The sequence below is a fragment of the Denticeps clupeoides genome, chromosome 1 (genome assembly GCF_900700375.1).
Source record: "Denticeps clupeoides chromosome 1, fDenClu1.1, whole genome shotgun sequence".
Lineage (NCBI taxonomy): Eukaryota > Metazoa > Chordata > Actinopteri > Clupeiformes > Denticipitidae > Denticeps > Denticeps clupeoides.
The window spans coordinates 3,229,538-3,360,854 of NC_041707.1; the positions used below are offsets into that span (position 1 = coordinate 3,229,538).

At 44.1% G+C, this 131,317-nt stretch overlaps 9 protein-coding genes and 1 long non-coding RNA gene across 18 annotated transcripts; 8 read left to right on the forward strand and 2 right to left on the reverse strand.

Annotated features, from left to right (window-relative positions):
* The first annotated feature begins 6,432 nt into the window (after window positions 1-6,432).
* Window positions 6,433-10,884, forward strand: LOC114789751 (zinc finger protein 239-like). The gene is made up of 2 exons (XM_028979133.1): window positions 6,433-6,546; window positions 8,594-10,884. Exon 2 carries the CDS (start codon window positions 8,620-8,622, stop codon window positions 9,790-9,792), a length of 1,173 nt encoding a protein of 390 aa, XP_028834966.1. The 5' UTR covers window positions 6,433-6,546; window positions 8,594-8,619; the 3' UTR covers window positions 9,793-10,884.
* A 19,344-nt stretch (window positions 10,885-30,228) lies between these two features.
* Window positions 30,229-30,750, forward strand: LOC114789978 (uncharacterized). Its single transcript, XR_003749744.1, has 2 exons — window positions 30,229-30,319; window positions 30,655-30,750. It is a non-coding gene; the product is annotated as an uncharacterized LOC114789978 (long non-coding RNA).
* Window positions 30,751-33,417: 2,667 nt separating this feature from the next.
* LOC114789815 (zinc finger protein 345-like) lies at window positions 33,418-41,876 on the forward strand. 2 transcript variants are annotated; one of them, XR_003749733.1, is made up of 3 exons: window positions 33,418-33,551; window positions 34,076-35,370; window positions 40,990-41,876. XR_003749733.1 is itself a non-coding variant. In XM_028979248.1 (2 exons), exon 2 carries the CDS (start codon window positions 34,126-34,128, stop codon window positions 35,275-35,277), a length of 1,152 nt encoding a protein of 383 aa, XP_028835081.1. In that variant the 5' UTR covers window positions 33,418-33,551; window positions 34,076-34,125; the 3' UTR covers window positions 35,278-35,785. The 2 variants fall into 2 exon arrangements, 1 of the variants encoding a protein (XP_028835081.1); XM_028979248.1 differs by lacking the exon at window positions 40,990-41,876 and having other exon boundaries at window positions 34,076-35,785.
* On the forward strand, window positions 38,363-41,873 carry LOC114789697 (zinc finger protein 135-like). Its single transcript, XM_028979006.1, has 3 exons — window positions 38,363-38,496; window positions 39,023-40,088; window positions 40,509-41,873. Exons 2-3 carry the CDS (start codon window positions 39,073-39,075, stop codon window positions 40,894-40,896), a joined length of 1,404 nt encoding a protein of 467 aa, XP_028834839.1. The 5' UTR covers window positions 38,363-38,496; window positions 39,023-39,072; the 3' UTR covers window positions 40,897-41,873.
* A 3,653-nt stretch (window positions 41,877-45,529) lies between the features above and the next one.
* LOC114789635 (zinc finger protein 845-like) lies at window positions 45,530-49,043 on the forward strand. The gene is given in 3 exon segments (XM_028978874.1): window positions 45,530-45,663; window positions 46,189-47,761; window positions 47,763-49,043. Coding segments are annotated over 2 exon segments (1,824 nt in total). The 5' UTR covers window positions 45,530-45,663; window positions 46,189-46,238; the 3' UTR covers window positions 48,064-49,043.
* A 3,379-nt stretch (window positions 49,044-52,422) lies between these two features.
* On the forward strand, window positions 52,423-54,697 carry LOC114789909 (zinc finger protein 239-like). The gene is made up of 2 exons (XM_028979415.1): window positions 52,423-52,556; window positions 53,082-54,697. Exon 2 carries the CDS (start codon window positions 53,132-53,134, stop codon window positions 54,197-54,199), a length of 1,068 nt encoding a protein of 355 aa, XP_028835248.1. The 5' UTR covers window positions 52,423-52,556; window positions 53,082-53,131; the 3' UTR covers window positions 54,200-54,697.
* Window positions 54,698-57,604: 2,907 nt separating this feature from the next.
* tmem30b (transmembrane protein 30B) lies at window positions 57,605-61,306 on the reverse strand. The gene is made up of 8 exons (XM_028990407.1): window positions 61,026-61,306; window positions 60,590-60,783; window positions 60,328-60,435; window positions 60,140-60,247; window positions 59,959-60,046; window positions 59,724-59,867; window positions 59,438-59,644; window positions 57,605-58,283 (listed from the first exon to the last, which is right to left on the reverse strand). Exons 1-8 carry the CDS (start codon window positions 61,108-61,110, stop codon window positions 58,102-58,104), a joined length of 1,116 nt encoding a protein of 371 aa, XP_028846240.1. The 5' UTR covers window positions 61,111-61,306; the 3' UTR covers window positions 57,605-58,101.
* kdm1a (lysine (K)-specific demethylase 1a) lies at window positions 61,185-72,030 on the forward strand. Of its 7 annotated transcripts, none has more exons than XM_028990347.1 (22): window positions 61,974-62,109; window positions 62,530-62,581; window positions 63,119-63,403; window positions 63,632-63,800; window positions 64,823-64,956; window positions 65,050-65,128; window positions 65,210-65,302; window positions 65,387-65,493; window positions 65,617-65,698; window positions 66,059-66,153; window positions 66,496-66,513; window positions 66,726-66,868; window positions 66,954-67,044; window positions 67,149-67,283; window positions 68,308-68,381; window positions 68,462-68,573; window positions 68,987-69,119; window positions 69,293-69,480; window positions 70,185-70,299; window positions 70,875-71,002; window positions 71,107-71,253; window positions 71,500-72,030. In XM_028990347.1, exons 2-22 carry the CDS (start codon window positions 62,537-62,539, stop codon window positions 71,683-71,685), a joined length of 2,559 nt encoding a protein of 852 aa, XP_028846180.1. In that variant the 5' UTR covers window positions 61,974-62,109; window positions 62,530-62,536; the 3' UTR covers window positions 71,686-72,030. The 7 variants fall into 7 exon arrangements, with proteins under 7 accessions (XP_028846225.1, XP_028846180.1, XP_028846195.1 ...); XM_028990362.1 differs by having other exon boundaries at window positions 62,530-62,566; XM_028990392.1 differs by lacking the exons at window positions 61,974-62,109; window positions 62,530-62,581 and adding an exon at window positions 61,185-61,255.
* A 1,317-nt stretch (window positions 72,031-73,347) lies between these two features.
* Window positions 73,348-107,820, reverse strand: luzp1 (leucine zipper protein 1). Of its 2 annotated transcripts, none has more exons than XM_028982166.1 (4): window positions 107,408-107,820; window positions 79,701-82,879; window positions 76,821-77,014; window positions 73,348-76,623 (listed from the first exon to the last, which is right to left on the reverse strand). In XM_028982166.1, the coding sequence occupies exons 2-3, from the start codon at window positions 82,638-82,640 to the stop codon at window positions 76,835-76,837; spliced, it is 3,120 nt and encodes a 1,039-aa protein (XP_028837999.1). In that variant the 5' UTR covers window positions 82,641-82,879; window positions 107,408-107,820; the 3' UTR covers window positions 73,348-76,623; window positions 76,821-76,834. The 2 variants fall into 2 exon arrangements, with proteins under 2 accessions (XP_028837999.1, XP_028838000.1); XM_028982167.1 differs by lacking the exon at window positions 107,408-107,820 and adding an exon at window positions 104,841-105,486.
* A 3,859-nt stretch (window positions 107,821-111,679) lies between these two features.
* ptafr (platelet-activating factor receptor) lies at window positions 111,680-117,190 on the forward strand. Its single transcript, XM_028982168.1, has 2 exons — window positions 111,680-111,756; window positions 114,532-117,190. Exon 2 carries the CDS (start codon window positions 114,538-114,540, stop codon window positions 115,624-115,626), a length of 1,089 nt encoding a protein of 362 aa, XP_028838001.1. The 5' UTR covers window positions 111,680-111,756; window positions 114,532-114,537; the 3' UTR covers window positions 115,627-117,190.
* Window positions 117,191-131,317: the final 14,127 nt, after the last annotated feature.

The window sequence follows — 131,317 nt, forward strand, 5'->3', positions numbered from 1 at the left end:
GTGACTTTTTTTTGCTGTAAGGATCACACAGAATGCTGGGATGGTGCGGATATGGAATTAATGCAATTCTCTCGGGTTGAGATCGGGTCCTTGTCTGTAAATATTATGCCTTTCATTCAACCACAAGACCCTCTTGACCATCCTTAGGACCTTTGACATTAGTGGTTCTGGATGGCAGTAGCTTCTTATCTCAGGTGACATAGAAGGGGAGCACATATACTCCTCACAAGCTCTCTATTGGTGTCCCTCAGTGCTGAGTACCTGGCCTCTTCATGCCCTCTACACAAAATCACTTGGTGAGGTCTAATACTCACATGGATTGTTCTACCACTACACATATGACACCCTCCAATGTCTCTTTTTGTCATTGCACGCAACCTTGGTGTAACCATGGACAATTTCCTCTCCTACTCATCTCCTACTCAATCTCTCTCGCACTTGTCGATTCATTCTCTGCAACATTAGAAGGATTTGCCCATTTTTATTTTAAGGCAGTCTACTCTGTCTAATCTCTGGTCATCTCTAGACTGTAACTCACTTCTGGCTGTCCATCCTCTTAGCACTACTCAACCTTTCCAGCTAATCAAGATAGTGGAATGATAATTGAATGTTCGAACAGCTGAGTCCCTAAAGATCTTCAAATGCATGCTCAAACCTGAATCAGCTTGTTAACCATGCTGCCGAAGCACACCTTAATTATTCTGCTTATTTCAGAAGCACCGTGCCTTGCTATTGAGCTCAAAAAGAAAAGGTTACACGTGATGAAAAATGAATGAACCGAACAAAAATCCCAATTAGTTCAAGAGCAATTCATGTGCAATTAATCTAGCAAAGAAAGGCTAATTACAAAAAACTAGCTAATTACACACTGGCCAAAGATAATGGAAGATTGCAGAAGTTCCATCTTCAGTATAAGGAGTTGTGAGGGCATTTAAAAGAGCCAACAAAAAAGCGGAACCCTAGCCTGGAGAGTCATTTTAGAGGTATCAAATCTCCAATTTTTGCTTTGCAACATAAAAAACTAAACTAAATGAGCTAAAGTGTACCATTGATAGACATTATCAAAAGCAATTGGCATAATCCAATTATCATGTGCTTTATTAGCTCTCTGCGGTTACATCACTTTTACTAAATCAGATTTTATTTCTGATTCACCTGATGCCGCAGACTTGTTGCCACACTTATTCCACCATATACCACTATAGCCACATATTTCTGTGCCAGTTGCCACGATCTGCTGCTGCTTCTGTTTGTCCTCTCCGAGGCACTGAATTTTTTTTTTTTTTTTTCATGCGTGTAGACCCCCTGCAGTCTCCAGTGAAGAGACCACCAGATTAATCCTGGTCTCTGGCAATGAACTGCTAAGGAGACAACATAGCATGAAACAAACCAGAGGGTCACCACAGCCACCATGACCGTAACAGCTAAAGCTTCAGGGATCTTCAAATGGACCAGTATCATCATAATGGACACGTAAATGGGGCAGTGGTGTCCGAGCGGTTAAGGAAGCGGCACCATTAATCAGAAGGTTGCCGGTTTGAAGGTGCCACTGAGGTGCCACTGTCATGGTGCTCTCTGCTCACCAAGGGTGATGGTTAAATACAGAGAACACATTTTGTTGTGAGCACCGTATACTGTGCTGTAGTGTTTCACAAGGACAATCACTTCACTTTAAGTAATGTAGACCATGACACTGGACCAAAACCTACACTGCACTGTCCAGTACCTCCAAACATGGACAGATGCTCTATACTACACTTTGGACTTCTCCACCTCAACAACTGGAGAACTTTTTCTCTTCTTGGATAAATCATCACCAACCCTGCACTGACACCAACTGCGGGCTCACATTTATTAATGTCATTCATTATGTGTGTGGACATAATGAATGCTCATGTTGGTCCACCCCAGTCCAGGTTGAAAAATACGTTGTTTTATGCTTTGTCTTATTTTACCATTACCAATCAGTCCGTTTAATATTCAAAGGGTCTCGGACTTACAGCAAACACATGTCGTGTGGGGACATCTAGCGGTCGTTGTAGATTACTGCACGTTGTATGAACCATATTATATTAATTCACGGCTATTCACAAGCTTCATGCTTGGAAACGGACTGGAGAGAAACCAGTCTACACAGGGTGAGCTGAGCTTTTACACGTACAGTATCGTAAATTACACCTGAAGAAACATCCAGGAGATGTTTGTTTTGAAAGAGAATTTTCGCAATCAGTAAAACTTTAAGAATGATGTAAAAGACGTCAATAGATTAGTGCCTTGTTGGAAAGTATTAATAAAAAGATTTAGGGTGTTGGTATTAACACACTCGTCTATGAAACAAAACACCAGAGTGACAGGTTCAAACCCCATTTACTACCACAGGACACTTATCCCTGAGTTGCTCCAGGGGACTGTTCCTGTAAGTACTTATTGTACGTCGCATAAATAGAAACGTCTATCGGACCATTTCATGCCTTGATGCCCCTTTGTTGGCTGTGGTCCGTTGTCAAAACCTGGATGCAGTTCCCAAAAACAAGAAATGTACAGGATCATTACAGAATAGCAATCCACCCCTTTTACAGCATCCCATTCAGTTTCATTTCTTATGTTCTTAACATCATAATTCTTCTTTCGCAATGAACAATGCACATCCACTCACGTCCACAGACTCAGACAGGTCCTCCCATGAACAGTTAGTGAAAAGATGCTAACAACTTCGACATTGTACATACAGTGGCCACCCTGCTAACGATTCGTTGACAGGAAGTTATTTGAAAAAATAGATATTAGATGATGCATTGAATACAGTCAGCAGAGGCACCATCTTGGGGTAGAACTCTTTTTAAATTAATGAACATCTATCAGGGACATGGCAGAATAAAATACAGAATTAAAGAAGCATAAATCTGCAAATTTTCCAAAAGAGAATCAGTTTCATTGTGTATATCGGAAATGTTCATTTTTGACAAGGAAGAAATTCATTCTGGATATCTGCAATGCCTATTCATTCTACCTATTAATTTACATCTGCAGACTTACAGTCAGTAGTTACAGGGACAGTCCCCCCTGGAGACACTTAGCGTTAAGCGTCTTGCTCAGGGACACAATGGTAGGAAGTGGGATTTGAACCAGTGTCTTCTGATTCATAGGCGGGTGTGTTACCCACTAGGCTACTACCACCCATTCACCCTGGTGACCCTTGCTGACCCAGTGTTTACATTCTTAAAGTTTTAATGTGTCCCACGTTTGAATGTTCTGCAACGTCTCCTTTTAAGCCTCTCTACTTCTCTACTTGAAATTAGAAAGTCAATGCATTTAACCCATCACCCTGAGTGAGCAGTGGGCACCATGACAGGCGCCCGGGGAGCAGTGTGTGGGGACGGTGCTTTGCTCAGTGACACCTCAGTGGCACCTTGGCAGATCGGGATTCGAACCGGCAACTTTCTGATTACGGGGCCGCTTCCTTAACCGCTAGGCGGTTAAGGAAGCCCAGTCGGTTAAGGAAACCCAGTCAGGTTGCTCAGCAGGAATGTCAAGGTTGTTATCAGGGTCAGCCTCTGGTGCAGCAACCCGGTTTCTCTTCTCATCATTGTAATAGAGTGCAGGACTTATGCCAAGGCTCATTTATATTCTGGCCCAGGTGCTACTGTGTGCCAGGCTTAAAGATTATACAGGGAGTGCAGAATTATTAGGCAAGTTGTATTTTTGAGGAATAATTTTATTATTGAACAACCACCATGTTCTCAATGAACCCAAAAAAACTCATTAATATCAAAGCTGAATGTTTTTGGAAGTAGTTTTTAGTTTGTTTTTATTTTGAGCTATTTTAGGGGGATATCTGTGTGTGCAGGTGACTTTTACTGTGCATAATTATTAGGCAACTTAACAAAAAAACAAATATATACCCATTTCAATTACTTATTTTTACCAGTGAAACCAATATAATATCTCCACATTCACAAATATACATTTCTGACATTCAAAAATAAAACAAAAACAAATCAGTGACCAATATAGCCATCTTTCTTTGCAAGGACACTCAAAAGCCTGCCATCCATGGATTCTGTCAGTGTTTTGATCTGTTCACCATCAACATTGCGTGCAGCAGCAACCACAGCCTCCCAGACACTGTTCAGAGAGGTGTACTGTTTTCCCTCCTTGTAAATCTCACATTTGATGATGGACCACAGGTTCTCAATGGGGTTCAGATCAGGTGAACAAGGAGGCCATGTCATTAGTTTTTCTTCTTTTATACCCTTTCTTGCCAGCCACGCTGTGGAGTACTTGGACGCGTGTGATGGAGCATTGTCCTGCATGAAAATCATGTTTTTCTTGAAGGATGCAGACTTCTTCCTGTACCACTGTCTTCCAGAAACTGGCAGTAGGACTGGGAGTTGAGCTTGACTCCATCCTCAACCCGAAAAGGCCCCACAAGCTTATCTTTGATGATACCAGCCCAAACCAGTACCCCACTTCCACCTTTCTGGCGTCTGAGTCGGACTGGAGCTCTCTGCCCTTTACCAATCCAGCCACGGGCCCATCAAGACTCACTCTCATTTCATCGGTCCATAAAATCTTAGAAAAATCAGTCTTGAGATATTTCTTGGCCCAGTCTTGACGTTCCAGCTTGTGTGTCTTGTTCAGTGGTGGTCGTCTTTCAGCCTTTCTTATCTTGGCCATGTCTCTGAGTATTGCACACCTTGTGCTTTTGGGCACTCCAGTGATGTTGCAGCTCTGAAATATGGCCAAACTGGTGGCAAGTGGCATCTTGGCAGCTGCACGCTTGACTTTTCTCAGTTCACGGGCAGTTATTTTGCTCCTTGGCTTTTTTCCACACGCTTCTTGCGACCATGTTGACTATTTTGAATGAAATGCTTGATTGTTCGATGATCACGCTTCAGAAGCTTTGCAATTTAAGAGTGCTGCATCCCTCTGCAAGATATCTCACTATTTTTTACTTTTCTGAGCCTTTTAAGTCCTTCTTCTGACCCATTTTGCCAAAGGAAAGGAAGTTGCCTAATAATTATGCACACCTGATATAGGGGGTTGATGTCATTAGACCACACCCCTTCTCATTACAGAGATGCACATCACCTAATATGCTTAATTGGTAGTAGGCTTTGGAGCCTATACAGCTTGGAGTAAGACAACATGCATGAAGAGGATGATGTGGACAAAATACTCATTTGCCTAATAATTCTGCACTCCCTGTAGTGCAGGACTTATGCCAAGGCTCATTTATATTCTGGCCCAGGTGCTACTGTGTACTGCTTAAAGATTATAATATAGCTGCACTGTATGCACAAGTCTAGCACTCGGTGTGCATTAATGGAACATTCTTTGCCTAATGACAGCTTACATCACATATAATCTTCACAATGCACAACAGTTATGAATTACTGTAGAAATACTGTAAAGTATGTCAATTTAATGCAGTAAACAACAGAAATCTAGAACCTCACCTACCTCCACATTAATACTGAAGGAGCTTTTAATGGGAATGTGTGCTATCTATGCAGCCAATCACAACTCGAAGTCCTAACAAAGAGGCTATAAGCCTACTAAATTTGAAAAGGTATAACAGCCAGGTGTAACAATGCAAAAGTGTAACTGTATTTAATCTAGTCATAACCTACAATTGTTTGTTGCTTTAAGCTATTACTTCATACCTGCAATTCGGTGGAATTCTTCCTTGATTGTTCTACTACATCTGTGACCAATAAATGTCACAAACATGCAGAGGAAAGGTTTAAGCGCAAGAGTAACCCGTCTCATACACCGACAGACTGTTGCCTTAAAAACGTGTTTTTACAGAATGTTGTACAGAAAGCTATACAAAGAATTTGCTCAAAGCTGAAAAGATGTCCACGGTGTGTTCAACGAGCAAAATGAGGGCTAACTCACTCAGAGTTTGGCTCAAATGGCTTTCTGAAACCGAAAACCCTGAGTTTCCCTTAACATTTACTAAACCTCCCTCATCTAGGTGTGTCTAACCACAATGCTATCTCGACAGAGCTGCTATCTATCTATCTATCTATCTAAGAATGGCATAATTAAACCACTCCAAAAAAAATCAAGTCTTGACCCAGAAGTCTGAACTACTTACGAGCCTATTTCTAACATTCATTCCTCCCCAAAGCAATTGCATATCAACCTTCAGGAGCAGCTTAAGGGTACCAAATGACCCTCTGATGCCTGCCCTTCCATGTTCTGCCCTCATGTTCTGTAAATTAAATGTTCAGGACCATAATAGAGTAGCAATCCCCCCCGGAGAGGAAATATCTGCAATTCTGCTCCATCATAAAAACCACCGACACAGGTCTGTTGGCATTTGACGTCTCCGATTGGCTGTGATGAAAAGGAAAGTTAAAGGTGGGATTTGGTTGGCTGTCGTAGGACAATTTGTCCCGCCCCTCAACTTGAGGGGGAAATGACGTCACGAGCCCCACATTTTATTGTTTCCACATGAAATCGCGGAAAAGCAAGCTAGGACAACGTTGTGAAGTTTCAGCGTTTTCTCCTGTTTTAGACACACATGCAAAACTACTGGTACGATCGGTTGTAATTTATTCAATGATGTTGTACTACGTGTCTTGTGTTGGTTTAGATTAAGAAGACAGTTGAGGTAATACAATTCATGCCGTTTTCTCCTGCGTAAAGTTAGCAGTGGTCCAGTATTCGACAGACGTTCCCATATCTTAGCTGGATTTTCTCTTCCTCATTTCACAAAGTCATGTATGTCTGTGAACTTACACACACGTTGGTATTTCAATTGCTGCAGCCGATAAGTTGTGAAAAAGCTAAATAATACGGCAGCTCGCTGCGCTTTTAACGGTATGAAACGTTTCAAAATAAAAGTTCCTAATAGAAGTGAAGTTATTGTCACTTGTGATACACAGCACACGGTGCACACAGTGAAATTTGTCCTCTGCATTTAACCCATCACCCTGAGTGAGCAGTGGGCAGCCATGACAGGTGCCCGGGGAGCAGCGCCTTTCAGCTTGGGCTCAAACTACATGTGTAATTCCATGAACTTAATGCACTTTCAGACTTCTGAAAGCCCTAGATAATCAGGTATGGGTTAGGTTTTATTTTGAAATGTTGCATATAGACAAAAGCGCGGCGAGCAGCTGTATTATTAAGCATTTTCACAATTCATAGGCTGCAGCAACTGAAAGACCAATGTGTGTGTAAGTTCACAGACATACATGACTTTGTGAAAGTGATTTCTGGATTTTTGTTTGAGTAAGAGAAATTGTTTATATTTAAAATTATTTCAATCAAAAACATCTGAACAGGTCATGTTAAATCTTAGCATTTCGAAGGCAGCTTCACAATTCTTGCATCAATTTTAACTTTGGCAAGTTTCTGCTTTAATTTCTTTGCAGGAGGTCAGAAACGCCTCCTTCGTACGGGCGGCGTACGAAATAGCATAGTCCACTGCAAAATTGCAATACGGTTTTAAAAAATATTGCAGCAATGCAGTTAACATTAAAATAATAGCATGTTTTTTCTAACATGCAGTAATTTTATATAAACGACAATATTATTAGCTTTATCATCCAAGCAAATAAATGAATTTACATGTTTACATGTTTTACATGTTTATAGCCCTCTGACGTGCATGTTCTAATCAAGTTTGATACTGTGTATAATAAACTAAAACATACAGCAATACAGTATTATCTTAGGAAAGGATCTAATGAGAGAATGTTAATTTCAGTGATTTAAGACTTGACATGGGACTCAAGCACAAAGAGTTGAGACTTGGAGAAAATTACTTATGAGCATCTCTCCTTCAAATACCTGTTTGTAATGGCCTTTTAGCATCTGCTCTCTTAATCTGATTTATTTGTTTGTCAGAAACCTTGCTCATTTTGTGTGTGTTCTGAATCAGCCACAAATCTTTTAACAGTACGATGATCATGCTTAAGTTTTCATGACAAATCTGTCCAAGGTATTCAATTATTTCATGCAGCAGAGAGATCCTTTTTCTTTCCCATACTGCTTGACAAATATTGTCTGCTTAATACCATGGAACCGTAGTTTTCCAGGCAAACTGTCACAGGTGTCCGAGACTGATTTCAGTTATCCAAAGAGCCCTGAGACACAGTTTAACTGCAAAAGAAATATTGATGATTAATCATCTGGAAAATATTTCAAACTTTGACTTGCGTAGTGACCGTCTGTAACAGTGGGAGCAGAGAGCAGTACAGGAACTTATTTATGACTGTGTACTCTACCTACCTACCTACCTACCATGGTTTTAGTCTACATGGGGCAGTGGTGGCCTAGCGGTTAAGGAAGCGGCCCCGTAATCAGAAGGTTGCCGGTTCGAATCCCGATCCGCCAAGGTGCCACTGAGGTGCCACTGAGCAAAGTACCGTCCCCCCACACTGCTCCCCGGGCGCCTGTCATGGCTGCCCACTGCTCACTCAGGGTGATGGGTTAAATGCAGAGGACAAATTTCACTGTGTGCACCGTGTGCTGTGCTGCTGTGTATCACATGTGACAATCACTTCACTTTAAAACTTTAAATTACATGCTAACTAGAGGAAAGTATGACTAACCATTTTATCTTTATTTTCAACTGCAGGCTAATAAGATTTTTTTTTTTGCCACATGATGCCTACAGAAGAGACGCCCTACCTGTGTACAGAGAGTGGCAAGAGTCTTTCACAAGTAGCACACCTTCAATCACACCAGAAGACACATACTGTCGAGAAGCCGTACCAGTGTTCAGAGTGTGGGAGCAGTTTTACAAAAGCATCAAATCTAAAATTTCACCAGAGGATCCATGGGAGGAGTTTTTCACATCCATCATCCCTTAAAATACACCAGAGGACACATACTGGAGAGAAGCCCTACCAGTGTACAGTGTGTCAGAGGAACTTTACTCAGTTATCATCCCTTAAAAAACACCAGAGGATCCATACCGGAGAGAAACCCCACCAGTGTCCAGAGTGTGGGAAGAGCTTTTCACTAGTGGAACACCTTAAAATACACCAGAGGATACATACTGGAGAAAAGCCCTACCACTGTACAGAGTGTGGGAGGAGTTTTTCAGAAGCGTCAAACCTTAAAATTCACCAGAGAATCCATACTGGAGAGAAACCCCACCAGTGTACAGAGTGTGGGAGGAAATTTTCACATGTATTATCCCTTAAATTACACCAGAGGATCCATACTGGAGAGAAGCCCTACCAGTGTACAGAGTGTGGGAGGAGATTTTCACAAGTATCAAATCTTAAAATGCACCAGAGGATCCATACTGGAGAGAAGCCGTACCAGTGTACAGAGTGTGGGAGGAGTTTTTCACAATCATCAAAACTTAAAATACACCAGACTATACATACTGGAGAGAAGCACTACTTGTGTGAAGAATGTGGGAGGAGCTTTTCACATCCATCACAGCTTAAAATACACCAGAGGATACATACTAGAGAGAAGCCATACCAGTGTACAGAGTGTGGGAGGAGTTTCACACATCCATCTTCCCTTAAAAAACACAAGAGGACACATACTGGAGAGAAGCCTTACCAGTGTACTATGTGTGGGAGGGGTTTTTCACAGTCATCTTCTCTTAAAAAACACCAGAAGATACATGCTGGAGAGAAGCCCTTCCAGTGTACAGAGTGTGGGAGGAGCTTTTCACATCCATCATCCCTTAAAATACACCAGAGGACCCATACTGGAGAGAAGCCTTATGGTTGCATGGTTTGTTATAAAGCTTTTGTAACAGCATCTGCTTTCAAAAGACATGTGACAATCCATACTAGAAAGAAGCTCTATTAAGTGTTATTTTAATTCCATCCATCATCTGTCATGTCTTCCCCATTATTGTGTCACCTACTGACCCAGACTGGCCGACCGTTTAAAGGCACCCAGGCAGTATCCAATATTGAACAATTTTAGAATTTCTTTTTATTTTCTGTAAGCAATAAATAATATTTCTGTAAATAATAATAATGCTCAATTAATCAAATTTGAATCACAATCACGGTTTTGACTGCCACGAATAAATTAACATGATCATTGGTGATATTTACATTTAAATAACCAACCACTGGGGGGTAGTTGAGGTTGAAAAAGCCTTTCAGCCTCTCAGCATGTCAATGCCGCCGTCATATGGACAGGGTTCCAAGCTCATTCAGTCATGCTTCTCTTCTGGAAGTACGAGCAAAAAATGGCAGACATTTGCACCTCGTACGGCTATAATAATAACGAGCAACCAAAGAATTTTATTTTATCATCTTGTGTTACGAAATAATATTATTCATGTTACAGACCATCTGTTTTCCCACCCACCTCATAGTAAATGCACAGCTTTTGTTCTGACACCTGTATATATTGTATAGTTTGTTGTTTTATAGTTCACTGTTTATTAGCCTCTGTGTCCTGTCTATGGTAATTTATTTGCAAATAAGCAGGTAAATGGATGTTCATCTTTCATATTAAATATGAAAAATTAAGTATTTTCATAGTGACCTGCCCTCAGTCATCTCTAAAGCAAGAAAATGTTGACAGGCTGTTTTTTATCATCAAAAATCTGAAATTTAAAGTTTAAATTAGAAAGTGCAATATGTGTTTTACTTAAAATGACAAATAATCGTGATTAATAATCATGATTATCATCCAAATGCCAAGAAATAAAAGTTTGAAATATTTTACCGTGTAATTAATTTATATAATGTTTGACTATCAGACCAAAAAACAGTGATATTCAGAACCGGACCCATAATTAGAAGGCCGAATCCCGAACCGCCAATACACCCGCAAATACCGATTAAACAGGTACAAGAATCATGTCCCCGGCCCAACGGGAAAGTAGAGAGTTGAAGTCACAGGTCTCCAGATCTGAAACTTGTGACAAAAATTCCATTAAACTGTTGGGAGGAGCTTGTGGAAGGAAGCCCGAAGCATTTGCATCAAGTCATTCAGTTTAAAGACAATTCTACCAAATACTAAGCAAATGTATGTAAACTTTTGACTTTGAAGAAAGTAATAAAAAAATCTAAGAAAAATTCACACATTATTTTGATATTTACCAAATTATTTTGGGAATCCAAGCGAGCCTTTGTATGATTTAATATCAGACAGTAAGAAAAAAAGGTTATGAGTCTTTTTATACAGTGTATGTAAACTTATATATAATTGCATATATGTCTGTGAAAATTCTCAGTCATCCAGGTGAATTTGTCTGAAAGTTGAGTCGTGGCAACTGGACTTTCTTTCTTTAATGTAGAGACGTTTCATTCTGCATCAACAGAACTTTGTCAATCTGAGGGAAGTTGGCTTGTGACAAATTAATCCTCCAGGTTGGTTTCACCTCACTCCCGCCAAACAAATGCAGGGGGAGGGGGTGGGTGGATGTGACAGCCCCATATTAAGCGGTTCGTTAAATGTGGCCAACCTAGTGGACGTGTGAATTGGGCCTATATAATTGCAAAGTAAAGCAATGAAGTGATCAGTTCTGGTTCACCAGGACCCCCAACTATGAATACAATCTTTTGTATTTTCTCTACATAAAAGTCAGACAATAAGAAGGTTCAAATTACAAGTTAATCTAAATATTCTCTAAAGAGGAAGGTCTTGAGCTGCCGTTTGAAAATACTCTGTGCTGTCCTGACCTCGAGGGGAAGTTCATTCCACCACTGACAGGCCAAGACAGAGAAGAGTCTACAGGGAGTGCAGAATTATTAGGCAAGTTGTATTTTTGAGGAATAATTTTATTATTGAACAACAACCATGTTCTCAATGAACCCAAAAAACTCATTAATATCAAAGCTGAATGTTTTTGGAAGTAGTTTTTAGTTTGTTTTTATTTTTAGCTATTTTAGGGGGATATCTGTGTGTGCAGGTGACTTTTACTGTGCATAATTATTAGGCAACTTAACAAAAAACAAATATCTACCCATTTCAATTATTTATTTTTACCAGTGAAACCAATATAACATCTCCACATTCACAAATATACATTTCTGACATTCAAAAACAAAACAAATCAGTGACCAATATAGCCACCTTTCTTTGCAAGGACACTCAAAAGCCTGCCATCCACGGATTCTGTCAGTGTTTTGATCTGTTCACCATCAACATTGCGTGCAGCAGCAACCACAGCCTCCCAGACACTGTTCAGAGAGGTGTACTGTTTTCCCTCCTTGTAAATCTCACATTTGATGATGGACCACAGGTTCAGATCAGGTGAACAAGGAGGCCATGTCATTAGTTTTTCTTCTTTTATACCCTTTCTTGCCAGCCACGCTGTGGAGTACTTGGACGCGTGTGATGGAGCATTGTCCTGCATGAAAATCATGTTTTTCTTGAAGGATGCAGACTTCTTCCTGTACCACTGTCTTCCAGAAACTGGCAGTATGGAGTTGAGCTTGACTCCATCCTCAACCCGAAAAGGCCCCACAAGCTCATCTTTGATGATACCAGCCCAAACCAGTACTCCACCTCCACCTTGCTGGCGTCTGAGTCGGACTGGAGCTCTCTGCCCTTTACCAATCCAGCCACGGGCCCATCAAGACTCACTCTCATTTCATCAGTCCATAAAACCTTAGAAAAATCAGTCTTGAGATATTTCATGGCCCAGTCTTGACGTTTCAGGTTGTGTGTCTTATTCAGTGGTGGTCGTCTTTCAGCCTTTCTTACCTTGGCCATGTCTCTGAGTATTGCACACCTTGTGCTTTTGGGCACTCCAGTGATGTTGCAGCTCTAAAATATGGCCAAACTGGTGGCAAGTGGCATCTTGGCAGCTGCACGCTTGACTTTTCTCAGTTCATGGGCAGTTATTTTGCTCCTTGGTTTTTCCACACGCTTCTTGCGATTTTGTTGACTATTTTGAATGAAACGCTTGATTGTTCGATGATCACGCTTCTGAAGCTTTGCAATTTTAAGAGTGCTGCGTCCCTCTGCAAGATATCTCACTATTTTTTACTTTTCTGAGCCTGTCAAGTCCTTCTTTTGACCCATTTTGCCAAAGGAAAGGAAGTTGCCTAATAATTATGCACACCTGATATAGGGTGTTGATGTCATTAGACCACACCCCTTCTCATTACAGAGATGCACATCGCCTAATATGCTTAATTGGTAGTAGGCTTTCAAGCCTATACAGCTTGGAGTAAGACAACATGCATGAAGAGGATGATGTGGACAAAATACTCATTTGCCTAATAATTCTGCACTCCCTGTAGATGAGCATCTTACATTTACGGCATTTATCAGACGCCCTTATCCAGAGCGACTTACAATTAGTAGTTACAAGGGACAGTCCCCCTGGAGCAACTAGGGTTAAGTGTCTTGCTCAGGGATACAATGGTAGTAAGTGGGGTTTGAACTTGGATGCTACTCCATGTTTGGCTTTGTAGGCCAGCATCAGTATTTTGAACCTGATGAGTGCAGCTACTGGGAGCCAGTGGAGGGAGCGTAGCAGAGGGGTGGTGTGGAGAACTTGGGAAGATTGAAGATTAGTCGTGCTGCTGCATTTTGTATTAGATGTAGAGGCCGGATGGTACATAGTGGTAGACCAGCTAGAAGGGAGTTACAGTAATCCAGTCGTGAGATTACTAAGGACTGGACCAGTATCTGGGTGGCCTGTGTTGACAGATAAGGGCGGATTTGTCTGATATTGTAGAGAAGGAATCTACATGAGCGAGAAAGATTGCTGATGTGAGTCAAGAAGGAGAGTTGGTTGTCTATTGATACGCCAAGGTTGCGGGCTGTTGTAGAAGGAGAGAGCTGTGAGTTGTCCAGGTAAATAGCAAGATCCTGATGTGGTTAAGAATCTGCTGGAATGAATATTAGTTCAGTTTTGGTGGGATTGAGTTTGAGGCGATGGGCTGCCATCCAAGATGAGATGTTGGTTAGACATGCAGAGATTTTGGAAGCAGCATGTAGATCTGAGGGAGGAAAAGAAAAGACGCGCTGTTTGTCATCGGCATAGGATAATCCGAGTGAGGAAATTACCTCACCAAGTGATCTCGTGTAGAGGGAGAAAAGGAGAGGACCTAGCACCGAGCCTTGAGGGACACCAGTGGAGAGTCTATGTGAGGCAGAGGTGGATCCTTTCCAAGTCACTTGGTAAGATCGCTCATCAAGGAAGCAAACCACTGGCATGCTGAGCCCAAAATTCCATAGACAAGAGAGTCTTGTAGTATGCAAACGACCCAGTTTCTAACTTTGTCTTTTATAAGGAGAATATTGCACCACAGGTAGGTTTACATTATTCCGGGGGACTTTTATTTTGATACAACGTGCCTCTTCGTCCGGCAGCGTCCGGAAACAAAAGGAAAGAAAGTGAGAAAGATCGGCATTTCATGAATTTAACGATTTGAACCCTCAGAGAAGAGGCATAAGGTTAGTGTTAATTTAACAGAAAATGTGTAATGTGTGTTTATGGCTTTTGGTGTGATTCTGATTGTATTGTGTACCTTTCTTACTCGCTTGTAAGTAAACGTTACAAAATACTGTATAAAAAACTAGTTCTTATGGTCTGTCGAGCTCATACTTTGATTTATTTATTATTGCCCCATTTATGGAAAGATCTTAATCAACCAAGAAAACCATCGGTCAGTGGTATAAACACCGTATTTGGACATTTCTCCTGTTTGAGACACGCAGGGAAAACCACGGGCAAGACTAAGTTACTTAATGATATCGTGCTGTTTGGTTGATTTAGTTAAAACAACAGCTGAGGTCGTACAATACAGGCCATTTTCTAGCATGTAGCATTAGCCCCTTTGGAGTTCCTTACGGCGGTTATTTTGTCGACTTAAAGATTTGTCTCGTCAGTGTTTAGAGATTATTAGTTAATTCTTAATTTAGTTTATGTCTGGCTTTGTTTCACCAACAATACCTGTTCAGAGATGTGGACTCGAGTCGCACAAACAATGATTTGTGAGTCGACTTTAGACCTGCCCTCGACGTCTGAAGACGCGACTCGTGACCGAGCGGAAGACACCGGCAAAACGCCGCGAACATTCAGAGCACATGAATTCACGTTGCGGGTGTTCTGCCGAATTATGCGTGGAATTCCGTGCCCATAGGACCCTAGCGTTCCTGGATAATTTCAAGGCGTAATGTCTCACTTAGTTGTTTATTGCTCTCAAAGTACACAATTTAACACTCAATAATCAATTAATTCGGCTGACCATTATCGTGTGGTGGTGTTTTTAACATAAAGGCTCATAATCAGACCACCTTAAAACGGGAAACTTTCCAGCCGCTTGTCTTCTTCGTCTGTGATCTCACGTTGTTCACCGTCTTTCGCGGCACAGCGCCATCTAGGGTCACGGAATTCGACGGGGTCGCACTATTCAGTACAACACCTGCTGCGGCAAGATGAGGCGATAAAAGTACAAAAGTTCCTACTGCTCCTTTTGTCCAGCATTCAAATTCCATAATGAATTAAATGTAAGTTTTATCTAATTCATTTTAGTTTTCAATGTGTTGCCCAGCGTTATGGGAAACCCGCAGGTAGACAGATTTTCCCTACATGTAGTTTAATCTACATGTAAACTACATGTAGTTTACAGCTTTATTGTTCCCCTCGCAATGTTATTGTTTTATTTGATTAATATTTCTCATTTTACATGTAATGGCGTCCCTTACTTAACACATAGGATTAATTAGTGCAGAACTCTGTTCAGCTGTATTATATTTTGCCCAGGGCGTCACAACCCGAATGTATATTGCGCTCCCCTTCTCCCAGGGCTCCATATTTCCAGCATATAGAGAAATACACATTACGATACATCTACGCTTTATTCTTAGAACATCACGTTATGTGTTATTTAAACAAACAAAGAATCATATGCTGGAATATGTCTTTCTAAAACTCTTTATTATATTGATAGCTGATGTTATTATTGAATAGATTTCAAATCGCAATATGCAGAATGCTGCCTGTATAGTCACTTGTTTGAATGAGAGGTGATGGGCTTCTTCCGGATTGTCAGTGCACTCACAGTCGAATAATCCATTTAGGATTCAGCTGCTGCTGAGTTGTGGATTTTATAGTTTTCTATAGAACTTTATAGGGTGTCCTGATACAGTCATATAATAATAGTTAAAGGGGAAAAATATTTTGTGAGCAATGCACTAATGCTCGGTAAAAAAATAGCATAGTCCACTGCAAAAATGTTATATGGTCTAAAAAAATATTGCAGCAATGCTTTCTACTTTGATAAGCAGTCTTACCAAGTGACTTGGAAAGGATCTACATATGCTTCACGCAGACTCTCCAAACACCAGAGGACACATACTGGAGAGAAGCCTTACCAGTGTACTATGTGTGGGAGGGTTTTTTCACAGTCATCTTCTCTTAAAAAACACCAGAAGATACATGCTGGAGAGAAGCCCTACCAGTGTACAGAGTGTGGGAGGAGCTTTTCACAAACACTAAAACTTCAAATACACCAGAGGATCCATACTGGAGAGAATCCTTATGGTTGCATGGTTTGTTATAAAGCTTTTGTAACAGCATCTGCTCTCAAAAGACATGTCACAATCCATACTAGAAAGAAGCTCTATTAAGTGTTATTTTAATTCCATCCATCATCTGTCATGTCTTTCCCATTATTGTGTCACCTACTGACTCAGACTGGCCGACCGTTTAAAGTATCCAATATTGAACAATTTTAGAATTTCTTTTTATTTTCTGTAAGCAATAATAGGGATGCTCAATTAATTGAATTTTAATCACAAACATTATTATCATTGGTGATATTTACATTTAAATAACTGAAATAATTGAAAAAGCCATTCAGCCTCTCCGCATGTGTCAATGCCGCCTCATATGGACAGGGTTCCAAGCTCATTCAGTCACGCTTCACTTCTGGCGGTACGAGCAAAAAATGGCAGACTTTTGCACCTCGTACGGCTATAATAACGAGCAACCAAAGAATTGTATTTTTTATTTTCACTGTCTATAAGCCTGTGCTGTCTATGGTCATTTTTTGGCAAATATCTTTCATATTAAATATGAAAAAATAAGTTTTTCATAGTGACCTGCCCTCGGTCATCTCTAAAGCAAGAAAATGTTAACAGGCTGGTTTTTATAACCAAAACGCAGTTTCTAACTTAAACAAATTTAGGTAAATGTGTTTTACCTAAAATGACAAATAATATAGTTATAGTATTAAGATATTCTACAACTTGTACAAATAACAACAACAACATTTATTTCTTATATAGCCCAAAATCACATACAGTATGTCTCAATAACACTTACACATTGTTGTTTTCTTCTACTCTGTACTTGAGAGATACCATCTACCGGAATCAAATTCCTTGTATGTGCTTGCACATACCTGGCCAATAAACACGATTCTGATTCAGATTTTCAGTTTAGATTTAAACACTGAGACTGTGTCTGAGTCCGGAACACTGACCGGCAAGCCGTTCCACAGCTGTGGAGCTCTATAAGAGAAGGACCTGCTCCCAGCTGTGACCTTCTGTACTTTGGGTTCCAGTAGTGACCCCGCACCCTTTGAATGCAGGGGGCGCTAACTCGACTGCAGGGCGAGACCATTACGTCTTTATTATAACTAGCTGGAGTTTACTCCTAGTAGCACACCCAGACAGTAATGCGTTGCTCTAATCTAAAAATATTTCTGCCATTGCTGATGAATACAAATAAATACTGTGAAAGATACTGTGTATCGTCAGCATAGCAGTGAAAATTAATACCATGTTTACAAAGTAAAATAGCAACGGATCTATAATTCAAAAGCTGACTGTAATCAAGATCAGGATTTTAAATCAGGGGTCTGATGACTGCTGCCTTCAATGAATTTGGTACGTGGTCCGCGCTGAGCGACAAATTAATACGTTTAAGGATACGATAACATCGAGTGCTATTTGTATAAGGAAACTTATAGAAAGTGGATCTACTATACAAGTACATTGATTTGAGGATGAGCTTAGTTTAATTAGTTCAAACTCTTTAAGGAGGCTGAAGTGTTCTAATCGGTGGTCTGCTATTAGAAGATTATTTTCCATAGTAATATCTGTTTGTTATGTTTTGAATCTTATCTCTATTCATTTAATCTTATCTCTATTTTATGATTAAAGAAGTTCATAAAATCATTTATTATATCAGGTGATAGTATCTGTGTCGGTTTAATTCCTGGTTAATTTGGCTAGATTATTAAACAGGAATCTGGGATTATTTTTGTTCTTGTCTATTAAAGAGGAGAGATACGTTCTAATTTCCGGGCAGTCTGCTTTATCGAGCACGTGTGATCATTATACCAAGGTATTTCAAATCTGGTAGGGTATTAATAAACCTCTGTTCTGTACTTGATGGGATTGTTGATGTAATTCTATAGCGTGGGGAGTTGACTTTATTGTGTCTAAGACATATTTTAAAAGTGATCAGGAAATCTGAGTTTAAAGGCAATTCTACCAAATACTTTTGACTTTGAAGAAAGTAATAAAAAATATCTAAAAATTCTCTCACACATTATTTTGACATTTAGCAAACTCCCGACTGAATCTAGTATAGACAAAAATGCCGTTCTTAGCAAGTCTTCTAATTTATTACAGTGTATGTTAAAGTCACTGACAATTAATGCTTTATCCACAGATACAACCAGGTTGGAAACAAAGTCTGTAAATTCACTAAGAAACTCTGAGTAAAGTCCAGGGGGTCTATAAATAATAATTAGTGGAATAATCTTATGTGAGACTATATAGGTTATGTTTGTATAGAGAATCTCAAAAGAGTTCAATCTATATCCAGGTTTATACTGAGGTTATTATTATAAATCACTGCGCTCTTCCAGTTAAATGAGGTTGGTGCACATCCAGGAGACGTAGACTTAATACTACAAATTAATTTTGTTTGAACCAAGTTTTGGTCAGGCGGTAATAACTTCATTAACAATGAGTGCTTTAGGCGTGAGAGATCTAACATTTAAATAATCCTATTCTTATATTGGAGGTGCTGGTGGTACGTTCAGTTGGAATGATTGTAATGGGTAACACCCCGCCCAGCCCAGGGGACAGACACAACATCAGCATATTTATGTGTTTTATTATTTACCTGCTTGTTTCTTGTAGGAGCTCTTGTTTTATAAGAGTTAGGTACAGACACAGTGTCAATAGTGTACAATAGTGTTTCCGTCAAATGATGTGGCATCCTTTTGTTCCAAACGCATTATGAATTCCAAATGAGTATGGATATCAAGCATTTTTTCTTCTTCTGTTTTTAAAGTGTCCATTTCATTTTTTGTACACATTCTATAAACTACATTCCTCAGAGGTAAGTCCTTTGCCCCATCCTCTTCATTCACACATTCTCCCCTCTGGTCATATTAAACATAGGCATAACGTTTTGTCTAAATCATGTTAACTGTAAAATGCTAATGCTGAATAGCAGCATTGCTTTAAATAACCAGTGAGGATGCTATTAAAATCTTGTTATATGTGCATTAATGTCTAACACATTTCACATCCATGTTAGAATGATATTGGTTGTGTATTGTAATAAAAATGAAGTATTATTTAAATATATACTTTTCCTTAGAAAAAAGATTTGAGTACTGGAAAATAAGCTGTATTTTATAACATAGGTTGGATTTATGAATCAGAATCAGAAAAGTGTATTAATCCCAGAAGAAAATTGCTTATGCTACAACTGCACAGAGGGAAAGACATACAATGTACATACAAGACATACAACAAGTGCACAGAGAGACATACATTTATGAATATAAATAAAAAATAATAATAAAAATAAGCACTAAAAATAAGTGTGCTGTAATGGCTCAAGCAGCATTGAACATTATGTAAGAGTTTAAATATAAGATGGATATTGGGGTGACTATAGATTTTGACCTCCTCATGTCCACCACCAGTTCTTTGGTTTTGCTGACATTGTGCTGCAGCTGATTTAGCTCACACCAGTCAACAAAACTATTTATCGCCACAGTCTTTAGAGAGTTTTTGTTCACACTTTTAAAAGCACAATTAGCAGACGCGCTTATCCAGAGTATCTTACAACCAGCAGTTACAGGGATATTTCCCCTAGAGGAACTTTCCCCTGCTCCGTGTTGCCTTTCAGGTAAAGATTAAGCCCTTTCACATCTTGTTCACAACTAAAACGATTTAAAAATTACCACCACACTCTGATCACACTACTGATTGTAAGTTGCTCTGGATAAGGGCGTCTGATAAACGCTGTAAATGTAAATGCAGTGTCAGAACTACAGTCCTGAGAGGTAGTCCATGATCCATGAAACCAGCGGGGCATCTACCAGCATAGCAGACAGACTTTCCTCCAGACGGGCTGGCTGAATGGCGTTAAATTGTGTTATGGAGGAGAGATGGCGAGACACCCAAGGACACAGTAAACGATAAAGAAACGGACCCGTTTCGGATCCCAAACCGCAAAGTTGCCACTGAGGTCTTCTTGATTTCGCTTTCGCAAGAAGAAGATCAGAAGAAAACTTCAGAATGAACTGACGTGTGCGTAGCAGGACTGTGAAATACACACAGACTGAGCGCTAAAACTCCGCCCCCAACGCCTGCTAAACTACTTTAGCTTCTATGCTAGCGGTGCAAGAGAAGAACAAAAAATGTTCACAGTGCAGAACTAAAAGAAATTTAATAGTATGTTGTGAATTCTAGTAGTGACTTATATCTTCAAAACAACGTGCTTTAAGGTTGTTCTGGGTTGTTTTGTACCGCTGTATTTGGTCATTTGTAAAGGGAGCTGTTTAAACCCGACTGGTTTTTCAGGAGAGTTTCTAGCAGACAGGAGAGAAAATTTGCTCACATTCTGGTCACTCGTAAACACAGCGACGGCAACCCGACGCTGTCTCAGGTCGGTCCCGACAGGCTTTGCTGCGTTTGACTCCGATTGGCTCTGATGAAAAAGGAAGTAAAAGCTGTTGTTTGGTTGGCTGTCGTGGTAAACATTGTCCCGCCTCTTAGGATATGACGTCAAATCGTCCAACATTTCATTGTTTCCGCATGAAATGGCGGAAAAGTAGAGAAGAAAGCGGCAAGCTTGTTACGAATCCGACACGGACGCCGAACTACTTGTAAGATCAGTTTTAATCCATTTGATTTTCTTGTGCTACGGGTATGTTGTGGGTTTAGATAAAGATGACAGCTGAGGTGATATAACAGATGTAACTTCCAGCATGTAGCATTAAGGCGGTTAATTTATCGCCACAGTCTTTAGAGAGTTTTTGTTCACACTTTTAAAAGTACAATTAGAAGACGCGCTTATCAAGAGTAACTTACAACCAGCAGTTTAAGGGATATTTTCCCCCAGAGGAACTTTCCCCTGCTCCGTGTTGCCTTTCAGTTAAAGATTAAGCCCTTTCACATCTTGTACAAAACAAAAACGATTTAAAAATGACTTAATTTTGTTAGCAAAAAACATCAGTGACTCATTTTGTGAGTTAAACTGACAAACATTTTGTGGACAATCTGGATTCCAATCTATTCTATGAAGGACAAGAAACTTATTTTGTTAAATGTAATTTTGTACGCAAGTTGCAAAAGATTTTTCTTCAAAAATCATTTTAATCCATGCAATGCGGAACTTTGTGTTTGACAATAACACCCTTATCCAGAGCGACTTACAATCAGTAGTTACAGGGACAGTCTGCCCCTGGAGCAGTGTAAGTGTCTTGCTCAGGGACACAATGGTAGTAAGTGGGATTTGAACCTGGGTTTTCTGGTTCATAGTCGAGTGTGTGACCCACTAGACTACTACCACCCAATAAGCATTGCATGGACTAAATGATTTTCTACTCTTGACCAAATAAATTTCATAATGAAATAAGTCTGGAAGTTCAGTCATGGCAACTGGACTTTCTTTAATGTAGAGACCTTTCATTCTGTATCCACAGAACTTTGTAGATCTGAGGGAAATTGGCTTCTAACCATCTACCCACCCCCTGCCTTTGTTTCACTTATCGAGCCTATTCAAGGCAGGGGTGAGGTGAAACCAACCTGGAGGATAAATTTGCAGGCAGAAGCCAACTTCCCTCAGATTGACAAAGTTCTGTGGATGCAGTATGAGACGTCTCTACATTAAAGAAAGAATTCCAGTTGCCACAACTACCCTTTCAGACAAATTCACCTGGATGACTGAGAATCTTCACAGACATAATGAAATAAGCACTTTCATTCCAGTAATTGTGTACTGCTGAAGCTTTCATGCAAGTGTTGTTTAACAGTTATTTGCATGAATACTACCTTTGCATCTAGAAAATATTTTACACAGAGTTAACCTTTGCAGTACATTAACTTATTTATGACAAACTGTACATTACCTACAATAACTATGGTTTTTCAACTGCAGACCAAGATGACCATAAAGAGTCTGACATTGAAACAGTGAATTTTATTTAAAAAAAAAAAAATGGAAAAGAACCAAAAATACCAGATGATTCATACTGGAGAGAAGCCCTACCAGTGTACAGAATGTGGGAGGAGTTTTTCACGAGCATCAAACCTTAAAAAACACCAGAAGATCCATGCTGGAGAGAAGCCTTTCAAGTGTACAGAGTGTGGGAGGAGTTTTTTGAGTGCATTTTCATTTAAAATACACCAGAGGATCCATACTGGAGAGAAGCCTTTCAAGTGTACAGATTGTGGGAAAAGTTTTTCGAGTGCATGTTCCCTTAAAAATCACTTGAAGATCCATACTGGAGAGAAGCCCCACCAGTGTACAGAGTGTGAAAAGAGTTTTGCAAATGCATTTTCGCTTAAAATTCACTTGAGGATCCACACTGGAGAGAAGCCGTACCAGTGTACAGAGTGTGAGAGGAGTTTTTCACAAGAATCAAGCCTTAAATTACACCAGAAGATACATACGGGAGAGAGGCCGTACAAGTGCACAGAGTGTGGGAGGAGTTTTATACAAGAATCGAGTCTTAAAATACACCAGAGGAAGCATACTGGAGAGAAGCCCTACCAGTGCACAGAGTGTGGGAGGAGTTTTTCACAAACATCAAACCTTAAAATACACCAGAGGATCCATACTGGAGAGAAGCCCTACCAGTGTACAGAGTGTGGGAGGAGTTTTACACAAGTATCAGCCCTTAAAAATCACCAGATGATTCATACTGGAGAGAAGCCCTACCAGTGCACAGAGTGTGGGAGGAGTTTTTCACTAGCATCACACTTTCAAATACACCAGAGGAGACATACTGGAGAGAAGCCTTTCAAGTGTACAGAGTGTGGGAAGAGTTTTATACGAGAATCAAGCCTTAAAATACACCAGAGGATCCACACTGGAGAGAAGCCCTACCATTGTAGAGAGTGTGGGAGGAGCTTTACACAAGCATGTACCCTTAAAGTACACCAGAGGGTACATACTGGAGAGAAACCTTATGGCTGCTTATTTTGTTACAAAGCATTTACAACATCTTGGCACCTTAAAAAGCACCAGCTCATACATGCAGAAGAAAAAAACAGTGTGAGCTGAGCTTTTTAGACATTTAGCACCTTAAAGGTCCCGTGACATGAATATTAGTCCCCTAATACTGTATGTGAAGTCTGGTTCTGAAATTCAGCCTTGGTGCATAATTACTGCAACTTTTAGGGAGTCCTGTAATGCTACGATCCAGAATGCGATTTTTCTCTGTATGTAGCTCTAAATGCAACGGAGGAAGAGAGAGGTGGGACGAGGAGAGCGGCCTATAGGAGTTGAGGGAGCATTCAAGGAAATTGTGATCCACACCATTCACTAACCATAATGTTTGGCGCAGACAGGAAGTCGTGTCTTTGTGTGTGTGTGTGTGTTTTTTTTTTTGAACACTGGATTGTCAACAGTATAAATTTAAAATGTAAAATTAGAGACTATGTAAGATGAGGTAAACACATATGGTTGGTTGTGATGTACGATTAACTTTGTTAAAAAAAAATGTACCAATAAAATCCTTTTGGTTCCACCTCAGGTCCTTCTGAGTGTTTCTTTCACCTGTTGCAAAGAAAGCTTACCACAAAATGCAATGAACAGTTGCAATGAACATTATTACACCATCTCCTAAGTGGACTGCCAAGAGTCCCAACTGCATCTCTTACAGGCTGTCTCGCTGCCAAGATGGTCCACTGGCGTGCATGTGAAAGTGAAGTGATTGTCACACGTGATACACAGTGCATACAGTGAAATTTGTCCTCTGCATTTAACCCATCACCCTGAGTGAGCAGTGGGCAGCCATGACAGGTGCCCGGGGAGCAGTGTGTGGGGACGGTGTTTTGCTCAGTGGTACCTTGGCAGATCGGGATTCGAACCAGCAACCTTCTGATTGCGGGGCCGCTTCTTTAACCACTAGGCCACCACTGCCCCAGTAGCCCTAGGTAGAGGGGACCGTTGTGCAAGGTAACCGCTTGTGATTTTGGACGTCCCCTCTTCATTTGGCTGCCGAAGTGTTTCTCCTTTTTGTGTTTCCTACAGTGGAGTAGATCTTGACAATGCTGGAGAGGGTCAGGCAGGGTGCGCTGACCTTGATTTTGGCGGCCCCTCTCTGTCAAACCTTTCTGCAGAACCTGCTGGAGCAAGTCGGTAGTGGCCTAGTGGCTAACACACTCGCCTATGAACCAGAAGACCCAGGTTCAAACCCCACTTTCTACCATTGTGTCCCTGAGCAAGGCACTTAACCCTAAGTTGCTCCAGGGGGGGGACTATCCCTGTAACTACTGATTGGAAGTCGCTCTGGATAAGGGCATCTGATAAATGCTCTAAATGTAAAATGTAAATGTCGCTCATTTTCAACTATAAAGGTTTATTTGGCAGATATTTCAGCTTGTCCTGTTGGTATCGATGGGGTGTCACTAGGGGCTCACCCCCTTGCCACACATTTTCTGAAGGGTGTGCGACAGCTGAGGCCTGGGATCCTTCGGATCTCACCCTAGTTCTGGAGGCTTCATGTGGAGCTCCATTTAAGCTCATAGCATCAGTGGATATTAATGTGGTTTCCTTCAAAACTGCATTTCTGCTGGCACTGACTTCAGCCAGGTGAGTGGGCGACCTCCAGGCTCTCTCTGTTCACCCCAGATCTATGCAGTTTGTGCCTGGCGACACTATGGTTACATTCTAGCCAAATTTAACCTATATGCCTAAAGTTATGCCAAAGTCTTTCAGTTCTTTGGCTTTTTAGCTGCAGTCCTTTTCTCTGCCAACCTTTCACAATGGAGAGGAACCTTGATCTGCTCTGCTCAGTGCAAGCATTGCAAGCAGGCATTTTGTTCATGTCAGCACCTGTTTGTCTGCTTCGTGAAGCCAGCACAAGGCCAGCGTCTTTCACACTGGATTGTAGAGGCCAAGTGAAACATCAAGCCTTGTAATTATCCAGTGGCCCTCATTATTTTAACGAGGTTTAATAGAGAAATGCAACACAAACACACCAAACCATTTCAGGTAACTTACTTCATCCTCTAATACCTGTAACTTCAACATTTACCCTTCTAACCATGAACAGGGACAAGAGGTCGCGTTTTTTTTGACAGGCACCGTCAGATATCGTAACCGTGCTGCGAGTAGAAACAGTGGAGGGAAGAGGTGTTTGTTCCCTTCAATGTGTCACATTTAAATGTCAGATCATAAAACAAATTGAAATTTTAGTCAAAGACAACAAAAAAAGTCCAACATAAAATGCTTTTTAAAAGTGACAGATTTTATTATTAAGAAAGAGACAGGTCTGTTTATTGCTCTCAAAGTACACAATTATACACTCAATAATAAATTAATTCAGCTAACCATTGTCGTGTAGTATTATTTTGACATATTTTTACATTTCACTCTCAGACTACCTTCAGCCGGGAAACATTTTTTCCAGCTGCTTGTCTTCGTCTGTGATCTCACATTGTTCATCGTCTTTCGCTGCCCAGCGCAATCTGTAAAGATTGTCTGTAAAGATTCTCAGTCATCCAGGAGAATCTGTCTGAAAGTTGAGTCATTGCAACTGGACTTTCTTTCTTTATGGTAGAGACGTTTCAGTCTGTATCAACAGAACTTTGTCAATATGAGGGACGTTGGCTTGTGACCACAGAAGGAGCAACACCTCAGGGACAGAATCAGTGCTGTGCCTTCACCTTAAGGACAAAGGACACTCATTTCTGGACGAAAATGTTCAAATATTGAACAGAGAAGATAGGTGGTTTAAGAGATAAGTGGGGGAAGCTTTGAATGTGCAAATTAACAAACCTGCACTCAACAGAGGTGGAGGGCTCAGACACAACTTATTCTCCAACCATTTTTGCTTCACTTTCATCCATCCGCAGGAAAATCAGGCCCAATTCACACGTCCACCATTTAACGACCACTTAACATGGGGAAGGATGAGCTGCCAGAGCGGGGCTGTCACATCCACCCACCCCCTCCTCCTTATCGAGCCTATTCAAGGCAGGATTGAGGAGAAACCAACCTGGAGGATTAATTTGTCACAAGCCAACTTTCCTCTAATTGATAAAGTTCTGTGGATGCAGAATGAAACGTCTCTACATTAAAGAAAGAAAGTCCATTTGCCACGACTCAACTTTCAGACTGACGTGTGCAGCAGGACCGTGAAATACACACTGAGCGCTAAAACTCCGCCCCCAACGCCTGCTAAACTACTTTAGCTTCTATGCTAGCGGTGCAAGAGAAGAACAAAAGACGAAATGTTCAGAGTGCAGAACTAAAAAAAAAATGTAATAGTAGGTTGTGAATTCTAGTAGTGACATATCTTCAAAACAACGTGCTTTAAGGTTATTCTAGGTTGTTGTTCTAGGTTGTTTTGTACCGCTGTATTTGGTCGTTTGTAAAGGAAACTGTTTAAACCCGACTGGTTTTTCAGGAGAGTTTCTAGCAGACAAGTGAGAAAATTTGTTCACATTCTGGTCACTCGTAACACAGCGACGTCCCGAAAGGATTTGCTGCGTTCGACCTCTCCGATTGGCTCTGATGAAAAAGGAAGTACAAGCTGTCATTTGGTTGGCTGTCGTAGTAAATATTGTCCCGCCTCTTGGGACATGACGTCATACGTCCCCACACCTAATTGTTCCCGCATGAAATGGCGGAGAAGTAGAGAAGAATGCAGCAAGCTTGTTACGAATCCGACACGGATGCAGAACTACTTGTAAGATCAGTTTGAATCTATTTAATTTTCTTGTGCTACGTGTGTTTTGTGGGTTTAGATAAAGATGACAACTAAAGTGATATAAAAGATGTCATTTCCAGCATGTAGCATTAAGGAGGTTAATTTATCGCCACAGTCTTTAGAGAGTTTTTGTTTAATATTTTAAAAGCACAATTAGAAGACGCACTTATCCGGAATAACTTACAAACAGCAGTTTAAGGGATCTTTTCCCTTGAGCAACTCGGGTTTAAGTTTAGTCCTGCTTCAACAAAAGCATCTACTGCTCCGTGTTGCCTTTCAGGTAAAGATTAAGCCCTTTCACATCTTGTACACAACAAAAACGATTTAAAAATCACTTAAATGTGTTAGCAACAAACATCAGTGGCTCATTTAGTGATTTTCTGTTTTTGACTAAATAAATCAGCTAAATAAACTAGCTAACCCTTGCAGTACATTAACTTATTTTTGACATAAACTGTACATTACCTACAATAACCATGGTTTTTACATGTTTTTCTTGTTTCAGTTGCAGACCAAGATGGACATAAAGAGTCTGAAACTGAGTTTTATATAAAAATGGAAAAGAACCAAAAATACAAAGTGATGCATGCTGGAGGGAAGCCCTACCAGTGTACAGAGTGTGGGAGGACTTTTTCAGGAGAATCAAGCCTTAAAATTCACCAGAGGATCCATACTGGAGAGAAGCCCTACCAGTGTACAGAGTGTGGGAGGAGTTTTACACAAGCATCAAACCTTAAAACTCACCAGATGATCCATACTGGAGAGAAGCCCTACCAGTGCACAGAGTGTGGGAGGAGTTTTTCAGTAGCATCAAGCCTTAAAACTCACCAGATGATCCATATTGGAGAGAAGCCCTACCAGTGCACAGAGTGTGGGAGGAGTTTTAGAAAAGCATCTAAGCTTACAATACACCAGCGAAACCATACTGGAGAGAAGCCCTACCAGTGTACAGAGTGTGGGAGGAGTTTTTCAGAAGCATCAAGCCTTAGAAACCACCAAAAGATCCATACTGGAGAGAAGCCCTACCATTGTACAGAGTGTGGGAGGAGTTTTTCAGAAGCATCAAGCCTTAGAAACCACCAGAGGATCCATACTGGAGAGAAGCCCTACCAGTGCACAGAGTGTGGGAGGAGTTTTTCACAAGAATCAAGCCTTAAAAAACACCAGAGGATCCATACTGGAGAGAAGCCCTACCAGTGTACAGAGTGTGGGAGGAGTTTTTCAGAAGCATCAAGCCTTAAAACTCACCAGAGGATCCATACTGGAGAGAAGCCCTACCAGTGCACAGAGTGTGGGAAGAGTTTTTCACTAGCATCACACCTTCAAAAACACCAGAGGATCCATACTGGAGAGAAGCCCTACCAGTGCACAGAGTGTGGGAGGAGTTTTTCACAAGAATCAAGCCTTAAAAACCACCAGAGGATCCATACTGGAGAAAAGCCCTACCAGTGTACAGAGTGTGGGAGGAGTTTTTCAGAAGCATCAAGTCTTAAAAAACACCACAGGATCCATACTGGAGAGAAGCCCTATCATTGTACAGAGTGTGGGAGGAGTTTTTCACTAGAATCAATCCTTAAAAAACACCAGAGGGTACATACTGGAGAGAAACCTTATGGCTGCTTATTTTGTTACAAAACATTTACAACATCTTGGTACCTTAAAAAGCACCAGCTGATACATGCAGAAGGAAAAAACAGTGTGAGCTGAGCTTTTTAGACATTTAGCACTTTAAAGGTTCCATGACATGAATATTAGTCCCCTAATACTGTATGTGAAGTCTTGTTCTGAAATTCAGCTTTGGTGCATAATTACTAGGGGTGGGGGAAAAAATCGATACAGCATAGTATCGCGATATTTTGCATGGTGATATTGTATCGATACAGGGACACCAAATATCGATATTTTGTACACAAATTTAAATAAACAAATCAAACTGTTAGTACAATGATTAAAGCAATACATTTTTTACTCCACCGGGTGGTGCTGTTGGGCGTTTTCTTTAGTGAGGTCAGCAAAGGTGAGAGTCAGCGTGTGGGATGAATTCGGTAAAACAAAAATGGAGGCAGAGAAAGAGATTAGGAAAGCGCCGTCCGTGTTTAAGTCAAACGTCTGGATGTATTTTGGATTTTTTGACAAGGATGGGACAAAAAAGATGGATATGACACACACGATTTGCAAGGAGTGTCGTATGAAAGTAAAGTATTCTGGAAATACTACGAACATGAGGGCTCATCTCACCCGCCACCATCCTGAGATATTGTTAGCTGAGGACGGCAAAGCTAAACCAGCTCCACTGAAAAATCAACCAACGCTGGACACACTTAGCTTAACAAAACTACCTCCCAATTCAGAGCGAGCTAAGAGAATAACACAATCCATAACGTACTTCATGCAGACATTCCTTCACTGTCCAAATGTCTTTAACTGTTCTTTTAATGCATCAACAAACAGGTCATTTTGCTTATCTTAATTTAAGAGAACAGGTTTAATTTTATTGTCGTTTAACATTTTTATTTAGTTAATGCAAATCTACATTTTTAGTTTATTTTCATTTAACAGAGATTTACTTTAAAATTATTAAGCTGCTGAAGTTGCTGCATAACTTTTTGCAATTTATACTGTTCAAAGTACCTGTAATTCTATGTCAGTAACAGTTTGTCAGCAATAAAAATGATGAAAGTGAATGACTAAAGACTATTTTTGTAAGATTAAATGTATTTTGACAAAGTTTACCTTTATGGACATAATTTGCAGTTGGAAAAAAACGTGATTATCACAATATATCGTATCGCAATACTTAGCATATCGCAGAATGTTTAAAATCGCAATAATATTGTATCGTGAGTTAAATATCGTGATAATATCGTATCGTGGGGTCTCTGGTGATTCCCACCTCTAATAATTACTGCCACTTTTAGGCAGTCCCGTGATTCTATGCTCCAGAATGCGATTTTTGTGTGTCTGTAGCACTAAATGCAAAGGAGGAAGAGAGAGGCGGGACGAGGAGAGCGGCCTATAGGAGTTGAGGGAGCATTCAAGGAAATGATGTCATTGGTGAACACCATTCACCAACTACAATGTTTGGCGCAGACAGGAAGTCGTGTCTTTGTGTTTTTTTTTTTTTTTCAGAAAAAACTGATACAAATTTTTTGTACACTGGATTGTGAACGGTATTAATTCAAAATGTCAAATAAGAGACTATGTAAGATAAGGTAAAAGGAAAACATTCATCTAGACTCTTCTCCGTCTTGGCCCCTCGGTGGTGGAATGAACTTCCCCTCGAGGTCAGAACAGCTCAGTCACTGAGCACCTTCAAACGACAGCTCAAGACCTTCCTCTTTAAAGAATATTTAGATTAAATTGTAATTTTCTTGTTGTCAAACTTTGTGTACAGAATCTACAACAGAGTGAATTAAATAGATGTATTCATAGTTGGGGTCCTAGTGAACCGGAATTGATCTCTTCATCGATGGTAACTTGAAAGCACGTTGTAAGTCGCTCTGGATAAGGGCGTCTGCCAAATGGCGTAAATGTAAATGTAAATAAGGTAAAGACATATGGTTGGTTGCGATGTATGATTAACTTTGAAGAATGACGTGAAGCATAATAACGTTTACCAATAAAATCGTCTTGGTCCACCTCAGGTCCTGCTGAGTGTTTCTTTCACCTGCTGCAAAGAAAGCTTACCACAAAATGCAATGAACGGTGTTCCCACTGTTACACCATCTCCTAAGTGGACCGGCAAGAGTCCCAACTGCATCTCTTACAGGCTGTCTCGCTGCCAAGATGGTTGACTGGTGTGCATGTGCACTGTAGCCCTAGGTAGAGGGGACCGTTGTGCAAGGTAACCGCTTGTGATTTTGGACGTCCCCTCCTCTTTTGGCTGCCGAAGTGTTTTTCCTTTATGTGTTTCCTACAGTGGAGTAGATCTCGACAATGATAGAGAGGGTCAGGCAGGGTGCGCTGACCTTGATTTTGGCGGCCCCTCTCTGTCAAACCTTTCTGCAGAACCTGCTGGAGCAAGTCGGTAGTGGCCTAGTGGCTAACACACTCGCCTATGAACCAGAAGACCCAGGTTCAAACCCCACTTTCTACCATTGTGTCCCTGAGCAAAGCACTTAACCCTAAGTTGCTCCAGGGGGGGGACTATCCCTGTAACTACTGATTGGAAGTCGCTCTGGATAAGGGCATCTGATAAATGCTCTAAATGTAAAATGGGATCCTTCGGATCTCACCCTAGTTCTGGAGGCTTCATGTGGAGCTCCATTTAAGCTCATAGCATCAGTGGATATTAATGTGGTTTCCTTCAAAACTGCATTTCTGCTGGCACTGACTTCAGCCAGGTGAGTGGGCAACCTCCAGGCTCTCTCTGTTCACCCCAGATCTATGCAGTTTGTGCCTGGCGACACTATGGTTACATTATAGCCAAATTTAACCTATATGCCTAAAGTTATGCCAAAGTCTTTCAGTTCTTTGGCTTTTTAGCTGCAGTCCTTTTCTCTGCCAACCTTTCACAATGGAGAGGAACCTTGATCTGCTCTGCTCAGTGCAAGCATTGCAAGCAGGCATTTTGTTCATGTCAGCACCTGTTTGTCTGCTTCGTGAAGCCAGCACAAGGCCAGCGTCTTTCACACTGGATTGTAGAGGCCAAGTGTAACATCAAGCCTTGTAATTATCCAGTGGCCCTCATTATTTTAACGAGGTTTAATAGAGAAATGCAACACAAACACACCAAACCATTTCAGGTAACTTACTTCATCCTCTAATACCTGTAACTTCAACATTTACCCTTCTAACCATGAACAGGGACAAGAGGTCGCGTTTTTTTTGACAGGCACCGTCAGATATCGTAACCGTGCTGCGAGTAGAAACAGTGGAGGGAAGAGGTGTTTGTTCCCTTCAATGTGTCACATTTAAATGTCAGATCATAAAACAAATTGAAATTTTAGTCAAAGACAACAAAAAAAGTCCAACATAAAATGCTTTTTAAAAGTGACAGATTTTATTATTAAGAAAGAGACAGGTCTGTTTATTGCTCTCAAAGTACACAATTATACACTCAATAATAAATTAATTCAGCTAACCATTGTCGTGTAGTATTATTTTGACATATTTTTACATTTCACTCTCAGACTACCTTCAGCCGGGAAACATTTTTCCCAGCTGCTTGTCTTCGTCTGTGATCTCACATTGTTCATCGTCTTTCGCTGCCCAGCGCAATCTAGGGTGACATGTCTGTAAAGATTCTCAGTCATCCAGGAGAATCTGTCTGAAAGTTGAGTCATTGCAACTGGACTTTCTTTCTTTATGGTAGAGACGTTTCAGTCTGTATCAACAGATACAGTCAATATGAGGGACGTTGGCTTGTGACCACAGAAGGAGCAACACCTCAGGGACAGAATCAGTGCTGTGCCTTCACCTTAAGGACAAAGGACACTCATTTCTGGACGAAAATGTTCAAATATTGAACAGAGAAGATAGGTGGTTTAAGAGATAAGTGGGGGAAGCTTTGAATGTGCAAATTAACAAACCTGCACTCAACAGAGGTGGAGGGCTCAGACACAACTTATTCTCCAACCATTTTTGCTTCACTTTCATCCATCCGCAGGAAAATCAGGCCCAATTCACACGTCCACCATTTAACGACCACTTAACATGGGGAAGGATGAGCTGCCAGGGCGGGGCTGTCACATCCACCCACCCCCTCCTCCTTATCGAGCCTATTCAAGGCAGGATTGAGGAGAAACCAACCTGGAGGATTAATTTGTCACAAGCCAACTTCCCTCTAATTGATAAAGTTCTGTGGATGCAGAATGAAACGTCTCTACATTAAAGAAAGAAAGTCCAATTGCCACGACTCAACTTTCAGACTGACGTGTGCAGCAGGACCGTGAAATACACACTGAGCGCTAAAACTCCGCCCCCAACGCCTGCTAAACTACTTTAGCTTCTATGCTAGCGGTGCAAGAGAAGAACAAAAGACGAAATGTTCAGAGTGCAGAACTAAAAAAAAAATGTAATAGTAGGTTGTGAATTCTAGTAGTGACATATCTTCAAAACAACGTGCTTTAAGGTTGTTCTAGGTTGTTGTTCTAGGTTGTTTTGTACCGCTGTATTTGGTCGTTTGTAAAGGAAACTGTTTAAACCCGACTGGTTTTTCAGGAGAGTTTCTAGCAGACAAGTGAGAAAATTTGTTCACATTCTGGTCACTCGTAACACAGCGACGTCCCGAAAGGATTTGCTGCGTTCGACTTCTCCGATTGGCTCTGATGAAAAAGGAAGTACAAGCTGTCATTTGGTTGGCTGTCGTAGTAAATATTGTCCCGCCTCTTGGGACATGACGTCATACGTCCCCACACCTAATTGTTCCCGCATGAAATGGCGGAGAAGTAGAGAAGAATGCAGCAAGCTTGTTACGAATCCGACACGGATGCAGAACTACTTGTAAGATCAGTTTGAATCTATTTAATTTTCTTGTGCTACGTGTGTTTTGTGGGTTTAGATAAAGATGACAACTAAAGTGATATAAAAGATGTCATTTCCAGCATGTAGCATTAAGGAGGTTAATTTATCGCCACAGTCTTTAGAGAGTTTTTGTTCAATATTTTAAAAGCACAATTAGAAGACGCACTTATCCGGAGTAACTTACAAACAGCAGTTTAAGGGATATTTTCCCTTGAGCAACTCGGGTTAAGTTTAGTCCTGCTTCAACAAAAGCATCTACTGCTCCGTGTTGCCTTTCAGGTAAAGATTAAGCCCTTTCACATCTTGTACACAACAAAAACGATTTAAAAATCACTTAAATGTTTTAGCAACAAACATCAGTGACTCATTTTGTGATTTTCTGTTTTTGACTAAATAAATCAGCTAAATAAACTAGCTAACCCTTGCAGTACATTAACTTATTTTTGACATAAACTGTACATTACCTACAATAACCATGGTTTTACATGTTTTTCTTGTTTCAGTTGCAGACCAAGATGGACATAAAGAGTCTGAAACTGAGTTTTATATAAAAATGGAAAAGAACCAAAAATACAAAGTGATGCATGCTGGAGGGAAGCCCTACCAGTGTACAGAGTGTGGGAGGACTTTTTCAGGAGAATCAAGCCTTAAAATTCACCAGAGGATCCATACTGGAGAGAAGCCCTACCAGTGTACAGAGTGTGGGAGGAGTTTTACACAAGCATCAAACCTTAAAACTCACCAGATGATCCATACTGGAGAGAAGCCCTACCAGTGTACAGAGTGTGGGAGGAGTTTTTCAGTAGCATCAAGCCTTAAAACTCACCAGATGATCCATATTGGAGAGAAGCCCTACCAGTGCACAGAGTGTGGGAGGAGTTTTAGAAAAGCATCTAAGCTTACAATACACCAGCGAAACCATACTGGAGAGAAGCCCTACCAGTGTACAGAGTGTGGGAGGAGTTTTTCAGAAGCATCAAGCCTTAGAAACCACCAAAAGATCCATACTGGAGAGAAGCCCTACCATTGTACAGAGTGTGGGAGGAGTTTTTCAGAAGCATCAAGCCTTAGAAACCACCAGAGGATCCATACTGGAGAGAAGCCCTACCAGTGCACAGAGTGTGGGAGGAGTTTTTCACAAGAATCAAGCCTTAAAAAACACCAGAGGATCCATACTGGAGAGAAGCCCTACCAGTGTACAGAGTGTGGGAGGAGTTTTTCAGTAGCATCAAGCCTTAAAACTCACCAGAGGATCCATACTGGAGAGAAGCCCTACCAGTGCACAGAGTGTGGGAAGAGTTTTTCACTAGCATCACACCTTCAAAAACACCAGAGGATCCATACTGGAGAGAAGCCCTACCAGTGCACAGAGTGTGGGAGGAGTTTTTCACAAGAATCAAGCCTTAAAAACCACCAGAGGATCCATACTGGAGAAAAGCCCTACCAGTGTACAGAGTGTGGGAGGAGTTTTTCAGAAGCATCAAGTCTTAAAAAACACCACAGGATCCATACTGGAGAGAAGCCCTATCATTGTACAGAGTGTGGGAGGAGTTTTTCACTAGAATCAAGCCTTAAAAACCACCAGTGGATCCATACTGGAGAGAAACCTTATGGCTGCTTATTTTGTTACAAAACATTTACAACATCTTGGTACCTTAAAAAGCACCAGCTGATACATGCAGAAGGAAAAAACAGTGTGAGCTGAGCTTTTTAGACATTTAGCACTTTAAAGGTTCCATGACATGAATATTAGTCCCCTAATACTGTATGTGAAGTCTCGTTCTGAAATTCAGCTTTGGTGCATAATTACAGCCACTGTTAGGCAGTCCCGTGATTCTATGCTCCAGAATGCGATTTTTGTGTGTCTGTAGCACTAAATGCAAAGGAGGAAGAGAGAGGCGGGACGAGGAGAGGGGCCTATAGGAGTTGAGGGAGCATTCAAGGAAATGATGTCATTGGTGAACACCATTCACCAACTACAATGTTTGGCGCAGACAGGAAGTCGTGTCTTTGTGGGTTTTTTTTTTTTTTCAGAAAAAAATGATACAAATTTTTTGTACACTGGATTGTGAACGGTATTAATTCAAAATGTCAAATAAGAGACTATGTAAGATAAGGTAAAGACATATGGTTGGTTGCGATGTATGATTAACTTTGAAGAATGACGTGAAGCATAATAACGTTTACCAATAAAATCGTCTTGGTCCACCTCAGGTCCTGCTGAGTGTTTCTTTCACCTGCTGCAAAGAAAGCTTACCACAAAATGCAATGAACACTGTTACACCATCTCCTAAGTGGACTGGCAAGAGTCCCAACTGCATCTCTTACAGGCTGTCTCGCTGCCAAGATGGTCCACTGGCGTGCATGTGAAAGTGAAGTGATTGTCACACGTGATACACAGTGCACACAGTGAAATTTGTCCTCTGCATTTAACCCATCACCCTGAGTGAGCAGTGGGCAGCCATGACAGGTGCCCGGGGAGCAGTGTGTGGGGACGGTGCTTTGCTCAGTGGTACCTTGGCAGATCGGGATTCGAACCAGCAACCTTCTTATTGCAGGGCCGCTTCTTTAACCACTAGGCCACCACTGCCCCAGTAGCCCTAGGTAGAGGGGACCGTTGTGCAAGGTAACCGCTTGTGATTTTGGACGTCCCCTCTTCATTTGGCTGCCGAAGTGTTTCTCCTTTTTGTGTTTCCTACAGTGGAGTAGATCTTGACAATGCTGGAGAGGGTCAGGCAGGGTGCGCTGACCTTGATTTTGGCGGCCCCTCTCTGTCAAACCTTTCTGCAGAACCTGCTGGAGCAAGTCGGTAGTGGCCTAGTGGCTAATACACTCGCCTATGAACCAGAAGACCCAGGTTCAAACCCCACTTTCTACCATTGTGTCCCTGAGCAAGGCAGTTAACCCTAAATTGCTCCAGGGGGGGACTGTCCCTGTAACTACTGATTGGAAGTCGCTCTGGACTTTATGCCAAAGTCTTTCAGTTCTTTGGCTTTTTAGCTGCAGTCCTTTTCTCTGCCAACCTTTCACAATGGAGAGGAACCTTGATCTGCTCTGCTCAGTGCAAGCATTGCAAGCAGGCATTTTGTTCATGTCAGCACCTGTTTGTCTGCTTCGTGAAGCCAGCACAAGGCCAGCGTCTTTCACACTGGATTGTAGAGGCCAAGTGAAACATCAAGCCTTGTAATTATCCAGTGGCCCTCATTATTTTAACGAGGTTTCATAGAGAAATGCAACACAAACACACCAAACCATTTCAGGTAACTTACTTCATCCTCTAATACCTGTAACTTCAACATTTACCCTTCTAACCATGAACAGGGACAAGAGGTCGCGTTTTTTTTGACAGGCACCGTCAGATATCGTAACCGTGCTGCGAGTAGAAACAGTGGAGGGAAGAGGTGTTTGTTCCCTTCAATGTGTCATAAAACAAATTGAAATTTTAGTCAAAGACAACACAAGTTCAACATAAAATGCTTTTTAAAAGTGATAGATTTTATTATTAAGAAAGAGACAGGTCTGTTTATTGCTCTCAAAGTACACAATTATACACTCAATAATAAATTAATTCAGCTAACCATTGTCGTGTAGTACATTACATTTCACTCTCAGACTACCTTCAGCCGGGAAACATTTTTTCCAGCTGCTTGTCTTCGTCTGTGATCTCACGTTGTTCACCGTCTTTCGCTGCCCAGCGCAATCTAGGGTGACATGTCTGTAAAGATTCTCAGTCATCCAGGAGAATCTGTCTGAAAGTTGAGTCATTGCAACTGGACTTTCTTTCTTTATGGTAGAGACGTTTCAGTCTGTATCAACAGAACTTTGTCAATATGAGGGACGTTGGCTTGTGACCACAGAAGGAGCAACACCTCAGGGACAGAATCAGTGCTGTGCCTTCACCTTAAGGACAAAGGACACTCATTTCTGGACGAAAATGTTCAAATATTGAACAGAGAAGATAGGTGGTTTAAGAGATAAGTGGGGGAAGCTTTGAATGTGCAAATTAACAAACCTGCACTCAACAGAGGTGGAGGGCTCAGACACAACTTATTCTCCAACCATTTTTGCTTCACTTTCATCCATCCGCAGGAAAATCAGGCCCAATTCACACGTCCACCATTTAACGACCACTTAACATGGGGAAGGATGAGCTGCCAGAGCGGGGCTGTCACATCCACCCACCCCCCTCCTCCTTATCGAGCCTATTCAAGGCAGGATTGAGGAGAAACCAACCTGGAGGATTAATTTGTCACAAGCCAACTTCCCTCTAATTGATAAAGTTCTGTGGATGCAGAATGAAACGTCTCTACATTAAAGAAAGAAAGTCCAATTGCCACGACTCAACTTTCAGACTGACGTGTGCAGCAGGACCGTGAAATACACACTGAGCGCTAAAACTCCGCCCCCAACGCCTGCTAAACTACTTTAGCTTCTATGCTAGCGCTGCAAGAGAAGTACAAAAGACGAAATGTTCAGAGTGCAGAACTAAAAAAAATGTAATAGTAGGTTGTGAATTCTAGTAGTGACATATCTTCAAAACAACGTGCTTTAAGGTTGTTCTAGGTTGTTGTTCTAGGTTGTTTTGTACCGCTGTATTTGGTCGTTTGTAAAGGAAACTGTTTAAACCCGACTGGTTTTTCAGGAGAGTTTCTAGCAGACAAGTGAGAAAATTTGTTCACATTCTGGTCACTCGTAACACAGCGACGTCCCGAAAGGATTTGCTGCGTTCGACCTCTCCGATTGGCTCTGATGAAAAAGGAAGTACAAGCTGTCATTTGGTTGGCTGTCGTAGTAAATATTGTCCCGCCTCTTGGGACATGACGTCATACGTCCCCACACCTAATTGTTCCCGCATGAAATGGCGGAGAAGTAGAGAAGAATGCAGCAAGCTTGTTACGAATCCGACACGGATGCAGAACTACTTGTAAGATCAGTTTGAATCTATTTAATTTTCTTGTGCTACGTGTGTTTTGTGGGTTTAGATAAAGATGACAACTAAAGTGATATAAAAGATGTCATTTCCAGCATGTAGCATTAAGGAGGTTAATTTATCGCCACAGTCTTTAGAGAGTTTTTGTTTAATATTTTAAAAGCACAATTAGAAGACGCACTTATCCGGAATAACTTACAAACAGCAGTTTAAGGGATCTTTTCCCTTGAGCAACTCGGGTTTAAGTTTAGTCCTGCTTCAACAAAAGCATCTACTGCTCCGTGTTGCCTTTCAGGTAAAGATTAAGCCCTTTCACATCTTGTACACAACAAAAACGATTTAAAAATCACTTAAATGTGTTAGCAACAAACATCAGTGGCTCATTTTGTGATTTTCTGTTTTTGACTAAATAAATCAGCTAAATAAACTAGCTAACCCTTGCAGTACATTAACTTATTTTTGACATAAACTGTACATTACCTACAATAACCATGGTTTTTACATGTTTTTCTTGTTTCAGTTGCAGACCAAGATGGACATAAAGAGTCTGAAACTGAGTTTTATATAAAAATGGAAAAGAACCAAAAATACAAAGTGATGCATGCTGGAGGGAAGCCCTACCAGTGTACAGAGTGTGGGAGGACTTTTTCAGGAGAATCAAGCCTTAAAATTCACCAGAGGATCCATACTGGAGAGAAGCCCTACCAGTGTACAGAGTGTGGGAGGAGTTTTTCAGAAGCATCAAGTTTTAGAAACCACCAAAAGATCCATACTGGAGAGAAGCCCTACCAGTGTACAGAGTGTGGGAGGAGTTTTACAAAAGCATCTCAGCTTAAAATACACCAGCGAATCCATACTGGAGAGAAGCCCTACCAGTGTACAGAGTGTGGGAGGAGTTTTTCAGAAGCATCAAGTTTTAGAAACCACCAAAAGATCCATACTGGAGAGAAGCCCTACCAGTGCACAGAGTGTGGGAGGAGTTTTTCACAAGAATCAAACCTTAAAAAACACCAAAAGATCCATACTGGAGAGAAGCCCTACCAGTGTACAGAGTGTGGGAGGAGTTTTTCAGAATCATCAAGCCTTAGAAACCACCAGAGGATCCATACTGGAGAGAAGCCCTACCAGTGCACAGAGTGTGGGAGGAGTTTTTCACAAGAATCAAACCTTAAAAAACACCAGAGGATCCATACTGGAGAGAAGCCCTACCAGTGTACAGAGTGTGGGAGGAGTTTTTCAGAAGCATCAAGCCTTAGAAACCACCAGAGGATCCATACTGGAGAGAAGCCCTACCAGTGCACAGAGTGTGGGAGGAGTTTTTCAGAAGCATCAAGCCTTAGAAACCACCAGAGGATCCATACTGGAGAGAAGCCCTACCAGTGTACAGAGTGTGGGAGGAGTTTTTCAGAATCATCAAGCCTTAAAACTCACCAGAGGATCCATACTGGAGAGAAGCCCTACCAGTGCACAGAGTGTGGGAGGAGTTTTTCAGAATCATCAAGCCTTAAAACTCACCAGAGGATCCATACTGGAGAGAAGCCCTACCAGTGTACAGAGTGTGGGAGGAGTTTTACAAAAGCATCTCAGCTTAAAATACACCAGCGAATCCATACTGGAGAGAAGCCCTACCAGTGTACAGAGTGTGGGAGGAGTTTTACACAAGCATCAAGCCTTAAAACTCACCAGATGATCCATACTGGAGAGAAGCCCTACCAGTGTACAGAGTGTGGGAGGAGTTTTTCAGAAGCATCAAGTTTTAGAAACCACCAAAAGATCCATACTGGAGAGAAGCCCTACCAGTGTACAGAGTGTGGGAGGAGTTTTACAAAAGCATCTCAGCTTAAAATACACCAGCGAATCCATACTGGAGAGAAGCCCTACCAGTGTACAGAGTGTGGGAGGAGTTTTTCAGAAGCATCAAGTTTTAGAAACCACCAAAAGATCCATACTGGAGAGAAGCCCTACCAGTGTACAGAGTGTGGGAGGAGTTTTTCAGAAGCATCAAGCCTTAGAAACCACCAGAGGATCCATACTGGAGAGAAGCCCTACCAGTGCACAGAGTGTGGGAGGAGTTTTTCACAAGAATCAAACCTTAAAAAACACCAGAGGATCCATACTGGAGAGAAGCCCTACCAGTGCACAGAGTGTGGGAGGAGTTTTTCACTAGCATCACACCTTCAAAAACACCAGAGGATCCATACTGGAGAGAAGCCCTACCAGTGCACAGAGTGTGGGAGGAGTTTTTCACAAGAATCAAGCCTTAAAAACCACCAGTGGATCCATACTGGAGAGAAACCTTATGGCTGCGTATTTTGTTACAAAACATTTACAACATCTTGGTACCTTAAAAAGCACCAGCTGATACATGCAGAAGGAAAAAACAGTGTGAGCTGAGCTTTTTAGACATTTAGCACTTTAAAGGTTCCATGACATGAATATTAGTCCCCTAATACTGTATGTGAAGTCTCGTTCTGAAATTCAGCTTTGGTGCATAATTACTAGGGGTGGGGGAAAAAATCGATACAGCATAGTATCGCGATATTTTGCATGGTGATATTGTATCGATACAGGGACACCAAATATCGATATTTTGTACACAAATTTAAATAAACAAATCAAACTGTTAGTACAATGATTAAAGCAATACATTTTTTACTCCACCGGGTGGTGCTGTTGGGCGTTTTCTTTAGTGAGGTCAGCAAAGGTGAGAGTCAGCGTGTGGGATGAATTCGGTAAAACAAAAATGGAGGCAGAGAAAGAGATTAGGAAAGCGCCGTCCGTGTTTAAGTCAAACGTCTGGATGTATTTTGGATTTTTTGACAAGGATGGGACAAAAAAGATGGATATGACACACACGATTTGCAAGGAGTGTCGTATGAAAGTAAAGTATTCTGGAAATACTACGAACATGAGGGCTCATCTCACCCGCCACCATCCTGAGATATTGTTAGCTGAGGACGGCAAAGCTAAACCAGCTCCACTGAAAAATCAACCAACGCTGGACACACTTAGCTTAACAAAACTACCTCCCAATTCAGAGCGAGCTAAGAGAATAACACAATCCATAACGTACTTCATGCAGACATTCCTTCACTGTCCAAATGTCTTTAACTGTTCTTTTAATGCATCAACAAACAGGTCATTTTGCTTATCTTAATTTAAGAGAACAGGTTTAATTTTATTGTCGTTTAACATTTTTATTTAGTTAATGCAAATCTACATTTTTAGTTTATTTTCATTTAACAGAGATTTACTTTAAAATTATTAAGCTGCTGAAGTTGCTGCATAACTTTTTGCAATTTATACTGTTCAAAGTACCTGTAATTCTATGTCAGTAACAGTTTGTCAGCAATAAAAATGATGAAAGTGAATGACTAAAGACTATTTTTGTAAGATTAAATGTATTTTGACAAAGTTTACCTTTATGGACATAATTTGCAGTTGGAAAAAAACGTGATTATCACAATATATCGTATCGCAATACTTAGCATATCGCAGAATGTTTAAAATCGCAATAATATTGTATCGTGAGTTAAATATCGTGATAATATCGTATCGTGGGGTCTCTGGTGATTCCCACCTCTAATAATTACTGCCACTTTTAGGCAGTCCCGTGATTCTATGCTCCAGAATGCGATTTTTGTGTGTCTGTAGCACTAAATGCAAAGGAGGAAGAGAGAGGCGGGACGAGGAGAGCGGCCTATAGGAGTTGAGGGAGCATTCAAGGAAATGATGTCATTGGTGAACACCATTCACCAACTACAATGTTTGGCGCAGACAGGAAGTCGTGTCTTTGTGTTTTTTTTTTTTTTTCAGAAAAAACTGATACAAATTTTTTGTACACTGGATTGTGAACGGTATTAATTCAAAATGTCAAATAAGAGACTATGTAAGATAAGGTAAAAGGAAAACATTCATCTAGACTCTTCTCCGTCTTGGCCCCTCGGTGGTGGAATGAACTTCCCCTCGAGGTCAGAACAGCTCAGTCACTGAGCACCTTCAAACGACAGCTCAAGACCTTCCTCTTTAAAGAATATTTAGATTAAATTGTAATTTTCTTGTTGTCAAACTTTGTGTACAGAATCTACAACAGAGTGAATTAAATAGATGTATTCATAGTTGGGGTCCTAGTGAACCGGAATTGATCTCTTCATCGATGGTAACTTGAAAGCACGTTGTAAGTCGCTCTGGATAAGGGCGTCTGCCAAATGGCGTAAATGTAAATGTAAATAAGGTAAAGACATATGGTTGGTTGCGATGTATGATTAACTTTGAAGAATGACATGAAGCATAATAACGTTTACCAATAAAATCGTCTTGGTCCACCTCAGGTCCTGCTGAGTGTTTCTTTCACCTGCTGCAAAGAAAGCTTACCACAAAATGCAATGAACGGTGTTCCCACTGTTACACCATCTCCTAAGAGGACCGGCAAGAGTCCCAACTGCATCTCTTACAGGCTGTCTCGCTGCCAAGATGGTTGACTGGTGTGCATGTGCACTGTAGCCCTAGGTAGAGGGGACCGTTGTGCAAGGTAACCGCTTGTGATTTTGGACGTCCCCTCCTCTTTTGGCTGCCGAAGTGTTTTTCCTTTATGTGTTTCCTACAGTGGAGTAGATCTCGACAATGATAGAGAGGGTCAGGCAGGGTGCGCTGACCTTGATTTTGGCGGCCCCTCTCTGTCAAACCTTTCTGCAGAACCTGCTGGAGCAAGTCGGTAGTGGCCTAGTGGCTAACACACTCGCCTATGAACCAGAAGACCCAGGTTCAAACCCCACTTTCTACCATTGTGTCCCTGAGCAAAGCACTTAACCCTAAGTTGCTCCAAGGGGGGGGACTATCCCTGTAACTACTGATTGGAAGTCGCTCTGGATAAGGGCATCTGATAAATGCTCTAAATGTAAAATGGGATCCTTCGGATCTCACCCTAGTTCTGGAGGCTTCATGTGGAGCTCCATTTAAGCTCATAGCATCAGTGGATATTAATGTGGTTTCCTTCAAAACTGCATTTCTGCTGGCACTGACTTCAGCCAGGTGAGTGGGCGACCTCCAGGCTCTCTCTGTTCACCCCAGATCTATGCAGTTTGTGCCTGGCGACACTATGGTTACATTCTAGCCAAATTTAACCTATATGCCTAAAGTTATGCCAAAGTCTTTCAGTTCTTTGGCTTTTTAGCTGCAGTCCTTTTCTCTGCCAACCTTTCACAATGGAGAGGAACCTTGATCTGCTCTGCTCAGTGCAAGCATTGCAAGCAGGCATTTTGTTCATGTCAGCACCTGTTTGTCTGCTTTGTGAAGCCAGCACAAGGCCAGCGTCTTTCACACTGGATTGTAGAGGCCAAGTGAAACATCAAGCCTTGTAATTATCCAGTGGCCCTCATTATTTTAACGAGGTTTCATAGAGAAATGCAACACAAACACACCAAACCATTTCAGGTAACTTACTTCATCCTCTAATACCTGTAACTTCAACATTTACCCTTCTAACCATGAACAGGGACAAGAGGTCGCGTTTTTTTTGACAGGCACCGTCAGATATCGTAACCGTGCTGCGAGTAGAAACAGTGGAGGGAAGAGGTGTTTGTTCCCTTCAATGTGTCACATTTAAATGTCAGATCATAAAACAAATTGAAATTTTAGTCAAAGACAACACAAGTCCAACATAAAATGCTTTTTAAAAGTGACAGATTTTATTATTAAGAAAGAGACAGGTCTGTTTATTGCTCTCAAAGTACACAATTATACACTCAATAATAAATTAATTCAGCTAACCATTGTCGTGTAGTATTATTTTGACATATTTTTACATTTCACTCTCAGACTACCTTCAGCCGGGAAACATTTTTCCCAGCTGCTTGTCTTCGTCTGTGATCTCACGTTGTTCATCGTCTTTCGCTGCCCAGCGCAATCTAGGGTGACATGTCTGTAAAGATTCTCAGTCATCCAGGAGAATTTGTCTGAAAGTTGAGAAAGTTGAGGGTGGTAGTAGCCTAGTGGGTAACACACTCGCCTATGAACCAGAAGACCCGGGTTCGAATCCCACTTACTACCATTGTGTCCCTGAGCAAGACACTTAACCCTAAATTGCCCCAGGGAGACTGTCCCTGTAATACTGATTGTAAGTCGCTCTGGATAAGGGCGTCTGATAAATGCTGTAAATGTAAATGAGTCATTGCAACTGGACTTTCTTTCTTTATGGTAGAGACGTTTCAGTCTGTATCAACAGATACAGTCAATATGAGGGACGTTGGCTTGTGACCACAGAAGGAGCAACACCTCAGGGACAGAATCAGTGCTGTACCTTCACCTTAAGGACAAAGGACCCAGGCCCAATTCACACGTCCACCAGGTTGGTTACATTTAACGACCACTTAACATGGGGAAGGATGAGCTGCCAGGGCGGGGCTGTCACATCCACCCACCCCCTCCTCCTTATCGAGCCTATTCAAGGCAGGATTGAGGAGAAACCAACCTGGAGGATTAATTTGTCACAAGCCAACTTTCCTCTAATTGATAAAGTTCTGTGGATGCAGAATGAAACGTCTCTACATTAAAGAAAGAAAGTCCATTTGCCACGACTCAACTTTCAGACTGACGTGTGCAGCAGGACCGTGAAATACACACTGAGCGCTAAAACTCCGCCCCCAACGCCTGCTAAACTACTTTAGCTTCTATGCTAGCGGTGCAAGAGAAGTACAAAAGACGAAATGTTCAGAGTGCAGAACTAAAAAAAAAATTAATAGTAGGTTGTAAATTCTAGTAGTGACATATCTTCAAAACAACGTGCTTTAAGGTTGTTCTAGGTTGTTGTTCTAGGTTGTTTTGTACCGCTGTATTTGGTCGTTTGTAAAGGAAACTGTTTAAACCCGACTGGTTTTTCAGGAGAGTTTCTAGCAGACAAGTGAGAAAATTTGTTCACATTCTGGTCACTCGTAACACAGCGACGTCCCGAAAGGATTTGCTGCGTTCGACTTCTCCGATTGGCTCTGATGAAAAAGGAAGTACAAGCTGTCATTTGGTTGGCTGTCGTAGTAAATATTGTCCCGCCTCTTGGGACATGACGTCATACGTCCCCACACCTAATTGTTCCCGCATGAAATGGCGGAGAAGTAGAGAAGAATGCAGCAAGCTTGTTACGAATCCGACACGGATGCAGAACTACTTGTAAGATCAGTTTGAATCTATTTAATTTTCTTGTGCTACGTGTGTTTTGTGGGTTTAGATAAAGATGACAACTAAAGTGATATAAAAGATGTCATTTCCAGCATGTAGCATTAAGGAGGTTAATTTATCGCCACAGTCTTTAGAGAGTTTTTGTTCAATATTTTAAAAGCACAATTAGAAGACGCACTTATCCGGAGTAACTTACAAACAGCAGTTTAAGGGATATTTTCCCTTGAGCAACTCGGGTTAAGTTTAGTCCTGCTTCAACAAAAGCATCTACTGCTCCGTGTTGCCTTTCAGGTAAAGATTAAGCCCTTTCACATCTTGTACACAACAAAAACGATTTAAAAATCACTTAAATGTGTTAGCAACAAACATCAGTGACTCATTTTGTGATTTTCTGTTTTTGACTAAATAAATCAGCTAAATAAACTAGCTAACCCTTGCAGTACATTAACTTATTTTTGACATAAACTGTACATTACCTACAATAACCATGGTTTTTACATGTTTTTCTTGTTTCAGTTGCAGACCAAGATGGACATAAAGAGTCTGAAACTGAGTTTTATATAAAAATGGAAAAGAACCAAAAATACAAAGTGATGCATGCTGGAGGGAAGCCCTACCAGTGTACAGAGTGTGGGAGGACTTTTTCAGGAGAATCAAGCCTTAAAATTCACCAGAGGATCCATACTGGAGAGAAGCCCTACCAGTGCACAGAGTGTGGGAGGAGTTTTACACAAGCATCAAACCTTAAAACTCACCAGATGATCCATACTGGAGAGAAGCCCTACCAGTGTACAGAGTGTGGGAGGAGTTTTACAAAAGCATCTCAGCTTAAAATACACCAGCGAATCCATACTGGAGAGAAGCCCTACCAGTGTACAGAGTGTGGGAGGAGTTTTTCAGAAGCATCAAGTTTTAGAAACCACCAAAAGATCCATACTGGAGAGAAGCCCTACCAGTGCACAGAGTGTGGGAGGAGTTTTTCACAAGAATCAAACCTTAAAAAACACCAAAAGATCCATACTGGAGAGAAGCCCTACCAGTGTACAGAGTGTGGGAGGAGTTTTTCAGAATCATCAAGCCTTAGAAACCACCAGAGGATCCATACTGGAGAGAAGCCCTACCAGTGCACAGAGTGTGGGAGGAGTTTTTCACAAGAATCAAACCTTAAAAAACACCAGAGGATCCATACTGGAGAGAAGCCCTACCAGTGTACAGAGTGTGGGAGGAGTTTTTCAGAAGCATCAAGCCTTAGAAACCACCAGAGGATCCATACTGGAGAGAAGCCCTACCAGTGCACAGAGTGTGGGAGGAGTTTTTCAGAAGCATCAAGCCTTAGAAACCACCAGAGGATCCATACTGGAGAGAAGCCCTACCAGTGTACAGAGTGTGGGAGGAGTTTTTCAGAATCATCAAGCCTTAAAACTCACCAGAGGATCCATACTGGAGAGAAGCCCTACCAGTGCACAGAGTGTGGGAGGAGTTTTTCAGAATCATCAAGCCTTAAAACTCACCAGAGGATCCATACTGGAGAGAAGCCCTACCAGTGTACAGAGTGTGGGAGGAGTTTTACAAAAGCATCTCAGCTTAAAATACACCAGCGAATCCATACTGGAGAGAAGCCCTACCAGTGTACAGAGTGTGGGAGGAGTTTTACACAAGCATCAAGCCTTAAAACTCACCAGATGATCCATACTGGAGAGAAGCCCTACCAGTGTACAGAGTGTGGGAGGAGTTTTTCAGAAGCATCAAGTTTTAGAAACCACCAAAAGATCCATACTGGAGAGAAGCCCTACCAGTGTACAGAGTGTGGGAGGAGTTTTACAAAAGCATCTCAGCTTAAAATACACCAGCGAATCCATACTGGAGAGAAGCCCTACCAGTGTACAGAGTGTGGGAGGAGTTTTTCAGAAGCATCAAGTTTTAGAAACCACCAAAAGATCCATACTGGAGAGAAGCCCTACCAGTGTACAGAGTGTGGGAGGAGTTTTTCAGAAGCATCAAGCCTTAGAAACCACCAGAGGATCCATACTGGAGAGAAGCCCTACCAGTGCACAGAGTGTGGGAGGAGTTTTTCACAAGAATCAAACCTTAAAAAAACACCAGAGGATCCATACTGGAGAGAAGCCCTACCAGTGCACAGAGTGTGGGAGGAGTTTTTCACTAGCATCACACCTTCAAAAACACCAGAGGATCCATACTGGAGAGAAGCCCTACCAGTGCACAGAGTGTGGGAGGAGTTTTTCACAAGAATCAAGCCTTAAAAACCACCAGTGGATCCATACTGGAGAGAAACCTTATGGCTGCGTATTTTGTTACAAAACATTTACAACATCTTGGTACCTTAAAAAGCACCAGCTGATACATGCAGAAGGAAAAAACAGTGTGAGCTGAGCTTTTTAGACATTTAGCACTTTAAAGGTTCCATGACATGAATATTAGTCCCCTAATACTGTATGTGAAGTCTCGTTCTGAAATTCAGCTTTGGTGCATAATTACTAGGGGTGGGGGAAAAAATCGATACAGCATAGTATCGCGATATTTTGCATGGTGATATTGTATCGATACAGGGACACCAAATATCGATATTTTGTACACAAATTTAAATAAACAAATCAAACTGTTAGTACAATGATTAAAGCAATACATTTTTTACTCCACCGGGTGGTGCTGTTGGGCGTTTTCTTTAGTGAGGTCAGCAAAGGTGAGAGTCAGCGTGTGGGATGAATTCGGTAAAACAAAAATGGAGGCAGAGAAAGAGATTAGGAAAGCGCCGTCCGTGTTTAAGTCAAACGTCTGGATGTATTTTGGATTTTTTGACAAGGATGGGACAAAAAAGATGGATATGACACACACGATTTGCAAGGAGTGTCGTATGAAAGTAAAGTATTCTGGAAATACTACGAACATGAGGGCTCATCTCACCCGCCACCATCCTGAGATATTGTTAGCTGAGGACGGCAAAGCTAAACCAGCTCCACTGAAAAATCAACCAACGCTGGACACACTTAGCTTAACAAAACTACCTCCCAATTCAGAGCGAGCTAAGAGAATAACACAATCCATAACGTACTTCATGCAGACATTCCTTCACTGTCCAAATGTCTTTAACTGTTCTTTTAATGCATCAACAAACAGGTCATTTTGCTTATCTTAATTTAAGAGAACAGGTTTAATTTTATTGTCGTTTAACATTTTTATTTAGTTAATGCAAATCTACATTTTTAGTTTATTTTCATTTAACAGAGATTTACTTTAAAATTATTAAGCTGCTGAAGTTGCTGCATAACTTTTTGCAATTTATACTGTTCAAAGTACCTGTAATTCTATGTCAGTAACAGTTTGTCAGCAATAAAAATGATGAAAGTGAATGACTAAAGACTATTTTTGTAAGATTAAATGTATTTTGACAAAGTTTACCTTTATGGACATAATTTGCAGTTGGAAAAAAACGTGATTATCACAATATATCGTATCGCAATACTTAGCATATCGCAGAATGTTTAAAATCGCAATAATATTGTATCGTGAGTTAAATATCGTGATAATATCGTATCGTGGGGTCTCTGGTGATTCCCACCTCTAATAATTACTGCCACTTTTAGGCAGTCCCGTGATTCTATGCTCCAGAATGCGATTTTTGTGTGTCTGTAGCACTAAATGCAAAGGAGGAAGAGAGAGGCGGGACGAGGAGAGCGGCCTATAGGAGTTGAGGGAGCATTCAAGGAAATGATGTCATTGGTGAACACCATTCACCAACTACAATGTTTGGCGCAGACAGGAAGTCGTGTCTTTGTGTTTTTTTTTTTTTTTCAGAAAAAACTGATACAAATTTTTTGTACACTGGATTGTGAACGGTATTAATTCAAAATGTCAAATAAGAGACTATGTAAGATAAGGTAAAAGGAAAACATTCATCTAGACTCTTCTCCGTCTTGGCCCCTCGGTGGTGGAATGAACTTCCCCTCGAGGTCAGAACAGCTCAGTCACTGAGCACCTTCAAACGACAGCTCAAGACCTCCCTCTTTAAAGAATATTTAGATTAAATTGTAATTTTCTTGTTGTCAAACTTTGTGTACAGAATCTACAACAGAGTGAATTAAATAGATGTATTCATAGTTGGGGTCCTAGTGAACCGGAATTGATCTCTTCATCGATGGTAACTTGAAAGCACGTTGTAAGTCGCTCTGGATAAGGGCGTCTGCCAAATGCCGTAAATGTAAATGTAAATAAGGTAAAGACATATGGTTGGTTGCGATGTATGATTAACTTTGAAGAATGACATGAAGCATAATAACGTTTACCAATAAAATCGTCTTGGTCCACCTCAGGTCCTGCTGAGTGTTTCTTTCACCTGCTGCAAAGAAAGCTTACCACAAAATGCAATGAACGGTGTTCCCACTGTTACACCATCTCCTAAGAGGACCGGCAAGAGTCCCAACTGCATCTCTTACAGGCTGTCTCGCTGCCAAGATGGTTGACTGGTGTGCATGTGCACTGTAGCCCTAGGTAGAGGGGACCGTTGTGCAAGGTAACCGCTTGTGATTTTGGACGTCCCCTCCTCTTTTGGCTGCCGAAGTGTTTTTCCTTTATGTGTTTCCTACAGTGGAGTAGATCTCGACAATGATAGAGAGGGTCAGGCAGGGTGCGCTGACCTTGATTTTGGCGGCCCCTCTCTGTCAAACCTTTCTGCAGAACCTGCTGGAGCAAGTCGGTAGTGGCCTAGTGGCTAACACACTCGCCTATGAACCAGAAGACCCAGGTTCAAACCCCACTTTCTACCATTGTGTCCCTGAGCAAGGCAGTTAACCCTAAATTGCTCCAGGGGGGGACTGTCCCTGTAACTACTGATTGGAAGTCGCTCTGGACTTTATGCCAAAGTCTTTCAGTTCTTTGGCTTTTTAGCTGCAGTCCTTTTCTCTGCCAACCTTTCACAATGGAGAGGAACCTTGATCTGCTCTGCTCAGTGCAAGCAGGCATTTTGTTCATGTCAGCACCTGTTTGTCTGCTTCGTGAAGCCAGCACAAGGCCAGCGTCTTTCACACTGGATTGTAGAGGCCAAGTGAAACATCAAGCCTTGTAATTATCCAGTGGCCCTCATTATTTTAACGAGGTTTCATAGAGAAATGCAACACAAACACACCAAACCATTTCAGGTAACTTACTTCATCCTCTAATACCTGTAACTTCAACATTTACCCTTCTAACCATGAACAGGGACAAGAGGTCGCGTTTTTTTTGACAGGCACCGTCAGATATCGTAACCGTGCTGCGAGTAGAAACAGTGGAGGGAAGAGGTGTTTGTTCCCTTCAATGTGTCACATTTAAATGTCAGATCATAAAACAAATTGAAATTTTAGTCAAAGACAACAAAAAAAGTCCAACATAAAATGCTTTTTAAAAGTGACAGATTTTATTATTAAGAAAGAGACAGGTCTGTTTATTGCTCTCAAAGTACACAATTATACACTCAATAATAAATTAATTCAGCTAACCATTGTCGTGTAGTATTATTTTGACATATTTTTACATTTCACTCTCAGACTACCTTCAGCCGGGAAACATTTTTCCCAGCTGCTTGTCTTCGTCTGTGATCTCACGTTGTTCATCGTCTTTCGCTGCCCAGCGCAATCTAGGGTGACATGTCTGTAAAGATTCTCAGTCATCCAGGAGAATTTGTCTGAAAGTTGAGAAAGTTGAGGGTGGTAGTAGCCTAGTGGGTAACACACTCGCCTATGAACCAGAAGACCCGGGTTCGAATCCCACTTACTACCATTGTGTCCCTGAGCAAGACACTTAACCCTAAATTGCCCCAGGGAGACTGTCCCTGTAATACTGATTGTAAGTCGCTCTGGATAAGGGCGTCTGATAAATGCTGTAAATGTAAATGAGTCATTGCAACTGGACTTTCTTTCTTTATGGTAGAGACGTTTCAGTCTGTATCAACAGATACAGTCAATATGAGGGACGTTGGCTTGTGACCACAGAAGGAGCAACACCTCAGGGACAGAATCAGTGCTGTACCTTCACCTTAAGGACAAAGGACCCAGGCCCAATTCACACGTCCACCAGGTTGGTTACATTTAACGACCACTTAACATGGGGAAGGATGAGCTGCCAGGGCGGGGCTGTCACATCCACCCACCCCCTCCTCCTTATCGAGCCTATTCAAGGCAGGATTGAGGAGAAACCAACCTGGAGGATTAATTTGTCACAAGCCAACTTCCCTCTAATTGATAAAGTTCTGTGGATGCAGAATGAAACGTCTCTACATTAAAGAAAGAAAGTCCATTTGCCACGACTCAACTTTCAGACTGACGTGTGCAGCAGGACCGTGAAATACACACTGAGCGCTAAAACTCCGCCCCCAACGCCTGCTAAACTACTTTAGCTTCTATGCTAGCGGTGCAAGAGAAGTACAAAAGACGAAATGTTCAGAGTGCAGAACTAAAAAAAAAATTAATAGTAGGTTGTAAATTCTAGTAGTGACATATCTTCAAAACAACGTGCTTTAAGGTTATTCTAGGTTGTTGTTCTAGGTTGTTTTGTACCGCTGTATTTGGTCGTTTGTAAAGGAAACTGTTTAAACCCGACTGGTTTTTCAGGAGAGTTTCTAGCAGACAAGTGAGAAAATTTGTTCACATTCTGGTCACTCGTAACACAGCGACGTCCCGAAAGGATTTGCTGCGTTCGACTTCTCCGATTGGCTCTGATGAAAAAGGAAGTACAAGCTGTCATTTGGTTGGCTGTCGTAGTAAATATTGTCCCGCCTCTTGGGACATGACGTCATACGTCCCCACACCTAATTGTTCCCGCATGAAATGGCGGAGAAGTAGAGAAGAATGCAGCAAGCTTGTTACGAATCCGACACGGATGCAGAACTACTTGTAAGATCAGTTTGAATCTATTTAATTTTCTTGTGCTACGTGTGTTTTGTGGGTTTAGATAAAGATGACAACTAAAGTGATATAAAAGATGTCATTTCCAGCATGTAGCATTAAGGAGGTTAATTTATCGCCACAGTCTTTAGAGAGTTTTTGTTCAATATTTTAAAAGCACAATTAGAAGACGCACTTATCCGGAGTAACTTACAAACAGCAGTTTAAGGGATATTTTCCCTTGAGCAACTCGGGTTAAGTTTAGTCCTGCTTCAACAAAAGCATCTACTGCTCCGTGTTGCCTTTCAGGTAAAGATTAAGCCCTTTCACATCTTGTACACAACAAAAACGATTTAAAAATCACTTAAATGTGTTAGCAACAAACATCAGTGACTCATTTTGTGATTTTCTGTTTTTGACTAAATAAATCAGCTAAATAAACTAGCTAACCCTTGCAGTACATTAACTTATTTTTGACATAAACTGTACATTACCTACAATAACCATGGTTTTTACATGTTTTTCTTGTTTCAGTTGCAGACCAAGATGGACATAAAGAGTCTGAAACTGAGTTTTATATAAAAATGGAAAAGAACCAAAAATACAAAGTGATGCATGCTGGAGGGAAGCCCTACCAGTGTACAGAGTGTGGGAGGACTTTTTCAGGAGAATCAAGCCTTAAAATTCACCAGAGGATCCATACTGGAGAGAAGCCCTACCAGTGCACAGAGTGTGGGAGGAGTTTTACACAAGCATCAAACCTTAAAACTCACCAGATGATCCATACTGGAGAGAAGCCCTACCAGTGTACAGAGTGTGGGAGGAGTTTTTCAGAATCATCAAGCCTTAGAAACCACCAGAGGATCCATACTGGAGAGAAGCCCTACCAGTGCACAGAGTGTGGGAGGAGTTTTAGAAAAGCATCTAGGCTTACAATACACCAGCGAATCCATACTGGAGAGAAGCCCTACCAGTGTACAGAGTGTGGGAGGAGTTTTTCAGAATCATCAAGCCTTAGAAACCACCAGAGGATCCATACTGGAGAGAAGCCCTACCAGTGCACAGAGTGTGGGAGGAGTTTTTCACAAGAATCAAACCTTAAAAAACACCAGAGGATCCATACTGGAGAGAAGCCCTACCAGTGTACAGAGTGTGGGAGGAGTTTTTCAGTAGCATCAAGCCTTAGAAACCACCAGATGATCCATACTGGAGAGAAGCCCTACCAGTGCACAGAGTGTGGGAAGAGTTTTTCACTAGCATCACACCTTCAAAAACACCAGAGGATCCATACTGGAGAGAAGCCCTACCAGTGCACAGAGTGTGGGAGGAGTTTTTCACAAGAATCAAGCCTTAAAAACCACCAGAGGATCCATACTGGAGAAAAGCCCTACCAGTGTACAGAGTGTGGGAGGAGTTTTTCAGAAGCATCAAGTCTTAAAAAACACCACAGGATCCATACTGGAGAGAAGCCCTATCATTGTACAGAGTGTGGGAGGAGTTTTTCACTAGAATCAATCCTTAAAAAACACCAGAGGGTACATACTGGAGAGAAACCTTATGGCTGCTTATTTTGTTACAAAACATTTACAACATCTTGGTACCTTAAAAAGCACCAGCTGATACATGCAGAAGGAAAAAACAGTGTGAGCTGAGCTTTTTAGACATTTAGCACTTTAAAGGTTCCATGACATGAATATTAGTCCCCTAATACTGTATGTGAAGTCTCGTTCTGAAATTCAGCTTTGGTGCATAATTACAGCCACTGTTAGGCAGTCCCGTGATTCTATGCTCCAGAATGCGATTTTTGTGTGTCTGTAGCACTAAATGCAAAGGAGGAAGAGAGAGGCGGGACGAGGAGAGCGGCCTATAGGAGTTGAGGGAGCATTCAAGGAAATGATGTCATTGGTGAACACCATTCACCAACTACAATGTTTGGCGCAGACAGGAAATCGTGTCTTTGTGGGTTTTTTTTTTTTTCAGAAAAAACTGATACAAATTTTTTGTACACTGGATTGTGAACGGTATTAATTCAAAATGTCAAATAAGAGACTATGTAAGATAAGGTAAAAGGAAAACATTCATCTAGACTCTTCTCCGTCTTGGCCCCTCGGTGGTGGAATGAACTTCCCCTCGAGGTCAGAACAGCTCAGTCACTGAGCACCTTCAAACGACAGCTCAAGACCTTCCTCTTTAAAGAATATTTAGATTAAATTGTAATTTTCTTGTTGTCAAACTTTGTGTACAGAATCTACAACAGAGTGAATTAAATAGATGTATTCATAGTTGGGGTCCTAGTGAACCGGAATTGATCTCTTCATCGATGGTAACTTGAAAGCACGTTGTAAGTCGCTCTGGATAAGGGCGTCTGCCAAATGGCGTAAATGTAAATGTAAATAAGGTAAAGACATATGGTTGGTTGCGATGTATGATTAACTTTGAAGAATGACGTGAAGCATAATAACGTTTACCAATAAAATCGTCTTGGTCCACCTCAGGTCCTGCTGAGTGTTTCTTTCACCTGCTGCAAAGAAAGCTTACCACAAAATGCAATGAACGGTGTTCCCACTGTTACACCATCTCCTAAGTGGACCGGCAAGAGTCCCAACTGCATCTCTTACAGGCTGTCTCGCTGCCAAGATGGTTGACTGGTGTGCATGTGCACTGTAGCCCTAGGTAGAGGGGACCGTTGTGCAAGGTAACCGCTTGTGATTTTGGACGTCCCCTCCTCTTTTGGCTGCCGAAGTGTTTTTCCTTTATGTGTTTCCTACAGTGGAGTAGATCTCGACAATGATAGAGAGGGTCAGGCATGATGCGCTGACCTTGATTTTGGCGGCCCCTCTCTGTCAAACCTTTCTGCAGAACCTGCTGGAGCAAGTCGGTAGTGGCCTAGTGGCTAACACACTCGCCTATGAACCAGAAGACCCAGGTTCAAACCCCACTTTCTACCATTGTGTCCCTGAGCAAGGCACTTAACCCTAAGTTGCTCCAGGGGGGGACTGTCCCTGTAACTACTGATTGGAAGTCGCTCTGGATAAGGGCATCTGTTGGAAAAATGTATATATGTTATCATGTAATTACTTCTTTTTATTCATATCCTTTAAGCACGAATATGTATTAATCCTTGGAATATTACTGACAACTCTTAATCATTAACAAATCTCAGAGCAAAGGTTTTAAGTTTGCAGGACAGCATGACCGCGACCTGAGAACCAACAACAAGCAGACTATGATGAACCAGAGTCCAGTCACCATGACTCGACCAAAGATCAATTCATTAGACTACGTGTAATACATAATTATTAACTAATATGGTGTGATTTTATGTGAACCCTAATGAACCTAATGCCCTGTACCAAATAAAAGAAGGAGATGCGATGAAGGACGCCAGAGCTGTTGGAGGCATGCTGTAATGTGCGTCTCTGATTGCTCTCCTTGCAAGTAAAACGGACTCAATTGCTTCATGTCTTTCTTCTCCAGTTATTTAATAAGTGTTAGAACGAGGTATAACTCTGACAGCATCTCTCTGCAGTCTTTCACATTGGATTGTAGAGGCCATCTCCATGGCCTATAAAAGCTGGGGGCTGGTCCTGCTAAAGAGGGTTAGGGCACACTACTAGAGCTGTGTCCACCATCTGGCCACTTTTACATAGATTGTCTGTGGCCAGTTGGGCTTTATCACATATATTTTAATCCGTATACTCCCCAGTTTTTATAGGCCATGGAGATGGCCTCTACAATCCAATGTGAAAGGCGCTGGCCTTGTGCTGGCTTCACGAAGGAGACAAACTGGTGCTGACATGAACAAAATGCCTGCTTGCAATGCTTGCATTGTGAAAGGTTGGCAGAGGAAAGGACTGCAGCTAATAAACCAACGAACTGTAAGACTTTGGTATAACTTTAGGCATGTGGGTTAAATCTGGGCATAATGTATCCATAGTGTCACCAGGCACAAACTGCATAGACCTGGGGTGACCAGAGCGAACCTGGCTTAATCTAAGTTTCTATCAGTTCTTTCAGTTCTTTGGCTTTTTAGCTGCAAATTTGAATTTGGATGTGTACTGCCATCTGGGGGAGGTTTTCTGAGGTTCCTGGGCATTTTCGTGCTGCCTCTGCCCAGTGGAGTGCAACTGTGATGTGGGCAACCAGGAACTGGTCAAATTGACCTCGGAGTTGTGCCACGCTGCACAGCATGCCACTCGGCAGCCTTGGCAACCATTACGGTCTAGCCTTTGGTTTGCCCCCAAGCAGGAATGGAGAAAAAAATGATCTTTAGGAAATCACACCTATTTTTGTGCCGAGCCCCGTGTCAAGCATGGCACGGCGAGTACAGTGCATGCTAAATTCGGTCTGAAAGTGGCTTTAGATTTGAGAAGAAAAACGGCATCCAGTCCACGCTCACCTGACGCCATGGACGTATGAACCAGGCGTTTTTCTGGTTCATCTGTTGAAACATGTAACATATTCCACAGCAAGGAAACACCAATTAAACAGAACTTATTCCCGCAGTGGGTATACTGGAAGGTGAAAGTGATACATAGCACAGCACATTTAATCACCCTTGGTGAGCAGTGTCGGCCATGATAGGCGCTGGCCCGTGGTATACGCATTATACACAAATGCTAAGGGTGCCATAAACTGAGGAAGAAAACAACATTCCACTGTTCTTAAAACTAGTTGGTATTAATAGATCTTAATATGGAAACAGCACACCAACACGAATTTACCTGCTTTAATAGCAAAGCCTATTAAGAAGCTATTAATTCTTCACATTATTATACTAATATTTGTTGACCCATATCCATAGGAGCTTTTCATCTTCTGTTTCAATAATACAGCAAATCCTCAACTTGTTTCACTGCTGTTAGAGACCACAGTAAAATGGTAGTTAACGGCGATGCAAGGAGGAGCCACCTAGGGCTCAAAATTTGTTAGGGTCAGGCCTGAATCTGGACATCAGAACCAAGTTCATGGGAGATAAAAACAAGGTGTTTGTGCAACTCTGTTAATTTAGATCAATTTGGAATATTTAACTACAGTGATGAAGACAAACACCTTGGTGCATACAACAGAACATTTTTTAATGTTTTAAATTATAAGATAATTTATTTAAAGTAAATATAAATCCAGAAAACCACGTAGCAAAACATTGTGATTAAGAAAGTAAGTTCATTCACAGAGAGTTGCAGTTGGTTAAAAACTACTAAAAAAAAAAAAAAAGGAAACGGTGTAACAGTCAACGTTTAAATAATACATGTTTAAGAGGAAATGAAGGCTTCTGTCCCTGAGATAAATGACATGGTAAATACAAATAAAGGGTAATCGGAAATATATAGATCAATACATTGATACAATGAGCTAATGTATCAACAAAACCAAACCCCAATTTTTTTCCTTTCAAGAAAATGTACAAATGCATTGATTCCTATTGGTACAGACCATTCCTACCGGTAAAGCATTGACACTCATTTAAAATCTAGTATTCACGTTTATGTGCATATTTTAAATGTTATGGTTTATTGCAGTAGAAAAAATGTGCATCAGCAGATATTTCCAATCAGGAATCGCCCTCAGGGAATTTATATTTTGCATATACAATAAGCATGACCAAGGACATTACAATGCAGAGAGAGCCAATCACCAAGTAGGCGACACCCAAAAACATATTCTTGCCGCCCATCCATGACACGTTGCTCAAGACAATCTTCTTACGTCCACCAAAACCAATCACAGGATAATCTGGGAGAATGGTTAAGGAATTCAACAAATTAGCCAGAGAACTAAAAAACGCTTACAGGTACCATGTATTAATGATTTAGTTTGACTCACGGCACATATTATTCGTTTAACATGTAACATAGCGGTGCAATTTCAATTAAACTGATCTCTGTTCACACCACCATTGCAAATGCCAGTCCACAAAATTTCCAAGATATCAGTCAGTGCAAAAATTATGTGAAAAAGATATTTGCATATGCTGATAGGATGTATGGTCAATATAAGTGGATCCCTAATAATTACTAGTACTAATAATAGCACATTGGTGAGCAAAGTGTGAAAGTGAAGTGATTGTCATTGTGAGCACTGCAGCACAGCACACGGTGCACACAGTGAAATGTGTCCTCTGTATTTAACTATCGCCCTTGGTGAGCAGTGGGCAGCCATGACAGGTGCCCGGGGAGTAGTGTGTTAGGACGGTGCTTTTGCTCAGTGGCACCTCAGCGTATTGGTATTCGAACCAGCAACCTTCTGATTACGGGGCCACCACTGCCCAAAAGTCACTCCAAATAAAGGCACCACTGGGATTCGCTGGGCACTTTAACCAACTAAGTCACGGCGCCAAATCCGTAAGAGGAAAGTAGCAGAGGATGGTTTCAATCCATGGACCTCTGCGCCCGTGGAGCAGTGTGTGGGAATGATGGCACCTTGGGGTTCGAACAGGCAACCTTCTGAATACGGGTCCGCTTCCTTAGAGTCCACCACCGCCCCGGAAAGATCTTCGATCCTCTCAATAAACTCTGCTAATGCAAAGCCTCATCTTTGACTCTTCACCTGGACCTTGGTTTCATCCCGACAATTTAATAGTGATTTTTGTTTAAAAGTTATCTAGTCACTACTTTTTATATGCAGCATGTTAACATTCACGCCATGCGTGTTATGCACATATATATATATATTTTTTTTTATAGAAACCTCCCATTTTAATGGGGTCATTTGCATGAGCAGCAGCCTCCGTTTGCATTCGGCAAAACACCACAAATCCTTTCAGCTCTCGGGCGCCATGTCACACCCAACTAGTAAAACCGGTTCATGCGGCCCTTGCACCAACACGCAACAGCTGGCCAGAGTGTCACAAAGACGCCACAAACATATATATAAAACAGGAAGGATACTGTATGAAATCTCCAAGGAGTAGTTCCCAACAGGCAACCCAGCAGCATAGTCTCCCTGTGTAATCCTGCGGTATAACTTCCTGAAATCCGGCAGCGCTGCCCTCCTCATCCACACCAGGAAGTCTTCGTTCATGAAGCCATTGTTGGACGGGTCAGAGGTGTCCAGCTCGTAGGCCGGTTTTGCCCAGTTCACAGGCTTTGCAGTACCTACACGGGGCGGACATATTAAGAAACTGACTGCCAGAAAACAAACATTTCAATTCAGTCTTTTTCTCTAAAACCTTACCATTGAAAGCTGCAGCCAAAGAGCCATTGACAAGAGGGGGGTTCCTGAATACAATGTTGTAGTCAGTCCACCACGAAATGCCCTTCCCATCCAACGGGACTGGTTTCTTCGTGCCGCCAACAAGCTGATAAAGCCTGAACGAATCTATAAAAAAATAAAAATAAAAAATACATGTAAAAAGTTCTATATATCCTAAGAGCAAGGTGCACATTGTTCATTTCTGGATGGGACATACCATTAAACATGCTGTTGGCTGCAGCCCCACAGGGCACGATGGGCACGCCGGAGTCGTATATATAAGGAGAACAACTGTCGCTTGGATTCTGTGTGTCGGGAAAGGGAGGAAGCATACGTTGCTGTACCACAGAAACAAGATTACCACCAAACACTGACACACAGGTTACCATGCGCTTTACCTTAAAGTACGCAGTGTCACCTGAGAGCTGATAATAATCTCTTGACACACCGTACTTCCGATGATTCTGGAAGAAATTGGATAATCCGTAATAGAGGAACACGGGACCCTGCAGGTGATTCAAACGGTCCTTCAGCAAAGTACAGCAGCCATAAAGAGATTCAGGAATGAGATGAATACACATCATACGTCAAACTGCTTGGTGAGGGTGAACTCGATGGAGCAGGTGCAATTCTTCTTGCTGGCATCGGAACACTCATAGCAGGGGGTGTTCGAATTTAGGCCGGTGTAGTCGCTCTACACGGGGAAAAAAAACAAAAAACATTGGTATTTCACAGCGAAAGTATTCACAGTATTCCTCAACATCAGAGGTATGATCCCTGGCATGAAACCTTCAAAAGAAACGACGTTCACTGGATAATGACAAATCAGAATAGAATAATGCCCGTACCTCCAACACCTGGATGCTCTGAGAACCCAGGAAGAGAGCGACTCCGATACCGATAAAGACCAGGCCGATGACCAGAAAGCCGGGGATCACGATCCCAGCGGAGAGCATGGGCTGCCAGGCCGGCAGCCTCTGCTGGGTGAAGGCAGTGTTGTCCGGCCTGTTCGCCACCTCCCCTTCTTTATTCTTCATCATTCCTAAAACCAGGCGCCGTTAAAGCAATTGTGACGACGCCATTTCACGTAATTATATGACCAGAAAGTCACATGTAAATGTTTTTACATTTATATATATATATATTTTTTATTACTTTTCTTTCCATTTCACGGTGTATGCAGACAACAACTTGTAACAACAACAACATAGAAGGTTCCAAAAAGTTTTTTTTTTTTTTTTTTTTGCAAACATATAGATTTATATGATACTTATGTTAGCTTACCTCCGTCGAAAATCGCCGTGCGCGCCGAACAATTTCGTTTTTTCTCTCGATAAAACCCAGAAGCGGGCCAGCAGGACGCAGCCATCCACCTTCCTGCTTTACCTGTCCGGTGTCTTCACCCTCATCCCCACTTCCTGCCCGATCGCGGCCGCGTCATGACGTCAGCACGTCAGGACCCGACTTCAGCGAGGAGATCTCTCACATCCTTCTCCCTCGTGGGAGAATAGTCAGTAAGTAACTCGTCGTTTATTTGGTGAAAGTAACGTGGTGACGTGTGCAAGGCGGGTCGTTTCTCCCCCAAATGATCGCACAGCGGCGCCGCTTGTGAATATATTGACCAAATGAGTATTTTGCATGTTCCTCCCGTGGAATCATTTGGGGAATCAATTTCAGGGGGGAGGGGCTGTACGCTGCGATTCGGATCCCGTGACTCGCATTAAAGATCCGGATCATCCGAGTAGCAGATGGCCCTTTGTTCGGTTTAGCCATGTATTAGTCATCTTATTAAAATTTATTATAAAGATCGTGAAAAAGACCTGAAACATGTCTTCAAAACCCTGGACGGGAAAAGTGCTGGTTCCATTAATGCAAAAAAAAAAAAAAAAAAACCCCAATAATGATCATGGTTTTCACATCATCAAGCAGCAGGTACTTAGAAATTAGGTAATAGTAATAAACGGTCCTACTCTCACCAGGTCCAGCCGCAGAAGTAGAAATAGTTGAATTTACACATTACAAATAAAGGCAAAAATAAAAGGCAGTGTTCTGAATGCATGCAGATACATGACATTGCTAAAATACTACGTGTAGATTTCTTTTTGGTTATCTTTCTGTTAGCATATGTTTATTAGTATTATTATTATTATTATTAGCAGTATGGCGAAGGGGCTCTAGTTTCTTCCTGTATGGTTTTAGGCCCGAGTAATTCGTTCCCTGAAAGAACCGATTCACCAAAAAGAGCTGTTCAGAAAGAGAACGACACCAGTGCTGTCGTTGGGGAGCTAGCCGGCTAGCTTAGCACAGCCAGGTGCGCTCATTGTGAGCTTTGAGCGTCTACAAGCCATCTCGTAGCACTTAATGAATGGTAAAAAAAATATATTTATATGTCTGTGTTTTTATTTAACTTCACTGCGAACCGCACACACCTCGATAAAATCGCGTTTGTCGTTCGAGCCGGTAAGTGATGAAGCCAGAAAGCTAACGAAGCCTACGGGGTCTTATTGTTAAGACAGGCTATGCAGGGCTAGTGTGTTTTAGAGCCGCTCTTCTGCGCCGCACTGCTTTTTTTTAGTCAACCACAGTATTTAGAATGGGATTTCACTTGATGGAGAATAACAATAATAATAATTATTCGTGCATGTATGTGGAACAACGCAATTACAAGACAATGCGGAATGTAGCCGCCTTAGCTAGTCGGCTAGCAAAGTAGTTGTCGTAGACACCGGGTCTGCTATTTGCTTCTGTGTTCATGACCATGTTTTCCGATTCTGTCTTTATTCCGTAGCGATTGAATGGATATTACCAGGTGCACGGAGAAATGGGTAAAACAAGACAAGGTTGTTACTCTGTCCAGTGACCATTCGTTTTGTCGTCATTACGCATCCTCCAACGCGTCTTGATCGCATTGTGTGTGAATATGTGTGATAAGATGGCCCGGTGCACACAGACTGAAGCCAGATGTAAAGGCCTATTCGGGAGTGAATGGACTAAATGGAGCGGGATCGTGCAGGTTTTTAATAAAAGTTCGAGCCCAGTGTCATCGAGAGATAAGGATTTTATTTTTATTTGCATCTGCACTGCACTGTGTTAGCGAGACGGAGCATGTTTCTGTGTGTGTGTCTCATTTGCATATCTAATACCGAAGGTACACAAATCCACTCGTGTGTGTGTGGCTTCAGCGTCATTGCACACTTTAAACCATCCGAACGCCTTCGATGCGTCATTGTCATTATTTTGGCCTGTAATCTTCATGTGATCACGTGGAATGGCAGTTGTCCATTTGAAAACGCTTTCCATTCTGTTCATCTCTGAGTTTATGGTGAACGCCGGACCCGGCACCCTGGGCTTGTGTAACGGCTCGTTGTTGTTTTTAGGAGAGGCCGCTGTCTACCTCCATAATGATGTCGGGTAAGAAGTCGGACCCAGGATCCTCCACCTCGGGGTCCATGATGGCCGCGGGGGGAGAGCAAGGCCCTGAGGCACAGGCGGTGTCCCAGACTGGGCCGAGCACCGCTGCCGCTGGGGCTTCTGAAATTAAGAAGAAAGAGCGTGCGTCTCCGAGCGGGGATCCCGGTGGACCTCCGCCACCTCACCCAGCAGGAGCATCATCTGCTGTGGATCAGGAGTCCAGGAGAACAAGTCGGCGTAAAAAGCCAAAAGTAAATATCTCTAGGACTGGGTTAATGTCCTTAAAATATCACAGAAAAGTGATATTTTAAGTGACATTTTTCTAATGGATTTATTCAATTGGATTATTTAATCGTGAAAGATCATTCTTTAAAAAAATAAAAATAAAAGAAAAAGTTAAGTTGCATTATTCAGGAAGGCCGTGTTCTTTTTTTCCTACTACATTAGTTTTATTGGAGTTTGTGCTCTACTTCTTGCTGCAGGTGGAATATCGCGAAATGGACGAAAGCCTGGCGAACCTGTCCGAGGATGAGTACTACTCTGAAGAGGAGAGGAACGCCAAGGCTGAAAAGGAGCGCAAGCAGGTCATCCCACCTCCAGCCCCACCTCCCGAAGAGGAGAACGACAGCGAGCCAGATGAGCCGTCAGGTAAGCTATGAATGGTTCACAAAAGACCTCTCGTGTTCTTGTAGATGCTTCAGTTCTTGAATAGCTACTTCAAGTTTTACCAGTTGCTTAAAAACCTGAAGGACTTTTCTGTGCAGGATTAGAGGAATCAGCACACAACAAGAACTGATGTGAAGTCCCTTTTATCGAAATTGTAGTTTATGAATACAGTTTTTTTTGTCTCAAAGTGTTATCTCTGAGATTCATTTGTATATGAATATGCCCATATGCTGCATTTGCTTTTTCTTTGCTATTTCTTCTATGACAATGGTAGCCTTTTGACTCATGGGCCACATTGGCTTTTTGAAGTGGACAGATGGGCCGGGCCAGCACCAGATGCATACATGTAAAACCTAATCATCAAAAAGTCTTTGTTAATTTAAATGCCAGCGCATAACTTGCCTTTGTGCTTGATTCATGGATGGCAGGTAGTCAGATAAAGGTCTTTTGCTGAGCCTGCAGACAAGCTGCCAACCTCCGGTTGTTTGTCGTAATGCGCATGCTTGGTGGGAAAGTTAGTGCTGACATTGACTGGACTTTAGTTGAGTATTTAGTTGTCCATTCCTTATCAATTCCTTCCTTCTTTTGACATATATATATATTTTTTAACAGCGTTGTGCTTGAGGGACACCATTGATCGGAATCACATTCCTTGTATGTGTTCAATCACATACTTAGCCAATAAACTCTGTTCTGATTAAACACTCACTGCCGTGTACTGCAATGTATCAAAGTCAAATGAATGCAGTTCTAATTAAGATTCGTTTTGGGTAATTCTGTACCGATCTTTGGCTGGCTGGATTAAAAATTTGTTTGTCCACCCCTTTCCTATGAACATGACTACTGTTATATATTTATTCGTTTATTGATGGTGTTACGAAGAAGGTTCTAAACAGATTGTGATGGACTTTCTCTACGGGAGTCATCAGAAGAAAACCTCTAAAGCATTTCATTTGGTTGAATTTTGTCCACTTGTTCTTTGCTAAACCTCTTGTCTGCTGCAGGCATGGAGGGGGCAGCCTTCCAGAGCCGCCTCCCACACGACCGCATGACCTCCCAGGAGGCCGCCTGCTTCCCTGACATCATCAGCGGGTCCCAGCAGACGCAGAAAGTGTTCCTGTACATCCGCAACCGCACGGTAAACTCCCCCAGAACGTGTTTGTGCTCTCGCACCGTCAGCGATGAGCTCTGTCTGTCTGGCTGCAGGTTAACGCTGCTCTCTCTGTTGCAGCTTCAGCTTTGGCTCGACAATCCCAAAGTCCAGCTGACTTTTGAGGCTACAGTGCAGCAGCTGGAAGCTCCATATAACAGTAAGTCCAGACTTTTATTGTGACAGGAAATTACCGTGAGCAGATATTGGAGTTGCCAAATTCTCATCCTGTTGTCCTTAGGTGATGGCATGCTCGTCCACAGAATCCACAGTTACTTGGAACGACACGGTCTCATCAACTTTGGTATCTACAAGAGAGTTAAACCACTACCTAGTGAGTACCATACTTGGAGCTTGGCTTGTACTGGTATTCGTTTGCGTGAACCTGCCTTTTACACCTTGTGTGCTTCTCGAGCAGCTAAGAAGACGGGGAAAGTGATCATTATTGGCGGAGGTGTGTCTGGGCTTGCTGCCGCCCGTCAACTTCAGAGCTTCGGGATGGATGTCACCGTGCTGGAGGCCAGGGTCGGTTAACAAAATTACCAGTATTGCCAAACAGACTTACCAACAAATATAGACATTTTTGAACGAAACATGCGGTAGTGGCATACTACTATGCATACTGATGAAATCTGCTCTTTCTGACAGGACCGCGTAGGGGGCAGAGTGGCTACGTTCCGTAAAGGCAACTACGTGGCTGATCTTGGGGCAATGGTGGTTACAGGACTGGGTAAGGAAATTTTATGTGACAGGCAGTCTGTTGACCATCATTAATGTAATCGACCTCCAGGTTGAATGTTGATAATTGCTTACAGTTTAAATGCACATTTTCTTGCATGAATACTGGTTATTTTCAGTATTTGACTGCTCTACCTGTTATAATAATTTCACAAGAAAGTTTCTTATAATATACTACTAGTCATAATTGACCCCTCGACTAAAGCTGCTAGGTGTCTTATTATGGATCATTTTCAGTGCACCTTGTTCTTTCCCTCCAGAAGGTGGTGCTGTTGACCACAAATCCTCCTCCTAACCCTTCAAGAGTTTAAGGAATTTCCCCTTATTTTTCTTCTCGTCCTTTGTCATCCAGGTGGAAACCCTATGGCTGTGATAAGTAAGCAGGTCAATATGGAGCTGGCCAAAATTAAACAGAAGTGTCCACTCTATGAAGCCAATGGCCAAGCGGTAGGTATAACGTGTGTTTTCCAGTCATTCCCGGTTTAGAGGACCTGCATTGTCCTAAAGTCAGTTTAATGACAACCAGCTCTGACAAATGTTTAAATGGTATCAACAAAAATTAACCCACATAATCTGTTCTTCAGCAGAATCATCTTTAGTGTGGGATAGTAACCTAAATGACTGCTTTGGTTTTAATAATGTTTACATTTACAAAATTGCATTATTATAGCTTTTCGGTTTATATGATTTCCACTAAAATTAGCTACATCTGTGTCTTTCATGTTGAATGTGTGTTAATGCTGACACTGTGTGTTATTGATTTGCAATTCTTGTGATCTTTTTTTCAAGGGGGAACGCTGCACGAGTGTAAGTACTGTTCAGTATAACATATTCAGTATGTATATATTTCTCCAAAAGAAGTAACGGTTTGGTGAACATAATTTGCATCAAACTTGAAAATTAGTGGAGAATATTAAAAGTTTTTATGTTTGCCACAGTGGGGTTCTCTCATTCAGGATAGGGAATAATAAAGGTCAGTTGGTCTTGGCATAAATAGTTATTTGCATGTTTGATCCTAGGTTCCTAAAGAGAAGGATGAAATGGTGGAACAGGAGTTCAACCGCCTACTGGAGGCGACATCGTACCTGAGCCATCAGCTGGATTTCAACTTCCTCAACAGCAAGCCGGTGTCTTTAGGTCAAGCCCTGGAGGTGGTTATACAGTGAGTGGATGCCTTTTTCTGTCGGGTTTGATCTGCATGGCCTACTGGGCTCCTAGGACTTGTTCTAATACTTTTATTTAATCAGGCTGCAGGAGAAACATGTTAAGGATGAACAGATTGAACACTGGAAGAAAATTGTGAAAACCCAAGAGGAGCTGAAAGAGCTGCTTAACAAGGTGACTGTGTTCTTCTTTTTTGAAGCACCTTTAAGAATCATGATGTCAGTTTTCTTGGCCTCATTTTATTGTTTTTTTTTTATTGTAATTTCTGCCTTCCTTAGATGGTGGCTACCAAGGAGAAGGTGAAGGAACTGCACCAGCAGTACAAGGAGGCCAGTGAGGTGAAGCCCCCAAGAGACATCACAGCCGAGTTCCTGGTCAAGAGCAAGCACCGTGACCTCACGGCCCTCTGCAAGGTGAGCAGTCCACCGGCACACACTACCGTGAAGCTGGTTGTAGACCACGTGGATTAAAGATTTTAATCCTCTAAAGTCCTTCACAGGCCGAACACAGGCCAGCGCAGCACTTTGCTCTGAGTCCCATCATTTTCTATGGGACGACCGAAGAATGTCCCAGCAGAGTGGACGCTACAGTCAAAGTTTGACAGTGGAACTTTGACTTCTGCCACTGTGACGCATTATCGCACAACCAACAGAAACAAGGAAATAAAATCGGGTTAACCACACCTTCGACCATTTGGTTTTAATAAATAAACACGTTTTTGCTTTAATCATAAGATCGAATGAGGTATATTAAGTTACAGGCTTTCTCCAGAATGCAGGGTTTCTCCCAAGAGGCTTCAAAGCACTATGAAGGTTTTCAATCAAATGCCAAAGATTTATTTACTCAACACTGCCTGCTTGCATCATTATGGTTATCGGTGGAGTGCTAAGTTAATTTTAAGCATCAGATTTAACGTCTTAATTAAGGCTATTTTCCGGATGTTGGAAGTGTAATTTTCTCCAGCCCCCAGTACTACAGAGAAGATTCAAGAAGTTTTATAGTGATGCCAGTTTAAAGCAATACTTTAAATAAAGCCAATCTTTGTCAACACCATCTGCCTTTTTCTGTTGCCTGAGGGAATAGTGAAGATATTTTCTGCATTTCAGGCCCAGTTAAGCTGGCTCAGGCTCACTGGCAATATTGTCCTACATTTCAATTCGGAATAATAGCATTTACTTCTGAAAGGTTTCCTTAAAAGCGGCACAGAGCCTTGGCTTGAGCTGTCTCAGGGTGGTCAGACTATTTTAGGAGCATGTGGGTTTTTGGCACAATGACTGAAGGCTCAAAAAAGGCTCGGCCTCCAGTTTGGGATGAGTTAGCCCTTTGAGGCCAGCCATTTGGCCCAGATCTTGACTCTGTATCCTACTTAGGGCTTTAAATACAAACAAAGCAGCATCGTTTGGTCCATGTGTGTTTTTCACCCCACAATTCATGCAGGAGTATGATGAGCTGGCGGAGTTGCAGGTCAAACTGGAGGAGAGACTTCAGGAATTAGAAGCCAACCCACCCAGGTATGATGCGTTTCAGCATGCTGTCATGGCGTGTGTGTGCGCGCAGTGCAACTTTTAATGCTTCTGACGTGCCTGCACAGCGACGTGTACCTGTCGTCCCGGGACAGGCAGATCCTGGACTGGCACTTTGCCAACCTGGAGTTTGCCAACGCCACACCCCTCTCTACCCTGTCGCTCAAGCACTGGGATCAGGTACGACTGCGCCCTGCTTTGTCAAACAGGCGTCCATCATTCAGCACTTCGGACCAGACTTTAAACATGGATGGAGACGGGCTGGCCTGCATTTAGCACGACCCAAGTAATACTGGCCGATAATCCGAGGCATTTGAGGCGGTATTTTAACCTTGCTGGGCAAGGCTTTCCCGAAATGAACACATACGAAGGAGATCAAAAGGTCTAGGCAGTATTTTAACAAGCCTTGGTTGCACTAGAACCAGTTTGCCTTGTGCCAATCACCCCTACATGAAGCCCTTTAACTCTGTTGTTAATATGAAATCTGAACAATGCAGCCAGATCCGAGTGGGTTTTTGGCTCATGTTTCATGTTCTCTTTTCTCTTCATCGTGGCATTTTCCCGCCATTGCTCGACCTTTCGATCACATGCAGGACGATGACTTTGAGTTCACCGGAAGTCACCTGACTGTGCGGAATGGATATTCCTGTGTTCCCGTGGCTCTGGCTGAGGGGCTGGACATCAAACTCAACACAGCAGTACGGCAGGTCCGCTACACCGCCTCAGGTGAGTCGCGGTTGGGAAGGGGATATACTTGTTGGATAATGGAAAGTTTACGGCACGGTAACTGCACCGTAAAAACCTGACTGTCCGGTTTCAGTAATGTCCACACGAGCACGCGTTTGTGCCTGCTGGCGCGTCGGCGACGCCTCCGTAAAACGCTGCACTTTCGTTCCCAGGATGCGAGGTCATCGCGGTGAACACGCGCTCCACCACGCAGACCTTCATCTACAAGTGCGACGCGGTGCTGTGCACCCTGCCGCTGGGCGTGATGAAGCAGCAGCCGCCGGCGGTGCAGTTTGTCCCGCCGCTGCCCGAGTGGAAGACTGCGGCCATCCAAAGGATGGGCTTCGGCAACCTCAACAAGGTGAGGTTCGGTCGAAACGGCACCCGCTACTAGCCGGCGCCTTGCCACTGGTCATTTCCGAATAGAGAGCCTGGCGGGCCATGCTGGGACCTCAGGCTTCCCATGCATCCAGTCATGAGCGGCAACTATTCCGTTGATCGTCAGAGTATAAGTAAGACTAGCAATGCCTATTTTATGCAATTGTTCTATTATATTATATATTCAAATCAGAGAATGATGTGTATTTCAAGTATTTTGGAGGATCTTAGAATTTCCATTTTTGTGTCCGTAAGTGAAGATGCGAACAGAACACGTCCATAAACAGGATCTGTAGGAGGTCCAGTCCTCTCATCTGTGGCTGAGTCACTGGATTCGACCGGTGCAGCTCCTGCTGCTCCACGTGGGCTGCAGCAGAGAAATGCTGCAGTATTATGCAACAGGACCTGCGCGTGCTGCATGGTGGCCAGCAGGGGGCGCATACTGTCGTACAATATGAAAAACATCTGTCCAGACCTGCCTTCAGAGCTGCTGTGTTGACTTGAATGCCTTCTCCTGACCGTTTTAAAACCATAAAGTTCTCCGCCCATTTTATACAGATTTGGTCTCCTGCCTCTTGGTTCCTTGCTTTTTAATCATTGTGAACGTTGCAAATGATGACTGTCTTTATTCTTTTGCAGAGTCTATTTGTTTAGTTTGAGCTTACGTTGTGTCATTCTGGTCACCAGGTGGTGCTGTGTTTTGACCGGGTGTTTTGGGACCCGAGTGTTAACCTCTTTGGCCATGTTGGAAGCACCACCGCCAGCAGAGGGGAGCTCTTCCTCTTCTGGAACCTCTACAAAGGTATATTTTCTTTTAACGTTCTCACTGGCACAAATGGCAGTAAAGGATGCGGCCCCGTAATCAGAAGGTTGCCGGTTCGAATACCGATCCGCCGAGGTGCCACTGAGCAAAGCACCGTCCCCACACACTGCTCCCTGGGCGCCTGTCATGGCTGCCCACTGCTCACCAAGGGTGATGGTTAAATGCAGAGGACAAATTTCACTGTGTGCACCATATGCTGTGCTGCTGTGTATCACAAGTGATAATCACTTCACAAATCAGGGTTGAGGAAGTGAGATCATCTGTGCGACCGGAAGAAGAGACGCAGGAAACAGAAATACTGCGCCATAATAACTTGAGCTTGAATTAATCATCAACAAAAATGTAGAGATATTTTAGTCTAGTTTTTATTTTGTAAACCACATTTAGTCTCGTTTTTATTTGTCAACAATATTGCATATTTTGTTATACGTATGACCAGAATACGTACATGACCAGCATTGACGAAGATATTCAGTCTTAAAAATCGTTGCCTAGAGAAACAACACTACTCTGCACCCTGCAATAAAACCCCCGTTCTTTCTTTCCTCTTTTAGCCCCCATACTCCTAGCCCTGATGGCTGGAGAGGCCGCCGGCATCATGGAGAACATCAGCGATGACGTCATCGTTGGCCGCTGCCTCGCCATCCTGAAAGGGATCTTTGGCAGCAGCGCCGTCCCTCAGGTGAGCGCGTTGTTAGCCGCCCGTTCAAGGGCCGCTTTTTAAATGTATGAACAAGATGAGAGGAATGGAGGGTCACTTCGAACGACCTTGGGTTCTCCTGACAGCCCAAGGAGACGGTGGTGACGCGCTGGCGGGCGGATCCCTGGGCGCGTGGCTCTTACTCGTATGTAGCAGCTGGTTCCTCTGGCAACGACTATGACCTCATGGCCCAGCCCATCACACCTGGTCCAGCCATTCCTGGAGCCTCACAGGTACACTTCCCGAAAGCGTTTACAACCAGCAGTGACAGGGACAGAGTCCCCCTGGAGACACTCAGGGTTAAGTGTCTCGCTCAGGGACACAATAGTAGTTAGTGGGGTTCGAACCTGGGTCTTCTGGTTCATAGGCGAGTGTGTTACCCACAATGCTACTTTCACCCTAAGAATGTATATGCTGAATAAAAAAAAAAAAAAAAAAAGTGAATGTTTATAATTTATTTCTTTGTCTGTCATCTGCAGCCGGTCCCTCGTCTGTTCTTTGCCGGCGAGCACACCATCAGGAACTACCCGGCCACGGTGCACGGGGCGCTGCTCAGTGGCCTGAGGGAGGCCGGACGCATCGCCGACCAGTTCCTGGGTGCCATGTACACGCTGCCACGCCAGGCCACACCCACAGCCAACCCACAGCCGTCCCCGAGCGTTTAAAAACCCTGTCTGTTCCGCACAGTTACGTAAAGGACACTGATGGTGTGTGTGTGTGTGTGTGTGAGAGAGAGAGAGAGAGAGAGAGAGAGAGAGAGAGACTCTTCCGCACAGCTGATCTCTCAGCTGCAGCTTCCCAGTGGCAACCACATGGAAAAGTCCCCTTGTCACCGCATCGTGCCCATGTCCACGGTGATGGGGAGGAAATGAACTACTACTACTACTACTACAACAACAACGCATGGCCTCGCCTCTCCAGCATTAACCCTGCAACGCGGTTCCTCCAACGGTCCAGCCGCAGAAGTAGAATTAAAAACATTAAAAATAAAGTGCAGATAGATGACATTGCTAAAGTACTCAGTGTAGATTTCTTTTTTGGTTCTTTCTGTTAGAATCTGTCTTTTTATTGTTAATATGAGTGCTATCATTGCAAATGTTTTTTTTTTTTTTATACATATTTCTGAAGAATTTGGTATTAAAATAAGTAATGTCATCATTCTTCCCCTGGTGTTCAGTGAGGGGGGGGGGGCATGCCTCGCATCCTGTTTTTTTTTTTTTTTTTTTATTAAATAATGGTGACGTTTCAGTCCCAGTTGTGACCGGGGTGGCCTTCCTCACTGTCCTTTCTGTAACCCCGCTGGCCTGGTCCCAGAGCATGCGGTGGGCTTTGGCAGTCACCGGCCATTGTGGCGGTCCGATGGAGCGCCGACAAAATTAGAGCTGGCAGCTTGGGTTACGGACATCGTTGCGTGCTCCTAAATTTACTTCTGCACAACGTGTGTGTGTGTATTTAACTGCCCCAAAGTGTCAGGCAGGCCGGCCAGAGACCTTTTCATTTTACCTCGTGGGTGGCGATCCTGTCTGTGGTTTAAAAAAAAAAAAAAATGGGGGCGGGACTTAACGGGCGCTGCTTCAGTCGGAAGAGGTGTTGCGTGAGTGGCAGGTGTCGCGCTGACACGCCCGGACCCATCGGCTGCAGCACCGTCGTGAGTCACCGTGGAGCGAGTACAGACACGGCGCTGATGCACGCCCACCCCCGACACGCATCGATTGTCGAGCAGTGATTTACAATATAACCCCACATCCTGTTGCTCACACAAGTCTTCTGAATGTATGTGTATATATATATATATATATGTGTGTGTGTGTGTATGTATATATATGTGTGTGTGTATATATATGTGTGTATATATATATGTATGTATATATATATGTATATATATGTGTGTGTGTGTGTATATATATATATATGTGTGTGTGTGTGTGTGTATATATGTATATATATATATACATTTTCTCACCTTGTTGATTTTGACACAATATGACCCCTCCAAAAGCCATAAAGGGAACTCTCCATGTGGCGTGCACAAAAACCGCTTTCAACCGTGAGGCACTTTGTTTTGAAGTAATTCTGGCGTTCTTTTCTTAAATCCAAGCTGCCTGACGTCTCCGTTTAACAGCGACGCGGACCTGCTGCTTGTGGTTTTGTGCTCTTCCTTTTTCCCCCTTCAAGGCATTTGCCTAATTTGTCTGTTCGTTTGTTTGTGCCGTTGGGCGCCCGTCCCTCCGCCAGGAGGCCGGAATACGTTCATATCCGCAGACTTCATTCTCAAGACGTAACACGTGAAGGTCAAGTCCGAAAAATGAGGAACAACGAGGCTCGGATAATAAACAGGTTGCCTTTTTATTTAACTGGAATACATACGCAATAAAGAAATGTACATGCAGCGGGAGGTACGGTTACACGTGCACAAAGACGATAAGAGCAGAACGGAGGAGGAAGCCCGTGCTACGCGGGGGTCTATTGCCGAAGTAGAGAAGCTTGAAGCAGCAACACTTGGAACATCTTGTCTGGCTGAGACTGTCCCCTCTGTCCCATTCTCAGTCCCAGTGCTCTGTCCCGAGCACTGTTGGTTGTGCAGTGTGGGTCAGTGTTGGTGTGTATGTGTGTGTTAGGCGTGTTCAATGCCTGATCGTCTCTCTCTCTTTGGCAGTTCTACAACACACAAGATGAACAAACCCTGAATTCGTTCACGATTGGAGGCGGGGAGGGAAAAGAAAAACGGAAGACTGGACGATCGTGGGAACATTAATAACATACTAAGGTTAAAGGTCACATCAATGCACACTGAAACCTTTAATGCATGAATACAGAGTCCAATATCATACAGATTACAGAGGAAAAAAGAAAAAACTCTCCAGGAGCGCGTTCAAGATACTGGTACGTATACTGAAGAAAATATTGTAAAAAAAACAAAAAAAAACTAAATATCTTAACACAACGTGGCCCACTTTACAAAATTACATACAACAGAGCATTAAGGAAATAGTGAGAATTTACCCTTTATTTCAGAACAGTTAACTGGAAATACCATGGAATGATTTTGGCACAACTTTAAAAAGCAAAAGTGTAAATTATTACAAACACAGATTAAAAAAAAAAAAAAAAAAAAAAAACAGCAAGCACTTCCTGTCGTCTGTCTGCTCCCAGTGCCTCGCAGCGCGGGGCAAATTCGCTCAATTCAAAAATGCATCTTTTCATAGCCATACATTCACGAAACAGGAAAAGGAAATGATGTTCGAATCTGCAGTGGGTGGTAAGTGCCGGTTAAGTGCCGATTACTGCTGAAGACCCTGGTTCACCGGACCTCCCTTCCAGACGTCTGAGCCTCAGTTTTGGCCTGCTGAGGATCTCTGGAGCCTGTTCGGCGTCGATTCTTGTCGCGTCAGACTCCAGTTCAGCCGGCCCGGCGCACACTAGCGCCCCCTCCTGTTCGTTCTGGTTTCCGGCCCGGGTCTGTGGAAGGCCTCGCGGTCTCCGTTCTGTTTTAACCGTCTTTAAAAGAGGGCACACTTGCTGCACATCTGATATCCTCACCCTCGCTCCATTAAGCTGAGCCAGTTTCCTGATTCTGAGCCAATCACCGAGCGGCCAGGGGCAGCGGCCAGGGGCAGTGGCGGCGGGTAATTTTAGGGGGGAAAACGTTCGTCGCATGCTGACAGATGGGGTTTCAGGCATGCACCTTTTTTTTTTTTTTTTTTTTTTTGGAAACTCGTCTCCAGAGTGGCACTGCAAGCACATAAAAACTACAGGTTCCGACAGCTGCAGGGTCCCCGGGGGCCGCAGGAAACCAGGAGGGGGGTAAGAAACCCTGCGAACGGCCCTTCGTCGCGATCCTACGGTCCCCCCCCGAGCAGGACTGACTCTTACAGATTTATAGCCGCCGAACCTTGAACCCACTTGGCCAAAGGCACACGGACTCTGCTGGTCAGTAGCGCTGGACACTCCGCCCCGACCCGGGCCGCAGGCGGCTGCCAAGCCCCCTAATATTTATAACCCGAAAAAAGTGGGAGGAAAGAGACGCGATTAACTTTGGCCGCGACATTTCACCTTTCGGCGGCCTGGGGGGGGGGGGGCTGTAGATCAGTGACAGCCAGTAAAATAGGTTTAAAAGCCAGCATGCCATATTACGTCTGCATGGGACCAGAGGCATTCTGGGAGCAGAGGGAGGGGCATGTCACAGTAGCGGCCTCCGTCCCCCCCCACGAGGGAGCAATAAAGGGGTCCAGGATGCAGATTTGCATGTAAAACCTAAAAAGCCTGAACTGCAGGTGGTTCAGAAATGAAATAAAATGACCGTGCTGGTTATTTTAGGAGGTTGGGTTGGAAGGGCGAACAGAAAAACGTGGATTTCAGGGTACGAGGGCCTCTTGTCCCCCCAAAAAAGGCAACCAAGGGAAAAATAAGGGCACTGAATTAAATAACGGCAAAAAGCCAAATAACTTCTTTCTCTTTAAATAAAAGACAAAACGTTGTTCATTACGTCGATACGGAATATCTTATTAAAAATAAACATTAAACGCTGTAAACATTTCTGCTGTCCCGGTACGTGTGATCAGGCTACGAACGATGGCATCAATAGTCATGAAAAATCGATTAAACGTAATAGTCCTGATGGGAACATGCGTGAGGAAACAAAAAATAAAGAAAATGTGGCCTGAAATCAAGAATCACAATTAAAAAAAAAAAAAGAATAAATGTACAAGTCGGTTCGCACCGCGAACCCAGTCACTTTTGCACATCTGACCGCTGGTTCAGACGAGAGAAATCCTAAAACTGACCCCCTGACCGACCAGTCCAGGTTCTCGGTCCAGGCCCAAACCACGCCGAGCCCCACACAATGTTCCGCGCGGCCGTAAAAACCCTACAAAAGCAAAGCGCGGAGATGAGAAGCCTTCCCGGCGTCCTTCTCGCCGTACGGCGCACGGAACCAGGCAATTTGTGGCTCCGCGGCCATGGCTGTGTTTGACTCGACTAATTAGAGATTATAGAGGAGCGAGGCTCCCTCCCCCCGCTGTGAAAATATGATCCTTTTAATCTGCGTAATGTTCCTGACCTTCTAAATACAGCAGATAAAACGCTGAACGTGCCGCCGATGCGTCACCAAATCAAAAGGCGGACCGAGCTCCTCGCCGTTTTTTTTCCTCTTTTCCGAAGCTTGTCATATTAATTAATGAGTGCGGCGCGACCGTTCCACGGACAGGGTCGGGCTCTTTTGGTATTGCTGACTCATCCTTCGGCTTAGCGGAGAGGATGCTGGGAAAAAAAAAAACAGGTGTTGCAGAAGTGCTCTTATTTCGCCCCAGAGAACGCGTGACGGATGGGGCCTGTAGGCATCTGCTGAACTCGTCGGCGCCATCAAGGAAGCTCCAGCGAATGGAGGTGAAGGCCAAGGCGAAGTTCACGCCTGGTTTTTGGTCGCCGAGCGAGCAGAATACGTCCAGGGCGTTTCAAGCTTGCGTAATGGAATGGCGGTTTAAAGCGAGGGTGGACAGGCCACTGGGAGGGTGTGTGGGGGTGGGTGGGTGGGGGGTGGGTGGGGGGTGGGGGGGGGGGGGCACGTTCCTATGCATGGCAGCCAGTGATGGAGGTGGAGAGCTCTGGAAGAAGGGGAGAAAGGCAGAGTTTAATCTCCACATGGTTAATTACAATCACATTGCTTTTAATTAGGTTCCAAAGAGCAGGCAAGAACTCGTGGGACTTGGCATAAATATTTCAATCTACATGAAGCCCCTTATGATGTTTCATGAGCAGAGGAGCATGTAGGGGAGGGTGGCGATGGGTGGTCTTCACCTACCTTGGGTGGGAGGCTCAGTTTTCCAGATGCCGACTGGACCAGGGTCGTCCCCGCTCTCCGCCCCTCCCTGTGTGGCCTCGACCGGACCACAGGGGTCGGCCGGCGTCCATCTTGGACGAGCGGTCGTGGGAGTCCAGGTCGCCCGCCGGCGGCCTCTTCCACGCGCTCTGTGGCGGGCTGGCCTCGTCCGCGGCCTGATCACAGGGGAAAGTGAGAGGAGCATGAAAACCACAACAAGTCCACTGCGCCGCCAGGACAGGACACGCTGCAACACACTGTGACGGGAACAGCGCGTGGGGGCAGGACACCGGTTATTAATGCACCTGCAGGCAACCAAGGAGCCATAGCGGCTCACAGTGGCAAATAACCACAGACAAAGATCACATCGTTTCTGCACGCTCCATCCCGACATGGCAGGCGGGAACGATCTCTTTAGAACATTTCCATCCTAGCTTTTCAGTAACGCTTGGCATCAGATTCGAACCTCATATCGAGGCATTAAAAAAAAACAAACAAAAAAAAAAAAAAAGTAAGTAAATGGATGGTGCCATTTTCACTTGGGCATTTATTGAACTGTGGTGGACTAGAATGAAAACGCTCTGGAGGCGATGTGGATTCCAGAATCGTCTGTGGTGGACGTCACTCATTTCCTCCTCACTTCACAAGCCTTAGCAACGGTCACCAGAAAAAGAGTAAGACTACCCCTCTGTCCCACATATATTTTTATATGCACTTCCATGCAAAGTGAGACGACTTTCATGTAGCAATAAATATTATTCCCCATTAGGGAAAAACATGGAAAACTCGAAGAGTTCTTAATTCCACTTTCTTCTGTTTTATGATATGTGAGTGCTCCCATGCCAAGTCACCAAGGAGCTCTCCATTCATATTACAGCTTTTCTTGGGAAAGTGGAAAACCTTCAAATAAAATCTTTAAAACCTTCTTCCAATGGACGCCGAGAGGTCACCTTTACCAGACGAATATGAGGTTACCCCACTGTGATGCTTCCTCTGTCACAGTCTGCTTTTATGTACATGTAGCACTTATACGTGCTTCTACGTAAAGCACAAGCGATCATTATGTAATAATCCGGACCAAATTAGAAGGAGGTCTAAAAGCAAGAAAACATTCACTCACAGCAGTGCATTGTGGTCATTTCCATCTCAGGCCGCAGGTGGGCTGAAACGCAACAATTCCCATCGTTCAATTACGAGGTGAACAGTTGGCTTCCTTGGCACGCGAACCTCCGTTGGTATTCTTCAAGTGAGACTCCACCCCCTCCTAACTTCTCTTGAGGTTTTTGCAAAACCTCCCCCCACTCCATCAAGCCCTTTCATCCTCCTGCTTTTTTAATCCCTCCTTTTTTCACCCTCTTTGTGCTTACTTCTGCACCAGGAATTTTAGAACTGCTGTCCCAAGCACAGCGTTTTATCCTGGCGTCAGGAAAACCCCAGACGGAGCGCTCGCCATATTTCTCTCCGTCTGTGCACTCGCTCACGTAACGGCTTCATTACAAGATATAACAATGCATTTTAAACACTTAAGCAGCAAAGAATATTGTACATAAAACCTCTCGCTTTCACCGGTAACCCCTGGTTGCTGTTTCTGGAATGTTTTCCCCTCACATTTCAATTTAAATTGGGGGCTGGCATAAACTTGAACAACATTCATCATCATTATATGCAACATATACTTCTGTTGCATAATTACGTAACACTATACAGTGCTTCTGCTACGATGTGAAGTGATTGTCATTGTGAAACCCTGCAGCACAGCACACTGTGACACGATGAAATGCGTCCTCTGCTTTTAACCGTCACCCTTGGTGAGCAGTGCGCAGCCATGGCAGGTGCCCGGGGTGCAGTGTGTGGGGACGGGACCTTCATAAAGGGGACTTCAGTGGTATTTGAACCGGTAACCTTCTGATTACGGGGCCGATTCCTTACCCACCAGGACACCACCGCACAATAATTATGTATGACAAAAGATAATCAGTTAAGTGCAAAATGGCATTGTGTTAAATGGTTAGGAATTATTTTTTTTGCTCTTTGAATAACAAGAAAATGTGAAAATAAATCAAATCATAAAATATGAGATAATTATTGAAACTGAGCAACGGAGCAGGTACTATTTTTTCCTCTTATTCAACTCAATATGAATGTTTAATCAGGTGAATTGAATGACAGTAAAACCAAAGAACAATGTGCAGGAGAATCATTTACAGCATTTACCAGACACCCTTATCCAGAGCGACTTACAGTCAGTTGTGACAGGGATAGTCTCTCCCTGGAGACACTCAGGGTTAAGTGTCTTGCTCAGGGACACGATGGTATTAAGTGGGGTTTGAACCTGGTCTTCTGGTTCATAGGAGAGTGTGTTACACACTAGGCTACTACCACCCTTCTGCCACCCTGCTATAGTGTGGCAGTGGTGGCCTAGCGGCTAAGAAAGTGGACTAGTAACTGAACGGTGCCACTGAGGTCCCCAAGCACCTTTCATGGCTGGCCACTGCTCACTAAAGGTGATGGGTTAAATGCAGAGGACACATTTTGTTGCTGTGATATGCTGTGACAATGACAAAAAAAAAATTAAATTCACATTTATACACACGAACATCAGAACCTCTCCCATGTCCACACCATTTGCATACGCAAATGGGATGGTAGTAGCCAGGTGGGTAACACACTTGCCTATGAACCAGAAGACTACAGTGTCACAGGTTCAAACCCCACTTAATACCATTGTGTCCCTGAGCAAGACACTTAACCCTAAGTTGCTCCAGGGGGACTGTCCCTGTAACTACTGATTGTAAGTCGCTCTGGATAAGAGCGTCTGAAAAATGCCATAAATGTAAATGTAAATACGACGCAAGTACTCACTGAAGGATGTTTCCGGTTCCAAGGCTGGTGCTCCTGCGCGGTGACCGACTCGTGGGCCACAGGTCTCCTCAGTCCTGCCTCTGCGGAGGACGAAGAACTCTTGCCTCGGTAAACAGGATCTGGCGTTTCTCGGTGTGTCGTGCCGCTGTTTATCCGGCGCATGTACACCTCCGCTGGGCTCGGCTTAGAACTTTGCAGCGCAGCATTTGTGACAGTGGTGGCTTCCTCAGTGTCCAGAACTGTGGTGGCTCTGTATGCTCTCCAAGTAGTGGTGGGCTCCGTCTCATCCTCAGAGCCATCAAGCCTCGGGCAATGGAGGGGGTCATCCACAGAGATTGCGCTTCTATTTCTCCATGTGCTCCTCACAGTAATGTTCTTCATCTCTGGTAACGTGTCATCCTGGGACACGTGGTTGTAATTGTGGCTCCTCCAGGTGGTGACAGTGGTGGTGCTGCTGCTACTGCAGCTTTCAAACCCAGACTCCGTGTCATTACTAAAATCAGAGGCACTGTCTGGGCCTGGGTGGCTGCAGCTGCTCCTGGACGTTAGATGAGTTTCTAAACGAGATGTCTCAAGGTACCCGGGGGCTTCAGAGCCATCCTGGGATGGCCGAAGAGCAATCTCACTTCTGGGAATGGATATTTCATAGGGGATGGAGAAACTTCCCCGGTGCTCACTGGGAGCAATGACTATATTGCTGGTGGACGTGTGACGTTCCCTGGCTAGAGGCTCACTTGACGTACTGCTACTCCTGCTACTCGTTCGGGAAGAGCTGGGGTCGTTGGGGTAGATGGTGATGCTGCTTGTCATCTTATTGGCCAAAACTGGTTTTGTGGAGACTCTGGGTTTCCCATTAGTTGCCAGAGGCTCTGTGTTGCCACTTGACATTACTTCTTTGCGATCAATCTCAACTATTGCCGGTTTGATGACTGCCTTCGATTGAAATGCTTCGCGAGGGCTGCAGACTCGTCGGATCTCAACTCCAGAAGAAGCGTTCGCAGGTTCCTGTGAGATTCCCCCTGCCATCAGAGCCTTGTGCTGTTCCTCATCATAAGAGCTCCGAGTTGAGGACCCATCAGAGTTGGAGTCAAGCCTCCGTGAGTATCTAGGATACTTCGAACTGGCAGGTCTGCCACTCAGTGTGGTGGGCACAGGCTCTTGCTCGCCCGCTGAGCGCCTTGACCCCGTAGATTCAGTCTCAGAGGCAGAAGAGTGTCCCTCAGATCCATGGTCACTGGCAACAGTGGACGAAATAAGAGATTTATAGGCTGCGTAGGAGCCATTTGCCTTCGACAGGCCCGAGATGGAAGAAGCATCCTGTTGCTGAGCCGCTTCAGGCATGCCTTTCTCAGGCTGGGACTTGGTAGAGGTTAGAGGAGGCACGTCAGAATTCGACTCGCTGTCGCTGCCACCATAAACCCTGGAAACCCTTTCTACTCTGGTTTTCTTTACATCTCCATCGGGAATCTTATGTTGGGTCCTCCATGACTTTTGATCATTTGCAGCTGGAGGATAGCGGCTCAGTACAGATGGTTTCTTGGAGTCGCCGCTTACGGTCTGGCCGGCTGCTCCAGTTCTCTCCTCGAAACCCCGTCCAGTCTCAGAAGCGGACGAAGCCCCAGCCTTCGTGCCTTTTCTTTTGTGCACAGGGCTAGGCATCCTCCTCGCAAACTTAGGAGAGCTTTCTGCAGAATTGCTCAAGTCCTTGCTCCTCACCTTCAGATCCCTCCTTTGCTGTGGAGACACCTCTCTGCTCTTCGATTTTGAGGGGGACTGCTCTGCCACTGCAGCACTCTTGTATTTAGGCTTTTCCTGCCTGAACCGTGTATTAATTTCCTCGCTCTCAGCCTTGCCATTCTCAATGACCTTGGCCATTCCAATGCTGGAGCCACCATTGCTGCCGCTGCCAGGGATCTGCCCTTTCAGCTGCTCCACTTGGTCATTTAGAGTCTGGCTCCGGCTCTTCTCCAACTCAAACCTCTCCAGTAGCTCAGAGTTTTTCAACTCCGAGTCTTTAAGGTCCTCCTGCACCATCTCCAGCTGCTTCAGACGGTTTTTGAGCTTCTCCACTTCTTGGGTGAGATCTTTGACCTTGTTATCTTCTTGGCCCTCCATGCCGTTTTTCTCATTTTCCGATTTATTTCTCAAACCTACATCCTCTGAGAGTTTTAAGTAGTCCAAACTCTTCTTTCTAGCAAGTCTGCTGGTAAGGCTGGTTGAGAAGTCATCCTCAATGCGAAGGTTCCTTGAGTCTGCATGGATACACTCAGAGCTTGTGATCCTGTTCTTCTGATGCTCCAACCTCTCTGTTAGCTTGAGAATAAGTTTCTCATCCTCTCTTTGCTTTTCCAGCAGCCTCTTCCTCTCAGTTACAAAGGTTTGAGTGAAGGCCTTGAGTTTCTCCATTTCAGAAGTGAGGGCCTGTTCGGCTCGGTCCAGACGTAACTCTGAGGCGTCCACTTCCTTCATCCGAGCTTTAAGAGCCTCCAGCTCAGAAGTAAGTTTTCGGGTCAGGTTCTTCTCCTCGTTCAAGCTGTGGCAGAGTTGTGTGCAATCTGACTTGCTTTTGCTGAAGGCCTCTTCTAGCTTCTCCAGTTCGGCCATCCTCATTTGAAGATGCTCAATTTCCACCTTCAGCTCTCGAGTGAGCTTCTCCTCTTGCTCTAAATTCTCCTTCAAGCCACGGCAGAGGTCCTCTGCTTTGCGCACTTCCTCATCCTTTCCCTCGATCTTCAGCACCCGTTTCCTAAGAACCTCGACATCGGCCAGCAGCGAGGAGTTGCTTCCTTCTGCCTGGATTATCTTGTCTTGAAGGTCCAGCAGCTCATCTTCCGCTTTCTGCAGCTTACACGTTGCCTCCTCAAGCTCATCTAAGCGGCGGCCCACGCTTTGCAGCTTGTGCCGCAAGTGCCGATTGGTTGGTTCTTTGTATTCCGACATGTCTGTGTGAGTTTTTTTTAAAGCACCTAAGCAACGTTACTCTACCAGGATAATGATTTCACATTTTATGAGAGGTTTGCATCTGTGTGGCAGTATTCTCTCAGCTCTCCAGGGTTCGTATGACTGATATTAATGTTTTACTTTCGTCGGTCCCATGAACGTCCGATGCTCTTTCGATTCTTCAGCTAATTCTGCACAGACGAGCTAATCAGAGTTTAATGGTCCACATAAGAATTTATCTGCAAGAGAAACAAAAACCCATTTAGTTCTAGCAATGCATTTAAGATTTAAGCCACTCAGGTTTACATGCAATTCTCTGAAAAGAACCGGTTTGGGTTTTAACCGTTAAGGGCTGATTCAATTCATTATGTCAACGATAAGGAACTGTGTGAAATGCTTTGTGGAGATTAGGATTTATCCAGCACTTGGTTCCTGGATCAGCGCCTAAGTGTCCAGTAGCATAACAAGGACCTCCTAAAAGTGAACAGATAGCCAGCCAGGCCCTTAATGACCAAGTGGAGCAGCTGAAGTGCCAGACCTGCACACTCAGCAATTTATTTCACAGTTCCGGCCGATTGGTGCAACACCAGCAGCGGCCTGGGAGGCTGATCGAGAGGAATAACGAAGCACAAAAAGACAAATATCCCGGATAGGAAATCAATTTCTTTATTAAATTATTATTATTTTATTTTTTTTAATGTAAAACCTTATGTATTTATTTCTGATAAGCACACGCATGTGTGCAGTTTTAGGTTAAAAAAAAATGGAAGAATAAAGATTTCCTGCTGCTCATAGTCTACTTCAAACAGCCACTCTTATCCGATAATCAATCTCTAGCCAGTGCTTCTGCTGTCAGCAGCACATCTCAATGACACAGACCTGTCCTCACAATGTTGCCATGACAACAGGAGCTGCATGTTGTCTAACTGTGCATTGCAATGAAGGGGCTAACCAATAATTCTGGTAAACATTTCATTTAAATATGAACATAAACCAGCCTGTCTGCACTAAAACCCCCAGAAGTGAGATGTGCGTGACTATCATACATGGCTGAAGATGGTTGAAGCCCCCCTCCCCCATGAGAAGCACTGAACCTGGGAGATGACTGCACCATCAGCACCGCCACGCATCGATTGCCCAGACCCACATCTGCACAGGCTTTTCTTTTAACCTTTCACCTCCATAGCTACCACAGACAATGATCATGCAACTAGACATACAGTGGTGTATGTGGTGGTTAAGGAAGCGGCCCCGTAATCAGAAGGTATTCGGTTTGAATCCTGATTTGCCGAGGTGCCACTGAGCAAAGCACCGTCCCCACACACTGCTCCCCGGGCGCATGTCATGGCTGCCCACTGCTCACTCAGGGTGATGGGTTAAATGCAGAGGACAAATTTCACAGTGTGCACCGTGTGCCGTGCTGCTGTATATCACATGTGACAATCACTTCACTTTATTATTAACCTTCTGCTTATCCTTTATACATAGAGGTGGTCTTCTACTTAAACTCCGTGACTGCACTAATCTTGGTCCAGCTTGACTCAATTGTGGGACAAACGTCTGACTTGGCAGCTGCTTGTGCCAAGTCCCGGCCTATCCTCCGTCCCCGGCGCATGAGATCGGCGCCAGCCTAGCCTTCAGAAAACCAGCAGAGCGTGCGAAGCGACTTTGGCATGAGTGCCAACGCCAAGGCAATCAACATACCTGCTCTTATCTGAGCTGCAGCTTCATTAGGTGCTTTGGCGCAGTGAAGTGTGTCGGCAGAGATGGACGCTTCACAAGGCGGCGCGGCCACACTCCGGTGGAGCCGGAGAATGAGCACCGCCACGCCCTGCCCAAAGCCAAAGTACCACCGACCAACTGAACAAGGCACTTTCTTACCAGCGACTTAATGGGATCAAGCGATTTTTCACGATTACCCTGGCATTTCTGAAGGGAGGATTCAGCTTTGTGGACTGGAAGGGATCTGGAACCAGAACAATGGGTCTCAATAAAAAAAGGAATAAAAAAAAGAATGCAAACAATAGTTCATAAAAAAAAGAATGCATTTTGTTCTCGTTTCATATAGCAAAAATTGTCATTTTTTAGTTCCATAGAACCAGCAAATCTAGATGAAGAACCAAAACCGCAAATATATAAAAAAAAAAAAAAAAAAAAAAAAAAAAAGATTTCCAATGAAAGCAGCTTTTTATGTAAATAGAGTTATAGTTGAGGTTTGTTTTGGACTAATCCACATGTCTGGAGTGGGGTTGAGGAGACGTCTGAAACGGGGGAGCACCAACAGAAAGGGCAAATATAAGAATGGCATTAAAATGAAGAAATGAACATTTAAATAACTGGACTGATTCAGCACCCAGCGTGATGACACTGATGGGCCTAAAAATGAGAAGTTCTCAGTCGATGGTAAAATAGGCCTTGTTGCACACCAAGGTTACAATCATGCACCATATCATTAAGGCCTTAGCCGCGCTCTTCCTGTCTTTGGCTCGCTGAACATTCTGTTCCCTCTGAGAAAGTAAAAGAAGGAAAATTTGAAGGGAAGAGGGAAAAAAAAAAAAAAAGAAAAGAAAAACTTTCCTCTGCACTTGACATGAATCGGGACGTCCAGGCTGGTTTCTGTTCTTCATAAACATCCCTTAAACTGTCAACTCCAGCCACCAAGCCAATGACAACGGCACGGCTTCACATGCGCCCAATGGACCGCCTCTCGAAGACGTCCAAGGTTCGGGAGGCCTGAGGCTGGAGTCTGAGGCAACTTTTGAATCCGCTCGATCCTGGCAAATCACGGAAAGCCACAAAATGGTGGCAACCTGACGCTTGAGCAGCATATTTCACTTTTTCCAAGAAAGCGAAACCATCCTGTAATGCTCAGTTTGTTGTTTCCTGTGCTGCCCTGTCAGTTTTCCACCCTCCTCTTTCTTTCTTTGCCTCTCACGGAAAAACAAAGCATCAGAAAAGAAAATGATTCCTCAGTTCGGTGGTGACTCTCTGACCGAACGGTCCAGCAAAAAAAATAAGGTAATAAAAAAAGCTTATGAATACACTACACATGACTCACGACCAGAAGAAGAAAGATATATCCTGAAAATGTGCTCCACAGAGTATTTGGTCAGGAGGTTAACTGATCACCGCCAAAGGCCCTCAGCTTGAGCTTGCCTTCTGAGAACATCTTAATAATGATCTTTTCCGTCGTCATCATCAGTATCTTCGCAAACACAATAAAAATCTAGTTTGAAATACAACTCTCCGGAATCCCTGCCAATGAAGCCGGTGGGATCTTATACAATCAGGGAACAAACTGCTCGAATGTCACTGGTGCACAAACACAGAATTTGGTAGATAGCAAAGGGTTCCGTGGTTCAATATTCACAAAAACGCAGTCCCCTGCATGTCAAATTCTGCTCCATTCTAATGCAGCAAGACGTCTACCTAACGTGGACCATACCGGAAACTGCGTTATAATTTACAGCATGCAGGGCGGGCTTAGAAAGAATGCAAAGTCAAAAACACTGAAACGCTGCAATGGAAGTGAACTACGATGTAGGTGGCGCTCAGGAGCAAAGAAAAATAAATGCAATAAGATAATCTGAATACTAGAATATTGAAATACGAAAATCAATGATTTTAAAAGGAGTAATTGATGCATGAAGATGCAATGAGATCCCCCCCCCCCACACGATGATGCCAGGATGCCGTTTAAAATGTGACGCATGAAGTTAAACTAACATTAGCATACATGTTCAGTGACAAAAGGCCCATAGTCACAATGAATTTGACTCACTTGAGCTACCCCAGATGCTTGGTCTGATCCGCTCCGATATGTGGAGGATATTTCAGCCATTGTGGCGCTGAATCCCTCGGTCTGATGTGTATGTGATTGTGTGTGGTGGAAAAGCCAGCATTTCGCATGTCCATGGTTCCCCCCCCCCTTTGGGCAGGAAGTTCTGTTTTCCACCAAATTGTCAGCAATTTTCTATTTAAAATGTTCCCAAAAACTGCAGCCTTTTTTTTTTCATTTACAGCCTTCCACCATCTTTGGTGGCATTGGTAATTAGTGCCCGCACTGCAACGCCATGATGCAGCATGCGAAAGCAATAAGAAACCAGCAAATCATGCTTCAAGGCAAACAAATTTTAATTCCTTATTAACAGAGTTACTTGAGTAATGGTTTCGGCTCTAGTTTAAACCGCAAAGTTGAAGCAGCTGAGCAAGCGAGTGAGCGAGAGGGGGAGAGAAAGAGAGAGAGATTGAATACGGTATAAATATTTGCGTGGCACGGAAGGAGAGAATGAGCCAATCTTTAATCAGAGCAGTTATGCCCAGCATGCATGGCATAATCTGCCTCAATCATTCCAAATACCCCACAAGCAAATTAAAGTGTGTGTGTGTGTGTGTGTGTGTGTGTCAGAGAAGAGGAGCAAACAGGACCCATTTGTTCGTAGGCCTGTATAAAATACAGCACTGTGCAGCTCAAAATTTCTCTCACATATATTTTTCAGTAGTCCAATAATCCTATACAATAAAATCGTATAGTAATCCTATATAATCAGGTCATATTAGCCCATTAAATTCATTTGATACATGCTCTTTTCCTTTGTAAGTATGCAAGCCTACAACAAAAATGTGCATTTTTGTATTCCAATAATCCCGTTTAATAAATTGTACCGTTATCCTATATGAATTATTGTAGGTATCCCCGTCAATATTCTGGAGTCAGCACTGAATCACCGATAAAAAAAAAACAAAAATCCAAACCAGATAGCAACTCACCAGCATACCTCCTGGACTTCCAGGGGAAGTTCTTATCAGCCAACTGAGTCCGAGAGCGTTTCTTCATTCAGCATTTACATTGAACAAACACTGATATCGGCCAGAAAGACACGCTGATCAACACGCCATTACAGAGCTAAATAAATAGATTTCATTCATGCATCTTATCCAGAACCTCTCCCTTTCACCACTGAAGTGTCCGCAAGTCATGGCCTTGCATTTCATCAAGTCATTTTCCTACCAGCAATAGCTTCAGGAATGAAAGTGAAAACCACAGAATGATCCCAGATCACGGTCATCAAGAACCAGAAAAGCACAGTTCCTAGATGTAAAAATCTTAATACCATAAAACTGGCACAATAAAAAGTTATAGAGCATTAATGCTTTTAATTTAATGAGGTGCAGTGTAATAAAATTTGAATAACGTGACTAAAACCTGACATGACATAAAAAATAATCTGTTCTGTAAAAAGTGCGTGACATAAAAGAAAATGTAAAAAAAATGAAAAGGAGAAAAGGTGTCTCTGGTGTCAGGGAAAGCCCCGGGGACCGGGAGTCATCACTCCGTGGCAAAAGAGCGCAAACAAAGGACTGATGACTAAACCCGTGTCCCTCCCTGTAAAACGCTGACACAGGGCGGAGGAAAAGAGTGAGAAAACTTCTTTTGAGGGAACAAGTAGGTCGTGTGGAGACAATAATCAGGTTGAGAATGTGTGTGTGTGTGTGTGTGTGTGTGTGTGTGTGGTGGGGCGGAGCCGGTCATGGTTACCTGCCTGAACCCAAACACTCCACATAACACATGATTATTCCTGTCTAATCCCATAAACATGACAATGATAAAACACACACACACACACACACACACACACACACACACACACACATACACACACACACACACACACAGTCTGCGGTCATTGTGCCAGACTGTCTGTAGGCAGGAAAATCAGCAGATGAGAAGTCTGCCTATCTGTCTGTCACATACTGTACATTCGTCTACTCTGTTCGAGAATAGAATTGAGAAGCAAAAAGTTTGGCAAACTGAAAAATTCACCTCAAAAAACATAAAAGGATCATTAGTTAAAATCAGAGAGTGTTTAGAAATAATGTGATAAATGAGACAAAAAGACACACTTGGAGAGAGAGAGACAGAGAGACTCAAGAGGACAAAAGGGTCTAAAGATCAGAGTACGAGCTCACTGGGAGACAAGCAGCTTCTAGTCCACTGTTTACTTTGGCCTTCAACCAAACAAACCGTTTACAGAAGAAAGAAAGAGAAACCACAATAACTCCTATACTCTCTATTTGCTCTCAAACCCACACATTGCCCGCTTTGATCGACACCCTCACATCATACGTTACCCTCTTCATCAACCAGCATGTTACCCTTTACTCTCTACACCGACCTACCCATTACATGTTACCATCTACACCAATCAACACATTATTCAATTCAATCTACCACAACACTTTACCCATAACCCTCTACATTCCTCTACATCAACCAACCCACTACACACATAACCACACATTACCCGATTCAATCTAAAAAGTGAAGTGATTGTCATTATGAAACACATTACATCAGCCAACATGTTACCCGTTACAATGTACACGAGCCAACACATTTCCCATTACAATCTACACGCGTTACCATGTACACGAGCCAACGCGTTTCCCGTTACAATGTACACGCGTTACCAAGTACTCGAGCCAACGCGTCGCCCGTGACCATCTACTCGAGCCAACGCGTCGCCCGTGACCATCTACTCGAGCCAACGCGTCGCCCGTGGCCATCTACTCGAGCCAACGCGTCGCCCGTGGCCATCTACTCGAGCCAACGCGTCGCCCGTGGCCATCTACTCGAGCCAACGCATCGCCCGTGGCCATCTACTCGAGCCAACGCGTCGCCCGTGACCATCTACTCGAGCCAACGCGTCGCCCGTGACCATCTACTCGAGCCAACGCGTCGCCCGTGACCATCTACTCGAGCCAACGCGTCGCCCGAGGCCATCTACTCGAGCCAACGCGTCGCCCGTGGCCATCTACTCGAGCCAACGCGTCGCCCGTGACCATCTACTCGAGCCAACGCGTCGCCCGTGACCATCTACTCGAGCCAACGCGTCGCCCGTGACCATCTACTCGAGCCAACGCGTCGCCCGTGACCATCTACTCGAGCCAACGCGTCGCCCGTGACCATCTACTCGAGCCAACGCGTCGCCCGTGGCCATCTACTCGAGCCAACGCGTCGCCCGTGGCCATCTACTCGAGCCAACGCGTCGCCCGTGGCCATCTACTCGAGCCAACGCGTCGCCCGTGACCATCTACTCGAGCCAACGCGTCGCCCGTGACCATCTACTCGAGCCAACGCGTCGCCCGTGACCATCTACTCGAGCCAACGCGTCGCCCGTGACCATCTACTCGAGCCAACGCGTCGCCCGTGGCCATCTACTCGAGCCAACGCGTCGCCCGTGGCCATCTACTCGAGCCAACGCGTCGCCCGTGGCCATCTACTCGAGCCAACGCGTCGCCCGTGACCATCTACTCGAGCCAACGCGTCGCCCGTGGCCATCTACTCGAGCCAACGCGTCGCCCGTGACCATCTACTCGAGCCAACGCGTCGCCCGTGACCATCTACTCGAGCCAACGCGTCGCCCGTGACCATCTACTCGAGCCAACGCGTCGCCCGAGGCCATCTACTCGAGCCAACGCGTCGCCCGAGGCCATCTACTCGAGCCAACGCGACGCCCGTGGCCATCTACTCGAGCAAACACGTCACCCGTGACCATCTACTCGAGCAAACGCGTCACCCGTGACCATCTACTCGAGCCAACGCGTCACCCGTGACCATCTACTCGAGCCAACGCGACGCCCGTGGCCATCTACTCGAGCAAACACGTCACCCGTGACCATCTACTCGAGCAAACACGTCACCCGTGACCATCTACACCAGTAAACACGTTACCCGTTACCATCTACACCAGCAAACACGTTACCCGTTACCATCTACACCAGCAAACACCTTACCCATTACCATCTACACCAGCAAACACCTAACCCATTACAATCTACACCAATCAACATATTACCTATTTTGATCTACCCCAAATCATTACGTGTTACTTTATTTTGCAGACACTTTTATCCAAAGCAACTTACAGGAGGAAGTCACCAGCAATTCTCGTTCAATTTCTATAGATTTTGAGTTTACAAAAACTAAGAGCCCTGATAAGGCTGAACTTGTCATCAAAGAGCATGGTTGGAGATTGTTAAGTGCTAGATGAAGAAAAAATGATTATATATATATATATAGTATTATTTTGTGCAGTGTGTGTGTGCATGTGCGTGTGTAAGTGTTAGAATTGTCTGAAATACTTTTAATAAGTGGGTTTTCAACTGCTTCTTAAAAGGTGGTTATAGTCTCGGCTAGTCGAATGGAGCAGGACAAGTTGTACCACCAGCCAGGGACAACAAAGGAGAACAATTGGGATCGGAGACCCCGTGAAGAGGGAATTTTCAGTCTCATTTCATTGGCCGATCTGAGAGGGCATGCAGGAGTGTAGCTAGGTAGCAGTAGCGAGCCAATTTGAATTGAGAGGTTTTGCTGAGGGGAGTTGTTGCCCGGAAAGATCAGAATCTCGGTTTTGGATAGGTTGAGTTGTAGGTGTCGCTCAGACATCCATGCCAATATGTCTGAGAGACAGGCCGAAATTTTTGTTGCTATAGTGGCATCTTCTGGTGGGAAAGACAAATAGAGCTGGGTGTCATCAGTGTAAGAGTGATAAGAGAAGCCATGTGATGCGAGTGTATATTGAGAATAGAAGGGGGCCAAGGACAGAGCCTTGTGGAACCCCTGTGGTTACCCTAGAGAGGACAGATGTCTCACCTCCCCATGATACCTTGAAAGACCTGGCATGAAGATAAGAGATGAACCAATTTAGTACAGTTCCTGTAACTCCTAAATCTGAGAGTGTGGTGAGAAGAATTTCATACCTGTTACCATCTCCACCAACATGTTACCTGTTACTATCTACACCAGCCAACACATTACCCCTTACCATCTACACCAATCAACATATTACCTATTCCGATCTACCCCAAATCATTACCTGTTACCATCTACACCAACCAACACTTTACCCGTTACCATCTACACCAGCAAACATGTTACCACACATTAGAATAGCTGATTAAAATGTGTAATGCAGATGTCCACTGTGTCCTATACACCAGTCTGTAATTGAAAGTAGGACAGCCATAAACACGACAGACCACCTGCTCCTTTCTATCATCATTACGAGCAGCTGCATGACAAATAACGTTAAGTGTAATTTCACAATACTGAAAACTTTGAACATCTTTGTTATGCGTCGTAACTTACATTGCAATAAATAACTATGTCTGCAAAATCTTTCGTTTTTAAATGACATTGAAATTAAATGAGGTTCCACATTATCAGAGTAACCATCTTAAACATTAGGACACAAATATTACGGAACTTGTTTTAGCATTTAGATTTCATTTTGCAGATAATTGCCCGTCATCATTTAGTAATTATCATTAGTATCCTACTGTACAGGCATCCGGCTTCTCGCTTCCACAATCAAGGACGGGAGTGCAGCATCGATACTCTTCCCCCTCTCCCCTCATCCAGCTATATACACACACACACACACACACACACACACACACACACACACACACACACACCAGGCTCCTAAAATAAACGACAATCTGTCGAGCAGCAGCCCACATTTGCCCCCCCAAAAAATTATGGGATGCTGATGAAATTGGAAGGACTGCTCAAGGCCATCAGATGCCCAGGCTGGAAACAAGAGGGAACCCCGGCTTGAGAATTGAGGAGGAACTGTGAAGGTGTCCATGACCTTATGACCGTCAGAACACGGAACACTGACTTAGAGGCGACTGGCGGAGATGCAACGAGGCAGCAGATAGATACAAATGAGGAAAAAAGGGGGGGGCTGCTTCATCAGTGAGATGGAGAGCAAACGTAAAGAGAGAGAGCGAGAGAGAGAAAGGGACAAGAGACGAATGAAGAACATTCCAGGCTGACGTCACCGCGGGCGAAGGCGTGCTTGGTGTGGGAAAGAAATCCTGCCCTCTCGCTGCACTCACCTTGCCTCACCCCCCCATAATTACACCTGCAGCAGCCAAAGCCTTTTATGGCCATGACTGCAGCGAACATTAACAGATGAGCGAGGGGGACAGACTGGGAACAGCAACTGGAATTAATGGCCCCGCTGGTAACTCTCCATAACGACCTGCATATAGAACTTGTGACTCGCGCATGTCCCACATTTGATCTTAAATTCCGATAAACCATTCACTCCAACAGGCAAAAAGGCTGATTGTTGCATCAATGACTTTCATTGATGATCAGTTCTCGTCTCATGCATGTGACACTGAATCTAAAGGCCCACGTAAAAAAAAAAAAAAAAAAAAAAAAAAAACGAAACGGCACAGCACCGACTTGGGCCTTCTGCACCCCTCTCCACCTGCCTTTCAGAACCAATATTCCAGAAGTGTGAAAATTTGGTGCATTGCAACAGTCTTGTCAAGGGGTGAAGAGCCTATAGTCTGTGGAGAAGTAGGATGCGAGATGAAAAAACCTTTCAAATCACGTGAGCGCGTAATACGCCTTGCTGGACATCGGCTGTATATTTAGTCGCCTCTCCACAGTAGCAGGCAGGGGTGTTGAAATATAATGCAGGCATGGACCATTCGAAACATAATCGATTCCATCATAATGACGTTGATTGGTGATTTTCTGGTGGTTAAAAAAGTAGCGGTGGTAGTGACCGTGGCTGCCTGACCTAAGTACAGCGCAGCTCCGGGTACGAGTTGAACTTTGACCACAGCACACAGAGACACATTCAGCTCAACACGCTGTTCTTTACAAGGAAGCGCAAACCTCGCGGCGAGTGCAAAAACAATCGGCGTTCAGTCCGTGCCATGGACGTCTGAACTAGGGGCGTTGATATTAAATCAAAGTCAGGTCAAAGGTCAAAGTCAGTCCACTTTATTGTCATCTCACAAGTACACAGAGAGACGAGGTGACGAAGCCCTTGGAGATTCACAGTGTGCAAAAAGACACAGTGCAAATGGAATGAGACACATGGGACACTGTGGACATTGAAATAGTTCTGAGTACAGCGCCACTCCTGGTAGGAGTTCCATGCTGCGCTGTGTATCTTCACGCCACCCATAGAATCAAAGCGGGCGAGTGTTCTTTCGCCACTTCGATGGAGGAAAAGCTGATCCTAACGGTCTCTGAGTGTCCAGAGATCTACATGATCTTACCGTAGAAAACAAAGCAGCACGGTGTTTGATCCACCCTCACTTCACACCACAGACGCCCGAACCTGGCTTTTCTGCCGATTATGGCTTCAGATCGTAATGGGTTTGAATCGTGTAGCGGAGGAAACCATGGTGAAGCATGCAGAGGCATTGATAATCGAAGTTGAATCAAATCGTGAGACCAGTGAAGGTTCACTCCTCGAGTCAGAACCAGGCCTTTTTCCCGGTGTCAGGTGACGACACAACAGTTTCTCTGCTCATTGTAGCAAACCAAAGCGTCCACACGGGTGAACGAGACTTTAACTCTTGTATTTCAAAGAATCATGTGAATTAATATAGAAAGATCATGAGATGCATCGATACTCGAGGCATTACGTAATCGAATAATCATAATGGATTTGTGAGACCAGCGAAGGTTCGCAGCAATGGTACATTTCATAGAGATGAGGATAATTGCAGAGCTGGAATTTCCCTGCAAAAACCACCATTTCCACTCTCAGTATCACACAGTGTAAAAAAGAAGTTGGGAAAAATTTCATTTGTGAAGCATTCTCTCAGTCTTCTCTAAGTCTTCACAAATTCATGAGCATTAAGTTGAGAGAACTTAAATAGGATATGCCTTAAAGTTTTTAAAATTATTTTTCACAGAATACACATGGGTAATTAATTTCTCTGACCAAAGTTGTACTTGACCTTAGTTCATCTTGACCTGGCATCACACTTTCATTGCACTTACACATCATATCATCACGTCCTGTTTCATAACTTCCAGTAACCTCCAATACAGAGCACAGCAGGTAGAGACTCAGGCTGGACCCCAGTCCTGACCTCAGGGCTGAGGGAAGGAAGCGTGGCGCCGGAGCCAGGGCCCGAGGCCCCGGCACCTCCAGGAAGCAGGCCCACAAAGGCTTCACATGGAGGGCTGTGGAATCCGGAACCTTCCACACATTTTAGACCATTTCCACCCCCTTCTGTTCAGGAGAAGTTGGCAGCGAGACAAACGCAGCACAAAAGAACTCGGTGGCGGCTGCCAGCGGCGAGTTCTCAGCGCCGTGGACATGACCGCTAACAGCAGGCGGCCGTGCGAGCGTGTCCTCTTCTCACAGGGAGCGAGCGAGCCTCAGATCTCTCCAACCTCACCGACAAGGACGTGTGAGCCAGTCCATCTGCGCGTGTTTGCATGAATAAACCAGACCATCCTGTACATATCCACAACTCGACAGAATTCATTTCCTGGGTGCCGGCGGCGCGAACGACCAGAACTCGTGATGCGTTTGTGACTATGGGGACGGTGGTGGCCTAGCGGTTAAGGAAGCGGCCCCATAATCGAATCCCGATCCCGAGCAAAGCACCGTCCCCACGCACTGCTCCCCAGGCGCCTGTCATGGCTGCCCGCTGCTCACTCAGGGTGACGGGTTAAATGCAGAGGACAAATTTCACTGTGTGCACCGTGTGCTGTGCTGCTGTGTATCCCATGTGACAATCACTTCACTTTGACCAGGGAGTAAAAGGTGTCTTCTCCCACAGGAAAGGGGGCAGCCGAGACCTGGCCAGGGACAGCAGTCATCCAGTATACCAATTTTGGCTCCACTGCCAATGAGATTTTCCACTCCATGATGCCGAAACACTTTTTCACGATTTGAAATCTTCATACGTTAACTTTTCATTTTATATTTTCCCTTTTGACGTAGCCAGCAACTAATATCTGCAGAAGACAATGTTCACTCCTGTCACCAAACTGGACAAAAGCAAAACTGTGAGAGGATCCAAGCGCCACCAATCCAGGAGCTCTGAGAACGGACACTAATCCGGGAACAAGAGGGGAAAAGCGCTCCAGAAATCCGGAGAATTTGGGTAGCGACGGGAACATTGGTAATGTGATAAACTGCTGAACTGGAGTGGGGAAGACATGTGAAGTCTTAAGGGTCTCAGATGGTTGCTGAGAAAAAAAAAAAAAAAAAACTCTTCTGGCAATACATGCTTGGGTATCTAAGCATTCATAAAATGGAAAAATAAAATCTGAGCTGTGATCTCACAAGAGATGTCCATGAGTTTAGAGTTTAAAAATAATGAGGATTTTTGGATACTGGAGTTCTGTCCAAACATCAGTAATGAACCAAACAGAAGAGCTCTTTCAGCTTGTTCAGCCTCTGCCGATGAAGTGCCTGCAGTTCTGTGCCACAACCGAATTTTGGGTAAAAAGAATCTGATTACTTTTGCCCACAAAACCACTTTCTTGCAAAATAAAACCTTTTGTGGTCAGATGTCACAAAAACAGCACCGTGAATTTGGCTACAAATTTGACTGTGTGACTCAACGGGAACATTAGGTCAGAGGTCGCCAACCCCGGGCCTGGACGGCACACGATTACCACCCAGTTCCTGAGCTGAATCAGGGTTGTTTTCATCAACGAAATTTATCACAAAATATCTTCATGAAGTAACCTTTTTGACAAGACAAGACGTAATGTGATGTTAACAATAACAAAATATATCCTTTAATATTCTTGTTTTTAAATGATTATATCGCTGTTTCTGTTTCCTGTATTACTTCCACAATTTGCAATCGCTGCATTAATTCGATTTCAGGATACTTTTGATGGATTAGCATATGGCTGGGAGAAAATGCAACTGATTTGTTGCTTGTACTATTTTTGATGCTTTTACTATTTTGACTGGGTTAAATAGAATTGCATTTAAAAAAAAAAAAAAAAGATTAAAATTTCCTTGACTAAAATTAGACTAAAATGCTCAGCCTTTTAGTCAACTGAAACTTGACTAGACTAAATTGAGTTTAGACGTGACTAAGACTAATAAAGACTAAAATGACAGCTTGACTAAAACTAAAATTAAAACAGGTCGCCAAAAATAACTACAGTGTGTTAGAACACTGAAGAATCTAAGCAGCGCAGGGTTGCTGCCTTCCAGGACCAAGACTGGTGACCCCACACAGCAGCCCCACTGCTACACACCAACATCACACCATCATGGACTGACTAAAGCCTAGACGTGGACCTGAAGGTGGGTCACGTAGAGATGGAAGGTCTAGGCCAACCTCTTCACCACCCTCATATAAATTAGAACTGGTGCAATTTTCTTTCTGCTCGATAGCAGTCGGCCCTGAACCGAGCTAAAAATGGCCGTTCATCCCTTGTCCTGAGCAGATCTCTCCAAGATGGGACGGAATTGAAAACAAGCAGCAGAAACAGAGAAAGGACACCAACAAAGACACAGCAGCGTGGCCAGAACAGTGACTTGACAGCTCAGAAGCAGCATGAAACAAGAACCAGAGCAAAAGGGGAAGAAAGGGGCAGTTCTTTCTTTTTGGCCACGATGTTTTGCATGGGAACCCATTTCCTGTAAGTAATTACTGACGAGGGGAGCTGCAGCTCCCAAAGATCCCCCTCTTTTTCTTTTCGGTTTGTTTTGTCTGCGAAGGAAAGAAAGGAATTCTCAAATTAAACATGCAAAACAGGATGCCTGGAGAGGTACGGCTGAGAGAGGAGGAGAATGGAAGCGAATTTGTGAAGTGAACGCAGATGGAAACCTGAAAAACGTGTTAGAACACCATTACGCCTTGTTATTTAAAGATAACAAGCATACTTACCTGTTTATGAGATGGAAAGCACGTACATTTCACGCCCATAAGCAGCAAAAAAAAAAAAAAAATCTGAGTAATGAGAAAGGATGACAGGCCGTGTGACCTCAGGGCCGCCATATTCGCTGCCATCTTCTCCCGATTCGCATGCTGATGTTAAAACTCACGCTGGGCTCTGCTGATGCCATATATGGCCTGACCGCTGCTGTTTTTGCCCTGTTCCCATGTGTTTGGCACGACCGAGGAGCCAGATGCCTGCAGACCTCGCGGGGAGACTGACCACACCCATTCATCCACCAGTACACACGGGCCAAGGCTGAAGAGTGGGTGGGAGCAGGACTTTCTTGACCCTTGAGCTCATGCCTTTGGAGATAGCGGCTGGAGCCTCCAGGAAGGAGAGCTCACGAGCGGAAAGGTGCAGATCTGGGCCGACGGAGGGCCGCAAGGTCGCCTGGGAAAGTTCCTGCGCTCCTCTGGCTTCCTGCTGGCGAGGTTCTCAGGACAAAAGGCGGCGGCGTGTCAGGGAGAGGTCCGATTTCGGCAGCAGGAAGTGGCGTACATATCCTATTATGGGCGTGTGCTGAGCAATAAGATAATCATGTTGACATTGTGTAAACCAACATAAGTGACATGCCAGCGTGCCGGGCCTGGGAAAACGATGGCGGCAGCCAAAACACACACGCAGACATCACACTGCAAGAACACTGGAAATAACAGATAAATTCAGATTAATTACATGGTAACGTCCAGTGGGAATCGGCGGGAAGAATGTTTCACACTTCAGAACTCTCCAGCTCCTTTTGTCTCCCAAACGACTGCCGTTGACAGTAAAGGCCGACACCCCGAGACACACCCCGGATATTCTGCCAAGCTCTCGCAATCAGAATGGTTTTATTTTGCCAAATATCTTCACGTGTGATTGACAGGCGTAGACTGTTTAGATATATTGAAGAGAAGTGATGTAGAGGGGACAAAAGTCTGATAAATAACGTCGTACGCGGAAGTATGTAAAGTATGTGGAATCAAGTAGGTGAACGTGTACTTACAACGGACGCGTGAATGGGATCGTTCCGGAGAGTTGGGCGTCCTTTGTGCAAAGTGCATTTGGCGAACGAGTGTGAAAACTGGGTCGAGAGCAAATGAACGCTAAACGTCTTCAGCTCCGTGATCGGAGAACCAGACGGGGGTCAACAAGTGCAGCTACCGGCTTCTCACAAATACATGAAAGACGCGGCGGAATACAGGAGGACACGCAATCAGTGCCAACCAGATGGCCGGACCATGATGACTTGCATGTGTGTGTGTGTGTACCATTGCAGATCTGAACCTTAAGACTTGGCCAACATAAACATCCATCTCCAGTTAGGAAGGTTAAGTCGGATCACAAGGAACAAAGACAATATTTAAACACACAAAAAAGAAAAATAGGTATAAGAATAATAATAATAAGAGTAATAATAGAATAACCATCAGGTGGCGTAAAGGCTTCTATATTTTGAGGTGGTTTTCTCCTGAGCATCTCTAGAAGACCCCGGCTGATCAAAAGCTGATAAAATCACCTCAAGCCCTCGGTCACAAAACCTTGGATTCAGTATTCACAGTTTAAATTTGACAAGCAAGTGAACGGCGCTGTTAAATCACACTTTTTTTTTTTTTTAAATCTTGTTCACACTTTTATTTTTTCGCACTTTATATTGGAATTAGTCAATCGTCTCTTTCCCTGCTTACAGTTAGTTCAAAACTCCGCAGCGCGTCTGTAAACCGGGAGCAAAAAAGCGCGATCACGTCGCCCCAGTTTTAACATCTTTGCACTGGCTCCCATTTTGAAGCTTTGAACGGACCGGACCTCAGGACATCTCAGATCTAGTCCTGATATACGGTACAGGCCAAAAGTTTGGACACCTTCTCATTCAATGTGTTTTCTTTATTTTCATGACCGTGTACTTAACAAAAAGTGGAGACCTGGCTTATCTACATTTTTTTTTATTTAGTTTCAAAGTTTACTAAGTATGCCGCATCTTGTGCGGCACTTTGGAAACCATTTTAGTTGTTAAAATGTGCTATATGAATTGGATTGGATTGGCTTGGCTGATCAAAGCCTTCCTAGTGTTAACAGACGCTGGTGGAAAGTCGCGTCTTTCCCGCGGTGTTGGGAAACGGGCGGGAAAAGGGCCGTCGACTCCGGTGTCGGGACATTCCTCGCTCCGGCTACATGTATATTTTCCGATCGCAGGAAAAATAAGCCGGCGGAGGAATTTTATTTTGAGACGTGCCGAGGAGAGACTCGTGGGGGGGCAGAGGGTCAGAACTCCGGCCGGTCCCATTACTGACCACTCGACCCGTACAGAAAAACCACAACACACACACACACACACACTTACGTAATACAGTCAGAAATAAAACATGTTCGGGACACCGTTTAAAAATGAGGTATGGCGATATTTAATCTACGCTTTATAATATTCAAAACAGTTACACCTGCTTTACGTATTATGTATGAATATAAAGGGGAAGCCTTCTTTGAAGGTTTAACGTTTCTGCCACCTTGATGTGGGGGGGACGATTTACGCACCAGTGACACGGGAAACAGAACAATCTTATCATGTGACAGGAGTTTTGAAATGTGGGGTGGTAGTAGCCTAGTGGGTAACACACTCGCCTATGAACCAGAAGACCCGGGTTCGAATCCCACTTACTACCATTGTGTCCCTGAGCAAGACACTTAACCCTAAGTTGCTCCAGGGAGACTGTCCCTGTAACTACTGATTGTAAGTCGCTCTGGATAAGGGCGTCTGATAAATGCTGTAAATGTAAATGGGAAAACTAGTTTGTCCCTTGTGACCGCGCCCTTTCCAGCTGCATGTGGCATTCTCATTGGCAACTCAGTCGGGTATTTAACATGGCAGACAACGTGACAACGTTCCCCTGTAGCGACTGCCTCTAATGGGACATTTGTGTTGGTGAACGACGGTGGCCTCGAATAAGGTGACGTACGCATAAACCTCAGTGTCATATACAGAAGCACCACTAGATGGAGTCGACCTGAGTGGCCAAAGGAACTTACTGGAGGTGTTGTGAATAAATTTGTGCCGATTATTTCAATTCCAACCGGTCAATGCCTCATAAATATTCTGATTGATTAATTATCCATCGCCTGATTTGATCTGTTTTCATTGCACTGTTCAGTATCCTGCTCAGGCCTGGTCTGGATGTGCAGTCTCTCCAGCAAAAAGCCCCAGAGCTGCCCGGGTGAGTCCACATTTTTAAAACGAAACTTATTTTTTCGTTCTCTCGCCGAGCACGCCACCACCCTCCCACATCGCCGGGCGGGGCGGGAGGAAGTGGATTTTTCGATGTTGATACAGGTGCCTCGGCCGCCCCACTTCTGTTCTTTCTTTCCTGTCGCTCTCAGCAGAAACCTGCAATTACCAACAGAGCGGTTCCAGAACCTCCATTTACAGGAACAAACCAACACGGCGGCTCTGGTACGTGGAACCCGGAGGTGCGACGTGTGTGCGGTGGTAGCCATGGCGACGGCGCAGTGCAGGCCACCAATGAGCTGGATGGACGCCACTCCTGACGTCTCCTGAGAACGGCATCACTCGGGGTGTTCTTTGTCCCGTCTGGGTGACGGGCGATGAATCAGGCGGTGGCAGGTGGCTTGTGAGGCGGACGTGTGGGGGCTTCGTCGCCAACGCTGCGACCCGGTGTCCCACATCGCCGCCGACAAGCAACCAACCTCGTCTCCTCATAACCCAGTTTATCCCCTCAAACTAGGGCATTACGTCTTACTCAGGCTGGGACTCACATCTAAAAACATGCTGCCGATGATGATGATTTGTAGTGTATCTATAACACGTCGCTGGGGCAGTGGTGGAAGCGGCCCCGTAATCAGAAGGTTGCCAGTTCGAATCCTCGAATCCCAAGGTGACACTCAGGTGCCATTGAGCAAAGCACCGTCCCCACACACTGCTCCCCGGGCGCCTGTCAAGGCTGCCCACTGCTCACCAAGGGTGATGGGTTAAATAATGAGTATTAATCCCGAAGGAAATTGCTTAAGTATTAAAAAAAAAAAAAAAAAAAAAATCTAATTTAATGTAATTGACCAATATTAAAAATATCTTTTTGGGGGCTGACCACTCAAAACGAAAACAAGTATTGACGTTTCAATGTTCCATTCGGGGCAGTGGTGGCCCAGCGGGTAAAGAGGTGGACTGTTCAAACCCCAACTTCCACTTGTGGTGGTGCCACTGAGGTCCACAGTGTTTCACTTTTACATGTTACAGCCTGATCATAATAAAGCGAGCTGGTTAATTCCTCGTTGTAACGGTTCATCGTGCCAGAAAAATGTTTTGGCTACATCGGCAAGTAAAAATTCTTCAGTACATGTTATTGCATGAAAACGCGTCACCCAGCACGGCTCTGAGGACGGTGGCGATGGTGCAGCAACAAACGAGAGGACGGGAGAACAACTTTTCTCCCTTCCCTTCTTCTGCACGAAGAATGCACCTTGAACCAGACTGGAATGGCTTCTGAAAAATGCCAAATATGCCCCCGCTTTCCCCCTCCCCAGGACGGATCCCACCCCCTTCCAGCCAACCAACCCGCTGCATTCCTGTGTTCTTAGGCCCTGTACATGACATCCAAACGCAACCTCCCCTCGCGCTCTTCCCCCTCTGCGCCGCCGTGTGAGCGAGGGAACGTTAAAGACATTAACACGCCAGTTTCCACCCAGCCTGACCCAGACATCCCTTTTAAGGGCAAGCGGTTCAGATTTCTCTTTTCATTAACTTCCAAAAATACCTCTGGAATGGGCCGGAGCGGGAAGTGTCCTCTTGTGAAAACAGCCCTGCTGAGCACCGATAACAATCGGCGAGGGTGGGCACATGTTCAAAAAATCACGGCCTGTCCAGAGTCGGGACCTCGAAATGTCCAGCATTCCCAGTCCACCCAGTGTCCGAACCTCCGCTGCACCTTTCAGAGTCATGTCTGGACCTCCTGACCTTCTGAAATGGTAAAACCCTACAATACACACACACACACACACACACACACACAGCGCTGCACCCCATGCAGAAATGTTCCAACACGCAGCGATCAGAGCAAACATCTTTACAGGAAACAGGACAAAAGTGGAGAACAAGCAACAACCAAACATCAGTGTGGCTGGAAGGGAGCAGGAAAGAGAAGGAAAGGAGCGGAGGTCAGATGTATTGAGGAATGTAAGAAACTCGGAGAAGACAAGTATGGGGATTATGAAGATATTTTCCAGGATTATGGAAAAGTCCAAAGCGATCAGGATGATGTGGCTGCCATGTGTGGGACATTTTGGTGTCACGGCAACAACATGGTCTCCACTCCTGTGATAAGGAAATGGGAGGACGGCCCGCAGACGAAATGAGGAACAGATGATGAGCTCCTTGTACATTCCTGACTTTCCCAGACACCTTCAGCCTGGATGTCAGCAGTTAAAGCCTTCAGAAATATTCTTGAGGATGGAACGAGGGGAGAATTTTGCTTTATTTTTGCAATATAAAACTATAAAAAAAAATTATATATTATCCTACTGAACATACAACTGGAGAGGTAAATAATCACAGATATTATAAAAAGAACAGTGGTCTGTGATGTTAGCACGTCCAGCCTCATCCAAGTGGACGGTCGGACAGACACGCAGTCCCTGGTCTAGAAGGGTGAGGACCAACATTCGATACAGAGGAGTGGATCCACAGACTCTGGAACGCTGGATCTGTCACCGTGACCGTGTACCTAACAGAAAATCCTGAGGGAACCGTGCAGCAGAACAGTATTGCACACTTTCCAACCCAGCCACGGTGGAACTTCCCCGGGTGCTCAGACACCTGCCGCCAGAGAATCAAGCCCTCCTCAGCAGGCTGAAAATGAGACTTTGCCACTAATAAATGCCTTACGGACATTTCTGGCCACTTTATTAGGAACACCCATCCTTGTCGGTCCACCTTCTGTCTGTAGAACTGGTGTAAATTAGACCCACATCCACAGTCGTCCCACCCTGGAAATGTATGCAAGGTGCCTAATAAAGCGGCCACACCGCAAGGTAGGCATTCCTAATAAAGTGGCCTGTCTCATTGGGCTTTTTTTTTTTTTTCTTTCAAAAATTTGTATTTGTACTTTGCAAAAAGAAGAAAAAAATGTGTGTAAAAACTAGCGGATTAACACCGTTGGTTCGTTCGCCCACAGACAGACACGTCCTCTCCTCCGCACGCCCACCCGCGACAACGCTAACAGCGTTAGCGGCGGTGACGACTGAGGAGACAGATTAAGCCCTAACTACACTGGCACAGGATCTGCAGCAGGGCTTTACACTGGATTATACTCAGATTTCATGTGTGTGTGTGTGTGTGTGTGTGTGTGTGTGATATAACTACCCAACTAGCGGACACCTCACATCTAGCAAATCATTACCAGCATGGTTTAAATTACACCGAGAATCAGTGGATCGCTCTTGTCTAATGCCCCCCTGCATGGGGTCAGAGTCCCTGGAGGTCATCACTCAACTGGCATGCTACAGCGACTTACAGTCAGTAGTTACAGGGACAGTCCCCCCCTGGAGACACTCAGGGTTAAGTGTCCTGCTCAGGGACACGATGGTAGTAAGTCTTCTGGTTCATAGGTGAGTGTGTTACCCGCTAGGCTACTACAACCCCGGTCCTTATATTTTTACATATGTTTGGTCCAAATATTCAAACGTAACATTTATTATGAACGTATAGTTTTGTTTCAATCTAATATGCTTTTCTGACAAACAAGTAAACAAGCAGACAAGTGTGGACGAGGCCTTCGCCCTCATGTGGCCGTCCTGGAGTGACGGCCACCGCTGTGCGAACGCCATTCAGTCCGTGCTCGTTCCCTGGGAGTGGCACGGTGCACGGCCAGGTTGGAAAAACGCTGGTCCGGCCCATTATTACATTATCGCGGTGAGCACGGCCCGATGCGATTCATCTGGGCTATTTTCTAGAAGCCGTCGAGTTTGGCAAGGTCAGCGCCCACTCCTCCTGCTCTGCTACATCTACTTCCACACATTATCACGGCAGTGGTGGCCTAGCGGTTAAGGAAGCGGCCCCGTAATCAGAAGGTTGCCGGTTCGAATCCCGATCTGCCAAGGTGCCACTGAGGTGCCACTGAGCAAAGCGCCGTCCCCACACACTGCTCCCCGGGCGCCTGTCATGGCTGCCCACTGCTCACTCAGGGTGATGGGTTAAATGCAGAGGACAAATTTCACTGTGTGCACCGTGTGCTGTGCTGCTGTGAATCACACGTGACAATCACTTCACTTTCACACACACACACACACTGCAAGTTCAGTTTTAGGCCTGGTGCATAATATGAAAACAAGTTTCTGTTCTTCAGGCCGAGGTTCCTGCTGGTTGCGCTTCTCGTCACATCCTGAAAACGGTCCCCGGTCCTACGAGGGCCGTCCCCACCTACAGAGACGCCGTCACAACGAACCGCCCAGCCCCGCAGGTCTGTGTTTACCTTACAGACTGGTTCAGTCGTGCGCTCAAAGCTGCTCTTTGTCCGTCGGGGTTCTGTAGAAACGAGTGTCATGTCATTTCGCGCTCCGGTGCCGTTCTTGTTTATACAAGTCGCTGCCGCAACGCCGGCGAATGTCCTCCTTGCGCCACCGGGAAACTTTCCGATTAGCTTATCTTGCAAAATGACCTCGACAGAAGAACAGACCGCACCAAAATGGGTTTGTTAAAGGTCTGGAGGTAAAGATCCTGCGTTAGGTCCATGCCGTGCATCGTCCCGCCATTTATAACCTGCCACCGCGCCACGAGGCATGAAGGACGACGTCAACCTCCTGTCTCCACCCAGTCCAGCCCTCTCCCCTCCATCCGGCCACCGGCCCGGTCGCCTTCTCGCTGTCCTCCGGGACTCAGGTCCAGCCCAGAGCCAGTCACCAAACTTCGGTTCGAAGGCGAGGAGGGAGAGGAGGCTCCGGGTGGGAGTAGGTGTCTGGGACGTTCACCTAGTGGCCCCGTCCTGCACTTACACCATAATCACGTCTCCAGGCGTCGTCTTGGCACTTCCTGCCCAGTTCTGATAACGTTCTGATTCATCGTGAGGTCAGAGGAGGAGATCTTAGGCGCTTTCTTCAAAGCCAAGACTGATCAGCTCTTAGCCTGGAAAAGCGACAGCATTCCGGAAAAAAAAAAAAAAATCATTCTGATCACACTTTGAGAGTAGATCATAAATTTAAGGACACCGCCGCCAAGTACAATGAACAGGAGGAAGTGTCCACTTCATACCGCAACGCCGTGCATAGCGGTTATGGTCCTAAACACGTTTCCTGAGATATTCCCAACGCAACGTTGAAACTGCGAAGGCCTGATTCGAGAAGGACCCCCAAAAAAACACGACGATTCCAGATTTTTACATAGTCACATAATCCTCATAAAATGCTTCATTCCGTTTGAAGTTTCAGCATACAGACACGTTTTTGGGGGTTTCGGGGGGTTCTTCGGTCCCTGAAGAAGCCGCGGACCGGAAGAAAGGTCCCTCGGAGCGTCCGAACGCAGCTTGCCAGCTCGTACCGGCAGGCCGAGGTCAACGCGCGCCGGTTTAAGAGCCTTTCCTCCCCGCACAATTTCCTATGTAATCCGCAGACTAGTCATTTAGCCACCCCGTAATCCTCCGCTCGGCTCGCAGGGCCGATAATTACACTTATTGGACACCCGGAACGATTAGCAGCCGATTCCAGTTTCGCTGCGTGCTTCCACCGGGCGGAACACTAATCAGGTGACGGCACGCCCGTAAAAAACGCTTCATTACACGGCCGGCATAGTGAAAGTGAAGTGATTGTCATTGTGAAACACTGCAGCGCAGCACACGGTGACACAACAAAACGTGTCCTCTGCTTTTAACCATCGCCCTTGGTGAGCGGTGGGCGGCCATGACAGGCGCCCGGGGAGCAGTGTGTGGGGACGGTGCTTTGCTTGGTGGCACCTTGGTGGATCGGGATTCGAACCGGCAACCTTCCGATTACGGGGCCGCTTCCTTAACCGGCCCAGTGGCTCGTAGCGGCTCGTTGTGCAGAGCGCGGCCTGCGACCTTTAACCTCGTTCACCTCGCTGCGGCCCAGGACGTTGCAGGAGTCCAGGTGGGGCGAGGGACCCGGATAAGACGGGCTTTACAGGTCCTGGCTGCCGTGCCCACCAAGAGAGGGGGGGGGGGCAGCCCCAGGAACACGCCGGAAAGCGATCAGCGAGCGTGCCTGCCCGTCTGAAACAGGTCGAGACAGGCCCACTTTCTTCTCCTCTCTCCCTCTCTCCCTTTTTACGGCTCCACCTGCCGGATCGCGAGCAGGCCCCGGCCTCGCAGCGCCTGCATGGAACATGCATGTCGGCAGCCGCCGTGTTTATAGCTATAGCAGGTACCGCTCCTCTTGGTATTTACACAACTCGGCTGCCCGGGCTTCGTGGTCGGACGGAAAAACGAGGACAGGGTGAGGCCGACACTCGCACACACGGTGGCAATTAACTTCAAGTAGGTTCATGTTCCGTCGGCGCCGTCATCAAGCAGGCCGAGAACCTCCAGGAGGTTCTCACCAGGCTGGAGCTGGACCCGAAACCCTAGTAAACCCAGCTGGGGCAGTAATAATCTGGATTTTGGAATAACCAGAAGGTTCTGGAAGATACCCCGGACCTCCCTGACCCAGTAAACCAGCAGGACAAATTCAGTCACGACTGTCCAATCGGCAAACAGAACGTTTTTTTTTTTAATTTATTATTATTGCCCCTGTTTTGTGGAATAAAATGTCTTTTCCTGTCTATAAACCACACGGCTTCGTCCCGTCAACAGAATCTGCCCTCCAAAAGTTTCGCCAGGAGGACGTGCTGACGTCAGAGCCGAACGTGGCTCTCGCGACGCCGTGAAAAATGGATACAAATGACGCGCGGCCGCCGCGGATCGATACATTTCATCCCGCGTGTCTTCGCCGCGTCCCCGCGTCCCGCGTCCCCGCGTCCCCTCGAATGCGGCTGCGGCGGGGAGGGGGGCCAGGGGAGCCGAAGTTGCCGCAGTTCGCCGGACACACTCACCTCAAAGCGGGCCGCCGTCCGGCAGAGCCCGGCCGGTGCGCGGTTCTCCTCTAGCGCAGTGCGGAGGTCCGTCCCGCTCCGAGAGGCAGCGACGAACTACTTTTTTTTTTTTTCCTCTCTCCTTCTCTCCTTCTCTCCCCCTCCCTGCCGCCGCAAGATCAAACCATCGCATTCCATGAAGTTGCGAACAATGAAAAAGGTGGGCTTTCCTCCGGCCCGGTGGACCCACCCCTAAAGCGGCGACGCTGGCTGCGGAGAGAACGCCCTTCCCGGCTCACATGGTCCCGCCCTCCCGGCCCGGGGAACACGCGTCCTGCCCCGCCGCCTGCGCGTTTTATCCACGGCGCCCCACGCTCAGCTCAGCAGAGCCCCTTGTGCAGAATTCCACCACACTTGCGTTTACATTTACCGCGTTTACCCCACGCCCCGCGTCCGGAGCGTCTTACAGTCGGGGCAGTGGTGGCCTAGCGGTTAAGGAAGCGGCCCCGTAATCAGAAGGTTGCCGGTTCGAATCCCGATCCGCCAAGGTGCCACTGAGCAAAGCACCGTCCCCACGCACTGCTCCCCGGGCGCCTGTCATGGCCGCCCACTGCTCACCAAGGGTGAAGATTAAATGCAGAGGACAAATTTCACTGTGTGCACCTTGTGCTGTGCTGCTGTGTCTCACAAATGACAATCACTTCACTTTGTCAGTAGTGACACCCCCCTCCCGTTGACCTCAGTGTGCTGCTCTTTTTTTTTTTTAGTGAAGTGATTGTCACATGGTGCTCACAGTGAAATTTGTCCTCTGCATTTAACCAATCACCCTGAGCGAACAGTGGGCAGCCATGACAGACGCCCGGGGAGCAGTGTGTGGGGACGGTGCTTTGCTCAGTGGCACCTTGGCGGACCGGGATTCGAACCAGCAACCTTCTGATTACGGGGCCGCTTCCTCAACTGCTAGGCCACCACTGCCCCGGCCACCACTGCCCCTTGTTTACTGTAATGATTTATGTTGTTGGTTCGACACCATGTGGGACCCCAGGGTGACTGGGCCCTGTTCCTTTAAAGGGCCTTCATAGGGAGGGGACTGGGTCGATCGAGACACTGCCGCACCTGTACTTGGTCCATTTTTGGGCACTATAGCGACGATTCTTCAACCATCGCGGCATTAAAAACGGTTATTCAGGGTCAAGCTGGCAGGCGCAGACGCTGCGTTAAGGCCGCAGTATTTAGCTCATTTCTTGCAGTTGGTTTTCACGCATGCCTGACGGCGTGGCTGGCCAGCGCTGGATGAGAAGTGTCGCTGTGACCTGGACGGGGTTCAGACAAAGTCGACTCGGGCCGCGTCTCTTGTAGCTTCGCGGAACGAGGCTCGTAAACTGGCCGCACGCCTCGGAAGAGGCCCAAGCAGAAGAATTCTGGCCCGACGGACGGGAGCTGAAACCACTCGCCACAAAACAACAGCAGCCGGTCGCACGAGAGTCGACTTGAACCCCCTGGGTCACCCCAATAAGCTCAATCCTGATGCACAGTCGGGGTGGTGGTAGCCTAGCGGGTAACACGCTCGCCCATGAGCCAGAAGAGCCAGGTTCAAATCCCACTTACTACCATCGTGTCCCTGAGCAAGACACTTAACCCTGAGTGTCTCCAGGGGGGGACTGTCCCTGTAACTACTGACTGTAAGTCGCTCTGGATAAGGGCGTCTGGTAAACGCTGTAAATGTCTTGTGAAGAAGATAAAACGGAAGGGAGTTCTTCCACTCTGTTCGTACGCATCATCTGGTCACTGGAGTTCCAACGCAGGAGACGAGCTGGTTGCCTTTTCTCTGACGCTGTCTGTTTAACATGATCTAAAACCAGATCAACGCGTGACCTCACTGATAAATGGAGTCCGAGCCCCGTTATTCAGAGCGGAGGCGCAGCAGATTTCTGGACCCGTGACGTTTTAAAAGGTCCTGCGCTCCAGACACTAAATCAGCAGCAGGGAGGATTCGATCCGCCGAAGACGTTTCATTCTGCCCGGGCCGGACATTCGTCTCGTCTTGCCGACTGTGCGGTGATGAGAGGTGAGGCGGGGGCTGGAGGTCTTCTGCAATGCCGGCGTTCATTTGAAGGCACCTGGATGAAACGCCTCTGCGGAATCAACAGCCTGGACGCTGCAGGGCTTTTTTGAAGGCACCAGGCGTGCCTTCAGAGCAGGTCCGCACACAAGCTGATGAAACACTGCACCCTACGGGAGAGGATCCCTGAGCACACGGAAAAGCTGGACTTCCCTCATCCTGCCGTTCTGCGAGATTCCCAACAACTCGGCAGTTTAGCACGGTGGCCTTTTTACTGGCCGGACTGGTTCAGGTTCACCAGCACCAAAGGATCTCTGTACTAGGTGACTGGGTGAAAGTATCTGTCATCGTGATACACGGCAGCACAGCACACAGTACACACAGTGAAATTTGTCCTCTACTTTTAACCCATTACCCTTGGCAAGCAGTGGGCAGCCATGACAGGCGCCCGGGGAGCAGTGTGTGGGGACGGTGCCTTCATCAAGGGGACCTCAGTAAATGTAATGTGAAGTGATTGTCACTTGTGCTACACAGCAGCACAGCACACGGTGCACACAGTGAAATTTGTCCTCTGCATTTAACCCATCACCCTTGGTGAGCAGTGGGCAGCCATGACAGGTGCCCGGGGAGCAGTGTGTGGGGACGGTGCTTTGCTCAGTGGCACCTTGGCAGATCGGGATTCGCTCCACAAAATACTGGTGCAGGTGGTTTATTAGCGAATATAAAGCTGCACCACATGCACCATGATCGTCCTCAAATGTCCTTTTCTTATGTTCTTGCTGCCAACGATTATTCAGATCATTTGTGCAGAGGTGAGAGGGTAAGACGAGATTTTTAACGTTTTAGCGCCCCCCTCTGGCCAAATATTCTGTATGCAGGGGCATATGAAGTTTTTCAAATTCATCATTATAAATAAACACATTGATGATGATGAGCCCATTAATACTAATTACAGCGATAAACATGGCTAAATTAATGGTGTATTTAATTAAGCTGAATCCACGTTTTCTCATATAAATTTCACAAATACACCCAGGCTCGTCACTGAGGAAGTGAAAGTGAAGTGAGTGTCATTGTGAGACACAGCAGCACAGCACACGGTGCACACAGTGAAATGTGTCCTCAGCTTTTAACCATCACCGTTGGTGAGCAGTGGGCGGCCATGACAGGCGCCCGGGGAGCAGTGTGTGGGGACGGCGCTTTGCTCAGTGGCACCTCAGTGGCACCTTGGCAGATCGGAATTCGAACCTTCAGATTACGGGACCTCTTCCTAAACTGCTAGGCCACTAGTGCCCCTCAAGAAAAAGATAAGCTAAGATGATCCTTTATTAGTCCCGCAAGTGGGAAATATACAAATCATGATAAATAAGAGAAAAGGGAAGGTTCATCTCCATCGCTGCTGTCCAGCTCAGCCTGCACGAGCCATTGCTCAACACATCAGAGATGCAATCATGGTCCTGGGCAGCACGCGGTTTCAGAACTCTCATTTCCTGTGCCCGCCCTGGCCTGCCCTGGCATGAGGTGGAGCGGCGCATGCCTGGCCTGGGCAGCACCATTAGAAAATGTGAATTATTACACCACATTCGGCACATACACAGTTAAACAAGCCCCTTCACCCACGGGGCCGTGCAACCATGAGCAGTGGTGGCCTAGTGGAAAATGAGATGCAAGAAAAAGGAAGTGCCTTCAGAGGACGTCTGAACTCTTCACATTTCCGATTGTTACAGCATGTCATGAAAATGTGTGTGTATGTGTGTGTGCTAGAATTGAGCGTGGTTATCTTTCAGTAGACTTAATTCCTTTATGAGTGAAGGCCAATTTGGTAAAAAAAAATCGCCATTTAATTTGATCTGTATTCCTGTGACATCAGTGGTCCGACAGGCCGTGACCGTGGTCAGGATGGGACTGACAGAGAACTTTTTAAAATTGAAAATCTACGTGCGCAGCTATTAAACACTTTACCGCAGAAACGTTTCTGCGTTCCTAAAAAAACTGTAGTAGAGCAGTGCACTAAACTATTTTAGAATTAATCGACATGTAAAAATAAATGTATTCGGGCACATTTCAACGAACCGTAAGCCAACAAGTTCCAATAATAAACCCATGTTTTGGGAAGTGACTATTATAAACCTTTCGAAGGTTTCGAAGAACTGCCTAGAGCGCAGGTACCACGGTGTCCGTAATAAACGCGCAGCAGAGTTTCCAAGCGCGTCGCGCCCCAGTCAGTCAGGAGGCGTCATCTCACCTGCTTCAGACTCTTCCGACGCCGCAGCTTCGGGAACATCGGACAGCTTCTGTTCCGTACAAGGTACGTGGGACTTGTCCGACACTCACAGAAAACTGGCCGTCTCCACGCTTCTTTTCTGCGTTGTAATTATACACGAGGGTTCTGGGTTCGTGGCACATGCTGGTTGGTCTTCATTCATTTAATTATGATATATATATATACAGTACAGGCCGGTCACTGTGGAGACCAGGTCTCCACTTTTTGTTAAGTACATAACTCCACATGTGTTCACTCGTAGTTTTGGTGCCTTCAGTGAGAATCTACCAACGTAAATGGTCATGAAAATAAAGAAAACACACTGAATGACAAGGTGTGTCCAAACTTTTGGCCTGTACTGTATACATTTTAAAACGTGCGATGCGGACTTTTTTCATTCATAAAAATCTGCTTTTGAAATTTGCTCCTGCTTTTAATTTGCTGTTCCATCGTTAATATACAACATACCGAGACAACATTTATTTTAATATGATTCAAGAGATTCAAGAACTTTATTTGTCTCATGAATAGTTATAGCAATACAACACACAGTGAAATGCATCCTGAACTACTCTGTTATGTGTGTAGATAAAGTAATGGTATAGAAATAAATGAAATTAAATAGAATAAAAGAATAATAAGTAGGCAAGCTATAATGCAAGCAAGACATTTATGTTCATAGAAAAAATAAGACACAGACATTATGGGTAGTGGATATGTATTCTGCTAAAGTGCTTTGTGCAAAGTGCATTTGTCTAGTTAAACCAGCTTTCATAATTACTCTCAAATACTCTAAATATACCGGTGTATATTGTCAACACCTAAATGCGTTTTTATTTTCCATGCAATATAACAGTGAGGAATGAAGTGCAGAAGGTGAATGTAAAATAAAACCACGAACAATGCCGAAATGTGCTGTGCAGTCTGCGGGACATGTCAGATTGAAAGATAAAAGGATTGGTGTGTTTCCTGTAAAGGCCAGACCACAGAAATAATGCAAAGTGAGACTGGAACTGAAACTCCATCTAATATCTGATCCACCTACATACTGGTTCTGGTGTGAAGGTGCTGCTGCTGCTGCTCACCCACCACCCCATTCTGCCCAGCCATGTTCTGGAACAAGCTTTTCAGGGTTAACTCAAACAATAACTGATGTGATAAGAGAGGGTTCTGGTCATCCCAAATGTCTTCCATTATGGAGGCCACTGTGCTCTTAGGAAACCTTCATTGCAGCAGAAATTTTATTGTAACCTTGGCTAGATCTGTGCCTTGCCACAGTTCTGTCTCTGAGCTCTTCAGGCAGTCCCTTTGACCTCATGATTCTCCTTTGCTCTGACCAGAATTGTGAGCTGTAAGGTCTTATATAGACATGGGCGTGGCTTTCTAATCAAGTCCGACCAGAATAATCAAACACAGCTGGACTCAAAGGAAGGTGTAGAACCATCTCAAAGATGATCAGAAGAAATGGACACCACCTGAGTTAAATATATGACTTTAACAGCAAGGGGTCTGAAGGACCATGTGATATTTCAGTTTTTCTTTGTTAATAAATCTGCAAAAATGTCACCAATTCTGTGTTTTTCTGTCAATACAGGGTGCCGTATGTACATTAATGAGGAAAAATAAATTTAAATTATTTTATCAAATGGCTGCAAAATAGCAAAGAGTGAAACAATTTAAGGTGGTCTGAATCCTTTTTGTACCCAACTGTGTGTGTCTGTGTGTGTGTGTGTGTGTGTGTGTATGTGTATATATATATATGTATATATATTTTTTTAAATATCGAAAATGTTGAATATCAGAGAAGCAGATTAGATTAGATCAGAGAATAATAATTCCGATGAAAAAGCAATGCAAGTGCTCATATTTCCTGTTTTGCACGACCTAAACATTAGAGACCTGATTTAAAACTGATAACCATACCAGTGAACGCTCTGACAGCGAAAGATATGAGTGAAAGCATTTTATTATCTGCTGCTGAGCAGTTTGATGTTTTTGCACGTGAGATATTTGTGCTGGTGCACTGATCACCACTGTGAATGTGCTTTGGGGATGAGACGTTTCTTCTTAGGTTGAAACTCCCATTAAATCCCATTAAATGTTCTTGTTGAACTCCATTAGTTGCGGTTTGAGAAAAAAAAAACTCGTAAAATAATCACAATCGAAATCCTTTCTACTGCATTTCCAGCAGCAAGTTGAATGAGTGTCTGTTCGTGGATAGTTTTTTCTGTGACCGATGTTCCTTTTGATGAGTGCCAGGAGTTCAGTGAAGAGTGTGAAAGAAGAGAAACTGAAGCTGCTGTTAGAAGAATTATTCAAACTATTGTCTTAGTTTAACTAAAATTTGACGACTCCATCTCCGGGCTTTAACAGAAGAAGCTGCATCATCTGCCGTTTCACACCAATTTTCAACTTTTGTGTGCGTGTATGGTTGTCAGTATACGCACACACTAGGGGTGTGTATTGGCAAGGATCTCACTATACGATATGTATCACAAAACACGGGTCACAATACATTTATGTCATGTTATCATGATATATTGTGATACTGTACATATTGCGATATTCTACAGTTCACTGAAAATGTAAAAACAGATCTGATATACAAGATCCTGTGTATTTGTGTAAAAATCTTGATTTATATTATTTATATATATTGATACAATATCACCATGTAATAATTCACAATATGTTGCTGTATCAATATTTTTCTACCAACCCTTATATACACACACACTGTAAAAAAAAAAAAGTTAAATAGACTTTTAAGAACCTTCTTTGACTGTAGATGATGTTACTCTTTTTCACTTTGACTCGTAGGTCACCATGGAGAACTCAAGTGCCAGAAGGGAGTTCCTGGACTCAAAGTTCCGCTACATTCTGTTCCCCATATTCTACAGTGTGGTCTTCTGCCTGGGTCTGGTCTTCAACCTGTATGTGCTGTTCGTGCTGCGACATCTGCGCGAGGCTCGGGCGATGAACGAGGTCCGCATCTACATGACCAACCTCACCGTGGCCGACTTCCTGTTTGTGGCCGCGCTGCCGTTTTGGATCGACTATTACCTCCGAGAGGGCCAGTGGGTCAGTGGCGATGTTCTCTGCCGCATAGCGTCTGCCCTGTTCTTCATCAACACCTACTGCTCCATCCTTTTCCTCGCTGTGATCAGCATGAACCGCTACTGGGCGGTCACCAGGCCACTTCACGCAGCTTCCACGGACCACTGGAAGAGGGGCGCGGTTGTGTCAACATGCATCTGGGCCTTCACGCTCATGGCATCCATGCATACTCTGGTGACCCCCGGTATCCCGGAAAACGGGGAGACCAAGAGGTGCCTGGAGGGCTACTACAACGAAACGTATGAAGTGAAGCGCTCAGTGGTGGCCTACAACTTTGTCATTGTTGTGCTCTTCTGCCTGGTCTTCTTCCTGGTGGTGGTGTGCAACATTCTCATTGCCCAGGCGTTGATGAAGCAACCGCTGGTGCAGAAGAGATCTGAGTTGAGAGTCAAGCTGTCCGCCGGTCCCCGACCCGGGGGGACCAAGCGGAGGGCCGTGCGCATGCTGTGTGCCGTGGTGACTGTGTTTGTGGTCTGCTTTCTGCCGCACCATCTGGTGCAGGGACCCTGGACCCTGGCGGTGCTTGGGATGGTGGACTGGTCCCAGGCCACCAGGCAGCACCTGAACGATGCCCACCAGATCACCATGATGCTCATGGGCCTCAACTGCCTCCTGGACCCTGTGGTGTACTGCTTCGCCACCAGGAAGTTTCGTCAGTACATTGTTCACCATCTCCAGAGACTTGGGCGAAATAAAGGCTGCTCTCGCAACACGGTCTCAACCAGCATCTCCATGGGGAAGCGGAACCAGAGCATCTTGTCCAAGAACGACGATAACTTGGGGAACAAAATCCACTGACTATGTACAGTCTGTGCACCCCGACACCAACTGCAGGAACCTACAGGAAGTCAATGCAACAGAAAGCTATTGTTACTTTACTTCAAATTGCACCATGTGGACACCAGTTCAGGTCAACCAATCACATGGGATTCTCTCTCAGCGTGCACCATCTTCATTTTAATGTTCCATCGCCTGGCCCTTCATCTGAGACTGAGGTCCAGCAAGCTTCTCTTCGGTATCTGATGCTGTGCCCTCGGCTAGTTACAAATTACACGCGCCCAAACTCGTCACATGACCTTTCTCCTTAGAGTTGTAAATCCTGGCCTGAGCCCGGCCATCATTTTATTTGGTCGGGTCAGGTCATGCGGTAAATAATCGGACAGCAAACATGAACTTCCGGTCTATAGAACATATCCTTTCCGTGTGATTTGCTTGTAAATGTGTAATTAGTAAAATTGTAAATGTCCCCCGCTCATTTCCATTCCCTCTTCGTCTAGCGCTCGAAAAAGGGTTTTTATAAAGCTGCTCGGATTCTGTTGGGCTCGGCCTGGGTTATGGCTCTACTTCCCGAGGAGCTCATTTCCCGTGGAGCTCACCACACTCCCCAAGGAGCTCATTTTTGGAGCTCCCGTCAGGGCTCTCATCATTGCCCGACAAACTCCAGTGTTTCCATCGATCTGCTGATTTTATATGATCCACTCAGTATTTTGGGCTTTTTAATTTTTAAGTCTGAACCCGTTTCAGATGCTGCACCACAATGGGGGTCTGCACTCAGCGTGAAGGTCCATGTTGATTTCCTGTCCATTTTGTCTCTGTGTGTGTGTGTGTGTGTGTGTGTGTAAATAAGACTGTCTTCATTTAATTTAATTTGATAATTTTTTTTTATTCATTATTACTGTGATCACGGAGAAATAGCATTGTGTCTTTCAGTGAAAGACAATTTTCATGTCAGTATCCGTCATTTCAGGAGAAGGCCTGGGAATTACAGGTTTAGCGACGCGTTTACACTTGCACAAGTTAAGAAACATGAATCAATTGCCTGTACCAACGCCACTGCTGCGTTCAGCAACGTCGGCAATAAGTCGTGATCTCGAGATAACAAATAAAAAGTGAAATTGCCTGACAACTTGTCTATCAAAGTACAATCTTATTTCGCCCATTTCTAAAAAAACGGACATCTAAATTGAGCCAAACATTCCGAAAAGGCGGAAGTCCAAGTTTTCATAAGCTGAAGGAGGAGCGTTGCCATGTTAAAGGGAAGAAAATATGATGCGAGTTTTGTGTCTGATTCATTTGAGTAAAAAAATACTAGAATTGAGAAATCAACTCTTGCAAAATGTTCAGAGTGAAACTTTGGAAACTCATTGAAGATGTTTACCATGGTCAGTATATTACAGACTTGAATCTCGTGTATAATTAATGTGATTAATTCAAGGTCTGCTGTAACTGTATGTTGCTTTTTTATTTTTGCAATATTTATTATGTTGCATTTTGAAGTGTGAAAAGACAGGAATGTGTTTGTAAAATACTAGATGATGTAGATATTGCTCCAATGCATGGTTTTGAAGTTTCATATCTGTGAATGACCATATTTACATTAAATGTTCAAAAATACAGAACATACAGAACTATCACTGACATTTTATTTACACTTCTTTGTCAATTATTGTCATGTTCACTGCAAATCTCATGGACAAATGCAACTGTTAATGATTAAATGAAAAACACAATCCTTATACTGAAAATGCATCATGCATAAAGAGAGTTATGTAGATGAATCGAAGCAGCCATTTCACAATGGCTGGGTAATGACCGCTATAAATAATATAAGTGAGAGATGAAGCTGGTGTAAACACGTGGCTTCCTCTTTCACATCCGTTACAGTTTACAGCTTTCCTCAGGAGAGCGTGTCGTAGTTGTTGTCCTGAGTCATGAAGGCGGGGTTCAAATTGGTGTATGTCCTCTCCAGGTCATCCGAGTTCATGTAAACTTCCCCGTCTGCTGCGGACGGATGGCTGGTTCCCCTGGAAGTGACGACAAGTGCAAGCAGACAAGACATGGCAGGAATTAGTCCACAATCCACTGATATTTTTAAAAAATCCTGTTTTCTCATTCTGGCTCTTTCAGGAATGGCATCCAAAAAAAGAAAAAAGCCTGTTCATTGTGTGATGATGATTGCTGATGTGGACCACACCATGTTACAGCATGCTTCATATATAAACCATGTCAGGCCTGGCTCCAGGGATATTCATTTGTCTGTGTGTGTATACTTGGTTGGACACCAGGCAGCGTAACTGTGCATAAAATGAACAAACTTGATCGCATGGCGTGGAAGAAAAAGGACGCAATCACTGGACTCACAAACATTGTAAGGGCCCTCACACAAAACTTAATAAGGATCACAGTGACCAGGACGAGACCCAGCAAGTGATATGCACATGATTACAGATGTACACATTAAGTTAATCAGAAAACAGTGAAGATGAAACTCCAGAGCACCCAGAAATATCAGGTTATGACAAAAATCAATACAAACAAGGCTTGCGTTATGTCAAAGATATTAATATGGGCTGATGAGACTTGGTTTGACACCATAATTTGGCCTCAGATGTTTTACAATATACAGTACAGGCCAAAGTTTGGACACCTTCTCATTCAATGTGTTTAGTTTATTTTCATGACCATTTACGTTGGTAGATTCTCACTGAACTCATCAAAACTATGAATGAACACATGTGGAGTTATATAGTTAACAAAAAAAGGTGAAATAAGTGAAAACATGTTTTATATTCTAGTTTCTTTGCTCTGATTACTGCTTTGCACACTCTTGGCATTCTCTCAATGAGCTTCAAGAGCTCGTCACCTGAAATGGTTCTCCAACAGTCTTGAAGGAGTTCCCAGAGGTGTTTAGCACTTGTTGGTCCAGCTCACCCCAAACCATCTGGTATGGGTTCAGGTCCGGTGACTGTGGAGGTCAGGTCTCCACTTTTTGTTAAGTACAGAACTCCACATGTGTTCATTCATAGTTTTCAGATTTCAGTGAAAATCTACAAACGTAAATGGTCATGAAATAAAGAAAACACATTGAATGAGAAGGTGTGTCCAAACTTTTGGCCTGTACTGTATTTTTTTGCAGTGACATCCTTTATGCATGGAACTGTCTCAAGAAGGTAATGAAGAAGGCTTCCTTCTCTGTTACCTTTAGCACAGTTTTCTGTATTTGCAGTTTTTGGACAGCCCTTATTAAAATCAAATAACCTACCATTGCAGATGAATGGCCCACCTACCCGGTTGAGACAGCCCCTGACTAGAGGTTTCACCCTTTTTTCAATAATATAATATTCAGTACTTTCTAAAGTACATTTATGTACTTTAGAAAGTTACTTGCTGGGTTCGCCTCCACCCACACTTTAGAAAGTACATCATAAATGCCATGACATGATGAGGTCATTTTAATTAGAAACAAAGCATGTACTTACTTGGAATCTTTGGTCCAGATAAAATGGGACAATTAAGAAATGAAGGAAAAACAATGAGAAGTATTACGTTAGTAAACGGTATATTTCGGAATTGTGTAAATGTTTAGTTGTTTCGTAAAAATTTTCCGTATTGAGCTGCCACTCACCACGGGCTCTTGAATCACCGGTCACACCGCCAGGACCCATCTTGGTCTTACGCCAGTGTGCCCACACGTAGGCCACCAGCAGAATCAGAAGGACCCAGGACAGAAGACTGACCACCAGTGCAGCCAGGGAAAAGCTCCCTAAAGACGGGGGAGTATTGGTAATGTACAGTCACTACGGTGCAAATTATCATAACTGTTTCAAGAAATGAGTCTGAAACAACAGAACTACGTTTTATGAATAAAAAGGTCATGCTCTTAGATTATGGGCTAACGGATGACAATGACACTTAATCATAGGGATCTTCAAGGGGACTGTCCCTGTAATTAATGGTTTTAATCCAGTCTGGATAAGTGGGTAGACTTCTAATGGGTCTAAATGGTCGTTTCAATTCTAGATTTCAGCCATAATGGTTAGAAGTAGGGATACATTAATTGAGATACCGATGTGTACAATAATAATGTGGCCGATACCGATATTTAGATCAATTTTTATTTGTACGTTGGTTTGGGTTTGCTCCAGGGAAACATACAAATCTTCATTCTTCATGTAATTGAGCTATTTAGTTTTTCAGCCATTCATACTCTTCATCTTTGACTACAATCATACAAATTTCATACAAATGTAAGAAATTATATATAACAATGTGAACCTTTCATAATGTCCCTGGTGACAGGGAGGAAAAAATATCAGCCGATGGTTATCGGTGCATCCCTACAAGGATTTTGCACCGGATGATGCATTGAGGATCCACAGCACCTCAACCACCTCTAAAGCCTTAAACCATCTGCAGATGATTTCTCTCCCTCCCAAACTGCACATTACAAACGAAACGTCACAAGTGCATCACTCTGCACTTTTAACTGACATATTTTTTACGTACTTTAAACTGGGATCTTCAAATGGACCAGTAGCATCATAATGGACACGTATTGTACACCATGATGCTGGACTACATTTTGGACTTCTCCACCTCTATGACTATAGGCCTTTTTTCCTATTGGACTATCACCAGCCCTGCACTGACACCATTTGCAGGCTGACTCTACCCTGGAAGGGGGTTCCTCTCTGTATCACTCCTTCCCAACGTTTCTTCCTTTCTTTTTTCTCTCTCCTAGAGTTTTTTTTTGTGTGTGGAGTTTTTCCTTGTGTGCAGAAGGGTCAAGTGTGGGGGGTGTCAACTGTAGGGCCCATTGAGACATACTGTATGTGATTTAGGGCTATGTAAGAAATAAATGTTGCTGTTGTTGTATTACACCCTGCATTTTAATCTCTCACTACCTACATTTACATTTACATTTACATTTACAGCATTTATCAGACGCCCTTATCCAGAGCGACTTACAATCAGTAGTTACAGGGACAGTCCTCCTGGAGACACTCAGGGTTAAGTGTCTTGCTCAGGGACACAATGGTAGTAAGCGGGATTCGAACCCAGGTCTTCTGGTTCATAGGCGAGTGTGTTACCCACTAGGCTACTACCACTACCTCACACTGTGCTGTCATATCATGTCATATCACTACTACTGCCATTATTATCATAGCATATCATATACCACATACACTTTATACTAAATACATCCACACACCGATATACTGTCATACTGCTGCTACTCGTCTGCCTGGGTTTATCTAGTTTGTCTCAACCTGCAATAAAAAAGTGGACTTTGACTTGACTTTAATTTCCGGACACCTGGATGGCTGGCTACCTGTAGAAGGTATGGACAGGACGTAGATGGGATAGGCTGGGCTGTGCGCTGTGACATTGGCAGAGCTTGTGGCGCTGCAGCGGTAAACGCAGTTCTCCTTTATGGCACTCAGGTTCAGTGCCCTCTCGCTCCACACCTGCTGCCACGTGCCCTGCAGGCCCAGCTTCTCCCACACCACCGAGGAGACGACCGAGGGCGAGGTCTGGCACACCAGCATGATGCTCTCACCCTCCAGTATGGTGTTACTTGCTGGGTTCGCCTCCACCCACACTTTTGTTAGAGATCATGCATTAGAAACAGCAAAACACTTGCATATGTGGCAGGAAAATTATTTGCTAACATAAGATTCTGCATGAATGAAGTTATTCTAAAAACTGGGTTACAATTTACAGTCTTCACAGGTGGATTGTTGTTTGATTTCAATATTACTCTTTTTTTTTTTTTAAAGAAAGAAATGTGCTATTAAAGCTTTATATGATTTCATTACATATTTATAAATCCAAATTATATTTACATTTATAGCATTTATCAGACGCCCTTATCCAGAGCGACTTACAATCAGTAGTTACAGGGACAGTCCCCCCCTGTAGCAATTTAGGGTTAAGTGTCTTGCTCAGGGACACAATGGTAGTAAGTGGGATTTGAACCTGGGTCTTCTGGCTCATAGGCGAGTGTGTTACCCGCTAGGCTACTACCACCCCTGTAACTAAATGTGTGCATGCAAAGCATTTCTTTGCTCTGAAGGAGTTATGAAGAAATATAACATCACACTTTCCATTCCAACAAGTAGGAGACTTGAACTCACCAGTCTGACTCGATGCTCTCAGGATGGAAAGCCCTGAAGTCACCTGTTGCAATAAGCACCAATAAATCCACAGAACCAATGCTGTGGCCTCAGAACACAAGATCTTACCTGCATCCACACACAGATTACCGTCAATAATCCAAAAAAAGCCATTATTAGATCTCTGCTGGAGGACCTGAGGACCTTGTTATATTGAAGGGAGCTTTGCGAATGGAGAAGTGAAGATGCAGGTTTCGGGGAAGTATAGAGGCAGGTGTGTGAAGTTCAGGTGAAACAACAAGCTTCCCTCTTGCTAGTGACGTGGGTTTGTCCTCTGCACTTATTTTCAGCACTTTTTACACCCTGTTCTCCCGCCCTGCAAAGCTGCATGTCCAAAATGAGCCATTTTTCCTGTGTTCTGCGTATGAATGGGAATATTTTCAGTGCTGCAGAAATGTTTTAAAAGGCTTCCAGTGGCCCTCAAGTGACTGGTTCTTTTATAGCCCTCAGCAGGGTACAGGCAAACACTCACATTAGGATCCACTAAGTGCTTGGATGATGATCAAAATTCAAATACAATCTTTTGTGCTTAATGGAGATGAATTTACGCGAACCAGAAGGCCTTGTAATGCGGGCGGGTGTAACGAAAAGGGCATGTGACTGTACAAACGTTCCAACGATTTCTCTTGTAATTGCTCATTGATCATTATGAAAGCTTTTCTGCTGGCCCCTTTACGGCCAGAAGATAACAGGAAATGAAGAAAATTAGCGTCAGTAAGAAGCTGATCAGTCAAATATGTGAATCCATATAGATTTCTGAAATCCAGTTAGCAAGTTGCAATGATTGTAGCTTTTACAGCAATTACAGCCAACAAGGAAATGGGCGCTAAGTGGCAAAGGAACGACGTCACTGCACTCCCAGAGTCAGGGTTATGGACCTGTGCTCCTCTTTTCATGTTTTTCGGGGTCGCCAGATCCTAAATATTCAAGTAACATACCAGCAGTTTAAATTTATCGGATTTTGGGAAAAAAGACATACACAATTTCTATTGTGACGTTGCTCTGAAAATCTGCTTCAGTAACACATATTATCATAGACTGTGGATGTTATGGTGTATAATGCAATGTAAAAATCAGCTCTGGGCAGAACAGCGGCTCTAGCTGTGGGGAGTGCAGTATGAGTCCCTTGACGGAACAGTCCAGAATATCATTTGCATGTTGCAACAGCGACAGGAAGCTTTACTGTTAGTGCTGCTGTAAGCTTTAACCTCCCAGTAAAACTGGGGTATTCCTCCCATTCATTTCGGTAAGTCTGATGCCGATGTTGCATATGTTAACAATCCACTCATCATTGTATACCGTGCATGTCACCATGAGTTACATCGTGCATTGATTGGCTGTGAAGGCACATGACACTTTGATGTGTTAATGAACGTAATGAAGTGGTAAACTACTTTATCATACTTTGTGGGATTTTTGGAATTATGGTACAAGTACGATAATTATGTCGAGCAACACTGATTTACATTTACGCCATTTACCAAACGCCCTTATCCAGAGTGACGTCCAATCAGTAGTGACAGGGACAGTCCCCCCCTGGAGACACTCAGGGTTAAGTGTCATGTCAGAACCTGTCCAGGAAAATACCCTTCTTTTACTACACTAATCAGATTAACAGTGGGAGGGAACATGAGTGTGACTGTGCAGTCATGACATATCAGGACGTTTCATTAGGGATTTCTTAAATTGCACAAGTGCTCATGCCCCCCTGATGGAAAAACTGGGCGGGGCAGGGTGGGGTTCAGCATCCCTCCTCGCCTTTATCAGGAAGAACAAAGTGAAATAAATAAATAACATGAATTCATCTGCTGAGATGTACAGTAACCATTTCTCAGTCCTCCGTTGCCATGGGTACCAGTCACCAGCTCAGTCTGGCGATCTGGGGCGCAAGGGGTTGTTGGTAATCACGATTTCTAGAAGAAACGGCTTCAAACGTGACCTCCCCTTGCTGCAAGGTTGTCTGTGTGCCTTGGGGACGCTTCGAAGTGTCTTGTCATGAGTCATTGTCGTGATTCATGCGCCTCTTTTGTTCCACATTCCAGTGAGCAAGTCCCAACAGGCCAAGCACTTACTGTGAGCGATCAGGGGCTGTGTGTTCACGCTGAGAGATGAAGAGGGAAATTTACTCACATGGCTGTTGCTGTACTTCGCATTCAGTGCCACTCAGGACATCTGTGAGTTTAAACTACATGACATTTCATATTTCTCATGGTACAGCTGTACCTTGAGATTATTATTGCCATTGTACCACAGTTCAGCCTTATGTCATATTAATTTGTGGCTGTTGTGACATTAATAACAATCAGATGATTTAAAGAGATATTTTTAAACTAATAAGAAAGCCAACATTTTGGTTAATTCCTCAGTCCCAGAGGTCCAGAAGGAAATAGAGCAACACATTTTGTTATTTTATCACATATAATGAACCTGTAATGAGGTATATCTCCAAATGAAAATAATAAAACTTTTGGTGTATTTGCAACAGAATATGTTTGCAGGGTTATTGTTTTCTGTGCAGTCTATACTACTACTATTACTAATAATAATAATACATAAAGGTGTGGCAGGTATCTACTCTGCAGAGTTTCATAATAATTTCTTAGCTATAAAATGGAAGTTTGTGAAGGAACTCTACACACACTGCTTCCCGGTGCCTTTAATGGCGGCCCACTGTTCACCAAGGGTGATGGTTAAAAGCAGAGGGCACATTTCACCGTGTCACCGTGTTCACAATGACACTTTCACTTCACTTTCACTTTATGTACAATTTTAGCCAATTTTATAAATAATGTAAAAGATGAAAGGAAGACAGGAAGAGTGGAATCGCTGTTAAATTAGTTAATTTCATGAAATGGGTGAAAAAATTGTAGAGATTTAGGAGCTGAGAGAAAAAGGATGAAGTGGAACATTGGAATCATTGTTAAATTAAATAAAATTTTGTGAAATTGTTTGAAAATTGAGAATACTTGGGCTTTTATATGCATATTAGCTTTTAATGCTAACATGCTAGCATCTAATGCTAACATCAGCAATGCTAACACCAACAACGCTAATGGGCAGGTCCACAATGTGGCGTGAAATTTCGTGCAGTTTTGACCATGTTCAAAAACAATAGCATGTTAGCATTGTAATGCTAGCATAAAAACAACAAAAATGCTAATGGGCCACAGCCATGATGCGTCACATGGAATTTGGTGACTTCTGGACAATATTAAAAAATTTGCATGTTGGCATGCTAACATCAACAATGTTAATGGGGCATGGCCACAACGCGTCATGTAAAAATTTGATGATGTTTGTGTGCCGGTTACACTAGGTTTATAAGTATATTTCTTTAAATGTGTGCTTTGTGTCTTTTATTTTCTTATTTTCTAAAGCCTTTTATTTTGGTTACCTGTATTCTGGTGTGGGTGAGGGAATTATAATGACAATCCAGGTGTTTGATTAATTTGTAGAAAGTGTGTTAATGTTTCTGGTTATGTGAAATATGTTTCTGTATTTTTGTTTGTTTTGTTTTTGTTTGTGAAAAGTTATGTGGGTTATAAAGCTTTGATCACCCCCCGACACTTTTTTGGATGCGGCCGTGCCCTTGGGTTAGTGGGTTGGAGACCCGTTTCCGTTCTCTTGGACACATGGCGTGAGTTGTGAGAGGTGTGTGGGGTTGGTGTGCAAAAAGTTATTTATTTTTCATTATAAATTATGTACATATTTGGTATATTTTGTACGTGTTATTTTGTGACTATTTTTTATGTTCTTAATACTGTATATTGTAGCGAGAGGTGCAGAAAGACGCAATGTGTGACGCGATATTCTGACGCGACCTTGTTTCTGTACAGGTATGCAGTATTGTAAATTGTGAATGCTTTATGTTATTGTTCAGTTCTCTTGGACACATGGCGTGAGTTGTGAGAGGTGTGTGGGGTTGGTGTGCAAAAAGTTATTTATTTTTCATTATAAATTATGTACATATTTGGTATATTTTGTATGTGTTATTTTGTGACTATTTTTTATGTTCTTAATACTGTATATTGTAGCGAGAGGTGCAGAAAGACGCAATGTGTGACGCGATATTCTGACGCGACCTTGTTTCTGTACAGGTATGCAGTATTGTAAATTGTGAATGCTTTATGTTATTGTTCAGTTCTCTTGGACACATGCTGTGAGTTGTGAGAGAGAGAGGTGCAGAAAGACGCGATATTCTGACGATATTCTTGTTTCTGTACAGAATACACGTGGCACAGCAAATCTCTTGGTGTCAGCTCATCATTTGTGGTTCGATAAACGAAATAAAAAAAAAAATTACACAACGCAGAAGAAGAACCGCTACATTTGGACCATGTTTCTTTACGTTGCAAGGGCTTAGCGTGGCATAATGTAAGACATTTTTTTTTTGCCTTTTTGCTGGTTTTCCATTTTTTCCCGACCCCCTGTCTCATATTTTTCTGTTTCCTCACATGTTCGGTGGTAACACTTTTTGAACTGTTTAGATCCGTGGGAGTGAAAATGCTCTCCTCTGTTCTCCACTCTGCCCCTAACCACAGTATTTTAATATGCTGATCATATGAAGTTCTGAAAAGAAAGGGTGAGCGATGCAACTGAACATTTCTGTTCTGCAGTGTTGCATCCATGCAACCAAATGTTTGTGTTGTTCCAGCAGCAGCGTCGGGCGGCGTGAATGCGAAATGCGCAAAGTAAAACACTCATTCATGCATGTTGAAACACAGCAGCTGTGAATATAAAGAATAATGTCAGTCTCCTGGTGAACCACTAGGGGGGAGACAAGTACCAAGAGTAACAGAATCATGGACTGGCTTATTGTAACGAATGGCTCACATGTTGTATTTAGCTCGCGTTGGTCTGAGGAGGAGAACTTGCTGAAAGTTTGTCACTCAGAGCTATTTCTGATGTAAACCCACAAGATTCCACATTTCTTGGTCTATAACAATAAGGGTGTGGAAAGGAAACCTGATCTACCAGATCAAGCTTGTACTGGCACTGAAATATGTATTATTAGTAGGTATTAGTAAGTGAACTTGGCAAATGGCAACCCCCTGCTCTGCAGCTTACGTGGACAGTCTGATTCATAGTACAATCCATGGTTGTGAGTCAGGGTCGGTGTGATGTCACACTAATACATCAACCACATGGTCGCTCACAACCATACCAGCTGAAGAATGCCCAATCTCGTGTGATATTGGAAGCTAAGGAGGGTTGGGCCTGGTTCGTACTTAACTATTTAACTATTGGGTCAGTGGTGGCCTAGCGGTTAAGGGAGCGGCCCTGTAATCAGAAGGTTGCTGGTTCGAATCCCGATCCACTGAGGTGCCACTGAACCGTCCCCACACACTGCTCCCCAGGTGCCTGTCATGGGTGCCCTTTGCTCACCAAGGGTGATGGTTAAATACAGAGGATACATGTCATTGTGTGCACGTGTTCTGTGCTGCAGTGTTTCACAATCACTTCACTTTCACTATTATAAAGTAGACGAAAATATTATTAAAAAATGAACAATGATTGTTAATGTTATAATCAGTTAGAGAAGTTATTGTAGTCCAGTCCTTGTGCATGTTCTCTCCAGGTTCTCCCTATGGTCCTGTCTTCTGCCTCTGGACTCTCTTGTTTTCCCCCACGTTCCATAGAGATGCAGGTCCAGTGAACTGCGGATTCTCCTGTAATCGGAGGTGGAGGCAGGGGACAGAAGATGATGGACCGGTGCAGCTCTCAGAATCTGTGTCGGTTTAACCACCAGGGGGCGACAATGCTCTACAAATTCCACCAGCTACCTTCTTCCACGAGGTCTTAGGTGTTTTTTTTATTTTTAATAGTCGGAAGTGATGTGACCAACACGTAGTTCATAATCTAAAATTACATTAACATTGTGTTGTAGCGCCGCAGTTCTCGAATGAAGGTTCTTTCACTCTGTAGAAGTGTTGTCCTCGGCAGGACGTTCTCAGCACCCAGATGGATTTCATGCCTCCTGGTTGTGTAACAGCTTTGAGAGGCAGTTCAGGAAGCAGGAGGCAACACGGACGGCGGAGCAGCATCCCTGCGCCATTCTTCTTTGTGTCTGCGCGAAGAATGGAAATTGATTTGATTGATGGGGTCTCATTGCCGGAGCGTCACGCGTCATAATGAGCTTCCTTCTGCTTCTCCAGACGCCCGTGGGAGTGTGGGAAGGAGAGGGAGTCGAGAGCCCAAATCGTCTCTCCTCACTTTTGTTAAAAAACAGTGACAACAAGCAGTGCTAATGCTGAACTCCGAGTGTCGTGTGGAGAAGCGGAGGATGCTCATTATCATTTATCACAAGCCCGCGGGGTTTAAGATCCACTCGTTGTTTTTCTCCTCCTCGGGGCTCCGGGGCCTGAGAGGCGATGCCACCTCCCAGCTGCGGGTGCTCGCCGTGCCCCAGTTTACAGGTGCCGGGGACGCTGACAGCTCGACTCTGAGACAGTTCAGGACGTTTGGCACGCGATGGCCGCACAGAAATTCGGAGAACTGATGAACGCAGCAGTATTTCAGGAGCATTTTGTATTTTGTTCTCCTTTGTTGTCACTGGCTGGTGGAACAACTTGCCTGGCTCCATTCGACTAGCCGAAACTACCACCACCTTTAAGTAGCAGTTGAAAACCCTCTTATTCAAAAAGTATTTCAGACAAATCTAACACTTACACACGCACATGTGTACACACTGCACAAAATAATACAAAAAAAGAATATATATATATATATATATAAATATAATTTTTTTCTTCGTCTAGCACCTAACAATCTCCGAGCATGCTCTTTGCTGACAAGTTCAGCCTTATCAGGGCTCTTAGTTTTTGTAACTCAAAATCTATAGAAATCGAACAAGAAGTCGCTTTGGATAAAAGCGTCTGCAAAATAAAGTAAAGGAGCAAGTTTTCACATATTCACGAGGATTCCCCCTTCCCAGTCTTACATGACACAGCTTCAGAAGGCCGTGTTGTTAATGAACGATGGACTACTAAAGCTGACACGGCAGGCAAAAAATCTCTCAAAGTACAATTTCACAATTGAAGAACATTGAATTTCATTACGAATTGATGCAGCTTATTCAACAAAAGAAAACTGGAGGACCGTGTGAGTGCAAAATGCCTTCAAATCCTCCCTATTTTCTGCTGTTTCTCACACAAAGTTTGAAGTCTTCCAATGCAGATGCGCGCATAGATAATGTATAAAAAGAGGAAATATGATAAATTCCTGTATCCTAATGTCCTAACGTCCACTATGCAGGTTGATCATGAACGCAATTAACGTTTCCTCTAAAGCCAGAAAAGAGACTCGGACCCCAGCAGGCAGAGCAAACTGCAGATCCGGATATAAGATGTTTGTTCTAATGAGACCTGTTGGGTGTGGCTGGTGATCTGAAGACGGGTCCCGGCATGTCATGATATAAAGACAGGGTGACACAAGACCAAAACAGCTCCTTTATTATGTCAGTCACCGTTTTTTAAAAGGCTGATGAAGACCTGTACGCTAAGTTCAAGTTCAAAACGATTCATAAAGCGCTTTAAAACAATGCAGTTGAGTAGAGTTCACAGCGAATATACACAGAGAATAAAATAATAACTACCAATAAAACAATTCTAACCAAACTAAAACAACATTTTGATGGAGCATTGCATTCCAAAGTCTTGGAGCAGCGACTGAAAAGGCTTGGTCGGAAGGTGTGGGTTTTGCGGATTGGAACCCTGAATTTCGACTACTGCTTCATGGAGGTTTCGTCCGCGTCGGCGAGGAAGGAAGAGCTCTAGAACGACGGGAAGAGGAAGAACAGGAGCAGACGACCAGATCTGGCCGCTCTGTTCTCATGGCGTTCAACCATTGTCCCTTCGCATAATTTCCATCTCCTTGCTTGTCATTAGGCAGCTGCCTCCTAATGAATTTCTTATCTCCCAATTTCAGTGTTCGCCACGATAAGCTTTATTATTTTTAGCATTAGTATTCTGTGCTTCGTGCAAATGAGAGAGGGAGGAAGGAAATGAGACTAAAATGCAACTGCCTGAGCAAGACGGTCAGAGGAGGAACATGGAACAGAAGATAAAAGCGCGACTGGGCAGCAGATTGGAGCCAGGCCAGATGTAAAGGAGTCCGTTTCTGTTTTCCAGCATAGTTTTACCTTTAAACCGCATTACAGAATGTAGATACAGAGGTCAGGTGACTGCGCTCTGCTTTCGCTTTAGAATAATGGACACTGGCTCCACATGAATCATTTGCTTGAGGCGGTCTTAATTCCGTTGCATTCTTTCAAACCATGAATCTTAAGTTAGTTAAGTAAATAATTTTATTAACGCACTAAACACGTTATTTTTACATGATCAAACCAGTGTTTTGTTGGGAGCATTAAGTCGAAGCCATGTGATTAATTTAAAACATGATTCTTTGTACATTGCATGGAACAAACTGTCCCTGGTATGGATGTGATCGATCAGCACAACAGGGTGGCACATATAGCCAGTGGGGGGCGGTATACATGGGGCATGTGAGGTTGAGGTGAATTTCAAGACACGTGATCACAGGTGAAGGGTGTTAAGTGGTTTCTTCCTGTTCACACACACACACCTACTTCAATCGTAATAGTCACACTGTATAGAAAACAGGGTTTGAAAAAGAGGGAAAAAAACTGTAAAAAAGGAGCCCAGAGGGGTGGGACCTTCACACACGTTCTCCTTCTACGGGCTCCTGAACGAAGGACAGCTTGCTTGCTGATGGAAACGGATCCCCAGCTGACAATCCGGCGTGTCGCACCCGACGTTTCTGCCCAGTGAACAATTAACAGACTTTCGCCAGCGGCTCCGTCCTGCTTCCTGTTCCTCTCTGAGCGCCTGCCATCAGGTGTAGGCCGAGGTGCCCGAGGCTCGACAGAGATGTCCCTGTTTTTCCGTCCTCTGCCACCGAGGGGCTGTCGCAGGAGGAGGTGCAACGGCTTCTTGAAGGCTTCTATTCATCAAACGCATGATCCTCAGTCTTCTCTCTGCCACGCGGGACGTCCTGGGTCATTTTTTAAAAGCACATATTACGATGTCTCGTCTTAAGCAGGGTCTGACCCACATGTGTCACAAAAGGATACGGCGTCAGGACGGCCCATTCATCATCTCCGGCAGAGTGAGGCCACGACCCCTCATCTACACTAACGTTCTAACCGCGTTCCCGGCAGAGCGGCCTGTATCTTACTCAACATTACGTGGGATCCAAGAGAAAGACGGCGATTTGAATAATGGCGTCCTGGTTGTCCAGAGACCTGGTGAGGTCGTGTTGGGCCGGCGGTGATATGAAGGCTGGATTTTTTTTGGGGGGGGATACTGAATCCCAGAAGATGAACTTTAATTTAAGTTTGAAATGACGAAGAGCCTATAGACATGATGAACAGCCTACTTCCTTTTTCTGGACGATTTAAACCCCCTCCTGTCACACAAAAGTGGGTAAGGAAGCAGCCCCCCTAATCAGAAGGTTGCCATTTCCAATCCCGAGTCGCCAAGGTCATGGCGCCCACTGCTCACCAAGGGTGAAGG

Bases quoted from the DNA above. Each gene is read 5' to 3' on its own strand.
- LOC114789697 (XM_028979006.1), top strand. From the start codon at position 39,073: ATGGAAAAGAACCAAAAATACAAAGTGATGCATGCTGGAGGGAAGCCC. The intron at 40,089-40,508 runs GCTTAAAATACA...AGAAGCATCAAG, and splicing joins AGTTTTACAAAAGCATCTCA to CCTTAGAAACCACCAGAGGA.
- LOC114789751 (XM_028979133.1), top strand. From the start codon at position 8,620: ATGATGCCTACAGAAGAGACGCCCTACCTGTGTACAGAGAGTGGCAAG.
- LOC114789909 (XM_028979415.1), top strand. From the start codon at position 53,132: ATGGAAAAGAACCAAAAATACAAAGTGATGCATGCTGGAGGGAAGCCC.
- luzp1 (XM_028982166.1), bottom strand. From the start codon at position 82,640: ATGTCGGAATACAAAGAACCAACCAATCGGCACTTGCGGCACAAGCTG. The intron at 77,015-79,700 runs GTGAGTACTTGC...CCCTGTGATCAG, and splicing joins GGAACCGGAAACATCCTTCA to GCCGCGGACGAGGCCAGCCC.
- ptafr (XM_028982168.1), top strand. From the start codon at position 114,538: ATGGAGAACTCAAGTGCCAGAAGGGAGTTCCTGGACTCAAAGTTCCGC.
- tmem30b (XM_028990407.1), bottom strand. From the start codon at position 61,110: ATGGCTGCGTCCTGCTGGCCCGCTTCTGGGTTTTATCGAGAGAAAAAA. The intron at 60,784-61,025 runs GTAAGCTAACAT...GCCTGGTTTTAG, and splicing joins CACGGCGATTTTCGACGGAG to GAATGATGAAGAATAAAGAA. The intron at 60,248-60,327 runs GTATGATGTGTA...AATCACCTGCAG, and splicing joins CCCTCACCAAGCAGTTTGAC to GGTCCCGTGTTCCTCTATTA.
- kdm1a (XM_028990347.1), top strand. From the start codon at position 62,537: ATGGATATTACCAGGTGCACGGAGAAATGGGTAAAACAAGACAAG. The intron at 66,869-66,953 runs GTGAGTGGATGC...TTATTTAATCAG, and splicing joins GCCCTGGAGGTGGTTATACA to GCTGCAGGAGAAACATGTTA. The intron at 67,045-67,148 runs GTGACTGTGTTC...TGCCTTCCTTAG, and splicing joins TGAAAGAGCTGCTTAACAAG to ATGGTGGCTACCAAGGAGAA.
- LOC114789815 (XM_028979248.1), top strand. From the start codon at position 34,126: ATGGAAAAGAACCAAAAATACAAAGTGATGCATGCTGGAGGGAAGCCC.